The sequence below is a fragment of the Castor canadensis genome, chromosome 15, assembly GCF_047511655.1.
Source record: "Castor canadensis chromosome 15, mCasCan1.hap1v2, whole genome shotgun sequence".
NCBI lineage: Eukaryota > Metazoa > Chordata > Mammalia > Rodentia > Castoridae > Castor > Castor canadensis.
Window position 1 is genome coordinate 15,772,441 of NC_133400.1, and position 144,179 is coordinate 15,916,619.

Sequence of the window (144,179 nt, forward strand, 5' to 3'; positions counted from 1 at the left end):
GTCGTTAAGCACACAATTATTTAAAAAAAAAAAGTTAGCACAAATGGACTAATTTGACCAAATTGACAAATTACGCATCTGTTTTAGCTTAAAAATAAAAATCTAATTAAAAAGATAATGTAGTTCCTGAACTCTTAACTCTCCTCTGAGCAATAAGGAAGCAGCTGTGAGATATGTTTAACCAAGGGCGAGGGAGGTGGAGCGAATGTCAGTCTCACTGTCTCCTTTGCATTATCCAAACCTGAGAGACTTTGCCAGAGTTCATATGCTTTGTCTCCTAATGCAGTTTGAAACCTTCAGAGCTTGCTAAAATTCAGAATTCTTTCTTCTAAAAGGAGTCAGATTATCAAACCATGCAGGTTACATCTCATTTTCATATTGATTTAAGTACTGTTTCATTCCACAGAAATTGGATACACTAAAACACACACCCACACCCTGCTTTATCATATCCTGTTCTTGAAGCTTAAAAGAAAGACTTCTGTGAATTCAGAGACTTCAAACGATTTAAGGGGTTTTATATTGTGGCATGCTTTTTAGAACTAGAGGTGGTATGCTAATTCGTTTTTTAAATTTGTTTGTTTGTTTGTTTTAAATTTTTTAGAGATGGAGGGTCTCACTGTGTTGCCCAGCTGGGCCTCAACTCTTTGGGCTGGAGAGACCCTCATGACTCAGTATCCCCAGTAGCTGGAATGGTAGACATGTCACTGTACCCAGCTTTTGTTTTCTCAGTGTACAACTGATATTGTGTATACATGTCTCCATAGGTGCAAACTACCCTCAACACTTGCTAACACCAGCTTAATGTTTTATGTTGAGAAGATGTAAATAATCCCAGTATAGCTATGTCTGTGAATGGAAGAGTATGTGTGTCACATACACTGGGAGGGAGCCAGAGGGAGGGAGGGAGAGGGAGAGAGCACACAGTCATGCATACTTTACTAATCTCATCCAAATAGACTTCTAACTAGAGCCGAACTCAAGAAATAAATTGCATTGATCTGGTATTTATAATGGGGCAATCTGGAGTTTTCAGTGGGACGAGACACCAAAGGGAAATTACACCATTGCCAGTAACCTTCGCTCGCCACCCCACTTTCTGTAATTTTCCCACCTCTTCCTTTCAAATCGCAAAACCACACAAATGTACAACTAAGAGAAATATATACCTATTATGCCCTATACATGTTTTTAGCACCTAAGTATATTGTTAGTAATCGAAAAATTAGCCCTGCAATCCATGCTAACATTCTTCCATTTTATTCAGAAAAGATCCTTCGATCCTGATCCAACTGTAAATTTCTAGGCATTAGCTTAAAAGCCATAAGGACATGGAAGCTACTAAGTTGTTAAAATTGGCTTGGCTTCTTAAAGAAAAACAATTAGAAACTGGTATTCCCCATTTGCATTCTCATTTTCTTCCCACAACTAGAATTCCAACTGAAAATCCAGTAGAGGTGGGATGGAGCCCATACAGCTACAAAACCTTAGGGATTTTTCTGAGAAGGAAAAGACTGAATTCTCTGAGGACGTGAGTATAAATGAAGGAATGAAGGCATTTTGTCCAGGAGTAAAAGAACATTAAGATAGCAGTTTGTCATGCTGCATTTATATTGCTTTTTATATATTAAAAAAAAAACCTTAGATTTTCCTGCTTCAGACTGATTCTTCTGCCGTGAGATTCCTGGAAAATAACGCACTACTAGACACACACATCTGAAAGCAGCTAATTCCGAACTGAACTCTCTGTTTCAGTGACGGAAATCTCCTGCTCATCCCCCGTTCACACCCACAGCCTGAATATTTCAGGAAAACTTCATCCTTTAAGTACCTTTGTCACATCCTGTAACTGTCCTAATCACATTGTCTATAAATCTGATCCAAGGGGTGACAAGTGTTGTGTGTACCACTGGCTCATTGGCTCCACAAACATGCTACCAGGGAAGGAAACCTTGTAGCTTCTATTTTTCTGTTCTTCCTTATGTACATTTTTAATTTAGTTTTGGGTTCCACCTAAATCTCAGCACATTTTGAAATGGCTCATTGGGCTTCATCATCTAAGTTCTAGTTCACTATATGTCACTAAAGGTCGTAACAAAGTCATTCAATTATATATATAAAACAATATAAAAAATCTATACTCCAAAGTTTCAGCATTGTCACCAAACACTTGATCCCCTATAACTCTAATGCATAATGGCAAACAACCTCCCTGCCTCAATTAAGATGACCAAGGCATCTAGACCAGGGCTTTGGCCTACACCTTGAAACAGTCCTTGGTTCCTGTGGTGAAAGTCACAGAATGATGGTATGAGAGAACCATTTGCCAATATAGCCCAAACCACTGGGCAACTCCAATGTTACTGGCAATAACTTCTTTATTACTGAATTGACAATTATTAGACTACAACCTATGCCACCCAGATAGGTCATGTAATCTATTAATGATGACTTAAAGGAACTCAAAGCCCAAAGCCAACTCAAGGACGAGATGGTGATAGGGTATCAGTTGGAATTGAGGAACACACCTGGCTAGATGGCAGGACAGACTCCAGCTCCATCACCGAGGAAATGTAGGATGAGGACAAAGGGGCTTTTGCTGCTCCTAGGAGCAGGCTGGAGCTTCTCCCACACAGAGGGTCTGGGGAGAAGCAGATTCTCTCTTTCCGCTCACCGTGCTTCATCATCTGATCATTGAAATGCTTAATGTGGGTTTTCACAAAAACTAGGGCAGATGATCAGAAGAAGTGATAAATGGGGGCTGCATCTCACACAATTGTTTGTAACAAACTAAGTCTGAACCGTGCACTGCAAGTCGTAGTATAAGGGGAAAATGTATGCAGGCAACAGGGAGTTAAGTAAATAAATTTTTTCTTTTCTTTGTCGATGTGTTTAGCTCTCTTCCTGCCAAGATTCATCTCACTCTGCTATCTTGTGAGAGACACATATGGTGCGGTGAAATTGCCATCCAAGAAAGCATGTCCCAGCCTGTTGAGACATCATCAAATAAGATTAAAGCAAAGTAAAAATAAAAAGATAGAACGAGTTTTTTTTTCTTTTCCTTGTACAGAGAACGTCTGATGAAAGCCACTGAGGTACTTGAATTGCTTCTAAAGATTTTGCAACCATTTCTTTACTTTGGATGGTTAAGAAAAAGCCAGGACTAACATGACAATATCTTCTTTTCTTTCTCCAAGTTGGTGAGGAAAAGATGTGCTTCCTAATAAATCAGATGTATATGAATGAAATACAATATTGCCTTTGGCACTTCTGTTGCAAATTGCACTTAAACATGCTGCAGACAGACCTCAGTCTTTGCACTTCTCCCTTCTCTCTGGATTCTAGGGATGGAAACTTTTCATGAGAACGCAGAATAAAACTTCAATTTTTTATATTAGTGATTATATTGGGAAGTTTTTTTTTTTTTTTTTTTTTTTGCTTCAGTTGTGTTTCAGAGAGAGCCTCACGCTTTTTTAATCTGAGACTGGCCTTGGGCCATGATTGTCCTATTTCTTCTTCCTGCATATAGCTGGTATTATAGACATGCACCACTGGGCTTGTTCATTGAGAAGATTCAGCTAAATTCTTTTGCCCAGGCTAGCCTTGAATTACAAATCTATCTCTGCCTCTCAAATAGCTGGGATTATAGATATGAGCCACTGCCCTGGATATTTTTATGACAAAGTGTTGCAAATTTCTTGCTTTACAGACTTCCATACAGGAAGGACTATATTTCATTCTCACCCAGTTGGTGGTCAGATTCTCTCCTTTGGTTGACACTTAGGGGATGAGGAGCATAAAGGTGATTGCTTGTCCAAACCAGCATCCCCTGGGTACTTAGACTCCCAGAAACTGTTCATCTATGAAGCCATAGACTCTTTTTTCTCATCAGCTGTGCACAGTAGGCCTAATACCCAGTGGAACAGGTGATTATAACTATGACTGTCCTTCCCCAGGTGACTCTAGGTATCTGAAAATTCCTTGTTGATATAGGTGTGAGTTGAACAGATTAATACCATGACCACCTCCTTAAGGTAGTATTGTTCCAGCCCAGGTTGCCTGTAGGTGGACAGGGACAATAATATCAAACTTCTTTCCCTGTTCCTTTTGCGAACTTACTGGCTCAGAGAGACTTTATGATATACGCCACTCTCTTAAGACTTCCCTGGAATGTGCAAAGCATCTCTTATTTTTTGTGGAACCTTCTTCCTCTTCCCTCTCCTCCCCAAGTGGGATTTCAGGGAGCACTGTAAGTTCTTTGAAAGGCTGCAGTCAAGAGGTAAACAATACCACACTTCACATCAGAGGAGGCCCCAAAGCCAGGCTTTGAAATTAAAATAAATTTTCTTAAAGTGTCTGGAGAGGGAGGGTGGAGGGCAGTGAAAGACAAGCATGCCCCTTTCTTAAGCACAAACACACTGTTCTCTGTGATGTGAAGTTGGTCTGTGTTGGGAAGTAGAAATGAAAATGCAGGCTGTGCATTTGTTTGCAAACCATTCTAGGTAAGGGGCTGGAGGTTTACAAGATTTGGTTTCTGATTCCGGCCTTAATTGGGCCTCAGGAAAGTAGCAAGGCATCAGTAGAAGAGATTATCACTGGCCTTAATAAGGGTCGTTGGCTTTCATAACAGCCATGGCCTAAAATGAGGCACACAGAGCCCAGAGACAATCTTCCCAATTGCCTGGAGCAAGGATTAAAGAGACAAGAATCCTAAGGAGAGACAGCAAGAAGTGGGAGGGGGCAGCTTAAGAAACAGGGGCTAATGTAAAATCGTTTCCATATTAACCTTCTTCCTTTCTGACAATGGTCAAGTTCTGATTCAAAATACAAATTATCTCCAATTACTTCAAAAGAGGCAGTCAGAGAGCTGTCATTTAACCTTCACCATCTGTTTGCCTCAAAAGAAAGCTGTACAGCCTGCTACATTGACCTCAACTTTCCCTCTGAGATCTGGACAGACACTGAAGATGGAGGCTTATTGTTCTCTGGAGAAAAACCTACTGGAGTTTTTTATGGAGGCTGGGAATGGAGAAGGAGGGTGCTTAGGAAAGAGGACAGGTAGGAAGGAATGGTAATACATGGAGACCAAAGGATGCAGTTCTGAGAGGGGACTTAATTGCAACTGGGTCAGCAGCTAGTGTTGAGTGGGTAGGCCTTCCCACCCTCCTGACCTTCTTACTGAACACCCTCTGCTGGAGGGCATTTTAAAACAAGATGGCTTCAGTATGGCCTCAGCGAATGAAGACTGTAGCTGACTTGAGGATGGGCAGGATGAATGAGGGCCCATAGCATAGAAGACTGACTGCTGCCACCTGGTCCACCATAGTGGGAGATCAGGAGCACAAACTCAATGGGGCTACTCAGGAGGTCCAAAACACCTCAGTACAAAGGCAGCCTGACACAATCAAATAAGCAAGTCTATTGGATCAAAAGGAATGGCGCTTTAGCAAAATACACCTTCTATTAGTACTGTACCATCTGTTAGACCATTGGATGGGCTGGAAGAAATCAGCTACCTGCTGTACCAACACCATTCAGGATGGCCAAGAGGAGGCCAAAGCCATTCTGCACTCTCTCTGTGGAGACCCAGTATCTCAGTGTGCCTCAAAGAAAAAATAACTAAGAAAACCCAATATCATCACTAAAACTGGTCCTTCCTGGGCCTTTCCTTCTTCAGGAAGCTGACAGAGCAAAGGGAAAGGAGAGCACCAATCTACCAAGCTGTTCCAGAACTAATTCAAAAGGACCAGCTGGGGAAACAGCTTCCTAACAAGTCACGGTGAAGTAACGGGGTGCAAATGTCTAAACGTCTTACATTTTATGGGAGATTTCCAGTGTTTCTACCCAGGTACATTATATTATTTCCACTCCCTCTGATCTTTATTTTCCATTTTACAGCCCACTGAATAATAGGTTTCTTCAAGAGAGAAAGAAAATAAGCAGACCCCTTATAAATGAGGACAACATTGACTCATAAACAGACCATGTGCTCCAAGTGTAAAGGCACCTGGAACTTTCTAAAGAAAAGCACCCCCAAACACCAGCACTTTGTGATGGGAGGTGGTAATTCTTTCCCTTGTCAAACACTAGTGAATCTGGAGATATTTTGCAAACCACTATTGAATCTGGAGATCTATCTATCTATCTATCTATCTATCTCTATATATTTTTTTGCCACAACATCTAGTTTAACTTCCAGGACCTCTTATTTCTTAATGCAAAAGCAGATGGGGGTGCCAGGCACAGTGGTGTGATTTTGGTTACATGGGATGGGATGCATAAGTAGGAAGACTGAAGGCCTGAGCAAAAATGGGGGATCCTATTTGAAAAATAATTAATGCAAAAAGGGCTGGGGGCATGGCTCAAGTGTTAGAGTGCCTACCTAGCAAGTATGAGGCACTGAATTTAAACCAATCAACAACCTCCCTGCTCCCCACCACCACCTCAAAAAGCATGTGGGGAGCAAGCTGGCTCAACCCAGAAAGCTGCCGAGTTGTTAATAACAAGTTTCAGAAAGGCAGAAAAGGGGTGAAACTAAAATCTTTAAGGATGAGCTCTCCATTCACCAACCTCCCCCATATACACAGAAAAGAACACGTCTATTTTTACCTTTCTCTTTCCCTTTTCCCTTCCCTACCTCCATTTTTTCAAATTTAAGTCAAGGGTTCAGTTGGCAGCTGACTGATGGACACAGGATCAGCTGATGGAAATAACCACGTAACACTGGACTCTGATGAAATGACCCTCTTCTGGACTTCTCTCCAGACTAAGCCCTTCCAAGTTCAGATCAGCTGAGGAATTAATTTCATCTAATAAGCTGTCAAGAAGGGTGGACCATGAGAGGAAAGATGCACACTTCTCTCAGGTCCAAGTGCTGCATCTGATTTAAGCAGCTGCATTTATGGGTATCTCCCCTTGCTTCTTTGCTGGCCAGGGCAGATGCTCCATGTTTGAACACAAAAGATAAAGGGAACATGGCAGAAATTTTCAGAATAAAAATGTCTCTGGCAGACTCAGGCTCTCCCCAGTCCCTCTTGGCCACCATCCCCAACAGGGCAAGGGATACAGGGACAATGAGAAAATTCTTCACCTGAAACATCTGGATCTGTTTAATTAACTAGCAAGAGCCTCAACAAACTTGTCAGGCCCCAACCCATGACAAACTCCTGCAAGCAGGCTCGTGTTCAGGAAAGGAACTGGCTGCTACGTTTCATAAGACAAATATTATCTGTTCTTCTTCCAGGATGCTTGTTATTAAAAACTGGATTTAATAGAAGAATTAAAAGGGCTTGTTTCACTTGACATTTCATCCACTAAAGACCCAGGCTGGGCGAGGTGGGAGGAAGAGGGGGAGGGAACTCCAGTGCCATACTGATCAGTAGCTTGTCTGTCAAGTTCTTCCATTTTGCTTTCATTGTTTTCCATTAACTTGTTTTTGCATGAAATGTAAGGAAGTTCCAAAGTGCTAAGATTTTCCCTATTATGGGAATTCTTTTCTGGTCCTGTTTCAGGGACCATAGACACATAAAAGATCTTCAGTTTATTGTTTGTAAATGAATGCCACAATAAAAACCAAGATCTCCTCCTTTGCCCTCCCCCAATAAACAGGTAAGAGCAAAATCAAAATAACTCACTATGAGACTCATCAGTGTTGGAACTGGCTGCAAAGTCCTTTCAAAAGTCAATTCTATTTTATCCTGAAGACAATGACAGGGTTGATTTTCTAAATGCTCCTTTGATGCCAAGATTCCTGGTGAGTTCATGCTTGTTCTCTACATTTATGGCCCTGGAGTTCTTTTCTTATGTTATCCCATCAAGTCAGTACTTCATAAAGCCTGAATCATCACTACCATCATCTTAATTGCTAGTCAAGTTTGGAGTGGGTCCAGGTCAGAATGATGAGATCCTGAGGCAAGTTCAAAGCACAAAGGCAGTGGCTCTGGTGGGGCATTTGTCTATGAAGTCCACTCGGGCTCAACAGCACCAGAAGCCCAAGAGAACCATCCGTAATTTGAAAAGAAGGTCTCCATGCCCAGAATATGGGGGTCGGGGGGGGGCATGCCTGTGTTCTGTGATACAACCTCTGAATTTTCACTTGTGTGACCCATTTCTACTTCATGGTTTATAAGGTCCAAGACAGACCCACTTAAAATATTTCATGAGACTGGGAGGCAAGACAGAGACCTTGGAAAGTTTAATTAGTCAAAAAGTCAAAATGGTATGAAATCATCAGAGAAAAGGTTCAATTATAATCTAAATCGCTCCCTACTCAGGGATGCCAGATAACTTACAGCATTAATATACATACAGATAATATATTGAAATATGTTCCACATACATGCTTCATATATGGGAAAGCTTATGCTAAAAAATATACTTGTTGGTCACCTAAAATTCAAACTTAACTGGGTGTTCTGTGTTTTTATGTACTAAGCCTGACAACTCTATAATAGATTCAAGATAATTTGATTTTCAGAGTCAGGATATTGGAGTTCTAGAATTTTCTACAAACAAAAGACCTCAGGCAGATTACATATTTCAGTTTTTATATATGTGCAGATAGGAACTATGTGTTAAGGTTGTTCTTCATGAAACATTTGAATATGAGAATTATTTTTGCAATAAAAATTCAGTTTTTACTACATTTATTGTGTATACAATTACCAAAATATCCAAAAATAAGCTAGGCATAGCACATGACCATAATCCCAGTTACTGAGGAGGTAGAGGCAGGAGGATTGCAAGTTTGAGGCCAGTCTAGGCAAAGGCAACAGAGAATCTGTCTCGAAAACAAAATAGAAGCAAGGACTTGGGGCATGGATCAAGTGGTAGAGCACTTGCCTTGCAAGGGCTAGGCCTGGGTTCAATCTCTAGCACAGCAATCAGTCAATCAATCAATCAATCAATCAATAAAAATAAAAGAACTCTTTCTAAATAGAAGACTGTAGAAAGGATACCACAAATGTTAAACACTTGCACATCAAAATTAATTAGTTTAAATCCATAAAAACTGTTTAGTTTACAATTGCTCTATTGAATTTTGTCATGGTTCATACTTAGAAAATTAGGGCAGTAGTGACAGAAACTTAAAATTTTTCCTTGCCAGGTTCAAATTATCATAAAGTTGGAATTTATCAAATTCAAAATAATTAGGGTTTATTATTCTTCTGTTTTATTCAAGACAACTATCTTCTTTTAATGATTTCTTTCTCTTTTCCCTTTAGATTCTAAAAAAAATCTCATTGTCTACAGGCTTATTCTCAAAAAGGAAATAAGATTACTAAATTCTATGTCACTAATACTAATCAAAGGCTGATTTTAATTGCTCCCGCCCCCTGTGGGGTATCTGGTGCCCATCTGTGGGTCATCAGAAGACTGAACTGTACTGTGCAAATTTCTATATTGGCAGAAGGTTCACACTTCCACCTTTTTTTAATTAAATGAGGGTCTCACTATGTAGCAGTCCAGGTGGACCTCATCTCAGGATCATCCTGGGTCAGCCACCTGAGTGGTGGGATTACAGGCATGCACTTAACGATGCTCAACTTCACACTTCAACTTTGAATAGCAAAAAGCCTAAATATACCTGGGTTCTTCACTTTGGAAGAAAGTACCTAATTAGATACTAAAATAAATAAATAAATAAATAAACAAGGTAAAAATCCATATAGCAACATTTCTACGTGGACACATTTTTAAGCATCAAATGGAATATGGTCTTTAACAGCTTCCTTGAAAACAGTGTGGTAAATTTATCCACTGAGATATTTGGGATCTGGGGGGTATGTTTTGGATGGGACTATCTCCTAGGATCTGCCAAGACAGCACCTCTCTTAGGACTTTCTTGGTCAGTGTAGTCACTAAAATATTCTAGGATGGAGGCCGTGCCCTGCCATTCTCAATTGCTAAACACCACCATGGGAAACAGCGAAGAGGAGGCTGTGGGAAGCATCTTTGTCACTTGTGTCACCAGAGAAGACAGAGGAGATGTTGCCCTTTGTAAAGATGGTTTTAAATTGACAACAAGAGGGTCAACAAATGAACAAAACTGATGACACAGATAGAGAGAGAGAAAGGGGGGAGAGAGAGAGAGAGAGAGAGATGGGGTGGGAGAGAAAGAGAAAAAAGGCAAATCAAATGCTTCTGTGTTTTTAAAAGCTTTGCTAAGAAACTGGTCCTATTTATTAGTGATGAAGTACAAACCATGTTATCAAGAACCTTAAGGAAATGGATTGCTGTTAAGTGATACTTCAGAATTCACCCCCCAGCAGATCTACTGCACCATTACAGGGAGATAAGCAGAAAATCCCTGCCTCCAATGAGGGAGATCTCTGCTTGAAACACTGCAAACCATTCAGCTGTAGTGCAAATGCCAGGGTTCAAAATTTTGCTCTGGAAAATTTCAGTTAACCAGTGGTACCCAGAGTGTTTATAAATGAAGACAAAGACCAAGACTTGGTGGATGGAGGGACGTTAAAGAAGGTGATTTGCCCCTGAAAGTGCAGTCTTCAAGGTCCAATTTCACACGCATTAATATCACACATGGTAATCTCCAGTACTGGGGATTGTGATTGGTCCCTGCCTGGTTCCATGTTGAGTGAAATGGAAATAATTTTAGTATCAGCCCCTGTCCTCCTATTCCCCACCCCTGCTCCGCTACCCATCAAAATACAGAAGGCAATTTATTGTCAACTGTAATAGGTCATGGACACAGCATAGGTTCTCAAGTTTTTTCATTTTTGAGGCCTAGGATCATTTTTTTTTTCAAGAGAAAAAGTATAAATGTATGAACACTATTCTGAAAGAATGTAATCTAAGTGGGAAGACAAAATATCCATAATAGAAGTAACTACACACTGCAAAGATGAAGACTTCTAAACCAAGCCCTGGAGTGACTCAAAGCATTTCTTTGAAATTTCTCTAAAGTAAAGAAGCAAGTAGGACAGGTTATTTAAAAATGGCTTCAATTGTAGTCTAAGACAGGATGTATCCTAGGGATAGGCAAAAGGCAAAGTCTATCAGACCCTGTTTGTAAGTCACAGCATGGTTCTGGACAGGACCAGGACTAGGGTGAAGCAAGCATGTCCTTCCTGCATTGTCACAAGGACCCCTCTAGATATCTAGAAGACCTTTGACCTCTGGGGTTTGGCCCAACCTTGTTCTATCCTGAACCTATGGAAAAATAAGGCTGACTATGTATCACGATCCTCATCCCCTCTCTCTACAAAAATTCCATCTTCCCTGGACCAATGGTCTGGCTCTTGAAGGTCCCCCTGCCCTGTTCAATGTCTTAATAACATATGTCTACACCATACCCTGTTTTACACCCGAGTTCCCTTCCACGATGATGGCTCCTGCTCCATCTCCATCACGTCCAACCTGTGAAGATGGGAATCACGCCTTTACCCTCAAACTGCACTGAGTATCTTACCATGACAGGATCTCTTATATTACCACCCAGATTAAAGTTCATGTCATGATCCCAAGACACTGGCTTCGGTATTGCTTCCTCCTACCCACCTGCCTTCATCCTCACCACACCCAGTTTGCACTCTGTACAAACAAGAATGTGCGCACACTTAGCACACCACTGTCCTCTGATCCAGCCCTCCCGCCAGGCCCTGTCATTAGAGCTCAGTCTTCCTTTCTGGCTCCTAATGACCCTAACACTATGCTGCTGAGGCCTCTCTCTGCCTAGTGGTCAAGTCGACTCTGGTTATCAGAATTAGACAGTAGTTTTTCCAAAACTCTGTCATCTCTACATAATGGTATTAAGTTCTTGTGACTAATCAATGTATTTAACTTTGAGGTATCTCTTTGTTCTCCTGGGGAAAAAAATATCAGAATGAATGGGTTTAGAGCTGCCTCTCCATTGTGAGCTTTCTGAGCAGTAAGGAGCTCTACTGTCAAACATTTGTATCTGGTGCTAATTCTCAGGGAGCTGTGAGGGCCAGAGTTTATTTAATTTTAATCTTTTATTTGCACATTGATGGCATTAGGAAGAAAATGACAAATTCTTCAGTGGCCTCTGGTCCATTTTGTAACAGAATTCTTGAACTCAGAAGTAACTTGGACACAAGATGGTGCTAAGGAGTAAAAAATTGACTGTGGGTCCTCCCCACAGGTTAGCTTACATACTTAGCAGGTATTCAGGGCACTGTCTAGCTAACAAGTCAGTTTAATACACCTGATTTTGTTTATTCCTCAGAAGTCAGGGAAGACTAGCTAACCCTATTTTTAAAGATAGGGACAATAAGGTTTCCACGGGTTAAATGACTTGTCCAAGATCACTCAGCTCAGTCTGGATCTCTCTTCCAAGTCTAGGATTCATTCCCTTTTTCACTCTTAAACAGGTTAGTCCTTTCTATGTTAAAAAATTCTCATGTGGCCTTTAAAGTATCTGCAAAGATAGGGAGATATGCCAGTGCGTGGGTGTGTGTATTTCACTTGCATCAGTACATGAAGAAAATGATGGGTACTTCTGTATTCCCAGGAATTCTGGGCCATAAAAAGTAACATGCACAAAAACATTGCTTTCAGTCCCTTGGAGAAAAGATCTGTCCTTGAGATACTTGGATTTGTATCCACTTAGGTAGAATATCCTTTGTTTTATATTGAGCTTCCTGCTCAATGAAGAACCATGGTGCTGCTGGACCAATGCTAGCCTGAGGCTCCAGAGCGCCCTCTTCTGGAGCTGTCTTCCTAATCCGTCTCAACAGACCTGAAGATCTGTTCCACAGATCTGTTCCCAGGGGCCATGGGGTCCACTCAGGCCTGAAGAGCCATGGACCACACAACAGGCCCTGCACATGGCGAGGGAAAATCGGACTTATTTAGGATTATCTCCTTTTAGGCTGAAATACCAAGTGAGTACTGTATTTTGGGGATATTAGTTTTCTGGAACTGTCATAACAAATTACCACAAACTTGGTGGCTTAAAACAACAGAAATGTATCCTCTTTCACTGTTAGAAGCCAAAAGTCTTAAGCCAAGGTATCAGCAGTGTTAGTGCCTTCTGGCAGTTCTGGAGAGAGTCCATTCCAGGCCATTCTCCTAGCTTCTGGTGGCTCTGGTAATCTTCAGCATTCCTTGCCTTATCATAGCTCCAGTGTCCGCTGGTTTTCACGTGGTCTTCCCCTGTGTGTCCGAGTGTTTCAGATCTCCCCTCCCTTTTTCTTATAAGGACATCACAAGTCTGGATTTAGGGCCCACTCTAAATTGTCCAGGACAACTGGACAATTAACTAATTACATCTGCAAAGACCCCAAAATATGATCACATTCTGAGGTTCTAGGTAGACATGATTTTCTTTTTTGTTTGCTTTTAAAGAATTCAAAGCATTCTAAAAATTCTTAGAACTAATTCTTCCTTTAACTAATTCTGGTAAAGTTGAAGCTGAAGTGCTCTGCCCACTGTACTTCGAGAAGATGCAAACTAACCATCACTCTGCAGGTGCTTCCTCCACCAGAATAAAACCGAATAAAAATTTGCCTGCATTTTCTCTAAAGAGAACATTCTTATTTGCCAAGATCATGCCATGAACCAATACTCATTGTGTCCTCTTCAACATTCAATAGACATTCAACTGCCACCTGAAGGTACACAATGTCTTTTAAAGTTGGAGAGGTCATTCACAGACCCCATCCATTTGTTTTGTTCCCATTCCACATCCATCTGCTTCAGTATCTTCTAGCCTAAGAGCTCTTTTAGTTAAGAAATGACTCACACCTCATCTTCATGGCAACAGGCATCTATGTTATATGCTTTAGAATTTTGTATAATGAACCTTGAACAGAACAAACTCTTTTTTTCAGTGAGAAATGCTAATTGAAGGATTTTTTTTTTCCCAAAAGGATATGGAATAAACCAGTATACTAAGCAAAATACAGACAATGCCTCTGTTTTATCTACTGTTTGTTCCTTCAAACACTTCCCCCTGCCCCAACCAGACTGACTATTCTGGAAGGAAAAGGAAATAACTTTGATATTGATGTTCTTCAACCAATTGTGTTAGGAAGGAAAGAAAGATGAGTGCTACAAATTCACTCAAAACACCTACAAAATAACCAGTTTGATTTCAGCAGCTGGAAGAGAGTTTCTCAGCAGCCTCCCCACTTTTTTTTTCTTTTTTAGTTACCAAATTCCTTTATGTTTCTTTTCTTAGAAAAGTAACTTTATAGATCATTAAACAGCTATTAAAAACATAAGAGAGCAAACTGCAAAGCATGGGTCTTTTTTCTTTGATTATTTTCCCCCCTAGTTTTTAGAAATAGATTTGGGGATTCAGAATATTTTTAAAGTCTTTGGTGGCATTTAAATAGACTTTGCATTTGTAACATATCTCAAATAAGGCAGCCAAAGGAAGCCTGCCTTGCATTAGCACACCTGCTGGGCCCAAACAGGAACATGCTTTACCCCAAATGGGACACCTCATTTGCCAAACAGACTTGAGCTCAAAATTACCTGCCTCTTTGGACTGCTACACACAGTTTTCATCAACATGTATGGAAGTTGGTTTTCTGTGTCTTCTCTTCCACCCTGAGTTGAACAGGAAAGGACAAAGCAAAGAGAGAAGGGAGGAAAGCCCTCTTTGAGCCCGGCTAAGTTCATGTGCGTCCCTTCCCTTGGTCAGCATGGGTGGGAGCCCTTTCTGGCTGGAGGATCAGGCTGGCTTTAGAATTTAAGGGTCCCGTTTGTTGGCTTGCAAATTTCTTTGGTGGTGAAATCTATCAAAGGAATCTCAAAACGAATTACATGTTCAATTATTATCTCTCTTTTCTGTACTACTCTCTGTGCCCTGCAGTTGGGGCTGTGCCTTGGACAGCCAGTAGATAAACAGATTATGGAATGTGTCCTGTGCCTCCAGGCAACTCAACTTCATAGCCCAACTTCTGCCCAGGCAGTTCATCTGAGTCCTGTGGGTCACAGGCTGTCTCAATTAATGCCCCTCTAATGACTCAAGTTTGGTCCCTAATGGGGAAGGGTAAGTGAAGGGAGTTAAGGGCAGGAACTTGACGTGTGTCGTCTTTCCCACCCTCCATCTCTGAGGCTTCCTTCCCAAGCCGGCTTCCGAGAAAGGAGGCGATGCACTGGAGAGGACACAGAATTCTTTTATGTCACTTTCCTATCATTATCAATGCAATTCTGTGAGTTGTCAGCAGGCTGTAGGTCCTAGGATAGTGAATAACAAGTCCTGATATGAAAACAGAATGTGGAAAACAAATTAGCATTTTGAAAATAAAAAGCCTGGCTTTTAATCCTATTAAGATGGAGGCTGTTTTTTTTTTTTAATTTCCCCTCCCCCTTAAAAACTCTGAAAGAGATACTGATGTTGCCATTAACATAAATGCTGAAATCAGCATTTCCTTTGAAAGAAGTTGTTAATATTTGGAAATGGTCGGATTTCCAATCCAAGCTTTGATTGTTATTCTATACTAGCCAGCAAGTGCCAAGGTCACAGGGAGATTCACCTGCAGACGGAGCTAAATGAATCCACTCGGCCACAATGCATGTATAATTTAACATTCTCCTCTCCAGTACTTCCATGCATTCCTAAAAAATATTTTATTACAATAACAAATTGGTTTCAAAATCATGCATTATGTATTCTGAATTAGGTCTGCCAGTGAAACCTGGATGTACAAACACGCTCACTCCTACACAGGCCAGAAGAGCCCCCAATCACTGTTGGTATCAGGGTGGGGCTTAAGAATGGTTCCTTCCACAAGACACCCACTGTCGCTTCTGAGATCTCATTCTGAATATTGGGAAGAAAAAGAACAAACGGATCATTTGTTATAAATTGCAATTGTGGGCTTTCCTTGTACTGCCTTCTATGAGAAGACAGAGTATGCTACTGGCCAGAAGTGTCCGAAAAAGAGCTGGCCAGGCAGTTTTCCAAGCTTTACTTGAAAAACAATTACTCCTCGAATACTAAAAGTCTTCTTCTCCTGTGATCTGATGCTTTCCACGTATCTATTTTACAGGAACTGGACTTTAGCAAAGCGTCTTTGAAACATTAAAGATAAAGATATCAAAGCCATCCTTAAAATTTGTGTTCAGAAACACACTTGCTGTGCCACAAGCTTTCATCACCTGAGTTATCCAAAAAAGTTAACATATTCAGAAAGATCCTTAGGATTCCCATCACAAATGCAACTCCATATGATGTTTCCATAATAGATGCTTACTTCTGCTCTGCAACTTTCGTCAGATGTTAAGTACATATTGTTTTCTCACTCTTTTTATAACTTCCGTATGGTTTTCTCATACACGATAAGCATGTTTCTTGAGGTGCCTACTTGTGAATAATTAAGATGAAAATGATTTTCTGATTCCTTTCATATGCTTTATTTCTATCACACTGACAAAATTCCCATCTCACCAAATGAAATTAGTGAATTCTAAGCAGCCGATGGTCCCCAAATGAATGGTGAGTTCCCTGATAGAGAAGGTATTTGATCTTAAAAATGTGAAAAAGACATTTAGTTGAGTTTTTCTCAAATTTGAAAAGTTTCTTAGGCAGGAACTTGATCTCATTATATTACAAGAAATATCTAGTTTATTTCAGTAGGGAATTTGTTTTTCATTAACTTGCAAGCTAAACATCATCAGTATGTTTCTACTAGGCTACTAACTTTTGAATAAAACAACAAAATTCCTAAGAGATCCACTCAATAATCCCTTTAAATTAAAATCAGTCTAATTTTTATTATAAGACCAATATCATGATAGGCTTTGTGTTTTTCAAGCAATGCCCAGACCTAAAAAGTTTAGTTCCCTGACAAGAGCTTTTAATAAGAACAAATTAATAGTAAAATTTAATCTTTCCTTCACAAAAAATTAATCTTTCCTTCACAAAAAAAACTGCAAACACTGTATTAAGCAATCATTTCTCCTTGATTTTGTTTTGATGTAGTGATATGACTAAATGTATAGTTTTTCTATAGTGAAATTATAAAGAATAATTTAATCAGTAATATCTAAAAATGGGAAATGTTAACAGCATAATTTCTGATTTCTTTTGTACTGTAATTTAAGCTGACACATTAAAGCTTTGCTTTTCAGAAGAACAATTAAGAAATTGTTGATAGAAATTAAATATTACTGACAATTGAAAATGCATTTATTTCTCATTTGCTGCATCTAGAAATATCTCTCCTACCCCTCAAAGATAATCTAAACTAAAATAGTGTAAAAGTAAAAACAAACTAAAAAGCTTCATTCTTTTGTGCTAAAATAAAAGGTGATTTATGTAAGTAATAAGCAAATTCCAGAGTATGGATATACATATATATTTTTTTTAAATCCTCTAAAAAATGCCTTAAGTTGTAATCTGCAGGCTAAATGATTAAACTCTCTCTGGATTCAATGGCTATAGAGCTATATTCTTCATTTTAGCTGTGGGCTATTTTCAGCTGAATGCAAACTGGTTTTTTATTTGTTATTAAAGGCAGTTCACATCTTACACTACCTTGTATGTATAGTATGCAGGTCACTATATGCTGTTTAGGAAAGTATTAAGGTAGAATTAAAAGTGGAAAATGTAAAAAGCCTTCAATAAAACTTATATTTTATTCCCAGTTATCTAGCCAACTTTTCTAATACTAATGTAAAAATACTAAGTAATAATTCATGTCACAAATGAAATAACTCAAAAGCTCCTTTTGAGTTATTGTGATTAGCACTATTTCAAATTGGATATAAAAAACTGTTCCAATAGCCACCATGTTTTTATTATAAATATATAAACTCATACGGCTAAGATATATGAACTCACATATGTTAAAAATTAAATCAGTGAAAAGGACTAAATAAAAACACAAATAAGAAGTACAAAAAAATTTAATGGAGTGTCAGAAGTCAAATGCTTTTTGATTCATCTTAAATAGACTAGGAATTTTAACACAAGCTTCTCTTAACAGCTACCCAGGCAAGATTTGAGAATAATTCCCTAATGCCACTTAAAAAAAAAAGCCAGTGGAGAGCATCAAATAGGCTTGAATCTAAATATCATTAGAAAAAAAAATCTTTTCCCAAATCAGTAGATCAGAGAATCAAAAAGACAATTACAATAAGGCAGGAATAGTCAACATACTTTGGTTGTTTTGGGGCTGTTTTACTAAGGATGTGCCAGGGATTCCAGTTTTTAAAGAGTCACAGCCCCAGTTCAGCTATGTCCAGTTCTGTTCCCAATCTAGTCATCTGTCAAAGAATGTCACACTTTGAAGGACAAAGTAAGAACAGTGTTTGCCCACTTCCCACACTCAAGCTCCTGGCGTCAGAGTGAAAACTCTTAGAAGGCTTAAACTTGGTCACTTGTAGCAGGTCAGAAGGGGAACAGGACGAAGGAGAAGGAGACGTAAGGCTGTCGTGAGCCTCCTCTCTCCGTAGGTCTAATGATGCTTGGTCCACCAAACAATTGTAACAATAAAACGCCGTGTGTCCTGGGGTCCCCTCTGAAAGAATAAAACTGGAAGCCTGTCTGTCATGCTCCATACAAACCAGAAGCTCACGCTGCGGGGTTCGATGCCTTGTGCCTGGCTGTATTCACAGGCGAGGCACACAGATGTGTGGCCTGTGACAAAGCCAGGAGATGGGCATTTCAAAAATAAAATCATCTCCCAATTACAGGGAGCCCTTCTTCCCTGGGATCCCAAAGCACTCTATCAACCTAAATTGGAATCCTGTCCTCGGAGCTGCCTTCCGTGCAGCCACTCCACTAGAAATTGGATCAAATGCTCTCAGATTAATTCCTGGAAGCCTAGATTCATCTTTGTATATCTTTATTACAAAACTAGCCACAAGACTGCTCTACAATTTTCATTACCAGAACGGCTTTCAGAGCTGGATTACACCATGGTTTATCCCTCCATGACCCCAAACCATCTTGTTAGTCCATTATTGTATATTCATACAACACACCTGAGCCCAAGATAATAAAAGAGTTATAGTGAACGAGGGGAGGGGGTACATTTTATTGCATTTTATGCATTGCTATTTTGCAAGGATTTAACCTGCTGCAGACACCCCCAGAAATCTGTGCCTCACTGCTGTGCTCTGACCTGCACCCTAACACCACAAAGACCCTCATGACTCTTCGCAGGTTGAAGGGAAGAGAACCTGAGGATTCCCTTCATTCTCAGAGCCCATTTTTCCCTGGCTGCCTGGGGATGGAGGCCCTGCACAGGGCACAAACAAAAGCCACAGCAGAGAGGACTCCAAGCTCTTTACAGAAAAAGAGCAGGATTTTTGCCTGCAAAGGGAAAATAGGTCTCACATAAGCATAGAACAGAAGGTTGGAGGGAGCGTGGCCAACAGCTCTAGCTGAAGCTCTGTGTGACTAAAAATGGTTGTTTCTGGAAGTGGGTTGCAGGTGTGGTCCTCAGACCTGCAGCAGGCATCAAGTGAGGGGAACTAAGATGATAATCTAACAATGATAGTATATTTATATTAATAATACAGATATTACAGATAACTATGTTTCTAATTGTCAAAACTAGAAATATGAATTAGAATTATGTGGTGTATTTTCTGTCAGTTTGATTGTGTGTGTGTGTGTATATATATATAGAGAGAGAGAAGAAATATATATAGAGAAAACAGAAATCTTAAAATTTCCTTGGAATATATGAATAATGGGTTATTTATACATATATAGAAATTAAACACTATATATATTTTATACATAGCACATGTATAATTATATATAATTATATAATATCTAAATGTATAGATATATGTGGGCATCACATATATATGCATACAGATACAATTTTTGTGTAGCTTTATTTTTAATTTTTTAGTGAAAATGATAGCAAAGTTTATTAGGAAAAAAATATGCTTTCAAAAGACTGAAAGCAGGTTGTCTTTAGAGAGAGAACGGGAATGACTTTGTGTAGCTTTCTGCCTCCCCTCTCTCACCACAGCTATATTCTCCCCCAGTTGGGCAGCAGCTGTAGTCAATCTTCAGCCTGCTGGCCCACCTGCCTCACTTTTTCCCTTCTTCCCCTCTGTCCCATCTTTTCTCTTTTCCTTCTTCCCTGTGTTTTGAAATAATGGCAGTGTGGTTCTCAAAGCAGGAAGAATAACCTAGAAGAATAATCCATTATTCATATAATCCAAGATTTCTGTTTTCTTGTTCTTTTCTACTAAATGTGATGCTACGGTACGATGATGCTGATTTCATAAGAAATCAGAGGGATGCAAAAAAGAACACTCTCATCTTGTGGACATATTTTATTTTTCTCTTTTAAAAGAATCACCTTTTTAAAAAATTCCCATTGCTCAAAGATATAATATAAAATGCCATCCAGATAGATGTCTTTCTCCATGTTCTCTGTCTGGGCCTGAGGTCCTTTTGAAGAAGTGGGGTTGGCATCTGAAAGCCTGATGGGTGTGGGGTCACATCACAGATGTACTAAATCAGGATTTATCAACAGGATTCTGGGCACTTTAGTTTTTTGGTGTTGGAGATTGAGCTCAGGGCCTTGTACCTGCTAGGCAAGCATTCTACCTCTTGAGCCATGCCCACAGTTGTGAGCCCTAGGTTAGGGGAATTTTTTTTTTTTTGGTGGTACTGGAATTTGAACTCAGGGCTTCATACTTGCTAGGCAGGCACACTACTGCTTGAGCTAAGCTTCCAGCCTATTTTTAAATCAAATGCTTTGAGATTAGAGAACAGGAACCTGTATATTTTTCAATTCCTTGGTGATCTGATACCAGCCAGAGGAAGACCTGCTCAATTAAGATTTGACTCTGTGACTTCTACCTGCCCCATTGACCAGGTGTTTTCTCCTGGCTACCTCTGCTCTGATCTTGGCAGTGGGCCTCTATTGTCTCTGCTTTCTGCATGTCAGGCTAAGATCCAAGGTCAACCTTTCACTTACTGATACACTCTTTTAAATGTTTCTCATGTACTTTTGTGTGTATCATTATTTTAAAAATCTAAGCCATAGGCTTCTATAGTTTTAATTCTTGCAGATTCCCCTTGCCTATGTTCCAAATCACTGTTACTTATTATAGTGTTAAGCAATTCTTAGTATCTCTGACACACATTATGGGTTAACCAATTTTCAGGATCCCTTCATGGTATGAATAAAAGGAGAATAGAACTTCAAAAGGCATCCAGGTTTCCAGCTAATTTGTCCCAAAACAAACCTAGGGAAAGAAACATGTTCCCAGAAGTATTTAAAAACCAAAGTTTCATTCTCGGAAGCTGTGTAAGGGGCTTCTGGCTAAGACCTTCAGCAATCTCTCTGCTCTGGGCACACAATGATTTGTTGTCCATTTTATTGTTTTTTCTCTATGCTGATTGCTTTTGATTCATTACACAACACAGAGTCCATGAGAATAAGTCATTTTTCAAGTTAACAGGTGCACAATGAAATTAGATTAAAGTTTTGTAAATTTGCAGGTGGAAAAACATCCACATGGGACCAATAGAAGAGGGCTTGAGTTAGAGAAATATAGAGGGCAACGCCCTCTATGTAGAGACTCGCCTTGTGTGGGGACACAGCTATTTCTCATTCATATGGAAGGATTTTCAGGAAGGGAAAAATCTGTGCTCCATCTTTCATCTCTATGCTGCCAGTTTCCCCCTTGGGCTTTTCTTTGGACGAGGGCTGGACTCGGGGTCTTGTCACATCTCACTCGTGTTGTGGGGCTCTTGGGTTCAGTGGGCAGAGAGCGGTATGACCCAGGGCCAGGAGAGTCTATCTCACTAGAGATGCTGCGTGACACTCAAGTCCTCTAAGACTTAACCAGTTCAGACCTCCATGATTGCATTTCTCTCCTGTAGCCAGGGTAGACTATGGCTGGCTTTATCATGGGGCATGTGTCCACAAAACATACTTTCAGGATGAATGAAAGGCAAGCCTCATTCATTCTCCCTTACCTGTTTTCCTTTGTTTTTCTCTTCTGCCACTTTTCATTTCTACCTGATACTTTGCTTGACCACTTTCCTCCATTTTCCTAAATCTTTTATACTGATACAAGTACATGCCCACTCAAAAGATCATGGCACCCATTGGGAAGAAAACACTCCATAGCACTATTTAGTTTTTACCTTTGTTAAAAAACAATCCCCAGTTGAGCGGTGACAGTCAGGACTCTGTAATCTGTACATACAATTTAATCCTTTAAAGAATCAGCAGGGCCCGCATCAATCAAGAGCCTTCATCAACTTGTAAAAACAATATTTTGATTCAATCAGATTCAAAGCCCTGAATTCTCAGCTAATTAATGCAGGGTCACTCAAGGGCTGCACAATGATGGCTGAAACAGTGGTCAAATATTTACCCTTGGCACACATACACACACACACGTTTGCATCACCAGAGGACCTGAGCATTGGTCAAGAATAGATAATGCACCTATGACTGCAGCAGGTTTCATCTGGCTCGACTATGTGGATAAACGATTATTACAGAGAGAAGAAAGGAGAGGAATGGATGGTTCATCATCACAGGCATAGGAAAAGTGTGTTAGAGGTGAGAGGACAGGGACTGGCTAACCTGCCAAAACCTACATTCCCATGACCCAAGGAGAGAGGTGTTCTGTCCAGTTGTTCCTAGAACACTCAGAACAAATGACAGGTTTAAATTTTCATAAGTCAGCTAAGCCACAAGATCTTTTAGTTAGGTCTAGATTCTAATAAGTTTGCATTTGGAGACATTTTGAGACTCAGTGTGTTTTGGGAATGGCGGTGTCCGAGCACTTGGAAAAATTATAGTGTATATGATTATTACTATATGTGGTTGCTGAATGTTAGTACTTCTTTTACATACAAAAACACAGTGATGCAAATGAAGAATGAGAAAACATTATGATGCCTCTTTTCTGAGAAAAGAAGATAATAATTTGGATATTTTTTCTTAAAACATGGGAGATAGGTAGGAAATCCAAAAGGAAGTTCATGTAGAAGTGTAGAAATTGTTTCTTGTCCTGCCTTTCTTTTTTCCTTACTTCTGACATCTGTCAACCCTTTGAAAAACCATACACAATGGTTCTGGTCATGATATCATACTAGCTTTGCACAGTGGTGTCACTGTGGGACCTTGGTGGAGTAGATGGGGTCCCTCTGTAGAATCCTTACAATTACAGCTACACCTACAATGACCTCATAGTAAAAAGATACATTTAAAACTCTTATGTTGTATATAGAATAGGCGAAGAATTTAGCAGACTTTTTCCCAAGTTAATCACTTCTACCCACACGCCTGCTCCCTTCCTCTTACTTCACAACCTCCCCCAACAATCTATAGAGAGCAGACACAAGGAAAACTCTGGCAACCACTTTCTCTTTCCTTAAGACTGGGGAGCTAGAGTGTACTTTGGTTTTATAGATTCTGCATTTATCTTTGAGGATGTAAATTTTTTAGAAGAAATTATTTATAGTATCAAAATTCATGGGCCTCCTTTTATAACCACATTCTTATATTTATCTATGAATTTTAACAATTGTGTGAAGATTAGAAAAAGATTGGAAGAAATATGGCAGTTATAAACATGTTGTACATCAAATATCAAGCCTACTCCAAATTAGGCTAGAGTGGTCATGTCACCAATTCTTGGCAATACAGTAGACTCCCCTTATCTGTGGTTTCAATTACCCATGGCCAGCCATGATCCAAAGATATTAAATGGAAAATCTCAAAATTAAACAATTCATAAGCTTGAAACTGCATAATATTCAGAATAGTGTGATGAAATCTTATACTGTCACACTGTAATCCCCCTAGGATGTAAATCATCCCTTGTCCTGTGTATTCACATTGTATATGCTACCCATCCGTTTGTCGTTTAGTAGTCATCTGGGTTATCAGATTAACTCTTTGCAACATCAAAATGCATTCAAGTAACCCTTATTTATACTTAATATTGGCCCCAAAGTGCGGGAGTAGTGCTGCTGGCAATTTTATTGAAGTATATTTTTCTAATTTTTTATTAATTTTTGCTAATCTCTGTGCCCAAGTTATCAGTTAAAGTTTATCATAGATATGTATATGCAGGAGAAAACACAGTACGTGGATAAATATTTATTTATACTGAAAATCCTAAGGGGGTCTTGGGAACTGTTTCCCAAAGATGCAGTCCATGAATTTTCCCATGACTGAACCTTCTGAAAGACATCAATCACGGAGATCAACCTGACTGTTGAGTAATCAACAATGATCATTGCAATAGATCAAATGAATGCTGTAGCTTTACTCAAGCTCAGCATTTCACAAATATAAAAAAGCTTGGATTCATAGGATGCTGCCAAGATTATTTCTTTTCTAACACTCAAGCTGGTCTACCTGGGGCTACTTGATAAAACATTTGGACAGAATTAAATAGACACTTCTGGCAGACAACTGATTTGATTGATTTTTCCCCACTGTATTAACTGGTTATTTTGATTTTCTATAGACATTTAAAGGACTTACAAAATCATAGACAGGAGTTTTAGCATCAAAAGTGTCCTTAGAAATCATGTAGGCTAGGATTTTCCCCAAAGTTTCATAGGTAATAAATGAAACCAACCAAGGGGAAGGACATTAAATGTGTTTGGGAAGCACTGAGCTAACGAGGTTCAATTATTTCATTGTTTCCTTATTTGCTACAGAAGTTCTCAAAGGTTTAAAAATGCTAATATGAATTATGATTATAAAAGAGGGGAATATAGTATAATAAGTTCATCCAAGCTCATAGTTAACACAGACTCTTCCTTCCTTTCCTCAGATCAGAATTCCAGTTAACAACTCTGGAAACACTATGATGCAGTACAAACTTTTTTAGACAGGGAAATAGATATTCAAAGAACTGCTATGTTTTATTTAAAATACCTTTACTTATAAATGGAGTTAAAACTAGAATCCAGGCCTTTAAATTCCCACTCTAGTTTCTTGGACTGAACCAAAATGCCTTTATTATAATTTTGATTATGAAAGTTTCAAGGATATTCAAAAGTAGAGAAAATAGACAACTTCTATTTTTCCTTTACAGATTGTATAATTCTCTAAGCTTTAGCTGAGAGCAAACTTCCCATTTGGCCCAGTGGGTACATAAAGATATGTCCTCTTTCTTTCAAGTTCCCACTGAAAGTAACTGACACTGACTTTCAAAATAACATTAACGTAATTATTTAATGAGACCAGTTTGGATTTAGAGAATGACTAAAAAATCCTGGAATTTCAAAAGTAAATGTAGTCACAGCTTGTTGGAGAAATCAGAGCAGGAAAAAAAACTGCAGCACAAAACCCTAGAAGCAAGAATAGTCTTCTTGAAGGAGTTCTGGAGAAGCTTCAAGACCCAGTCAGTATAAGGACTGGGCCATGTTGGAGTGTGAGCCTATACGAATACGTCTTCTTGTTAACTTTCATTCATCGTTCTTTTACGATTGTATCTAATCCTCAAAGCTCAAAGTTCCGGCACATTCACTCCTTTAAAACCTCAAATGGGCACACAGCTCACTCCTACAAACTTCCAATCTTCCTTACTGTTAATAAAAGAAGGTAGGAAACTGAAGTCTAAATGTAATGATAACTATTTGTTGTCTAGATTTCCCATCTTGACTCAACAGTTGCCTTGAAATGACATCAGGTGACACACAGCAGGAGAACTTAAGCAGCCACATAAAATTTACACACTTATTTGGAAATTCCTTCTTGGTACTAACAACTTTGTAAAGCTCTGGTCACCACTGCAAAGACTTATTTTAAATAAACTACAGCATCTAATTAACCCAAATATAAAGGGCTATGTAATTCATTTCTTACATTCAAGATATATAGAAATTACAACTCCAGGGTTATGGGAAGTATCTACAAACCACAGCTTTTCTAAAAGGACCCTGGCATTACCTTAGGAAATACTTCTAAAAATCTCAACATGCCTGAAAATATCTGTGTAAATCATGGCCCTTTTCTTTTCCACTGGCCATACCTGGATACCTCTTTCCCCTAAAAAGGTGAACTTATGACATTTGTTCCAAATGAAAACCTTCCCATTGAAACAAACCTAGAAAATCTGGATAAAACATAACCAGTTAAAACAACAACAACAAAAAACTAATCATACGAAAAAAAGGAACTCTTCAGTACCCATAAGAAATAGTGGGCTGAAGACCACAGAGTTCTTCACGTGAGATGACATTATGGGTAGTGGAGGAAAGGGCAAGAGTTTTACGTTCAGGGCCCCAGTAAGCTGGAGTTTAATGACCAGGTAGAGACAGAAAACAAGTCTGTGTGCTATGGAGTTAAAATAACCCACTCCTCAGAGCTCATCCTTGGCGACAGGCTATAAAGAAATTTTTCCATCCTCCATCAGGCGCATAATAAAATTTATCTATACTTGGGATTTGGATAAGAAAAAAACATTGTACTAGTGCAGGAAAACCAAATTGCAGAAATTAATACACTACAGCAAATTTCTAGATAGACATGCTACAAAGACCTCACAAAAAATAAACTTTCAATCATTTACAGCATTTACCATGAAAAATAATCTACCTCAAAGGAGAATCATCAGTAAATCTCATTCAAAGGAGTGTTAAGAACCTCTGTAACTTCTAATAGAATCAGATTCTGATCAAATTCTGATCAAGAATGTGACATAAGTTGATATAAAATTATTAAAGCCATATAAGGAACACTATAAAGTCTAGTCAAAGAATATTTCACTACAAAACATAAGCAGGGAATGAAAAACAAATTAAGTATTTTAAATTTGAGAAAAACTAACTTTAACACTGAAACCCAAATGCTTAAAGAACAGGTTAAAGAGTAAGCATGTTGATAGCAGATGAAGAAAGAATTAGCAAACTGGAAAAAATACCTGAAGAATTTATTTAGAATATAGTACAAAGAGGCAAAATATAGAAAATGTGAAATATGGTAAGGAGAAGTGAGATTCAAAGTTTGGAGTTCTAACATACATAGAATTAGAGACCAAGGAGCAAAAGAGGAAGAGAAAAAAAGAGGAAGCGGATACAAGGAGAGAGAAAGACGTGAATGGGGTAGAGGATATATCTGAAATAAATAAGTAATAGAAATTGGATTCATAAAGCCTAATAAATCAATAGATCCCCAAAAGAAAAAAATGACAGCAAACCTGCATTTACTAGGCAAGTGCTCTACCACTGGAGCCAAGCTCCAACCCAATAAATCTGTATTTAGACCCACCAGAGTAAAATTTAAGAATAGCAAAGATGAGGAAAATTTCTTAAAGTACATAGTCTGCCAATCAACAATGGAAATGAGAAATTCACGGTATGAAACCATAACCAACATTAGATATGAAAATTTCACTGTGGTTATATTTTATGAAGAAGTCCTTAGCTTCTACAGATAAATTCAGATGGTTGCAAATGAAAAGATATGTATGGGGTTTTATTTAAATAATCTGTGAGGGAGAAGAATGGGAGCATCATAGAAGAACAAAGATGCTATGAATTGATAGTTGATAAAATTGAATGAAAGGTACATTAAGATTTATTATACCATTTCCTATATGATTATGTATAGAGAAAATTTTCCAAACTAAAATATAAAAAAGCCATACTTTCTTACATTTAGAGATACATACTAAAATATTTATGGAGCAAATGACATTCTGGCTGGGATTATGTCCTAAAAATAGTCTGAAGGCAGGTGGAAAGTAGGTGGAGGTACAGATGAAACAAGATTGGCCAAATATCAGTAATTATTAAAGGTAACTGATGGGTACCAAGTTGTAATTTTACTATTCTATTTTTACATATGCATGTGATTTTCAATAATACTTTTTAAAAAGAGAAAAGTAAGCAATAAAAGTGAGAGTAGAAGCAAGTGGAACTTGAAAATAAATATTCAGTGGAATGATTCAAGAAAACTCCATTACTTAAATTTTGAAAAGATTAACAAAGTCAATAGATGCTTGGTAACACAGATCAAGAAAAAATAGAAAAGATTAAAAAGCAGTATGAGTAATGAAAATGGAGATGACTTATAGAAGTTATAAATATGAAAACCTTAATAAAGATAAATTTGGAAAGTTAGATGAAACTGAAAAATTCATCAAAAAAGCTTACCAATAATGGCACCAAAGGAACAGGGAAATGTAAATATTCCATAAGCACTTGAAAAGCCATTGAATCAGTGATTGAAAAAAAATCCTCCCACAAAGAAAACTAAGGCTTCAATGGTTTCACCAATGAACTTTACCAAGTAATTTTAATATTATATAAACTATTCTGAAGTACAGAGAAAAGAGAATAGTCCCCAAATAATATCACAAGATTAGCAAAACTGGATGCCAAGAACTGGAGTTGTGGCTCGTGATAGAGCACCTCCCAAGCAAGCATGAGACCCTGAGTTAAAACCCCAATACTGCAAAAAAAGAAAAAAAAAAAAAAACCCAAAACTGGATGCTGAACCCTGATTAAGACATTATGCAAAAAAAAAAAAACCCACTACTTAAAAAATAATTATAAAATTCTACTTAAAAATATTTGCAAATGAAATCCAGCAGTTTATAAAAATGATGAAATATAATCAAATACAATTCATCCCCAAAACAATAAGCTCATTTAATATTAGAAAATTACTATGTCATCACATTGACAGATTAAAGAGAAAATGGTATGATTTACTGAGAAGATCAAAAAAGAATTCCGTGCAATTCGACATTTATTCAATGTAAAGACTTTTACAAATTAGGATGTGATTAAATCCTAAATTGGCTGATAAAGGGTGTTTACCTATGACAAATATCTCACTAATGGTGAAATGCTGAAACTCTTCAATCTGAAATTGAGAGTGAAGAAGGATACCCACCCTCACTGCTCCTACTCAGTATTATACTAGAAGTCATATCCAGTACAAGAAGAGAATAAAGGTACAATAATTGGGCATGCCAAAGCAAAGCCGTACACATAAGATACGACTGTGAAAGTAAAAAGTTAAAAGAAAATCTAAACATGAATTATTAGAACTAATGAAAGTTAGCAATGTTGTGCTTAATTAATGCACAATGAACAAGTGTGTTTCTATAAACTTTAACATTATTCAACTAAAGTTGGAAACTGGAAATTATTTAGAACTAAATGATGAATGTACGTATATATACTAAAATTCTGCAGAATGCAGGAAGCTTAAAGAATACTCCATAACATTAGTACAAAAAAGGTCTGAAAATTGAGAAGCTAAACATCTAGCTCCAGAAGTTAGAATAGAAGCTGTCCAAGGTGGTGGATGCCTGTAATTCCAGCACTCAGGAGGTTGAGGCAGGAGGATCATGAGTTTGAGACCAGCTTAATAGGTAGATAGTGAGTTTAAGGCCAGCCTGGGCTACATAATAAGACCTTATCTCAAAAAAAAAAAAAGCAAAGGGAGTAGAATAGAAATGGAAGGTGGTAGGTCTGGGGGTGTAGCTCAGTGGTAGAGTTCTTGCCTAGCATGCACAGGCCCTGGGTTTGATCCAAAGCATTACAAAAAAAAAAAAAAAAAAGGAAGGGGAAGGGCAAGGGAAAGGAAAGGAAAACGAAAATAAAGAGAACGAAATGAAAGGTGGCCACAAAAACTATGAAGTTCCCCCAAGATTTCATCTAGAGGCAGAGAAGATGCCACAAATGACTGTCTTCATTTCTGAAGGCTCCCATCACAACAACAGTATCTTATAACAAGAGAAATGTTAGTTTCCCACAGTTCTGGAGATCAGAAATCTGAAATCGAGGTGTTGGCAATATTGGCACCTACTGGAGGCTTTGAAGAAGAATCCATTCCATGCCTCTCCCTCGCTTCTGTTGACTCAGGCAGTCCAAGGTTCTCCTTGGTTTACAGGAACACCACCTTAATCTTTTCCTCCATCTTCACATAGCTTTTCTGTTGTCTACGCATCTCAATTCTCCCTCAATTTTCTTTTATAAAAAGATACTAATCTTTGGATTAAGGCCCCACCCAAAAGTCAGGATGATCTCAATATCCTTAATTTAATTACATCTGAAAAGTCTTTCTTCAAAAATAAGGTCCTATTTACTGGTTTCTGGGGTTATGACATGAACATATCTTTTTGGGACCACAATCTAATCAACTACATTTGGTTTGACAGGAAAACAGGTATGAAGAATAAGACTATTCTCTGTTTATATCCTACTGAGATCAGTTCATTCAAGAAACCACTTATAAGAGCTGTAAGTATAACAAAGTAGAAAAAAAAAAAAAAGGACTGCAGATGATGTAGTCATCTAGAACAGAAGCTACCCAGAGCAACAGATGAACTGTTAGAACTCATGCAATTGTCAGTACTTTTACCAAATATAAGACCAACTCAGAAAAGTCAATGGCATTTCTCTACCAATAATAACAAACTAGAAAATAGAACAGAAAACAAGACGCCATTCACAATAACACCCAGAACTAAAAGAATAAACAAGGCACAAGGTCCTAAGGAAACAAGAGGAAAAACTTAAAATTTATTCAAGAATACAGAGTAGATCTAAATAAGAAAGAGATATGTTCTATCGATGGTTATATAACAGTTTAATATTACAAATGTATCAACTGTCCCAAAATTAGTCTGCAAATTCCCTCACATTTAATCAAAACTGACCTGGGTTTTCTAAGGATATTAACAAAATTGCTCTTTAATTTATACCAAAGTATAAATTGGACAAAAATATGAGAGTCATTCTGTATACATAGTAAGATACAACACAAAGTCACATATAGTATAAGCATGGAATAGATGTGGTAAGTTGCCAGAACAGACAAAGAAACCAATGGAACAGGCGTGTTGTTTACTAAAGGCTTTGGAGACATTGCTTCACTGGAGGAAGAAAAATCAGGTGGACCCCTATGTCCTATCATATTAAAAAGTGACTTCCAGGGGGACTAAGAAGGATAGCATCAAAGGTAAAAGTATAAGTTAAAATAAGAAAAAGAATGAGAAAAATTTGAAAGGGGATAAGTGAAAGAAATTATAAAGCAAAAGAATTTATGAAGCTTGCAACACAAAATCATGGATTTTTAATAAATGTAAGCTATATTTAATGTCCAAAACCAACATAGTTTTAATATAAAGAATATATAGTGAACGATACAATATGAAAATGATAAAACCAGTAGGGAAATAATAGACAAAGGATATGAATAGGCAAACAATCTGAATTATATAAGCATATGAAGATAATATGTTTTTATTAGTAAATAGGCGTAATTTACTATACAACAACAGTGAGGTACACCTATTAGATTGGCAAACATCACCACGTGGAATCATACCAAGCACTAGCAAAGACAGAAGTCCTCACAGCATTAAATGGAAGAACCCTATTGAGCATCAGAGTCCTCACTGGCACTGAATGTCCTTGTCACCTATGTATACGACTCAACAGTTCCATTTCTCACTAGTACCCTAGAGAAGTTCTCATGTAGGTCTCCAAGGGAACTGCTTGAGGACATGTGTCTCAGGGTTGCTGTACAGCAGGAGAGATTATGCAGGATGTTTTTTACTGCAAGCACTGGAGCTCTTGATCTCTCCTTTTCCACACAAAAATAACTTTTCCTCTGTGTCCCTCTGTCTGTCAACATCACCACCATCCTGTTACCCAGGCTCAATATTGCTTACCTGACCATTAATCATCTTATTTATTTCTGCCTTCCTCTCTCCTCCTCCGGGTCAGCACATCCCATGGGATTCAACTCCTACGATCTAGTTCTCTGTCTTTGCTACTGGGCATTAAGCTTCAAGCAGGTAGAGAACATCCAGGGAGCTCACCACCCTCTTGTCAGATCTGCTATCGTCCTCAACATCTGTACACAACACAGAAGTGATGTATAAATGAAGAAATGAATGAATGCATCCTCCATACTTCTGTCATATTGATTCTACTAAAAGCATAAAGCATACCTTATCACTTCCTTATCACCATGGTCTGCTCCAGTGTGCTGTTCTTCCTCCAGTCACCGTGAATAGCTCTTTTCACGTGTATGTGCTCCACTGATTCTCCCTCCACACCCTGGCTCATGTTGTCCCTCAAACTCTCAGTACCGTCACCTGAGTCCTATTTGTCACTCAAAATCCAACAACCATGCCACTTCTTCCATGGAAGCTTCGCTGGTCTGGTCCTCTGGAAATTCTCTCTTCTTCCCCTGTCTGTCCACGATGTTTGTGTATTTCTTATGGTTCTTATCATTTTTTATTTGTCGACAATCTGTGTTTGTCTTTCTCATTCACAATGGCAAGCTCCTTGGAGCAGTAAGTTTTTTTTTTGAATCCTGTGTGGAATTCATGTCTGCACAGAACCTTGGAATATGATCTTATTTGGAATAAGGTCTTTTCTTTCCTCCCTCCCTCTTTTCCTCCCTCTCTCTCTTCCTCCCTCTTTCTCTTCCTCCCTCCCTCCCTCCCTTCCTTTCTTCCACAGGGTCTTGTTACATAGCCCAAGATAGACTTTAATTTGCTATGAAGCCCAGGCTGACCTTGAATTTACAATCTTCTGGCCTCAGCCCTTAGAGTGGGATTACAGGCATGTATCACCATGCCCCACCCAGAAATAAGGTATTTCAAAATGTAGCTAATAAAGATAAGGACATACTGAATTAGAGTGGGCCCTATACCCAATGACTAGTATCCTTATAAAAAGATGAAGACACAGGTGAACAGCACATGAAGATGGAGGTGGAGGAGCCAAGGAATGCCAAGGATAGCCAACCACCACCAGAAATTAGGAGACAGATACAGAACACACTCTCTCCTAGGGCCTTAGGGAGGAGCGTGGCTCTGCTAACACTTTAAATTCTGACTCTCAACTTTTAAAACTATGAGAGGATAAATTCCTGTGAAGTCATCTAGTTTATGACAACTCAATACAGAACCCTGGGAAACTAATACACTGTGCATCCATCACAGCTCAGAACAGCCCGAGTGCTAAGTTGAGTAACTTGTTGCTTATAAAGTGGGTGAATGTTGAGATGTGTGCTGTGCTATTCTGGGGCTTATAGTGACATTACCATGGTGACTTTAGGTAGTGGTGACAGTCAACTATGGCTCCCAAATATCTCTTCATGATGGGATAAAGAAAGGAATAAACTACCTCAAAATTTGATTCTCTATGATGAAGGGGACAAAGGGCTCCTGCTAGGCACTGCTGGAGAAGGCCTTGGCTTTAGTGCAGCTCAGAAGTGAGGATTAGGACAGTTGGGGAAAGGCAGGTCCCACAGAGATACAAGTTTTCCCTGGGAAACAAGAGTCTGCATGTCAGGAAGCTCACCGACCTCTATTGACCTTTTCTTCCTCTGCTGTTTCCTCTCCCTCAAATACCTCCCATGGGACAAATTCTGCTGGCCTACCTTAGTCAAGACACACCAGCTCTCCTCCAGAACTCTCAGGTCACATCTCTTTTCCAGCCCTGGCCAAGAGTCAGAGGCAAACTTCACATTGAAATGCTAAGAGCTGTTTTTTGGTCACACACTTCTTAAAATACTTCATTACAGAGTGAATTTCTCCATGCTTTCCTAGTTATTCTAGAGAAGGAGAGTTTTCAAGTTTAACACCATGCATAAGAAACACCCTACCTTCCTGCCGGGGGCCCATAGCAGACTCACTCTTACCACACATCAGTTCTCTCCACTGGCCACGAGGGAGTCACAGGTTGGATTTCAGCCACTTAGCCTGCCTTTGGGCAGTCTCTTCCTCTTGTCAGTGTGGATGCCAAGTCACGTTGCAATCTGCCCAAGAGGATCCCATCTTGAGCCAGTTGCAAGGTCCAGTGAAGAAAGCAAACGTGTTTTGGGTGAGGGTGGGGCATATTCAAAAGGATTCAAATCTCAAGGTAATAACAGTAGAGCATTAAACCAGGAGGGGGAGTCCCTTCTGAACACAGGGCTCTGTGTGCCCGAGCGGGATGCACACCCAGGAAGCTGTCTGAGGAGAAAACCAGAGGTTTACATTTCACAAGCAAACACTAACAGTATTTGGCGTGTAAATTGCCTTGGATTTTCTCCATGACTGCTTTCTTTCATTAGTACAGATCATCAAAAATGATGGCAGCTGATTGAGAACTCTATAAATGGTTTACACAATGAATAATAAATTTCAGATTAAAATGTCATTGAAAAAATACTCTAACAACCCACTGGTGAATACACTTCTGCTGGTACAAGGAGACTCTTGTTCAGGCAGAGAAAGATGAGGCCTCTGTTTAGAGAACAGGATCCATATTTTGTGGATTCCTAAGCCAGTTGCTGTCAACTGAGTTAAGTGGCTTCCTCTTTCTGAAGTGTGATGCTTGGGTTTGCTGCAGCTTTAGCCTGACAACTCTTGCTGACCACAATGGCTCTTCCTTCCTAGTTCCCTCCACCGCACACAATTTGGGGAAGGTTAGGAGGCTGGGTTGTTGGATATGAATAATACTAAGCATCTTACATGGCCATAGACCTATGCCAATGTTTGTGAGGAAATTCTGAGACCTTCTTTGTATCAGATTATAGAATATCTTGCCCTGTACACTGATTGGACCATCCTCCAAATCAGAGAAGGTTGTAATTAGATGAAAGACCACAGAGAAGGATCCAAAATATGCTGTTTCTCACAATGTATTTATAGGTAAAAAACCAAGGCAAAATCCACACTGGAAAACTAACAGACAGGTAAATAATGAAGGAGAGGAACGTAAAACAGATCATGCTAAGGGGAGGCACTAGTGGGAGGGGGAGGGTAAAGGAAGAGAGTAAAGAGGGCGAATATGGATGATGTTCTTTCTACACAAGTATGAATACAGAACATTGAAATCTGTTGAAGTCACCATAAGGAGTCGGGGTAGAATGCAGAATAATGGAGGAAATGAACCAATTTGGGGTATAATACATGTATAAATAGAAATGTCACAACCAAACCCCCTGTACAACTACCATAAACTAACAAAAATGTCCTTTAAAAAAAAAAAGAAAGAAAAACAAGAAGGTAAAACAGCTCCTTTCTGAAGATGGTACCAGTGGGAGGGGGAAAGGCATAGGAAAGGGTGAAGAATGGAAGAATATGGTAGAAGTATCTTGTAATCAGGTATGAAAACAGAACAATGAGACCTACTGAAATTGTTCTAAGAAGCGAGAAAGGGAGGGGGTGAATCTAATTAAGCATTTATGTAAATGTTACACTGTCCCCCCATACAACAGAACATGCTAACAGTAAATTTTTTTTAAATGGGGCATTTCTAAAGAAGTAGCATTGCCCCTGGAAGATATCACGAGAAGCCTCCCAAGTGATGGTACCTGGCCCATTACTGAGAAATATGAAGGTGCCTGACTTTTTCTTCCCTGTGGCATTCTCCTTGCCTATATTTCCATGCCTACCATCTCTGGACAGACCTTGGTTTCTCCTCTAATTGAGCATTGTGGGTTTTCGAAATCAGTAGCATTTAGCTTGTCTTTTTCTTCTAGAAGGGGTAAGGTGGAGGAGATAAGTTAAGCCCAAACCTGGAAGCACCACTGGCCTGGACATAGGAAGGGAAACTAGTATAACTCCAGATGTGCAAACAATCCTGAATACGGACTAAAGCCCTAGTCAGAGTAGGTGGCAATAAATATTTCAGGATAACCTCAGAAACACCATGAGAGATAGGTTTTTTCCTCCAGAAAATGTTGAGTATTTTATTAGCAAACATATTTCTAATCTGGCTTCTAAGTGTAAGAGAACTCATGTCCTCTCTGGACACTTACGCATATATTGCCTTGTAACATTTAAAAAGTTTTCTTGTAGTGTATTTAACAATTGTTTGGCATTCCCTTGTCATGTGTTTTACTTCCCTTTTTCTTCAACTAAAACAAAACCATCGAGGGCAGAGAACGGGTGTATGAAGCTGTACACCCCTCACAATAACTCAACACAGGAAGCCTACATATTTCCTTTGATGTCTGATTCAATGTTGTCACCCTCCCAGACCTCACCCCATCAGATGTTCCTTGACATACATGCATTTCTAAATACACACTTTAATATTTTAAAAAGTGAAGCTATCTTGAAAATAAAGTTAAGTGAATAAGAACCAAGTTACCAAACTAGATGCTTCATGCAACATTTCAAAACATGGAATAAAGAATACTGGAGTAAACGTGGATACAGTAAAAACGAAGTGTGATCAGAAAAAAAGAAAAAAAACAACTTCAGGGAGGGGGAGGGGAATGGAATTGGGGACTATGACTTCTTATTTCTTAATAAAGGAAAGAAAAAGGAAGATCTGAAGCAACTTTGATAAACTATTACCATTTTTAAATCTGGGTGGTGGGTTTTAATATATAAACTATTTTTTCTAAAACAATTTTTGAATTGTTTAATTTGTGAAATTTTAAAAAGTTTGGTCATAGAGTGAAATCTACTTTACTAAATATCCAGACTGCAGAAATGACAAAAGCTTTCAGTTTTACATGAAATGTGATGAGGTAGATGCAAGGAAGCTAGGGAAGAGGTTCAAGCCTTTTCATTTCCTTCCTTCCCTCCCTCCCTCCCTCCCTCTCTTCCTCCCTCCTTCCCTCCCTTCCTTTCTTTCTTCCTTCCTTCCTTCCTTCCTTCCTTCCTTCCTTCCTTCCTTCCTTCCTTCCTTCCTTCCTTCCTTCCTTCCCTCCCTCCCTCCCTCCCTCCCTCCCTCCCTTCCTTCCTTCCTTCCTTCCTTCCTTCCACCACACTCCCAGCTCTTTTGTTTTATTTTGCTTTTGAGTCAGAATCTGGCTAACTTTGCCCTAGTTGACCACCATCCTCCTGCCTCTACCTCCTGAGTAGCTGGGATTGCAGGCCTATTTTTTGCCCTGTTCTTCTATTTAGCACCCTCCAACAAAACCCTGTCAGGAAGTACTACTCACATTTATTTAAGTCTTCCAGGTAGGACCTCAACCTCTAGGAATTTTGATTCTGACTGCTTCCCTTCACTCTCCTTGGAAAAGTACTTTGCATATTTTACATGCAAGTCAATAAGGAAAAAACAAATACTATAATAAAAAATGGGCAAAGGGCAAGAATTGATAAGCCTCAAAGATAACACAACTGGTTAATAAATGCATAAAATTAAGGGTAATTAAAACTTTGAGATGTTCTTTAAAGAATCAGATTAATAAAAATTGAAAATATAAAATTACTGGGTGCTGATGAGCTGTCCACTCCAAGGGAGTTAATAAGAAATATAAATTAATTCACACTTCTGAATCACTTGCAAACAGATTTTATTCCTGGAAATAAGTAACCCCAATTTTGGAAAACCCTCCTAAGAATTGCATCAAAACATTATTTATTGTAACAAATGAATAAGCTAAAATGAGCTACATGGCCAACTCTAGAGGAAGGAATAAATAACTTCTTATATAATTATGGTAGAGAATACTTTCCCATCGATATGCTCATTAGAAATGATCAGGTAAAGGCAGGCGGAGTGGCTCAAGCAATAAGAGCACCTCCCTGAGTTCAAACCCCAGTGCCACACACATGCACACAAAAATTCTCAGGTGAAAAGATTCAGGCTATACCACTAATTAAACAGAAGGCTAGTATAATCTCAATGTTATTTAAAAATTGTATGTATATAACATGCGAATTATAGACATTTACATATATTTACATGTGTTTTATACTTAAATATAAATAAAGAAAAACTAAAAATTAAAGCTGAATACACTGGAATAATACCTCCAGATAGAAGAATTATGGATTTTTAAGAGTTTTTCCCCATTTCTTCTAAAGTTTCCTATATTGGGTTACATATTAGTTTCAAAAAGGAAGCATCAAATAAACACTATCTTCAAAAGAGAAAAAAGGCACTACTGGCTCCAGACACCTACCTGAGCAGTTGCAAATCCAAGCCAGATTCTCTGGAAATCCTGGTGAGGCTGAACTTAGCCAGTTGCCTTGCTACCCTCTCCCTAGCTCAGGAGCCACTGTGCTCTCTGCCCTTGCAGCACAATGCAGGAAAAATGGCTAGCCACCATGCCTTCTGGGCCATACCAATGTTGGCCACCATGTCTGGGCAATTTTTAAATTCTGACTAACACAGAAGAAAGTCCATTTTTCACCCGTGTTTTAAAAATACCTTTTAAAGACCAATTCATATCACCTGGTAATGTGGACCCACTCCTCTTGTGCACAGCTTGAGTTACTGCTCTGCCTTTGACTGAAGCAGCAAAAGAACTGAAAAGAAGAACACTGAATCCCTCATCATGGAGAGAGAGGGAGATGAAAGGTGATGCCCATTTTCCCTTTATTAAGTATGCAAAAGGAAATTTTGTCTCAGGGGGTCTTAGGTTTGACTGAAACCATTTTATGTGGGAAATCAGAATTTAACTGACGTAAAAGCAGCTCGGTCTTTTGCATTTTCTTTCTAACCTTAGCCCCAAATTCAGTCAGGAAGGCAGGTACTGCTGGCCTATTTGGGTTTGTCTTGATAAGGTAAATGGTCAGAAAGTATTGGCCAAATTCCTATGCTTGAGGGACTGTGATGGAGCGGGAACAGGTGGTACCTTCATTACAGAGTCAATAATCCACCGTTGGGGGAGAGTTTGGGGCAGGGTATGGAGGACAAATGGACCAGAGGTAGAACAGAGCAGATATTTGGTCATGGAAAGAATCAGATGGTAAGCATGTTGGGCTTTGTAGGCCAAGAGGTAAAAATCAAAACTACTCTATGGATACTTACAAAACAACTTAAAATGTACAGTGTGTTCTTCACTCATGGTTTGTGAGAAAAATGCTAATCTTGGCCCTAGTTTGTAGACAGTTAGCCAGGAGAGTAGACATAGGGCCCTAGGTTGAGAGGCAGGGAATCTTAGACCCACTTTCTTACCAGGTGATTTTAATCTCAATTAGCTCTTTATCTATAAGCTGGAGGAGATGTTGGTATCCCTAGTTATCAAACACATTTTTTTTTTTAAGATCCAATGGGGAAACAAATGTGAAGGAATCTCCTTGATTTCAAATTTCAGTGCCACACAGAGTGTTATTGTGATATGACCACAACCAAATTCCATCATGACACACCTGACATAGGGCATCTCAACTGGGATTGGCCACAGAAGGATTAAAGTATAAGGAAATACTGGCACATAAAGAGTGAGAGAAGGGGGTACTTCATAAAGACAACACAGGAAATGACGTTGTGATTCCCACTTAGGATGAAGATTAAAGGTGGGAAAATAGTTTTGGTTTTGAGCCTCCGAGAACCTCCTTCTGTACATGTACCCCACACATGCCCCTTATTTTCCTGTGTGTTTTCTTGAAGCTGGCCCACTTCTTGTGATAAATCCAAAACATCAGTACACCAAGGGCCCCCATGGCAACATGGCAGGTACTAGAAATTCTAACTTATACTTGGCTTAATAATACTTGGGCACGGTAGACACTAAAAAGAGGCATGTCAGGTTTAATTTGACGCTCACTGCTTTGAATAAATGGATTACAAATACAGACTAGGTAAGATTACTTATTTGTCCAGTATCAGAGATTATTAAAAAGTGGAAAATAACCTTGTTTTTCATTTTGATGAAACTGAAAAAAATCTCTCCAGAGCTTATTATTCCAAAGCAGGTAACAACAATTTTTTTTCCAGTCAAAATGTTCTCCTGTGGACTTTCTTCATTTGAAGTAACAGAATACTAACATATGACTAAATACATGGCAATTGCCTTCCACTAGAATCATGCTGCATCTTCAAAGGGGACATAGACTCAGCGTACATCTGCTTTGGTCCATAAACAGTGCTTGTCCCTTGAGGCTTCCGGTTCCAGATTTAATAAGTATTAAATGGTTATTTTTACAGAATAGCAAAAACCCGTTACATGAACAAAATGGGGGCTTTGGCTTTGAAAACAGCCCTTTGGACCAGCATGTAACTGGGTTTATTATTAGCATGTCTTGATTAGTCTCTAGTCCTCAGTTTATCTTCCGATTCTTTTCTCCTTGGTACCTATAGATGCCCAGATTTTGCAAATCACAGCAGTAGGCAACTGACTTTCAATTACCCACAAACTCCACAGCAATCTGATGTCTTCTTCCTCTCTAAATGGCACCTTCCTCTGTTTTTCCAGTCTCCATATGCACAAAATGAAACTTTCATTCTGGTAGAAACACAGGCATTTGGGATCAGTCTGGTACAATCTCTGACTTAATGCCATTTCAGAAGTAGGAAGGCATGCAAAGATATTTGATTTGCTCATCATTCCTCTGTCATTTGACTTCTGCATCAGCCAGCCAATTTACACATCCCACCTCCCTACAGAATGTGCATGGACCTCGCAATATAGTGTTTACTCCTTGATCAGGACAAATGTGAATATTTGACACTCTCTCCATTTCAAAATATAAAAGGATCAAATTTAAGCCCTTTATTACTTGTCCCTAACAGGAGCAGAAGGGAGTGGAAAGTGCTGCCAACGATAAAAAGGAGTTTTCCTTTAGAGTGCTCTGATATGGAGGATATCTGCACACAGTGATGGGCAAATTCATATTTTTAGTTTCAGATTAAAACTTAAACAAAAAAGGACTTGAACTGTGGATTTAACTCTCAGTCACTGGGGGCTATTTAATAGGAAAAACATAGGAATGCACAGGAACTTGACAGAAAAAAGATGGAAGGAAGGAAGAAAAGGAAGAAAGGAAGGAAGGAAGAAAGGAAGGAAGGAAGGGGAATTATTTCAAGGTGTTCTTTATTCTTTTGATTGAAGAAAACTTTCTAGAGCTACCATAGGAAAACAGCTGCATCCGAAAATGCAAAACAAATCCTAATTTTATTCTAGCTCATTGAAAGAAAGAAGAGATACTATTTATTCTGAAATTGCTCAGGTTGTGAAAATATCAGAGTCATTACTTCCACTGGTCTATCTGAACTGTGTAAATGTGCATTTAAAACTTGTCAATACTGTACTTAGACCATGTGGGGGAAAAACTCGCCAGGCATCCTGGCTCCTGGCTGCTCATGAACCCCTGGTGTAAAGCATGAGTCTCAAATGGGCCACATCCTTCAAGCCTGGGGACACCCTGACCCACTGCCCAAAACAAAAGCAGGGTTTTTGTTTTCCACATTCACTGGCATGAACTCTAGAGAAAAATGACTCAGGGATTAATGGGCAAGGAAGGGCCCAGGACACAGTGAGTTTATTTTCAGTCTAGGAGGAAAAGATGGCACAATGACTCATGCAAGGAGATTTCACACTTCCATGGTTGTGTTTTCTTTCTGGGTGCTGTGTAACCCCTTTTTGTCCCCCATGTGTGACTGCAGGATACAGAAAGGTAGGTCTGTTCAGGAGATGTCACCCTATGGAAACACTGCATTTTTCTACTAGGCTTTATACAGTTCTTGCTCAGAAAACGTGTCATTTTACCAGGGCTAAAAAGCATTCTGAGGCACAGGCTGTTACCTGAGCTCAGACCTCACACAATGATTTTTCTCATTCCTCTCCTCCTGAACTTCTAGAATCTAGATTAAAGAAACAGGACGACTGTCCAAGGGAAAATGATTAGAGTGGGATAGACAAGGATTATTAAACATTTTAGCAGAAAACAAATATGCTTATTTTCTTAGCACTAGTTGAAAGTTCTGTTTATGTGATTAGACAAATCTTGGCTTGGATACATCCACTCTGAATTCAAAGGACTGTCAAATGTCAGGGGGCTGGGGAGCCAAGTGACTTATCACAGGGCTTTGAACAGCAGTGCAGCCTCAGAAGACAGGAAGATTCCAGACACACTTTCTCCTGCATCTGACACTGCCTTTGTCACTGTGGCTGGAGCCTCAACCAGAGCCAAAACAGCTGACCCATCAGCTCTGGCTGTCTCCCTTGTGCTAGGTCTCACAAGTCCAGATTAAAATCTCTTTGTTTGTTAGCTGGTTTGTTTTGTTTTGTTTTGTTTTTGGAAGTCAGGAGGCAGTATAGAGGTTAGAAAAATAGTCTTGACTTTGAAATAGTCTTGACTTTTGAGGTTTTGATTGCTGTCCATGAGTCCTGTTCCCCCTCCCCCATCCCTACCCCCATTCCCTACCCCCATTTTCCTCTAGTGGGCAGGACAGTCATTTCTTCATTCAACGAACTTTTTTTTGAGGTATAGAGGGACTGTGCTGAGATGGACACAACGTAGACGTGAGAGAAAAAAGAGTCACTGAAATGGAAATGAGTGGAAAACGCTTTGTCTCCAGCATTGGAGGTATTTTGTGGGAGAAAGAACTGTTTTCCATTAAGTGAAATGTGTTAGAACACAAGACTCATTAATAATTTTTCCATTTGATTTTATTCAACTTTTCCACACGAAATATAGATTTGAGTGAAAATGATTAAATGAAACATTATAATTAAAGAAAATTGAACTGGATGAAGCCCGACTTCTGAAACATTCAGTGATATTTAGTACGGTTTTTCTATGATTGAAAAGTAGAACACATCCTAAAATTATCCAGTGATGGTCTGATTAGAAGTTTCTGGCAAGTGTGTGCAAACAAAGTGAGGATTCTCAATTATACTTCATTTAAACTGACATTCTAATATTGTATTTTGTTTAATGATCACAAATTTTCATTCTTTCATGTTTAAAACCAGTTTAATAATTTATGGTTGTTTCTGCATCCTCTACCACCTACTTTTATTGTCTTGAAAAGGGCAAAATATGATCTTAAAAATGTAAATGGTTTTCTTTCTAAATATTTTAAACTCTCCACGTCATGAGGTGTGACAGGCTCTCTGTCTTTCCAAGTCATCTTTGGGCTGAATTATGCATTGTAAAATAACTCTGTTAATAATGCCAAAATACAGAAATTGTATAGAACAATTTTTCTTTTTCTTTTTATTAAGTATATATACCAAGTTGGATTTAGGTTTGTAAATATTTGAGGCAAATAGCATTAATCACAAACTAAGCATGGTAGAGAATTTGGGGAAACCAAAGGCAATTAGAAACTTCATATACATTAAAAAAGTTATTTGGGGAGAAATTCATACCAAGGCTTTTTGACACTTGCAATGATTTTTTTTTCTTTAAAGGGCAATGCGGTGTTTTAAAATTTTAATTTAGTTAAGGAAAACTCAACCCCAAAAAGCTGCTGTATTGCTGGAAACCTCATGAGGCAAGCTTCAGTCCTGAGCAAACAAAGCAGCTGCGTTTATAAACCCTTGAAAAAAGGGCTTATAATGCAAACGTTGCCATGACCTTAACTCCAGAGGTGCAAATACGCTGCTGTAATAGGAAAATTATGCATTAAAACACGCAGGGTTCCCAGAATGTTTTAAGGTTTCTATTTGATCATGTTTTGTAGCTGTTCCAGTTTCAAATAATAAATAAACTTATGCAGTTAGATGGAGAGGAAGCTTCTGTTTCCTCACAACACTTAAAATGGGTCAATTGCACAATGTGTGAATTACTTTTCAATAAAGCAGTTTAAAAACAAAATGAAATGATGCATTGCTATGGGGGGGGTGGTTGGAGACGGGGTGAGGGACAGCCTGCTATAAAAAAGGACAAAATAATTTTAACATGCACAAAATATGAAATGACATTACTGCATTCTGAGAGCAAAGAGACACACTTTAAATATGGTCAACAATTTGCTTTTGATATAAACAAAAAATAATAAATTGATTTTGGCAGAATTTTCTAAAGTCTTTAAAAGAAATTTAGGATTCAGTGTATCTGAATTTGAACAAAGGAAGGAAGGAGGGAGGCAAAAAAGGAAGGAGGGAGAGAGGGACGACGGAAGGAGGGAGGGAGGAAGGGAGGGAGGGAGGAAGGAAGGACATCCTCAGGACACTGTTATTTCCTGTTAGAACTTATCTTTTCATCCAAAGATCAGGCAAAGAGGGCTGTGCGCATGGTTCAACCAGTAGAGTGCCTGCCAAGCAAATGCAAACTGCTGAATTCAAACACCAGTAATGCAAAAAAAAAAAAAGTTATAAAAAGTTTAGGCTGGCAGAGTGGCTCAAGTGGCAGAGCGCCTATCTAGCAAACAAGGCCCTGAGATCAACCCCAGTGCTGCCGAAGATCAGGCGATGCAATGAATCTGGGTTCCCTACTACCTACGTCTTACATCCTTGAAAGGAAGAGCTCATTTTGAAGATTTACTATATAGTTCTTAGTGGTGACTATGAAAAGGGAAGATGAAGCAGGCTTGATGACCAAGGAAAGGAAAAGAAGGGGTGTGAGCAGAGGTAAGGTGTTCGGGCAGAGAGCGTTACGTGATGTGAATGGGGTAAAACTGAAGTTGCCAACAGGGCCTCGTTCTCTCAGAATGTCTCTGACTGGTCACTCAGCTATTTAAAAATAAAATTCAAAGATTTGTATGCAATGGAGAAATAACTCAGGTTCTGGTAGCCTTCCTGGGAATCGATAGGTAAACAGTTCTGATACATAGCCTCTTATTTTGAATGTCCCACCTCTTTCTTATGTTGAGTTTTGAAAGATGAAAACACCATTTGTCCCACTTTTTCCCCCTTTCCTTATCTTGGGGGAAAGTTCCAAATTGAAAAATAAAAAGATTCTGTGGGTACCCAGGTAGCTAAGAGAAAAGCTAGCACAGAATCGCTTTGCTTTTCTTGCTTCCTCTCAGGGCTGAAATCACGGAAGATCTTAACAGATCTCACTCATTGACTCTCTTTGCTAGAATTCAGAGCCTCTGACTGATGTTCAGGAAAAAGACTAGGCAGTCCCGCTCTCCTTTAGGAGTGGGAAGCATGTCTGCCCTGTGTTCACAATGAAAACCAGTCTGAGTAGGACCACTTTTTCCTTCTAGTCTGAAATGGGATCCTCCCTTTGAACAAACTCAACTGAACAACTTCCTCAAAGGGGCAAAACTACAAAAAAGATAAACACTTGATACAACCACAGCAGGAAGTGGCATAGAGGGAAAGTAGAGGGCAGGAACAGGTGAATGGAATGTGTGTGTCCCAGACAAACTCTGGGGAGGGACCAGCACAAGAATGACCAGGGATGGTGCCTGTGACAGGGCTTGGTCAGGGGCCAAGAAAAGGGATTCCAGATCTCATAAGGATAGGTCTACGAAAGAATTCTGCCCAAAAAAGAAGTGTTTCTGAATCCAAAATATAAAAACAAGCTGTTTGTAGCATCAGTACTTTTCTCAAAGGGGCTGGTAACAGGTGTGGGCAGTTACCTTCTGATCCATAAAGCATTCAAGTCCTTCTATAAATGACTGGGAATCCAGCGCAGGCATGCAAATACAATCACTATCTGCTTATACTCACACGTCAATCATAGGATTCCTCCATATCACAAACTGAATGGAGTTCTGAAGACCTAACTAAAACACAGTGTTCAAATTCTAAATATCCAATGTATGACTCACATAATTTCAAGAGCCAAATCCAGGATCTGTGCTGTATTTGCAGAGCCTTAATTTTATGCTATTCAGTTTGAGCACAAGAAGTACAGTGATACAGAGACAGAACAGGAACTGACACTTGCAGAAACACCTTCCAAGCATGTAGATACAAATAAAAGACCTAGCAGAACAAATTGTTGCTGTTCACTGCCATTCCACAATTTCAATGTTCACAAGTTACCTCTATGATGCCTTTTCAAACTCACAGTATTGAAAATCTGAAGCTTCAAGCAGGTTCAAGGAAGAGATCTATGTGGTTTTGTACCAGGATGGTGCAGGGGAGACATAAAAGTGACATGAAATTTTAAATGCAATTATTTTCGATTAGAATATTTGGATTGAAAGATCTGGAGGATATTGTTTTTGATAAGCCAGGCCTGCTTGACAAGAGCTGTCACCACTCGGGGGCTCTCCGTTGTCAACTAAAGATGAAAGGCCATCAGAAAGAATTAACTTCAGCTTTTAAACAGTTTGAAAATGTCAGAGAGGTCAGGGAAGATCTATTTCTTTCCATGGCATATTTACCTGATGAGCTTTTGAGTAACAATGTGCTTTTACCTTTCCATTCAGGTTAGTCTAAAAATCATAGTAATTGATCACAGGTTAATGACAGCTGACAAGGAAACATTACGATTGGCCGAGGTCTATGTCAATCACTGCTGTTTCAGGTTTAAGCAGAACAAACTAGATTTTCTAATAGCAGTAATTGGCAACTATGGACAAAAAGAAAAAAAAAGCCCCCTATGTCTCCTTTTGCATTTCCCATAGCCATTTATCTGGTTTCCAGTTACACTGGAGCCAATTTAAAAGCTTTTATTCCTCACACCTCACTGGTGGACCTATTGTTCCTATGTTTGCTGGGAGAATTCAATAGTCACTGTAAAATTCAATATATCCACACACACACATACACACAATGTATGTCAACACCAAATGCAAATATTCTCTGTCTGAAAAATAAGAGAAAGAAAAAAGAAATCTTGGACAGTGTTTATGATCATCTTAAATTCTTTTGAAAAACACGTCTGATTTAGTATTATGTGGAAGTTTAGTTTCATTTCAAACAACATGAAGCTTGAAGGTGATTTCACATTTCTAACGTACATTCCTTCTTCTAAAGAGGAAAGTGATAAGTTAAGGCAAGTTCAAGTGCTATTGTAGCAAGCTAATTCCCTTTTTCCACATGCGATTCAGAGAGAAAGGTCAAGTTCGCTGTCACTTCTTTCTAACTGATGCTCGGAGTCTGTGTGCACTGAGCATGATATATTTAAAAGAAGCCAAGCGCTCGGCCATTTTCTGTGTCAACTGTGTTAATCATAAGCCCTCCATCTTGAGCTGAGATGAGAGACTAGGTACAGATGAGTTAGTAAACAGCAAATGCCCAGTGAAGTTCTTTCTGCTCAAAACCAGACTCCAGTTTTGCCACCATTTTGAAATGTAAGTAACATAGCTGGGAGAACTGGGCTCTGACACCGGCTGGAATTTATAGGGTGGGTTTCTCAGAACATAAGAATCTAGCTGCCAGCCAGACCACACGGAGAGCTGAGTCCTGATCACACCCTGACAGTGAGTGAGGAAAGCAGCAAAGGGAAAATAAAAGGCATTGAATATTTAAGACATATAAGAGACGTGAATTCTTCTTGGACAAGTTGCCAAAATACATACTGGAGACCATGCAGATATAAACACACAGACGATACTATTATTTGTATTCTAAATGAAATAGTTGTGCATAATTTAAGAATTATACGTATGACACAATGCATAAATATAGTGAAAAACATCAAGAAAAGTACCTACCTACTTGATGCACAGGTACATCAAGAAAAGTACCTGTGCTTTTTACAGGAAGATAAAGTCTTACCACATTTACTGAACAGAGATTTATAGATGAGATGTTCGTGCCTAAAAAAAGGTTTATTTGAATTTCTAGAAAAATTGATACAGTCATTTGAGCCATTATTGGTATTGCTTTGTGGGGAATATTTTTGCAGGAGCAAGTCACTAATAAACCTTGCTGATGGGAAATCATGTTATAAAAATGTATACCATAAGGAGGACTCCAAAATGCTCACCTGCTTTTCAAAAAAATTTAAGTCTCATTCAAATCATGAGAACTGATATATCTTCTGAATAGAATGACAGCTCTTCTTCTCAGTCACCCTGATGCCAACGCTTCCATTCATACAATCTCACTTGAGTGTCTTAAATAATGTCCTTGTTATTTTCCCTTGACTCCCAAGTTTGTGCTACCTGTGAAGTTCTCCTGCCTCTGCACATTGAACTGCAAGGTGACAGAGCCACTCCTTTTCAAGTCCTTGACTAATGTCCAGAATCTGTCAAATCACTCATAACAGAAAATCTATGCAACCCACTTGCTTTTCCCTGTAAATGAATTTGTTACAACTGGATGCTTGCAGGGCCGTCTGGCATCTACACTTCGGCCAACGGAGGGCTGTTCTTCTCTGAGTTACTTCAGAATCCCACTCTGGTAGAAGCAAGGTGGCCATCACTATTCACTGGTATTCTTCACGGCCTGCCAGTTTCCAATACATCGTGGGATTGGAAAACTCTATACACATAGTCACAAACACAAGGCTAGAGAACATATGGGGGGTGTTTGACCGTCCAAGTTTACCAGCTTGGCCAGGTTCTTTACCTTTCTTGTGCGATTTTTGTAAGCCTGTGAGGAACAGTAGCATTCTCTACTGACAGAAGAGGATAGGGAGGTTTGGAAAACTTCAGTAACTTATTCAAGTTTCCACAGCTCATGACAGCTGATATTCAAAATGAGGTCTCTTCCTGACACCTTACAGGAAGATTAAAGGACCAAGAAGCACTTCTTGAAGACTCACATGTGGATTTCAGACTACAGATGGCTGACTCTCCACTTCCCTCATTTATACCTGAAAGAGACTCCTGTTATGGAAACATTTTCAATTTTTAAGAAGGCAACACAAGTTCTTCTAAACTTTTGAAGGTGAAGCAGTGGCCTCAAACTCAGGTTGGCCCCAAATGTTTTTGGTGGCAGTTGACTCAATCCTGGGTAACCATTTATTTTCTGTGCTCTCCCTTGCTATCTTCACAGATATTATTTTCTGACCCATAATAGTGGACTAGCACATGACAAGAGGCTTGAAGTATGACGGGCCATGACTTGTCATAGCTGACGACCATGGATAAGTTAAAGGATGCTGATAGGGGGAAGAGAAAGAGTCTATTTTAAATCAGAAATGTCCTAGTCTATTAAAACACTGGCAAGCTCCAGTATTAATAGTGTTTAAGATGGGTACATAAGGAAAATTAAATATAAAAGCTGTCTTATGAGAAGATTCAAGATAAGAACACCTTTACAAGTCTACCCAAAGCTATAAAGATGAGCATGTGAGGAAAATAAAACATAAGTCTCTAAAGCTATCAACAGCTTTACTTTGAACTCAGAGAGTCATGTTCTCCTTTCCTTTCCTTTCTTTCTCCCTTCCCTTCCCCCTCTCCCTCCCCCCTCCCCCTCCCTCCCTTCTTTCTTTTCTTTTTGTGTAGTATGGATTGAACTCAGGGCATCCTGCTCTTGCTACCATGTAAGTCATACCCCGAGTGTTTTTGTTTTTAGTTTGTTTTTCAGATAGGATCTTGTGCTTTATCCCCCAAGCCAGCCTTGCCTCTGACCTTGATCCTTCTTACCTCTACTTCCCGAGTAGCTGGGATTCATAGGTATGTACCACCATGTTTAGTCCATGCCCCTTCAATGCCTCACAATGAATGCCTTACCAAGTTTACTGTCTTTAGCTTCCCTATCCAAATTTATTTCTGATTCTTTCTGACATCCAACCTCAGGTATAGATGGAAAGACAGGCTCACCTTTTGCCTCACCTGTGCCACCCACCAAGAAGGCTTTGCTTTCTTTCCTGCCCACAAAACCCCAGCCCTACCATACTATTAAGCTACCACTGCCCTTACCCAATTTTTCTGAATTCCTGTAGTAGTATCTTCCCTACATCTTGGATTTTCATCATGATACTCTACAAACCTTCCTTAATTGGCTTTCTGACAAAATTTAGGAGCGTAGGTTACATTTCTCCTGTACTTCCCTAATCCCTAGCACCCTAATAAGTTTTTATAAATTCCCAGTCATTACCCAATTAGTAACATTAACCCACAGGCTTCCTTTAAAAACCCAGCACTATAATTATACTCAACGAGTGGGGAAACCCAGGATGCTAGAAGGAACAGCAGAAGAAAACTGTATTTTGGTGGCATCTGAAGATGAAAAGATAATTACAATAGCATCATCTCTTTTTTGGATTGAGATTTATAAATGGAGGTGTTGATTTTGAGTATCAAAGACACATGAATATTGTTCTTAGGGGAATAAACAAAAGCAGAAGCCAAAAGGCTTTGGTAACAATTCTCCTGGTTGGCTGTCACTCCCCACCCCTAGCCTTGTTCACAAAGTTTTTGTTTGCCTGAAGGTCATAGTGAAGCTTCTGCGGCCTTAGGAATGGAGGTATGGAAGATGTAAGTAATAATCTCTCCCCAGTCAGGACAGTCTCTGCTTTGAATGAACAGGAACCCATAGTGCTTTACCAAGATGGTAAGTATCGGTTTGTCCAACTTTCTGAAGGGCTGCCTTTTTCTTCCCAAGTTTATCACTGACCCTTTTCCCATTAGTCAGGGCAATACCTTGGGGACCAAAGTTAGTTAAGCTGTGTCTTTATTTATTAATTGCTGTTTGTTCAACTTTTGATAATATCTTTAAGGGCTACAAGGCATCATCTTCCAAAATATTCTAAAATTGACTGAAAATTAAGAGCAAACATTTTGAAAGAGCTCAGCATTCAGAAGTAGGGGGTGAGTGGGAGGTACCTGAGCAGACCTCTGAGAAAGGCACAACTTGGTGGTAATTCCAGTCAAGCCTTTAGATGACTTGCAGCAAATACTCAAACCTCTCTGCATCTTGGTCTGTTTATAGGAAAAATAGGGATCACAGTAGCCATCTCATAGGATGCCTCTAATCACTAAATGTAACACTGAATTTTAGTTGTCTGGCGCCAAGGACCATTATTAAGTGAGGAAGGCACATTGCGCTGGAAGTTGAAAGGGAAATCCTACTTTCATATGGTCTATTGGCCTCCTCCATTCTCTCCTGAATCATCATCCCTTATTTCTCATGCAGGAGATCCGGCTTCTTATTGTCTCCCTTCTACAAGAAGCATTACCTTCTATTGTTTCTCACTTAGACTTGCCAAGGTGCCAAATTTCTAGGTCTCGACAAAGCACAGCTGTATAAAACAAATATTTCATTAACAATCTGTCCCCAGGTGCTACAAATGTTCCACCTGAAATGAAAGTAGAAATTCATATGGTCTTCCCCTGCAGCAGTCTCATTCCCTGGCAAAAGAGAGGTTTAATTAAGGTCAAATCTCCCAAGCCATAGCAGAGGATGAATTTAGGTCAGTTGAAACAGGTATTCTAGTTAATTTGATCTAAATGGTTGTATTTATTTGGGGGAGGAAAGGAAAGGCCTTTAAAAATGGAGGCTCCTAGCTCGTATAGAATGGAGAAGAATAACAGCAGCCAAGGTTCTAGCCATCTGGAACTACACGTCTCAGGAACATAATTTGTGAGAATTTAGGAAAAAAGTCTGTATAATTCTCAATTACAGGTTGAATCTAATAACAAATGAGTAGTATTTTTATTGCCCAGAAAGAGATTGGTTAAACAAGGCATTGTGGCTCTGCCTGTAATCCTGTCTACATGGGACGTGGAGATAGTAGGTTCATGGTTCAAGGGCAGCCTGGGGAAAAGTGAAGGACCCTATCTGAAACATGACTAAAGCAAAAAAGGCTGGGGGTGTGGCTCAAGCAGTAGAGCGCTTGCCTAATAAACACAAGGCCATGAGTTCAAACCCCCAAAGAGAGAGTGCGAGAGAGATTGATCAGCTGTAATAACAAATTGTTAGTATATTACTGCCAAGATATTGATCAGCTTGAGGACACCAGATCTTCAATTAAAAATGAATGGAAGTCTCCCAATGAACAACTGAGGAGCCTCAAAAATTAATTAATTAATTAATTAATGTACAAACCAGAGAATCAGACACAATACAAGATAGGAGGATTTAAAACCTCACAGAACTCAAGTATCACTTCAGCAAATGCTCATGGAGAAGAATTCCACATCCATGTGAAACTGGGTTGATGAACACATCCCCTGGCTGGGACTTGCATTCTTGTTTGGTTTTCTTCCTTTCCCTTGTTCTTTCTCAATCTTTCCTTATGCTTCATGCTCTACCAATCTATTTCTTCCCTCAACAGAACTCTAAGAGTTTGAGATGGAACTTTTGTTCTCTGCCCCACACATGCTTCCTTTGCTTTCTGGATCTCTGTTTGTAAACCAGGGTGCAAAGACAAATAAGATCCTAAGTCAGTGACAGAGCTAGGAGTTGCAGGGTCTGAAGCATATGGCGATGGGAAAGTTGTCTGCAATAAAGGAACACAGAACTTAGTTCCAACATTAGCATTTGCTGAAAATGAGACAAAGAGCTGGGCCTCTGACACTCAAGTTCCTTTCTTTTGAGATTTCTGTGAGCCTCCTGAGGACACCTGGGCATCTACTCCCCACCTGGAGCCCTCCATGACTGAGTGCACCACCCAAATGAGGGACCCTGAGGCCAAAAGCTCCTGTGCACCACAGTGAAGCCACCCTACACTAACTTCCCTAAAATAAACACCAGAAATGTGACCATCTAACCTCCCATCTCATTGTCAGTATCTGGCAGACTTATTTTACCTTAAAGGAAATGACCATTGTTCCTACTCTACAACCCAGTGGTAATCTGTGTTGTTTTATCTCTGTCCAAAAAGCGAGGCAAAACAAGTTGCCTAATTGTCAAATTCAGAAGGGCACGTTATGGTTTTCAAGTGCAACATATTTCTCCCTTCTAATTCAAAACTGCGAATGTTAAACTTAAAGACTGTTTCTAGCTTCTGTTAGTGACAGACAGAGCTCCCCAAGGGGTGGCTGCCTTCAAAGACAGGTAAATGAGGGCCCATATAAAACAGCCAAGTATTGATGTTGTAGTAAAATTCCAGAAAATACATTGGCAGACAAGTAAATTTGTCACTAATAATTTAATGTAATTTCCCTAAAATGGAGGTAATAGGTACTCAGGGAATACACCTCCAGGGTTTACATCAAATGTGCGTGTGGAAAATCGTGAAATAATATTTTTTTAAATGTAGATGCTTTGTCTGACATGTTGGTTTATGATGAAAATTATTCTTCCAAAATGAAAGTGGGGAGGGGAACATAACATCCCCAATCTGGTATATCCTTTAGCTTCCAAACCTTTCTTGGTGGTGGCAGCTGAGAAGCAGTGACTGACTGGGAGCAAGGAACATTTGTTTGCATTTTATTTCCCCTTAAAATCATGTACTACAATTACCAAATATTAATGAACCAATCATGTTACAAATAGTATTTCCCGTGTCACTCTGAGTTATAGAATCTAATATTGGGCTCATTTGAAACATTCCAAAGTTGCATATTTTTTTCCCCTTTGCAAAGTGACAGCTCAAATTGTGTTTAGTTGCATTCGTCCAACCATGAGCAAATCAAGTATAAAAATTTCATTTTGTCTAAGTGTTAATGCAATTTTTTAAGCTCATATCCTAGGATGGCTCACTTCGTACTATGCTGGATGATTTTAGATGCTGCTTAAACACTATTATCAATTGTATTACATGGTGCCAGAAAATTTTAAAATAGCACTTGTTTGAGACCCAAGTCATGAAGTTCCAAGAAAGGAAAGATAAAAAGCAGAAAGAAAAATTCTCTAGCTCTTTTGAATGCTTCAGTGTTTATGTTTATATTACAAATAGGCTGATTTCCAGCTATAAATCTGAATTTCATTGCCGTTGTCATGGGTTTAATATGAAAAAAAGGCCAGCAGTACACAGAGGCAATAAGGAGGGACACAGCTGTCATAAACTCAGCTGCTGGATGGAACAACCTGACACCCAGAGTCAGGGGCAGAGGGAGGAGAAGAAGGGAAGGCTGTAAGAGAGAAAGCAGCCCTAAGGTAGAGCCATCAAAATTATGAATTAATATCAAAGTCAAAATTATAGAATGTCCATCATTTTTCTATTGAATATTGACAGAATGAAATGAATTCAGCAGATAATAAAGAATCTATCCCCCAGAAAAAAAATGGGAGAAGAAAGAAAGCAGCCAAATTATTTCGAATTCATAAGCACATTTCATCAAACGTGTGAGCTTAATACAACTGCCAGGGAAGAGCCTGATCCAATTTTGCAGGAGGTCACTGTAAGACGTCCCTGGCTGTTAATGGGTCTCAGCCATCCCTGATTTCTTGCTCCAGGTAGTCAGGCCAAGTGCAGCCTCATGCTCAAAGGCATTTCTTTTCTCCCCATCCAATCTGACGCACACTTCCACACGCAGTCCAGAGGTGACTGTAGTAATGAAGGCTATGTTGCCAAAGAGTGCAATTACGGCTCCATTTCCATGGGCCCAGGCCGTGGAAAAATTTCATCTGTCCTGTGACCACATTTCCAAAGGCCATTCTATACTTTTTTTTTGGCACGGTGGGGGTGGGGGACCAGTTTTTATTTTAGGTGTCTGAGAAAAATGTCTGGATACTGAAGTAATTTAAGTACACATATAGTTGTGGTGCTATAGGAAAGACGTACCATGCTTGTATTTACTTAACTCTGCCACATTTCGGATCTGCACCATTTGGGTTGGTAAATCAAGCATGCAAAGTCTGCTAGATTTTTGGAATGCTGCTGTTTGTACAAAGCTGGTTATGTTTTCTGATGATTCAGATTAATATAAAAAATACTTCACCAACAAGAAGGTACACATCTCACAGTAAGGTTACAGCTCACACCTGCCTCACTCAATGTGTTTATACTTAATGAAGTTAAAATGTAATAGATGTAACCTGAATTCTCCTTCAAGTTCAGGATTCTGGGCTATGATTACATGAGAGAATTAAACCCTTATCCTCCAAGGCATCAATTGTGTATGTAATGAATTTACTTCTTATTTCTGAATGTAGAATGTACTGCTCGTGTACAAATTTGGGAAGGGGGAGAAAACAGCTTCTTGTCATTTCCTGAGTTTTGGTGGTTCAGATAAGAACCCTAGGTTGGAAAAGTCTGCAATCCCTGTTACCTGAAAAGACAGTCTGCAGGATGGTGGCAATTGTATCTCTTGGGAGCTTGTTTAAATGCAGATTTTGATTTGGTAGGTCAAAGGTGGGGCTCAGAATTCTACTTTTAAATGAACTCAGGAAAAGACTTCAAAATAGACTCCCTATTCCCCGTGAACTAAAATTCTTAAAGGAATTTAACGAAAATTAGCATCAGGCTAAATAATGTATCTGATAGGACATATGCGAATTAGTTTGCTTTTACTTTGTATTAGGCAGGAATATCCTTCTCTAGCCAGAAAGGAAGCAGTTGAAGAAGAAGCAATGACAAAGGCAACTCATGAAAGAAAACGACACAGCCTTGGACAACTTGAATCCATGGCATCTCCTACAGATTTTCACCTCCGCATGCAAATCTTCACAGGAAATTTGTGCCTGTTTTACAATCCAGACTAATTTGTAAATCTATTTGCATGGAAAGACTTAAAAATGTATAAAAATGAAACTGCATTTAGACATTTACATGATCCAAAGACCTTCCTTGAAGAGAAGAGGCATGAAATGGAAATCAGGTAGCTCTTACAAAGATGATCACTAAGGGACCACCCTACGTTTCCTGTACTATTTTTCACTGGAATTCATCCCTTCTTTGTATCTGCTAAATACTTTTCCTACCTTTAATGTCCAACTCAGGCTTTCCATTTTCCTTGAAGACTCATCAGCCCCTATTTTGCACCACCCTCACTACTAGTACACCAAGCTTCTATACTTCACATCGTGCTATTGCTTGGTTTTGTTTTACAGGTGTTTCATCTAACCTACTTAACCTCCCTCAACGGCCAATGCATATTTATTTAGCACCTATTTTGTATCTGGCTTCATGCTTGATGTTGGGGATAAAGAAGGACTTTGATTTCTGGTATAGCAATAAAAACCTTGGTTTCCCATGTCAACTCATTATAGTATTGCAGAGAAGATTAACGTGACAAGAAAAACAATATATGGTTATGATTATCAAGCAGAAGCGTATACAATATTTGGAAGGAAATAAGATTTTTCTCCAATTAAAAAGCATACCGAAGCAAAGGAAGTTTGACTAAAGGGGAGATCTATGCGGAGACACAGATGGAGGCAATAGCCAGGTGAATCAATGTATTCAAACTGGCTGTGATTACTAGAATTTGGGAGAAGCAGAGGCAAGAGGAGATAAAAAGGAAGAGGTAGACAGGGGCAGTACCACATGAGGGGTTTTATTTACTAAGCTAATCAGATTTGCACTTCAGCAAGACCGGTCTGTTGATAATCATAAGCTCCTGAGAACCTCTGTGGTTGGCAAAGTATGAGGCTGAACACTAGGAACAGCTCAAACCAACTGATCCACCAGTCAAGAGAAACCTGACTTTTCATTCTTAGGATTTAAGCTCTTTTGATTGAAGACTCTTGAGTAAACCTGCAGTGAGCATCTTTCTAAACTATTTATATTCACTTCTGAAAAAGATTCAAACTGCTTTTACAAGAGTTGTTAGAGGGAAGTAGCCTAAGAGGTGGCTTGAAAAGAAGATTATGTTAATGGGCTGATAGATATGTCCCCAGAATTGTGGGCTTCTTTTGGTGGTACTGGGTTTAAACTCAAGCCTAGTACATACTAGGCAAGCACTTTAGTCATGCTTCCCGCCCTTTTCACTTTTAGTTTGTTTTTTTCAGATAGGCTCTTGTACTTTTGCCTGGGCTGGCCTCAGACTACAGTCCTCCTGCCTTTGCCTCTTGAGTAGCTGGGATCTCAGGTGTGTGCCACCAGACCCAGCCCAAGAATTATGAGTTTCTTGAGGTCACAGGTTTGTCTTGTTTATCTTGCTGTTCAATGCCTTGCACAGTGCCCAGTCTTTCTACTTAATCAATACCCAAAATGTCTACCTCCAATCATCGACTCCTTTTGTCACCTATCTGGCAATAAGGACAGCAGTCTATAGACTTTATCACAACCACATATGTCACTGGGGTATGGTGAAATCTTTTTAAAAATCTCTGTGTTACTCCATTTTCCCCCTCAATCATTATTTTTTAATTCTTTCCAACAGCTTTAAAATTATGATCCCTGGGGTTCAAATGTATGGGACTATTGAGAGAAGGGGAAAAAGCATCTGTTTTCCAAGCTTGGAAAAATAGTCTGCTGAAAAGGACTGTGGCCCAAAAGAGCTTATATTTGATCCTAAACAAGATTTCTTCACCAGAAAACAGGGTCTAGAGGGAGAGGAGGGGAGTTGCACCATTGCAATTTGAATTCTGAGAAGTTGAATTTCCTTAATTCTTAACTCTCTTGTGCTGCTTACATGGTACCATGCGCTGGACTTGCCTTGCCCATGGTAGACACAAAACAAGTCAACACTTGACTTGACCCCATCTACAGCTTTAGAGAACATGTGTTTATTTAAATTGTTTCGAGTCATATTTGTAAATGTCTGAATTTCTAGACGTGTGGTGGCATGTCTCCTCTATTTCTTTCAATTGCTTTTATGTCCTTAAGTAATCTAAAAATTTAAAACTAGAAGCAGGAATCATTTAGAACCAAACCTTTTAAAACATGCTCTGGGCCCTCACTGAAATGTATGGAATCCTGCCACAAACTCCAGGGGCATGGTACAGGCCCTAGTCCTGTAGACATACGAACAACTATGTGCCAAGCAAGCCCTTGGAAAGAGGGGGTATGTGACTGTATAAATCCTGATACAGGAGGACAATGAATTTACAATACACGCACAGCGCCACACCTGCTGTCACACGCTGTAATAAACCCCCGCCGGTGTTCCCGTGACAAAGTTGATCCCAAAGGATGGAAAGCAGTGATGGCAACTATAAATCTGTTCCAATTCCTCCCACCTCCTGTGTGCCGGATGTGTGTGTCCACAAACAAGGCCACCGTTACGTAAACACTGAGAGAGGGGTAATCCATCTTTGTTTCCAACCCTGCTCTGTATGTTGCCTGGGATTTCATACAGTATTCAGAAGAATTGAGCGTGCATGGCCCTTTGTTCAGAGTAAGCAAGCTGGGGGAAGTGTGACTCCAGCTGATACTGACATTTTATTTTCCTTCCTTCTCGGAAAAAAAAAAATCAGCTGCCTAAAATTGCATTGGTGATGTTGATGATTCATATTACAAGCAGGGCCACTTCTATGCCCAAATTGAAGTTTCATTTATGGTAGTGTGGACTTTAAACAAAGGCCTAGTGCTTTCCAACATAGCAAAGAAAGATGCACCTGCCACAGGGCTAATCACGTGAGAGAAAGAGAAGAAGACAGAGCATGGGGGAGGGTAAAAGATAAAAGCGAACCCAAATGCCATAAATTAATATGAGGGAAAAGGAAATGGAAAGCAAAGAGGGAACAACCCACGGTGCACCCATCACTTGTGCTTGAGAGATGGATATAAAGAGAGGCATTTAAGGCACCCTAATTTCCTGCCACTGTCCTTCTCCAGTTTGGAAATCCTACTGTTAGAAATATGATTGGGATAACTAAAAAGGCACAGGTGACAAGACAGGTTGCATATGAATTTCGAGGGGGATTGAGCAGATAGTTTCTTTCAACCACACAAGAAAGGCAATGGTGAGATGCTGCAGGTTTAAGAAGGCTCTTGATGTAAATGAAAATAAAAACCACAACAACTCTTATATCGTTGCAGCATTTGGCTAATGAGTCACTAAAACCATTCCCAGCCCATCCATCATTTCTATTGCAGGGACTCAACTGTGCTCGCTCTCTAATTGGGCTAGACAGGTGTCATGATATCAGCTCACTGCAAAAATAAATTCCAGAGCTTTTCTTCTGTGAGACCGAAAGGTAGACACTTTGGAAAATGTTTGTCTAATTTCAACCGTCTTTGAAATAGTTTACATTTAACAAGAAAACCAAGACAAATGAAAGTCTCCAAATTTAACCATCTCCAAAAAAATCCCTTAATAGGGTCAAAAGCAAAGCTGGAAATTAATCTGCTCATTTGGAAGAAGAGATCCTGTTCTCAGAAGTAATCAGTTTAATCTCAGGGTTTCATTTTCCCTATATTGTTTTTCTGTACCTACAGCAAGCAAAATTAAATACGTAATCTTCAAATGTCAGCTTCACCTTGTCATAAGGAGATTAAAGATAATTGCAGTTTATCAAATGATTTGAGGTGCTGCTCTGTATCTTTCAGGGTACAGTGTGTCACCAAACCCTGTGTTTTTGAAAGGAAAGGAGGAAGGAACCAAATTTAGGGAAGCATCAACCACCATCTTTATACCAGAAAGAAATAGAAAGTTCTGTTGGCATCTCACTGTTCTCTCATAATCTTGCAGAGAAATAAGCAGAGCTAGTCCAAGTTAAGGAGAAGCATCAGGCTCAACTTTTAATTTCCTTGCTGTTATCAGGAGTCACATCTCATAGCTATTTAAATACATTTTTAGAAATATAATTTCTTTGGGAAAAGAGGGGTAGGCCATGCAATAAAGGGATCCTGAGAAAAAGAGAGAGAAAACGTGGAAAAGCATGGGATCCACTTGTCTTCACTTGTTTTAACCTGGTATTAAGAGCCCTCCTTAACCTAGAGGTGAAGCTGCATAGTCTGGTGCCAGAGATTTCTCTGATTATCCAAACATATTTCAATGTGCAGCAGTGGTGAAGAACTATGAGGAAGAGTTTGGAGATGGATGAAAAGCACCCTGACCACTCAGAGTTGTTGAGAACACCAAAGAGCTACTTGGAGTGTTGGGTCTTGGATCAGGTGTGAATTTGAGGTGTGGACTTTATCCACCTCCCTGAGTATCAGTACACAAACAATTTGAAACTAACATGGTCCAGAAATAGCAAGCATTATCTGTGAATATTGATTCCTTCTCTGATTATCTTAAAAATGAGTATGTTGTCTTTAAGAACTTGGGATGTAGTATTCAGAGTTTTAGATTTCAAAAGAAAATAGTGGTATAAAAGTGAGGAAATTCCAGCTCAAAGCAGTAGCTTCTGTAATTTAAAACCCTCGATCTCTAGGTGTCTATCTTAACCATTTCAGCTATGTGTTATCTAGCGAGACATCATTTCTCTCTAGACATATATAAAATTACGAATCATTCACAGAACTGCGATTAGATGACAAGAAGTTGTCTCTGGTGTGGAAAAAGTGTGCTGCTGATTTTTTTGGTTTACATTTTATATTTTTCTGTAATAAAATGGGTTGCAGCTTTAATGAGATACATTCAAGTAAACAATTTTCTTTAAAGCTATCAATCTAATGAAAAATAAAGATAAGAGGAGATGGAGGAAAAGGAAATGACCCCAGGATAGATTTCAAAGGGCAGAAGATGTTTTCCCTAAAGGGGCTACAAATAAAAATGGGAAGAGATGGTTATGTCCTTACTAAATAAATGTGTTGAGCAGTTTCTGTGTTCTTAGAGGGCAAGGACCGGGTGGGGAATTAAAGAAAGGCATAGGAAATGTCTCTCATCCTCAAAATACTTACGTTCAGTTGGAGGAGGAGAACATAGGTGAACGGATGAAAGCTCACTCTTATTCCCTGGCACCTAAAAATTAAGTCTACACAGGCAAGTGCCTGGATTTCCAAAACTGTACACAAAAAGCTAGTAGAAAATCACAGGATTGGGTGGTCTCCACACAGAAGGATTTAATGCTCTTCAGTCATGGAGGAAAATGACATGAAAAGATTGACTGGAGCTAATTAGCACACTCTCTCTCTCCACAGTATAAATACACACACACTCACACACATATATATCAGAGGTATATCTATATCTATAATATATATAGTATATATGATATAGAATATAGAAATATTACATATAACATATACTATTACATATGATATATGATTAAATTATATATACGTTATTATACACATATGTGTAAGCCAGGTGCCCATGGCTCAAGCCTGTAATTGCTTGAGATCAGGAGGATGGAGATTTGAGGCCAGCCCAGATAAACAGTTCACAAGACCCCTGTCTCCAAAATAACCAAAGCAAATTAGACTGAGGTGTGGCTCAAAGCAGTAGAACTCCTGCTTTGCAAACATGAAGCCCTGGATTCAAACTCCAGTCCTACCAAAGAAATGACTGATCACATTGTTATAGTTTAATTTCTTTGCTTCAACAACCATCTTAAAATTAAAAACAACAAATAAAAATATTTTCCACAAGTATGGCAAAGAGTTGATCTCTTGAACTTAGGAAGGATAAATACAGAACAAGGAAAAACCAATAGCCTTTTTTGTTTTGTTTTACCTTGTTTTTGGTGTTACAGAGTTTGAACTCAGGGCCTCTCACTTGCTAGGCAGGTGCTTAACCACTTGAGCCACACCCATGGCTTTAGTTTGTTTTTGAGATATAGTCTTGCCCTTTCTGCATGGCTGACTTCAGACTGCAATCTTCCTACCTTATTCCCCCACTAGTAGGGATTACAGAGGTGAGCCACTGTGCCTGGCCCTTGAGGGCCCATTTAAGAGACAGGATGAGTAGCCAAAAACACAAAATGTGTTCTACCCACAAGTAACTACAGAAATGTTAATTAAATAAAAATTCAATCCGGTTTTGTCATCTGATACATTAGTATGTCAGATGTGCCAGCCCAGTAAAAGTGCAGGAATACACAAATGACAGAACTACCCTCAGGAAAGAAGCTGCCAAGGGAGGAAACAGAGGTGGAAAGGCTCAGGCTTTCGTGGCTCTGATGGTTGCATTCTTTTACTAAGTACTAGGTATGTGGTTGTGATCACATTACTTCCATAACTTTTTTCTATAATGGAAGGAGTTCATTTTAACAAAGACCTAAAAAAAGAAACATAACATTGGTTGGTACTGGTAGCTGTGATGGTTGCATGGATGGATAGACTTTTTCTTCAAAGTATTGGTAACACATATCACAAGGTCCTTAAAAATGTTTTTTGACTCTGTGATTTCACTGCTTAGAGTCCACCCTCGGCAAAGAGCTAGGTCAAGACTTAACAGCAGTGATATTTAACCAAGTTTTATTTGTGATAGTCAAATATTTATAACACCCTAAATGTGCAACAAAAAAGGAGCAGTAAAATAATTATAATACATATATAGGAAGAAATATTACAAAGTGATTAAAACAATATGCCTGACAGTTTTATACACAGAAATGATCAAAACAGACATAATTATACACACATACATGATATAATGTCAATAGTGTAAAAAGGAAATATGTATGTAATATGAAATTTGGAGATTACCATGCTCTATCAGGGAACTCATATTTAAACACTCATTTTCTCTTTTCTCTTAGAATGGAGATCAGTACTATTCTTTTCCTTTAGAGAAGTTTTCACTTCAAAGTGTTTGATAGGAAGAATTGATTTAAACTTAAAAAATGAGTCTAGGGTCATTTTTTATTAGGGAAAATGTACTCATGGAGAAAGCAACTCAAATATATGTATGTATAAGTATACATGTATTCATTTATATGTATATGTAGACACACATGTATGCTTGTATGTATACATATGGAGCTAATCATAAACATCACATCTCCATCAACACTAATGCCAGTGTATCTTCACAGATACAGTTTTTGACTAACAGAGATGCTGTGTTCACAGACCTGTGTATCAGCAAGCTACTTAACCCATTTTGCATATGTGCTCCTATAAGTTAGAATGGCACATAGTTACGTCCTGCATGGGAACTCTTAAGACCACCCCAGGAAGGACTTACAGTGCAGGCCCACATGCTCTCTGGGTATTGATGAAGGGGCTTCTCAGAGGAAGTGAGCCCTTCCAAATCACGGATGTCAGCATTTTGAAGCAGAGAAGTAAAAGTGCAGGTCAACAAAAACCTTGGTAATGATGTCAGCTATGTGGTTTCTCTTTCCAAAACTGTTTTCTTTATGATATGTTGAATAGAAGGGGGAGGGAGGATAAAGGAGAACGATGAAGGGTATGAATTTGACTAAAATATATTTAAGTACTTTCATAAATGGCATAACATACCCCCAGTGCAATAATATGGTAATAAAAAGTAGTTTCTTATTAAAGATCAAGTTCATCAGAAAAATAGTAATTGGAGGTGATGGGCTGAGATAGAAGAGGCAGAAGGAAAAAACTCAAATTTGCAGGCTACAGTGCTTTAGTCCTATGTAATTTTGTCAAAGTTTCTTCACAAAATGGAAATTCCCTCTTTAGATGGAATAATTGTAAAGAGAAGGGAGGGAACGCCCTCTCACGGGTGGAAATAGTCCTATGAAATAGGAATATGTCACACTGTAGCAAAGTAGTCATGATTCATCAATTTCCCTTCTTTCAAAAAGCCTGGAGAAGATGACACTTTGACTGGTTAGCAACTCCTCAACTTTTTGCCAGAGGTACAGTGGCACAGTGAGCAACATGTACTCAAGTTCTCAGCCCAGGAAAGGCTCTCTCTCTCTCTCTCTCTCTCTCTCTCTCTCTCTCTCTCTCTCTCTCTCTCTCTCTCTCTCTCACACACGTACATGATGCCCAGAGTTCTATTAAATTGTGTGAGGGGAGCTGCTAGCTGAGGCAATGGTAGGTTTGCAATGGTGGGTTAGAAATGAATCCACCTTTCCTCTCTCATCTCAGGAAAGACCCTCTTCTGCCTATTTTCCTTTCCAATGCTGTGCTCTCACTCTGCCATCTGCATTGTCTCGATCACCTACTCCTCTCCTCCTCGGTCATCCACCTGTTTTCCTTTCATCCCCAATGCCTATCAGTTCCTTTGACTTTTCTTCCCACTGAAGCTACTAGTCAATCTCATTCATTTCTTTTTCTGTGGAATGACTTGAAAACTTGCTCAGATTAGCATTTGGTATTCATTTTCTGGATTCATATTGTCCTAACTCCCTTGTTCTCTGGCTCTTTAGTGTGTACAGCAATCAAATTGTACTCAAGGGAGTGGGCAGTGTTCTTTTAGTCTCACCTCAGAACAGTGAAGCAGGGTAACTTGTTTCCACCATTCTATCCAATCTTTCTTTACCATTTTATACACTCTCCATGGGTTAACTAATCCCTTCCCATAATTTCACATCCACTCCTATAATTTCAATATAATTCCTGACCAGGTTTCTTTTCTTAGCTTGGTATCACCAACTGGATACTGCTAGACCTCATCAAGATCATGATCTTCAAAACTAAACTCATTACAATAATCTGGAAGAGAATTTATCCTCAAGAAAATAAAGTTTATCTATTGGAAACTAACATACAATATTCAATATAATGGTGAAACTCTGAAAATAAAAACAAGAGTGCCTATTTCATTGTCATCATTCAAATTCAACCTTGTTTTGGAAATTCCATCCAAAGTAGAAAGATGAGCAAAATATTTAAGAGGGACATATATTATCAATAAAGAGGCAAAAATATTGTTTTCCAATGACAAAATTTTTTACCCATTAAACTTAAGAAAATCAACTGAAAATTATGAAAATCAAATATTTTTAATAAGGACACAAATTGTAAAATTCAGTTAATTAAAAAATAATCACTAGCTTTTCTACATATCAGCAGCAATTTCATAGAAAAAACAATGGTAATATCCCATTGCCATAGGAAATCCATTTAATTATTAGAATATATTTTAAAATAAGTGCATGATTCCAATATGGTAACAACTGCAACATGTTACTGTGGGCTAGAAAAGAAGGTTAAAGAATTACAAAGTAATGTTTGTATGTACATGGAATTTTATACACATGCAAAACTATCAAATTCATCTAAATTAATCTCTGACTTTTATACAATTACAACAAAAATCTGTAAGTTTCTTTAGGATAAAAGTAAGATTTAATAAAAATGATTCTAAACATCATTTGAAAATATAAAAACAAGATTATCTGCAAATTTGGGGAAAAACATGAAGTATCAAAGAGGTTTGTCCTAGAAGATATTAAGACACACATAGCTATAGTAATTACAAAAATGAAGTTCTAGTTTAGGGATAGACAGAGTGATGGAACAAAATAATATATAAGAAATATACTTGAATAGATAGGAGAAGATAAATAATTTAAGGTCCTGTTTCAAATCAACAGGACAAGTAGCCAATCTTACAAGTATATAGAGATTAGTGGCTATTGGGGAAAATAATGATAAAGTTATTTGTTTTGTTTTTTTAAGAGATAAGCTTTAAAAACAGAGGCTAACTGTTTGTCTGTGTGTGGGTTAAATGTTGAAGTTGGATGGTGAGCACATAGGTATCATTATTTTTAAAATGTTTAAAATATTATCTTTTCAAATTATAAGGAAACAAGATTGCACGAATCAAGAAATTTATAGATTGCCCTAAAATATAAAACTTACACATTAAATGACACTAACTATGTGAACAAGTCAAAACTAAATTTTGCATGCTACATAGAAGGCAAAAGTTGTGGCATATAAGTAGTAATTTTAAACAGTACAAATGGTGACTAGCCAGTGTAGAAATCAAGAATTGACTTCACCAATTTGATGAAAAGACAATGTTAATGAAAGGCTCAGAAAACATGAAATTATTTTCAGCTTCTTTGGTTACAGAAACAATGGTTTCTTATCTGTGCAAATGGTTAAAAAACTTTAAGAACTAAGCATCCTAAGAATTGAGGGAGACAGACATTCTCATAGGCTGTTGTATGGATATAAATTTGTATCCTACATCCTGAGGGCAATATAGCAATATCCTTTGAGTCACACAATGATCATTTCTTAAGAGAACTTTATTGTTGATATAATCACAAATGCATACATTTTAATTAAAGATATATGTATAAGGACATTATTAACAGTTTGATTTTAATTTCTTTTCTTTCTTTTTTTTTGAGAGTATTGGGGATTGGACTCAGGGTCTTTCACTAGCTAGGCAAGTGCACTAGCACTTGAACCATGACCCCAGTCCTTTGACTTTAGCTTGTTTTTCAGATAGGTCCTGTGCTTTTTCCCAAGGGAAACTTAGACGGTCATCTTCCTACCTCTGCCTCCTGAGTAGCTGGGATTACAGGCATGTACCACCACATCTGATCCTGATTTTAATTTTTTCTCAAACTGGAAATTGATAGAGGATTGATTTGGCTTGAAGTAGGTGTGTGATTTCACCTTAGTATATTTATTAGAAGACTTGATGGCTCTGTATAGAATGGATAGATAAGGGGCACAAATGGACACAGTAACTAGCAGTGGGAATTGCAAATGTCTTATTTAACAGGATATTTTTCTTGTGAATTTTCAATATTTAGAGAAATGGTATAAAGCCTTTAAATAACTTCAAATGACTCATACAGTCATTTGACATGTTCCACTTTGCATCCTAGTAGACCTTACACAGAATTTGTCTTTAATAAGTATTTGTTAAATAAATACATACCTCCATGACAGCACCTATTGTATTCTACTGTGTTTTTCAGGCTGGTTAAATGTCTGTATTCCTCACTAGAACGTGGTACTTTGAACACAGGGGTCAATGACTCCCGCATCTCTATATCCCCATCACAAAGCACACCCCCAAATACATACCAGGCATTCAACAAAGATTTGTTGAATGAATGGATGGAAAGATGGATGGATGGATGGATGGATGAAACAGAAATCCAATTTCTTTCTCCTAAAATATACTATTTATATCTATGTTCTGAAACACTGAGCTAAAAATAAAGGCACCAGAAATCAGGTCTTGGGGTTTGGGCTTTACCTCTGATCATCATGACTGAGGCTTCTGAGAAGAGGAGGGGGAAACAACCACAGGGAAATGAAGGAAGATCTGTGCTTTAGTAATTTGTTAGACTTCTAGGTATCCAAGTGGATATGCTTGCAGTCCATCTGCTAGAAACCCTGTGAAGCAACAAACAAAACCCAGGCAATGGTCCTCTGCAGAGAGGAAACATTCCCTCCACTTTCTCCACACCTAAGAATCTCCCGCACATCTCAGAGCCTCTATGAATAACCCAGTCACTCCACAGTCACGTGAGCTGTCATTGTCCTGGCTGAATCTGCAAATACTGGCTCCCTGCTCAGATACATTGCATTGTGGAGGTTTTTTCTTTTTTTCTTTCTTTCTTTTTTTTTTTTTTTTTTGTCTTCTTGATTTTTCATTGTTGTTTATGCAAGAAAAACCCAATAATATGTTTTGGAGACAATAAACCCATTTGTCCACAGATAAAAACTCCAAACTAAGAATCCCTAAACCATGGGCTTATGGTACCCCAGGAGGCTCCTCAGTCCTTGAAGAGGTTTTTTATTGGCATGCTTTTGAGAGCAGAGTGGTTTTAATCACATCCTTTCTAGAAAGTTAATATTAAAAAAGAAACATGCCACCTTACTGGGTTATTTAGTAGCCAGGCAGAATGAGAAATGAGAATTTTTGTCTCCTTTGAAGCAGGAGGTTCTGTGTACAAATCCAAGGGCATTAAAAGCAGGTCTAAAAGCAAAGCCTCGTCGACTTTCAGTTAAACATGGCAGATTGAACATGTGTTTATCTCTGCTTCCTCTCCCAATCCCACCAAAGTAACAAGAATAAGGAAGAATAAAAAAGGAATAATAATAATAATAATAAAAGAATAAAAAAAGGCATAAACTCACAAGGAAAAGGGAAATATGAGAGGAGACAAAGCAGGTAAGAAATGGCAGCAAATCCTTGGTAAGAGAAAGGCATGGCGGGAGTCCTAACTGCCTGAGCAGAGCAGGTAAAGCTGATGTAAGTCTCTGCGGAGAGATGAGAAGAAAGTTAGATTCTCCTGCAGACTTCCAAAAAGGCTAAAGTAAGAGGGTGGCTGGAAGTTTACGGAAGGAACAGTTAGAATTTTAGGTTGCTTCCCCAATCCTTCAAAGCCATGAGATAATATCTGCTTCATTTCTTGGACCACAGAGAAACTAAGAGACTATCTCAGTTAAAGTAGCTGGAGACTCAGAGCTCCTGAGCCCTGTACTAAAGTATTAAGTTAAAAGTTTGCAGCTCCCCTTCCCAGGCAAGAAATCAAAGGCATTTCTCTAGGAAAACTGAACACCACCCATAAAGAGAATTGCCACCTGGAGATCCCTGATGGAAACACTCACTCATTCTCTGTCCCATCCTATAGTAGACAAAGCCAGTCAATCAACTTTTGAGTGTTCACTCTTGAACACAAGAAGTCAAAGAACTCAGGATATTTGGAGGGAGCTGGATGCCAAGGGCTGTAACAAACTACAAAAAAGAACTGAGGAAGCAGAAAACCTTTAAAAAGAAATATTTTAGGGCAGGGCATGGTGGTATATGCCTGTAATCACAGCTATGTGGAAGGTGGAGGTAGGAGGATTGTGTCTGAAGGTTGGACCTAGGCAAAATGGGTCCCTAACTGAAAAAAAACTAAAGCAAAAAGGGCTGGTGGAGTGGCTCAAGTGGTAGGTTCTTACCTGCTTATCAAGAACAAGGCTCTGAATTCAAACCTCAGTACTGCCAAAAAAAAAAAAAAAAAACCAAAGAGTAGCATCTTCAGAAGGCATTGCATCTGTGTAAGAATAGAACTCTGTAGACATAAAAATAATCAAAAACTAGAATGCGACATTGTCAAAATTGTGAAAACAAAAAAACTCACTCGAAAGGTAGGAAGATGAAAGTGAAGAAATTTCCCTGAAAGTAAAACTATAAGTCAACGGATGAGAAAAGGTAAGAAAATTCAAATTAGAGACTACATGGAAGACTACCAGGAAGGCCAGATATTTGATTAAGAAAAGTCTCTGAACAAGAGAAAAAAGAAAACAGAAGTAAAGAAATTACCAAAGAAATGTATCAGGAAAATTTCTCAGAATCAAAAGCTATAAAAACCTTCAGATTAAAACATTCTAACTAGATGTCTAGCTCAGTGAGTGTGAACAGAACCCTATTAAGGCACTTTGTGAAATCACAAAGTATTGGAAACAGAGAAGATTCTAGATGTTTCCAGAATGGAAAAAGATCATGAAAAACAACTGGAACCAGAATGGCATCCATTCTCTTAGCAGCTGTACTGTGAGCTAGAAAAACAGGTCAGTGACTTTAATTATTGTCAAACTAGAAATCTGTACCAATCAAGCTTCAGGGTAAAGATGTTTTAAGATAGTTAGGTTCACAAAACATTTAACTTCCCTTCCTCCTCCTTTCCCTCCCTGCCTTCCTTTCCCTTCCTCCCTTCTTCCCTCCCTTTGTTCCAGCAGTGCTGGGGATGGAACTCTGGGCCTCACATATGCCAGGCAGGGGCTCTACCATCACTGAGTTATATCTCAGCTATCAATAAATTTTTTTTTGGATACTACCAGCAAAATGCTGTAATAAAATAAGGAGATTAAAATGCAGAAGAAGAAGAGAGCCCCTCAAACCCAGGGCAAGTGACCAAAATATCCAGGAAAGCAACTCAAAATAGGAAAGAAGAAATGGTGTTTTCAAAAACAAAAGATGAAAAGCAGAAGGCAGTAGTGTGGTGCAGGCGTAAAAGCGACCATCCATGCTGAATGCAGGAGGGTGAGACTCCTGAGGAGCACACGAATCTGCTGCCTGCCTGCTGCAACCAGCCAGAAGATTTTATTAGAAAGGGGTTGGAGTACAGAAAAGGAACTGCTAAGAAAATGAGTGTAGAGCCTGGTGATACACTTCTGTAGTCCCAGAATCCCAGTATCTGATCTACAATCTCAGCTCTGGAGACTGAGGCAGGAGGATTGTGAGTTGGAGGCCTGCCTGGGCTGCATAGGAAGACCCTATCTCAAAAAAGAAAAGAAAACCAAAAAATGAAAGAAAACTAAGAAATTTCAAGAAAAAAAATGTGTAAGAACAGTGATATTCGGTGTAAGGATCTAAACCTCAGTATGAATTTTGGGAAAATGGGTGAGGGGAGGCAGGGGTGATATCTAGGGGAGGTGGATCCCGTCCACCAAAACAGAAGCCCAGTGATCCGTCTAAAGTGGACGTACTAAAGAACAACGGTGGTATTGAGAAATGCAAGAGCCCTAGAAGAGATAATGAAAGAAGGGGAAATTGCTTCCTTTGAGAAATGGGACTGGGGGGTGAGAAGTGGATTAGGGAATTGTTTGTATTCATAAGCCTGTTAGTATTATATGATTTTTTTAAAGGCAGTATGTTACAAAAATAAAAAATCATGAAATAAAGTCAGTCTCTGAAAACTGGTCTTTGTGCAAAATTCCTGGATGCAGACCTAGGAGGCCAGGCTGGTTCTGGGCTGGGAGGGAGAAGGTAGGCCCATGCTCCTCCATTGCCCCTCTGCAGAGAATCCTGCCACTGGGCAAGGGCAGGGAACCCTCCCATCTCATTTCTTCTTTCTGTTCAAGGCAGCTGCTTAAGTATCAAGGGTGCTCCTTGGGCCTGGTTGGCCTCAGGTCATAGTGAGTCATGAACTCAGAGTTATTTCAAGTCTCTCATGAAAGCAGCTATGATCCCCAAGGAAACTTCATTCTCTTATTTTATCAGATGGTCCATTCCTACCCTATACCTGATCCTGTGCCCACAGCTCTGGGTGAAGTCTCTGAGAGGAGATAGGGCCTCTGTACTGTAGCTTTACTGGTTTCCCAGAGTCCTCCTCTCCCTGCTTCTCACTCCTAACTCCAGAAGGTCACCTTCCTTGCTACCCTTTCTCTTTTTACTTCTGCCATATTGATATACCCAATAATCTCATTGGGGCGGAAGGATGTGTGGGCACGATCAATGGCTGTCTCCCTGTATTCACAAAGCAATGTTGTACTACATGTGTTTCAAAGACAAACACCTCTGTTAACATTCACACAAAAATATTTATATCTACCTAAACATAAAACGGTACATAAAACTATAATACAGGTGTCACTCAGTTATCCCTCTCTGTTAGTGTATCATACGAATACCATATCCATCCTGACCCCATAAGCTATATTGAGTGTAGGGCACATTTGCACACTTCCACGTAGGCACCCCAGAATAGAACTGCCTGAACAGACGTTGTTTTTCCTTCCTGACAAACGGGCATGAAATAACAGGCTGACATCTGCCTGTGCGGGTCATTCAAGTCAGCCTGCTACATGTCAGAATCCAAACTGCTCCATCCATCAACGGCAGACCCAAAATGAACAGTGCTTGCAAACTCTGCGGCAAGACAGTAACAGCCCAATTCAAAGTCTGACCTTCGAGGAACAGTGGGGAACGATGGAAAATTATTTCATGCCCTGCACCAAAGCCAACAATACAATTTGAAGAGATTTTCGGTCAAATTAATTTTAAAGAAAAATCCCTCAGTGTAGCAGTTTAACTCTTAGGGTCACAGAAAAGGAATGTGAAGCCCAGAGACTTTGCGATTTAGAGGCTGTGTGTGCACCTTTTTGCAAAAGACCTAAAAACAATATTTTAGGCAAAACAGTTTTATGTCATTTCCATGGTAGCACATACCACAGGTCTTTCTCGATAAATGAAGAAATGAAGCGATTTCATTCTTCAAAGAATTTTTTGGAAATGCCAATCAGTTAAAATACAATTATAAATGAGTTCACCCCTTCAACATTACAAATATGGATGAGCCCTTTTCTGGAGATGGTTTTAAGGGTAATGGTTTTCCTTTGTTCAAGCATAATAAAATTGATGCTGGGAGACTGTATAACCAGGACCCAAAGATGACCACTAAGTTAACACATGAACCAGAATTTGATACATAAAACTATTCTATCCACTGATTTGGCTAGGCATGATGCAAGGTACAAAGTAAGTTTTAAAAATGTTGTTCATTTGTAGCCAGCGACATGTTGAATTGTGCTTTAAACTCATGTTCCATAAAGTGAAGTCACATTCTTGCCCCACTGAAAACTCAGTCTGAAGTCATTCTGGTGACCCTTCCCGGTAAGTCCAGCGTTTCCACAACCATGGGACCAGGCCAAAGATGAGGCATTGCTCCAGACTTGTTCACAGAATGCTCAGTCTCACAGTCCTACTGCCCACTGGGTCTCTTCTTTGCCCAGAAACAAGTTTAAGTTCCCTTTATAAAAAAGCTCTTCCTGAGTTGGGCCCCGTTTCCCTGCCTCCCATCATCTGTGTGCTTCTTAGAAGGGTGCTACATTCCACCTCCCTCCAAGAGGTCTCCTCAAAGTTGGTTTTGCTCATGTGTCTTCCATCCTCACCTTCACAGAGAGAACAACAGTCTCCTAGCTGCTAAATTCAGTGCCCTGTTTTAAATCCTTACCTTCATCTGTCTCCCTTCTTTCTTTTCTTCCCTTCTCTATCTTCCTCTTCCCCCCTCTCTCTTCCTCTTCCCCCCTCTCTCTTCTTTTCTGTGCTGGGATCAATCCAGCCTCTCCTATGCTGAGCAAGCACTCTACTACTGAGCTACACCTCAGCCCAACTGATCTTTCTGTAGGTTGAGTCACACCCCTAAAGCAACCACTGTGTTCTGTAAAACTCACCTAGAAATGCCATTCCTATTTCTGCTTTTCTGGTTCATCCTTGACGGGGTGGTCCTGAGGTTCTGCTTTCATTCCCTTCCTTCCTCCATCAGGCTATGGTCTCTCTTGATGCAATCACATGTCCAAGTCTCCTCTTCCCTGGTCTGAACCTGCAGAGCATTTTTCCCAACAGTACAGCTCTGTTCAGTGACCTCACGAGCACTGCAGACTTCACACATTCCCAGGCTGCATTTCTTCTCCATTCTTGAGTCACCAATGAGCTGAAAGGGGCACAGTTCCCTACTAAGACACTTGCTTGCACTCCTCCACAACTGCACCCCTGGCCCCTCTGACCATCCCTGCCAAGCATCCCCACCTCTTCCATGTGGTCAGAGGCTCCCCTTTTCTGTGTGTCACATGGCACCTCCCATGTCACATGTCATTGCAAGTAATGATCACATGTGGGTGACTTCTCCCTCAAAGTCACAATATCTGTAGTTAATGCTGTTCAAAGAAATCACAGCAGAGCCTGGCACAAAGACTGCGAGGACCTAGTTGAAATGACTGGATTGATGACTGAATTATTAGTCTTATTTGGCATCTTAGATCAGCTGAACACAGTTTAGTGGAAGTCTAGGAAGGGAGGGTCAAATTTGGCATGGCATGGCATGGAATTAAGATGATGGATTTGGGTCAAGTAACCAGGTATTACTGGGAAAGCTGTAGAATCAAAAGGCAAGGCTTTCATGCTAAAACTCCTTATTATTTTCCTTTTTCTTTTTAGTAGTACTGGGGATTGAACTCAGCCCATGATTGTTAGGCAGGCACTCTACCCTTGAGCCAAACCATAGGTCCTTTGGATTTTTAGTTTGTTTTTCAGATAGGGTCGTACACTTTTGCCTGGGCCAGCCTTGGACTACAATCCTACCTCTGCCTCCTGAGTAGCTGGGATTACAGGCATATACTACCACACTCGGCCCCTGGCTCATTTTTTATTAACCAAAATAAAATTAATTTCTTCAGGATTCAAAATGTAGCATTTAAATGTCCATCATCAACTATAAAATTTTGTCCAAGCATTTTTATCTGTTACCTAATTACCATCCAATAATACGTGTCAATGATTTGTAAAGATGTATATATATGTATAATTTTTGTCCTCTTTTAAAAATAAATGACATAACTGATATAACAAGCATTTATTGACAATGCCTTGACAACATTTATGTGAGAATTTTTTTTTTTTTGGCTGTACTGGGGTTTGAACTCCAGGCCTCATGCTTGCTAGGCAGTCACTCTACCACTTGAGCCACACCACTGGCCCTATTTTGAGATGGGTTTTTTCAAGGTAGGGTCTCGGGAACTATAGGGGCTGGCTTTGAACAGGGATCCTCCTGACCTCTACCCCCCAAGTAGCTAGAATTACAGGCATGCCTGGCTGTGAGAATTTTTTAATGTGGAAAAAATTTAAAAGCATAAAAAGCCATTTGGTTAAACGTCTTGGTTTGTATAAATAAAGTGACTAAAAGAGATAACCTTTTTTCAGGCTCTTTCCACTTTGGTTCCATGATCTTATTTCTCCTCTGCTACTTCCATCAGCTCGAGGGGCAACAGTAACCCCACAGAGATGGCCTTGAGCCAGCAGGATGCCAGGCATACCTATCTTCACTGCTGTGCCCAGAGGAAATGTGCACACTCATACTCCGCGGATTGGAGTTTGAAAACTGACAGAATCATGATGAGAGGAAACTGTGAAATATGCATCAAATGACAAAAAAGTAGCTTTATAGTTTGACCAAAATTCCACTCCTAAGATTTTATTTTAAAGAACTAAATGGACAACTGAGCATATACATTCAGGATAATACTGTTTATTATAGTGGAAAAATTGGAAACTATATAAGCTTCCAAAATCAGGTGATGGATTAAAGAAAGGAGGGTATCTCCACAAAAGAATGGCATTATTGGTAAGCATTTACTGACATGACAAGACAGTTGTAAAATCGAAACAAATTAGAGATGAGATAACGATGTGCCCCTTCACAACCTGCAAATCAAAATTTATGGTTTAGATTGCACTTTGAGGAAAATCAAGAGAATGATAAATTAACAATCAATACAAAAGCTAGAAAAAGAGGATAACAAAACATTCAAAGAAAGCAGAGAATACAAAATACATTAAATTTTATAAATTAACTGAAAAGGTCTAGAAGACAGACCCCAAAAAGAAAGGCAGGATTAAGAAGTAGAAAAGGGACTTACCAACACAAAAGCAGGGACCAAAATAAGATAATCCTTATAATGTACTTGAAAATAAATGTTTATGCAATACCTACTGATTAATTTCAAAACTTAAGTGAAATGAATGATTTTCTGGGAAAATATATTTCCAAACTGACTAAAAGAGGAATCAAACAAAAATCTGAATAAATATAACCAGAGGAGGAATAGGAAAAGTTGTAGAAGACACCTGCCATCCCCATACACCTCACTTGGCCAGTTCTGGATAATCTTTTGTCCAAACTGGAGTACTTTGGAAAGTGTAATTAATAATTAAGCTGGGCCATTAAAGAAACAATACCTATTTCAGGCAAATCAGAACAGAGTAGTTATTCAAACTTTCCAAAGATAAATGATTCTAAAGTTATAGAGACTACATTTCAGTTTAGGAAAAGACTAGAGGTTTCTAGTTCACTCTGGAAAAGCAGAGAGATAAAATAGAAGGAAGAAAACTATGCTTACTGATGTGTGGTAGTAAACAAAATGTGCATGTAACAGACACACTCCTAAGGAACAAAGAGCACAACTGAAAAATGGTCAAAAGATGCAAAGTTTACAGAAAGTAAATACAAAGAAATCGTAAATATATAAAAATATAGTCAAATCCATTAGTAATGACAGATAAATAAAAATGTGATGTTTTAACCCATCTGATTGAAAAAATGTCAGTAATAGTATAAAATGTCAAGGGTATGGTCTTTCATATACTCTCGGTAAGAATGTAAATTGGTGCTAATTTGTGGAGATTAATCTAGTGATTATTTACAAAAATTTTAAATATGCAGACCCTATGATAGAACACTTTCCCTGCTGGCAATCTATACTACATAAACACTTGATCAAATGCATGAAGATGGGCTTGGTGGAGTGGCTCAAGTGATAAGAGCACCTGCCTAGCAAGTGTGAGGCCCTGAGTTCAAACCCCAGTCCCACCAAAAACTAAATGCACAAAGATATGTGTGTGAAAGGTACTCAATGCCTCGCCATTCTTAATAACAACTGGAGCAACTACTTACCCTGCTAACTTTTCAAGTAATGAAAGGTGCTCAGAGACATGAAATGACTTGTCCAAGTTCATGCCTTACACACTGGGCTTCAGGAGAGAGCAAAGCTTTTACGTAAGCTAGGGCTTTAAAACCATGCAGCGCTTCACCAACACAAAGTTTGACTTGCCCATTTGCTGAACAGTTTCCATGTTAAGATTTCCACAGTTTAAAGTCCTTTGATTAGACACACAAGCAAGTCTCTGAACCTGTGGATTTCTTATATGTGGATTCAACCAAGTGCATATAAAAATATTCAGAAAAAACAAATCTGCACTGAACCTGTACAGATTTGTTCTTATCATTATTCCCTAAACATTACAGAGTGACAGCTATCTGTACAGCATTTATGTTGTACTTGGTATTATAAATCATGTAGAGCTTACTTAAGGTATATGAGCGAGTATATGTAGGTTTTATGCGAATACTACCTGTTTTATATAAGGGACTCTAACAGCCACGGATCTTGGTATTAACCCCTTATGTACAGGGATAAGTGTACTAACTTCTTTGCACCAGTCAGTCAGCTTTTGCTCTCCAAACTCCCTTCCACCCTTGCGATGGGTAACTTTGCTCTTCAACATTTTTTGCTTCCTTCCTTCCTCCCTTCCTCCATTCCTCCCTCCCTCCCTCCCTCTCTTCCACCCTTCCTTTCTTGTTTTCCTTCTTTTTCTTTTTCAAGACAGCATCTCGCTATGAAGTCCAGGCTGGACTCAAACTTCAATCTTCAGCCTCATCCTCTCTCTCACATGCTGGGATTACAGGTGTATACCACCATACCTGACTTTCTTCTGACTGTCAAATGTTTAATGGAAATAAAGACTAATTTCCCTGGACTTTTAGCTGGTATGTTAAAAATTCCCTAGTAGAAACTATCTTTACATTTAGGTATTATGGTTAGCAATCTCTATGCTAATGCCTTGAAATAAGTACTATACTCACAAGAGAAAGAGGAACAGACAAAATATCACAATAGCCTTAACCGCACGGGAGGATATTTTCTATGTTAACCGTCACAACTATCTCTGCTTCAGAGAGAATATATGTTTTTACATCAATGTCCCATAGTAAGCAGTGATTCCTGCATAATATTAAAGAATAGGTAGGAAAATAAGAAATGTAATACTCTTTTTTTTTTCAAAGGGAAGCTTGCAATATCTTAGAAAATGTTCTGGCCTGGCTTCCTGTTGGTTTCTGGCTTTGATCTCAATCCAGACTGTTCCTTTCTCAACATGCAATCATCAAGCCAGGGGAGTCACGCAGCCAGAACCTGGCTGAAAGCGCCTGCGCGGCTGACTCGGGACCAGAACGCAAAGGTAAATGCAGAGGCACATGCGCACAAGAGCACATGGAGTCCCAAGTGGCTTGTCCTTGGGTAGGATTATGGTATTCTGTGTTCTCTTGGGTTTTATTCTAATTTTCTATAGTGCAAATATATTAGTTTTATACTAAAAATTCTTAAGGAATATGTCCTTATTTTATCTATGGACGTTAATGTATTTACAGGTCAGCAAATCTGATGTGTTACATTTTCTTGTCACTTAAGAGTCTTTAAGACATCTTTGGAACATGAAAAACCTTTCCGAATGGTCAGGACTCAAGTTTCTGAGGTCAGAGACAGAGAGCTGAGCAGGCCCCAGAAACATCAGCCCATGGCTAGGGAGACTACAGAGCAGTAATTCATTCATTTGCTAGAGGTGAAATCCAAAGGGCGGTTAGGATGATTTTGAATCTGGCAAGAGGAAGTGTGTGCACGGTGACAGGCACAGGCTGCGGTGCTGGCAGAGCTGGGCTGAGTCACAGGCACAGGCTGTGGTGCTGGGAGAGCCAGGCTGAGTCACACAAAGTTATGTGATGATCAACAACTTACCTGTGTCCACATGCTCACCTTTAAAACAAGGAAAATGATGGTGACCCTACCTTGTGAAGACTATGCTTGTTACAAAATGGAGTCAGGATCTAAAGTACCAGCTTATAGTTTCTGTCCTTGCTCTGGATTTTTCTCCCAAAGGAACAGGCTTTGTTATTACAACCAGAATGGGTGGTTCAAATAAAAGCCTCTTTGTAAAATTCAGACTGGATGGGCTCAGGATGGGATGTAGCTCAGTGGCAGAGTACTTGCGCAGCACATGTGACACTCTGGGTTGAGCCTTTAGCACCACCAGAGGAATTGAAAAACAAACAAACAAATGAATAACTAATAAAATAAGCTTGAAGCTTCACTGTCTGGGAATATGGCAGGCTAGGACATTTGGATTAACCCTTCCATAGGAAGTCATCACAAATGTTGCTACTTTTAAAAAAACTTAAGATGATTGAGAATTTGGTAAAGTAGCAAAAAACCATAGCTCAAGATATCAGAGAAAGCAGAAACTAAAAGAGGGAAACAAAGCACTAAGTTCCTGTAGTTCTCAGGGCATTTTCCAAACAAGTAAAAGAATCCAAATTAAACTGGATTCCCAAAGGTTCATACCTCAGAACAAAGCAGAAGAAACCCACTGAGTCCTCCTCTGCTCCCATGGCACTGAATTAAAATTGCCTGAGCACTAAGTAGAACAGAGAAAAAAGTGACATGGAAAAAACAAAAGCTGTGTGTACCTGGATTTGCTGACTACATTCACATCAACTGAAGAACCAAAACCAAAACAATAATAATAAAAAACCCAAGGCCAATAATTCAGTTTACACAGTGGTCTTGAATGTAATTCTCCCAAGTGCTTAGCTGAAGCAAACTCAAACTGTCTTTGGAAAAAGTTACCTTTATTCTAGGTCTCAGATAAAACTCACAAATAATTACTTCAAGGATAAGTAGCTCAGAATTGAAAGTGTTCCTTATTCAAGGGAAAAATGGAACCACCCACAAAAAAGTAGGAAAGAACAAATGACAGTGACACATGATATTACCAGGCATAAATTAAACAAAATCTATGTGCATCGAGGTTAAAAATTTCAAACTAAGCTTAAAAATATTTATAGGGTGCTACAAAAATTATGCCCTAGAAGGCATGATAAAGAAAAAAAAAAGAGAACTTCTAGAAATAAAAAATACAATTAGTGAAAGCAAAAAATACAATAGACATGTATAAAAGCAGATTAGAAACACCTGAAGAGAAAATAAAGAAATAGGAATATGGGTCCAATGAAATTATCCAGAAGGTTGCACAAAAAACAAACTATGGAAACTAAGAGTCATGGGATGAGACAGTGAGAAGCCCAAATATATTTGATAGTAGTTTGAGAAAGAAAATAGAAGAAGAAATATTTGAAGATGTAATGACAAAGAATTTTTTAGAAATGAGGAAAGACAACAATCTATAGGTTCAAGAAAGTATTCAGATCCCAAGCAGTATTAAATAAAAAAGAAAGAGAGCAATATATACTTAAAAGCATCATAGTAAATTAGAAACATCATAAGATCGGCTACAAATTAATAAAGACACAAATTATTTTTGAGGTCTCAACAACTAGATGGACATTTGATGTCTCAACTGTAATACTAGAAACCAAGAGTTGAAAGATATCTTTGTTATGGAGAAAGACGATATGTGTACATTTATTTTACACCAGAGAAAGTACCTTTTAAGAGTGGTTTAGATGCCTTACACAGAAATAGGTTAGATCCCTGCCAAAAATTGGGTTTGAGTGTTGGGCCTGATGATGTAATATATCCATTAAGAGGGGTGAAATACCCTATGATAACTTAGATTTTGGGTATAGAACACACTGGTTCAAAAGTGTTTTTATAAATCAAGGAAAGGAGTCTGGTGTGGGACTTCATTGTGGTAGGGAGATGATGGTGACTAGCACACACAGCCAGGTGCCTGTGTGGCTTGAAGTGACCACTAGTGCCAGAGGACAAAGCACATGGGATTTCTTATCAGTGCCCAGAATGGACCACAGGGGAAGAGGGATGGAATGAAGCTTAAAATCTGTCAGCCATCAAACATCAAGAGAAAAAAAGGAAGCCGGAATTCTTATTATAAAGAGTGGTGGAGCAAATAAAAAGATTTTTCTTTAAACAAACAAAAAATGATGAAGGTTTGCTCAGCAGAATATTCTCACTGAAGAGAAACAGTTCAGGAGAAGGCAGAAGTAACCCCAGGAGGAAGTTCTGAGACATAAGAAAAATATGTGAGAATGAGCTAAATACATGGACTCCTTTAAAAGAAGACTCATAAAATTAGCAACATTTAAAAAAATAAAGCACATGCATGACAAAATTACGTAGGTTTGAAAGGAAATAAATGAAGTTTGAAGTGGTCACAGTCCTTGGTTTTGCCTGGGGAAGACTTAGAAGGTTTCTGATTACCTTTAGATCTTGATAAGTAAATGTGCTGTAATTTCTAAGGAAATCAAGGAATGAAAACAAAGTATACCAAACTTATATAAGAAATAAGCAGAATGACAAAAATAATTAACCCAAAAGATGTCAAGAAAAGAGAAAAGTATACATATAATTGGAAAAACAAATAGAGAATGCAAAACAGACTATATTGGCCAATTTAAATGAAAACTGAACACTGATTACATTAAATGTTGATGTAAATGAACGAACAGTATCAATTAAAATACAAATGTTGAATTAGATTTAACAAAATCAATTCATGTGATGCTTATAAGACACATATTTTTAAAATATAAAAGATACAAAAAACTGAAGCTAGGGAGACAGAAAAAGATAGAATATGGACATATTGACCAAAAGAAAAGTAGTGTACTTATGTTAGCAAAAATAGATATTTTAAGACAAAAAGCATTGATTAAAGAATGTCACTTTATAATGATAAATGATTTAGTTCACACTTGCCTAGCTCATTACTGGATGGATATAAAATTTCAGTAAGAATACAGAAAATTTCAATAACATGTTTAACAAGTTTGACCTAATAACCCACACAGAACCTAAAACATATTTCTTTTCACCCCCAGATGGAACAGATACAGAAATTCACCATATGTTGACCCATAAAGCAGGTCTCTAAAATCTCCTAACCACTGAAACTGTACAGAGCATTTCTCTGATCAGACCTTGAGTAAACAAGAAATTATTAAACAAACAGAAAATTAGAGTATCTCCCGTAGGTTTGGAAATTAGAGAAACAAAGTTCAAAATAACCATGGCCAAAGAAAGAAATCTAATGAAAACTAAGTAACATTTAGATGTCCAAGACAATGAAGTATATCAAAAACATGTGTGATATGGCCAAAGAATACAACCTAGTCAGGAGTATTTGGAAAAGTTATGAAATGTAATGACTATCTATATCTGAAATGTACAAAAAGCAAAAACCAAAAATCAAAAGAAGGGGAGAAGGAAGAAAATAATAATTATATCAACTGGCCTTAAAAAGAATAAATATGAATTGAAAAAACCAAACTAGACCCTATCTGAAAAATGATCTAGAGCACCAAGTTCTGGTGCTTGGCTCACGTGGTAGAGCACCTATCTAGCAAGCACAGAGCCCTGAGTTCAAACCCCAGTACTGCCAAAAACAAGAGAGAGAGAATGTTATGAAAAACTTAATCTTAATACATTTAGATGTTTACATGCCAAAAAATAATTTAAGAAATTAGATGAGAAATTTAACAACATTGTCAAATACTTTAATAAATCTAACGACTATTGAGAAAACTAAATGTTGTAAAATTTTCCCACAAATAAAAGTTCAGGCCCAGATAACTTTGCCAGTGAGTTCGATCAGACATTCAAGAATAACAATCAGTAAATTGTGGAAGAGTGCTAGCCTAGCAAGCATGAGACCCTGAGTTCAAACCCCAGTACTGACAAAAACAAAATACAATCTTACAAAAATTAATTCCATCAATAGAAAAAAAGGGAATTTTTTATAAGGCCAACTTTGCTTTGACATCAAGCTCTAATCATGACAATACAGAGTAAAATTATAGGTTGCTTTCACTCATAAACACAAATATAAAAGTTGTAAAGAAAATTATTACCTAAATGTTTCTACCAATATAAAAAAGATAACAAACTATGATTAACTTGGTTACCTTACAAGGAATCCAATCCTTAACGTTAGTAAATAATTAATGTATTTTAGTACACTGATAGATTAAAGGAGAAAACATAAGCATTTTGATAGGGTGCAAAACACTGATAAAAAATTTTAAGAACTCATTTATACTAAAACCATAGCTTATCAGATAATAGGACTTTAAAGGATTTTTTTAAAAACATGAAATAGATTATTTATCCCCAAAATTATAGAATCTATCATATCTAACATTGAAATACTGGATAACTTTCTCCTGTTAGAACAGAAAAAAGATCAAGTAGTCATTGTCACTTCTACTCACATCATTCCAGAGATCACAGCCAGCACAATAAATAAAGAAAAAGAAATAAAATATATAAGGAAAAGAAAGAAGGAAAACAACTGTCATTTCCAGATTTAGTTGTTTATGTATAAAATCCAGAATAATCTAGTGACAATTTATTAGGAGACTCTACCAAGTCTCCTGACATAAAATCAATATACAAAAAAAAATCAATTTTATATATAAACAGTAGAAAGTTAGAAAATAAAATTTAAAAGATATCAGAGTAACATCAAAATATTAAAAAACTAAGAACAAACCTAAACATAAGTTTACTTCAAAATGTAATACATGAAAATATGTACAAGCTTATTAAAATCATGATTTTGCAAATAAAAAATATGAACTGATACCATTATCACTAAATTCATTAAAATTTAGAAATCTAGGGCCTGGTAGAAAGGCTCACACCTTGTAATCCCAGCTACTTGGGAGGCAGAAATTGGGAGGATCAAGGTTCAAGGTCAGCCTAGGCAAAAAGGGTGAACCCCTTTTAACCAACAATGGACGTGGTGGTGAGCCCCCATAATCCCAGCTACATGGGGAGTGTAGGTAGGAGGGTCAATGTCCAAGGCTGGCTCCAGGGGAAAAACACCTGAGACCCTACCTGAAAACTAACAAGCAAAAAAGGGCTTGGAGAATGACTCCATCAGTAGAGCCTATGCAAGTGTGAGGCCCTGAGTTCAAGCTCCAGTACCAAAAATAAATAAATAAACAAATAAAAAGTAAAAATCTGACATTACCAAGTGTTGAGCAAGCTGTTCGGGAATGGGAACATGTTCCATTGAATTGTGAAACCAAAGACAGCACACCTGTGACACATGATCTCTTCTTGTAGGTATATACACTCTAGAGCAATTCTTCTACACTGCCCCAAACTACATATACAGAGTTTACAGAAGCATTTTGTGCAATAACTCTAACTAGAAACAACCCAAATGTCCATAAAGAATAGAATGCATAAATAAATTTTGTCACAATTACGGAATGGAATATTGCAGTGATAACAATGAATGCACTACAGTTATGCAATAACTTAAATCGAGGGCTGGTCAACAGTGGCCCCAAGTCTGACTTGTTTTGTGAATGACGTTTTATTGGAAAACAGCAATGTGCTCATTCCCTTAATTATCATATTTTATAGCTTTCATGCCACAAGAGCAGAACTGAATACCATATTCACAACAGATACCATATGGCCTGCAAAACCAAAATTTCATTCCTACCTGCGATTATAGAATAAGATGTCAACTTGTCTCTGAAATGAAATCTTGGAAGCATAATGTTGGCCAAAAAAAAAAACATGTAATGAAGAATATATACCAAATTATTCCACTTATAGAATGTTAAGACTCTGACAAAGCCAAATCTCTCTCTCACACACAGTGTAGGGAGGCATGCAGCACACAGTTGTGGCAAAATTTTAGAGCAATACAATAAAATGATTATCCCAGAAGGCATGAGAGGGTTGGGACTTGAAGGGAGACTTGCAGGGCTGGCGTTGACCTGCCCCCTCATCTGAGTGGGAGATTCATGGAAGTTTTATTTTTCCAATAACTTGATTTGTGTGTGTGTGTGTGTGTGTGTGTTATAGGATTTTCTGCTAAGTTTTACAGTCAAACAAGTAAAACAAGTTGCTCCTGTCATTTTTTGGTTTATAACTTTTAAAGCAAAATGTCCTGCCTATATTCAAAATGTAACTGTGAGAAACTTAAAACTAGAACTTAGAATGTAATAATATAACCAAGCTCTGATTGCTCTTTTCTCACTCTTCCTAAATTTTAAAAGTGATTTGTATCAAAATGTTAAATCTGCCAATGTCAAAACACCATTTTCAGAGTTTCAGTCACACAATAAATTATTTATTTTCTAATAGAAATGCAAGTCCTAGGATAGAATACCAACACACATAATGTCAGTTGGAGTGCTAAACTAAAATTTCACTTCAGGCAAAAACCTCTCTAAGCAAACTGTAGTTTTCTTTTTTGAAAGTAATCAGATGTTCTCTTGCTCATTAGATTGGTATACAAACATGAATACAAGTCTTAATATGCATTGCAGTGTAATGCAAATATCATATAACGCACCCATTTAAATGTTTAATTCAGGGGATTTTAGTATATTCACAATTTAGTCAAACAACCACCACCATAATCAATTTTAGCATATTTGATCATCCCTAAATAAAAATCTCATACCCTTGACCTATCACTCCCAAAACATCCATCTTCCTTTCTTGTAACTGCTTATTGACTTTCTGTGTATATAGATTTGCCTATTTCAAACATTTTTAATACTTATGGAATCATATGCTATGTGCTTTTTTGTGTCTGGCTTCTTGCACTTAGCATAATGTTTTCAGGGTCCATCCATTTTGTAGTCATGTCTCATTTTATGGATATACCACGTTTTCTTTATCCATTCACCAGGTGGTAGACATCTGGTTGCTTCAAATTTCAGCAATTATGAGCAATGCAGCTATAAAGATTTGTAATTATTTGGGGTGTATATCAATACATGGAATTAGTCCTACTATTTTAGTATTTGATTCCTGACTGATTATGACAAACTATTACTTAGACGACAGATGTCCAGTATTTTTAGGAAGCAAATTTTGTGAAATAAATTTAAGAGCTGATCATCACATCACTGAGAAGTACATGCAAATTTTACCATGAGAATACAGTATTATAATTAACATTATATTTATCCTCACTGGGCATGTTGGTGTGAGACTGTAATTTCAGCAGTCAGGAGGCTGAGGCAGGAGGACTGCAAGTTAGAGGCCAGCCAGGGCTACATAGTGAGAACTTCCCTCAAACAAACAAGCAAACAAGTATAAATAAATAAATAAATAAAACACTGATCAATATAATCAAATGTTTCAATTTAGAAGAAAATGAGTATTAGGAAATACTGGTCTTTTAAATTCTTGGAAAAGCTCCTTAAAATACTCCAGAGAATTTTTCAGATGAAAATGAAAAATCCTTCTAATTTTCTTTGCTTATGAATGTGTTTGGGAGGGGGCGGGGGAAAGGGAGGGGGTGGAGGGAAAGGGGGAGAAATGACCCAAACATTGTATGCACATATGAATAAAAAAAAAAAAAAAAGAATGTGTTTATAACCTATCCTATCCTCAGAATCCAACTAAATAAGTTCAAACATGTTGTCATTTTTAATGGCACCAAATGTATTGCAATCCTAAAAGATTTTTAAGTAGGTTAAAATAAATGGACAATTTGAAAATTTAATAGAAAACTATTGACTAAGACTAAAAAGAAATATTCTGTAAAAATACATCTTTGTTTTAGATTTGTCTCTTTGCACAACAATATATTACAAAACTGTAAACAGGCTTATCTATTTCACAACCAAAATGTTGAAATCTAGCATTGTCATTATGATGTAAAAAGTAAAAATTGAGAATTCGGTATTTACCATGAAGTAGTTTCGTTAGTAAGTTGCACATTTCCTCCAAACTCACAAAGATTCTAAGGTAGATAATCTAAAGAAAATGGGAGAATTTAGAGCCTTCTCTGCTGTCTTTGAAAATACAGATTTTAGAATGAGCAGTTTTCTCTTAAATATTCAAAGTGAAAAAGAAAGCAATAATAATGAAGAAGAGAAAGGAATGTGAGAGAGAAGCTAAGAAGAGATGAGATAGGGAAGGCAGGGAGGGAGGGAGAGGGAGGGAGAGAAAGAGAGAGAGAGAGAGAGAGAGAGAGAGAGAGAGAGAGAGAGAGAGAGAGAGAGAGAGAGAGAGAGAGAGGAAAAGGGAAATGTACCAAGCACAGACATAGAATTCCTTCTATGGAGGGAACCACAGAAGGAAAGTTTGGTTGTTTTACATTAGCAATGAGGAAGTCTCCCAAGTATGCCTGGTGCAGCTTCCTGTGTATTCCACAGGGGCGACAAGACAGACCAAAACCTGAACCATGGGCCCTGATGCCCAGCACAACTTCCCACACAGGAGCAGGAGCCATGCAGCCAACCACGTAGGCGGGTACAAAAGCCTTCCGCTGCAGAGGGCTTGCGGGGAGAAAATCAGTATCCTTTAGTCCTATTAAACCTACTTTTATTCCATTTGGTGAGGTGTCAGGTTTGATTCAAGGCCACATACAATTTGGCTCGGGAAAGAATGGTGGCTTTCTTTCATGAAGAAAGAGAGAGTTAGAGGAGCAAGTCCTAAATGTTATCATCAGAGGTGGTTCCCAGGGCAGCACGCCTACTCAAAGAGTCTTGATGTCCCCAGGGAGGGACTAACGGCTCCGGCTCCGTGGTCAGCTGTGTGTGTGGGGCGAGGGGGGCGGGGGATTTCAGGCTCCCCTGAAATAGAAGTATGGCATGACTTAACTGGATTCACAAATTCATTAGGCAAGCCAAGGATTGCAAATTCTTCCTTCCTTTGCACTTCTGTGCCCTAAAACGAAAGAATGTAACTATAAGTGGCTTGTAGTTTCTGTTTATCTGTGTACCCTCAATGAGAATGCATCATGTCTTCTTACTGCACAGGGTTCCAAAATGCTTAATCCAAGTTTCCTTATTAGCAGCAAGTAGGTCTGCTGGAGTTTAAGAAAGCCATTTAATAAAAATAGAGCCTCCCAAATGAACATGGACTGAAACCCATTTAGATTGATGGAGGTCGGTTGGTCACTGTAATTACAGAAGGTGTATCATTTCCTAAGCTCTCTTTGCATTAAGTGTATGCCATACATTGATCACATATAATTAGCACTTTAGGTGACAATGATTTGATTTCTTTCCTTGTAATAAAAGCCCTCTGTGTTGGCATATACATTCAGAATGAGAAATTGAATACTGTTGGTGTTTATTCCCCTGAGGCAAAATTTAGGACTAAACTGGGGAAAATAGGAAGAGGGCTTACAGAACAGCTCTTTGTGAATTTTGCAAACAGGAAAAGAAAATAGTTCAATAAAAGCTTTTAAGGATCACAGTCAAACGTGGGCTTTTTGAAAGCAAAGGATAGCTGTGGAACGGTGCTCTACTTTCAAAGTCAGCATTTAACTTTCTTTTAGATGTGAATAAACCCACACTAAATTGATTCCTAGGCACAACTGCAAAACTGGACCCATTTAAATGACTGTGTGTCAACTGAAAAGTATTCACGCTGCTTTCTCGGAGGGGACAGAAGAAAACTGGCTTTAAAATTATTTCAAATAAATATTGATCCTTCCTATTCCTTCATGGTCACAATTAAGAATCACATTAATCCATTTTCTGGTGGATTAAAGTACTTGTATAAATGTTAAGGTCTTTTTTTTTTTTTAATAAGGGAGAAGGAGAACTGACTATTTTATACACCTGGAAAAGATGCTGCACCCTTTTGAAATCTATAGCTCCATGAAAAATTCTGTGTAAACTTAGGCTTCTGCAGGCAAATCTTCTTGAAAAGCCATTTTCTTCTCTTTTTTTAATCAAAATCCAAATGTGACAGGTGGCAGAGTTAATTGCTTTGATTGTGCAAATTAATTAGAAATTAAATCACAAGGATTGTTAAATAGTTATAAAGTAAATATAATGCAATTAATTAACTTACTACAAAGCTTCCCTCTTATATAGAACTTGCTGACTTTCTGCTTAATGCTAAGATTTGTTCTACTAAAATGCTGATGCAGATAGATGCTGATCTGTTAAAAGGGGATTTGCACACAAGTCTCCAGCCCACTGATGCTAAAATCCTCAGTGTCACAGAAATAAAGAGTATACAAGATATCATCAACTTGCATGTAACACCTCTTTTCCTAAGAACCTTCACAATGAATTTTCTTAAACTTATATGGACTTCTTACTGACCTAAATAAACTTATCCTGAAAGAAAGGGTCTGGTTTTTATGGGAGTTCTTGTCTAAGAAAAGTACAAGCAGTAAACCAGAAACATACGAAGAAAGCTTCAGAAAACATTAGTATGAAAAGCAGATTATGGCTTACACATATTTTGCCTACATTGTAAGCAAATAGAAAAAATACGAATTAATTTCTTAGACCTTGTCAGAGTTAAGTCAATTTAATTCAGCCATCTATAAACACAGACTGAATTCAGCAGTCAGATGCTTTTCTAGGCAAAAATTTAAATAAAGAATAGGTGAGGCCTTAGATATGATTCCAAAAATAATTTCTCCTACCTAATTTTTAACTTGAGTCAGAAGTTAAGAACACAAACATAGTACTACTTATGTATTCTCCCCGCTGGTTGGAAATTATTTTGTTTCTCACCCCCAAAAAGATTTTGGTTTGAAACTCAAATCTGATTTCTGCAGGTTTGCACCTGTACCTAGGTTTCTTCTTTTCTTTTTTTAAGGCTAGACACAACAGACTGGAAATAAGAAGAATCATGTTCCATGAGAACTCGCAGTTCCCAGAAGATGGGATCACCTGTTATAGAAATTGTATTTGCTAAATCCTGCTAGTTACTAGAAGAGGTTTACAACCAACTACTTAGTACTTTTGTAGGAATGCCAAGCGTTTTCTCTGGAATTTCTTTGTCTCTTTACATACAATTTTATAACAATGACATGAGATGTTGTCTCCTTTCTCACTTGAAAATGTTCAATTTAAGCATCTATGACCTATGACCATGAAGTTCCCCCATTATTTCTTATTAGACAGGTATCTTTTACCTTTTCAAGGCTTATGCATACACACACACACACACACACACACACACACACACACACACACACACACACAAATGCACTTTCTATTTTTCTTCTCTAACCCCCTAGGACGATGTGAGAACCTCATGTCAAAACCCCTCACTTTCGAACAATAAATAAATAAACCAGCCACAGCCTTCCTGAGGCTGGCCAACTCTAGCATAAGTAATTCAAGAGGCTGAGAGATGCCAGATAAATTTGATTACTATAAAAGATGGGAATATGTTTCTTTCCTTTGAGAATTCACAAAAAGGGGTCAAAAACAAAGCAAGGCTGAAAGCGAACAATTTCATTTCGCCTGCAATTCAAGGCGAAAATTCAAAGGCAATTTTGCAGGAACATTTTATCACAATTTTATAGACCCTCATTTCCTACACACATCACAATCTTTAATTTCTGAAAGAAGGAAGCAAGAAAAGGGGAAGCAAGCACTGGGGTGGGGGGAGGTGGGAGGGTGAGGAGGCTGAGAGCAACCGTGAGGGGCTTTTTCTTCTTCTTCTTAAGATATAAATGCAGATATTTATAAAGCAGTGAGAGATTTGTAAATCTTTCTTCAGAGCTGAGCCTACTGCTGGGACTGTGATTTGCTAAAAGCTGCTATAGGCATACTCCAAAACTCAGCAGGGTCATCCCTCCCTTCCAAAAAAAAAAAAATTTTAAAAAGAGGTGGGGGGGGGGAGGAGAGAAAACCACTCTGATTAGTAGTGTCTCGACAGACATCAGAGTTGAAGAAAACTGTTTTCATTTTATACCACCTCCTTGAATCATGGAGATATATTTTTTCCTTTCCAAGTACACAAAAGGAAATTTAAAATTCATCCCTTGCCTCTCACTTTTGGTCTAACTGACTCTCCCTGATGCTGTTTGGAAATGGCATGTCATTTCTTCAGGATAAACTGTTAGGTGGTTCTACTAAGGGTCACAGTCCAAAGACAGACACGACAGGTGCCAATTCAAGGGTACCTTGGCCACCATCACTCCCCACCCTGTGGTTTTGCCTGGTATAAAGCATAGCACAGTCTGCCTGGAGCACAAAACTCAGGTCCAATTCCAATCTTGCTAGTCTCTCAGTAGAAGCGATGAACTCCCTCTCTCTCCATAGTGGTAATTATAAATAAAAGTTCCATTAGCCTCCCAGGATTTTGAAGATGAGGGGAAAAAAACAACTTGAACATGCTTTGCATCCCCAAGAACACTGGTCATCCCAAGACCCAGAAATGTTTGGAACAGAGGAGCTCCTAAATTGGTGCTTGTTTATAAAGGAAGGAATGCATATTGGAAGATGTAAGCCATGAAGCCAGAATAAAACTACAACAGTAGATACTAAAATGAAATCAATAATGTATGGTGCTGAAAAGCTATTATCTCTGAGGGGAACTAGATGGGCTTCACAACATGGCAGAGGTCTCTTTCTCATTGGGGTGACATTCTCTGCTAGCTGCAACCTCTTGCCCCCCAACCTCACGTGCATACACACAGCCTATACTCAAAGAGCCAAAAGGCTTCCCAGCTGTGTGGGACTTTGGGGAAGATAGCTCACTTAGAGATATGACAGAGTGACTTTACATTTTTTTCTCTAAAGAGATAAACTGCTTTCAGAGAAAACAACATAGTTTTACTTTGAAAAGGGAAAGTGGTTTACAAAAAAGGAAAAGAAAAAATATTTGAGAAAAAGTAAATCCCACTGCAAATCACTGTTTTCTGAAATGAAGCAGACACTGTAACCAACTAGGAGGTCAAGGTAACTTTGTCAAACAGTACTGTTGACTTTTTTCTACATGTCTGGAGCCTTTGGTTTCTGAGGAAAACCTTAGGATGGAACTGGTCAGTGCTGGCCTACATTCCCAGGAAGAACAAAGAATGAACGCAGAGAAAAATGCATTTTGATAACCATATCAACATCTAATATAAAAGTCTAAGGTGGTTCAATTTTAAAGTCAAGGGCTCTATAAACAGCCTAATGCTCTATGGAGTATACCAGTCTGTGTAGTGGCACGTCTATATTCTGTCAGAAATCTAATTTTTAAAATGCTTGCTCCTGACGATTGGTTAGAAAAATTAATCAGTACCCACAAATAACCACGGATCTACACTGAAGTTTGAATCCCTTAGGATTGGTCATCTTGGACTTTCTATCACAAGAAACAATCACATCCATTTTCCTATCAAGAGATCATGAACAGGCAGGCACAGAGGCACACACCTGTGATCCCGACCACTTGGTAGGTGAAGGAAGGAAGATCATAGTCAGAGGTCAGTCCTGGGCAAAAGCATAAAACCCTATCTTGAAAATAAGTAAAGCAGAGAAGGCTGGGAGTGTGACTAAAGTGTTAGAGTACTCGCCTAGCAAATGCAAGGTCCAATAACACAAGAAGAAGGAGGAGAAGAAGGGGAGGGGAAGGGGAGAAGGGTGCCATACAGTTATCAATTAAGATGAAACACAGCACACACTGGATGGAACACTTGTTTGAAGAAGCTGCTACTTACTTACAAGCCAACCTAAAGGAACAGAAAAATATACAATGTACCAAAAAGGAAACATGTTAACAAAGCATTCAGATACAACTGAAACAAAGACAACTATGAATGGCAATAACTTTGTCTTTCTTCTATATATTTCATATATACATATATGCATATATATTCACAATGTATATCATAAATAACTTGGTACTTCATCTGTTTCCATAGGTATTTTATTTAAAGTACAAATCATATAAAACAGTCAGCATCACAACAATGGCCCGTTAGCACTGGTCAATGTCCCTCATTTGTTTATTTCTTCAACATTGATATGCTCCCATGCTTAAGGATCCACAGAGAGCAAGACGTCCACGGTCCCTGGCCTCACAGAGCTTACAGTAGGACGGTTACATACTCAAACAGAGTGTGCTAAATGCCTTGAGAGGAGACATAACAGGTGCTTGGGGACCGCAGAGGACATGATCTCTTAGACCCTCATTGTAACTTTTGAGAAGAAAAACATTGAGACACAGAAAGAAGGCAGTAAATTGTCCAAGGTGATAGATACAGCGATGGTTGTAGCAAAGTGAAGGATATGGAGGTAGGATGGGGCCTAGAAAAATGAGTAATTTGAGAGCATCTGCTTTACTAAGACAACCCATCTCTGAAGCAGAATGAGTTACGAGTAACTTTTTAAGCCATAAAGACAGGGCCTGGCATCCCTGAAGACCAAATTGCTTTTGGGGGACCACATGGCCAATTTTCTGACTTTTCTTTACTAAACTTTACTGAGTAGAAGTCTGGAAAGAGCAGACTGGAGAGTTTGCCCACATCTGGAAAAACAGGTATGCAGGTTGGTCAAAAGGATTCAAATGTCCATATCCTGTGAAGTTGTTGGAGACTACACACAAAGCAGAGAAGTTACAAGGGATGCCACCAGGTCACATCTGACTGTCAAAACAGCCATGTATCCATACATAAAATAGCCGGTCTTTCTAAAGTTGTGTTTCTTTATTTACATAAATAATACTTGTGTTTCAGAAGGGGCCTCTACCATCAAATATAAGGTCTTTGCATTTTAAAGATTCCTTCAAGGAATGATGGAAGTTTATGAGAAAACCCTCCTAAGACAGAGAATGATTCTGGTGTGGGAAGCACTGAAAATTCTACCACAGGGCACAGACCTGAGAACATCAGCAAGCTGGCCACTTCCTTTTAAAGTCATGCTTATTGAGGCACAATTTAGATGAAGTAAATGTCACCCTTTTTAGTGTACAGCGGCAGGGGTTTTGTCAAATACAGTCATGTAGCTACCACTGCCACTAAGACATTGGAAAGTCCCACTGCTTTCCCAGAATCTCCGATGTCTTTAGTCAAGGCCTCCGCCCTGCCCCAGACCTTGGTAACCACTGATACATTTTCAGTACCAACAGTTTCGGCTTTCCCAGAATGCAATGTAATGATGTGGTGGTCTGAGTCTGGCTTCTCCACTTAGCAGTGTTTTGGAGATTCAGCCATACTCTTGTGAGTGTCAGTAGCTCACTCCTTTTTTATAGCTGAGTGGTATTCCACTGCATGGATATATCACTACTTATCCACTCACAAATTGAATGACACGTGAACTCTTTCCAAGTTTTGGCACTTACGAATAAAGCCACCATAAATGTTCATAGGAAGGGTCTTGTTTCTTTGTTTTGGTTTGGATTTTGGCAGTACTAGGGTTTGAACTCAGGGCTTCATGCTTGCTAGGTAGGCACTCTACTGCTTCTATCACATCCCCATCCCTTTTTCATTTTTTGGTGGTACAGGAGTTTGAACTCAGGACTTTGGGCTTACAAAGCAGGCAAGCACTTGCAAAGCAGGTGAGTTACCACTTGAGCTACACCACCAGCTCCCTTTTGTTTCCTCTGGTTAATTTGAGATAGGGTCTCACTTTTTGCCCATCCTGGCTTAGACCACAATCTTCCTAATTTATGCTTCCTGCCATTGCTGGGATGACAGGTGTGCACTACCATACCCAGCTTTTTTTCCACTAACATGGGGTCTGGCAAACTTCTTTTTGCCCAGGCTGGCCTGGACCACAATCCTCCTGACCTCAGCTTCCCAAGTAGGGTTACAGATGTGAGCCACCAGCGTCTGGCTCACATAAAGGTTTTTGCATGAATGTAAGTTCTGGGGGACATCCTTAAGCACGCCTTTGCTGGATTAGATGGCACAGATATGTTTATCCTTATTTTACATAAAAACCTGTTAAACTGTTTTCCAAATGGTGATACCATTTTACTTTCGACCAGTGTGTTGCTGGTTTGGTCACTTATTTAATGTAAGATGTTATAGAACTGCTAAACAAGAGTAAGTGTTCAAGAGGAAGTTGAAGAAAATTCCGAACCCTAATGCTCAGAGTTGTAAGAATATTTAGAAGAATTGTATGAGTGGGGTTTGACAACCAGTAGAAGAAATATTAGCCCCGTATTTAATTCCATAGAACATGGATGGAGCCAATACATAAATCCATTAATAATTCCTTAGATAAAACCTATTTTAGGAACCACAAAACCTATTGCCATTATGGAATTGTATCCTGGCCTTGACTTTCACTCTCACCTCTTCCCCCTTATTCTCATCCTCCTTGTTCAAAGCTTGAGTTCAATTAATTTATTAATAAATTTAAGTACCACCTTCTCTTGATGCCTCATAGTCAACAATAACCAATTCCTTCTCTGAATTCTTACAGTCTTTCTGCTTCTAGTGCCTTGTAATTTAATACTCCATTATATATGCCCTGGTCGGAGTTGTATTTATAACATGTATGTTCCTTTTTACTTCTTGAGAATCTCAAGCTTTCTCTGTTAGATCTGCCAAAACAGATTGACTCATGTGTACCACCTTCTAAGATAGTGTGAACCTAAGGGTTTTGTGGTGTTAGGCATCCATCATGTTCCAGAGCACATGTGGCAGAAATATCTGGGAAGACAAAGAAATACATAACCCTAGAGTTTGTTCACACCCACCTAGATAATAAATGCATACAACACAGCCTGTTTGTCTTTACATTTTCTTCTGTGTATCTGGCATAGCTGAACTCAGGTGGAAAACCCTGAACTTGATCTGTAGATGGTGGTGTACAGGAAGGAGACGACACCACCACTCATGGCTTCTCCCAGGTGACAAGAGACTCACTGAAGCTCGTATGTCTTTAAGATGAAAAGGGTATTCATTCCAAGAAGTCAGCTACTTAATGAGGGACTACTAGGCAGAAATATTTCCAGGGATTAAAGGTAATAGGAAAACATTGACATAAAGTTCTGAATACCAAAAAGAAAAAGTGAAGAATACTGTTCCCACTAGATCTAGAGGAAGCCAGACATAAACTCACTCACTCCAATTTCAACTGAGCTCACTTCTGGATCTCTCACATATCAGCTCAGTGCTCCCGACACCGTGGCAGCCTTATTGGGAAATGTCCTAGTCGAACCCCAAATGGTTTTGTTGGGGTCTATTTGAAAATGTCAGAAAATCACCTTGTACACCTTTATTTAAAACTGATCTTCAGCTAAGCTGTTGTACTTGACTGTGTCCCTTTAACCTAGGGAACTGGCTGCCAAAAAATATGATTGAGGCCAACAGCTTAATAAATTTTATAGAAGATTAAATATTTATATGAATAAAAATAGCACCTGCGGGGACACCAGGAAGGATAAAATTACAAGGGCTGTGAAGTCTTCATGCTTCAGGGCATAAAGGGCTTACCTGCTGGATAAGGCTGTTTCTCTCATGAAACAATACTGCGCTACTAAATACGTCTTATCTCCATGCTGACCTCTCTTAGGACCCAAACTACTGCTGTTGAGCTGTTGGTTTGCATCCAGCTCAAGTTGATCAGAATTTAGGATGTGAACATGGGACCACACCAACCTGAAATATGTTGAGGTTGACAGCCCCATTCACACTGAATGAGAATAAAATGGAATAAAATTACAAAACATGCAAAGGCTAGGAGGGGTAAAGGTCCTAATTTTGATGGTTATTAGGAATTCTCTGCAGTAAAGAACTGAGGCCCCCAAATCTTAAAGCCATTTAAAACAAATGGCAGAAAGATAATGAACTACTTAGGTGAAATACTTTTTTCCCTAAAAGTAGAAATAGAACATAAAGATTATCAGTTAGACCTTGCTCTTTCTAATTTTGCTAAAGTAAAGGCCATCATTTGACAGGAGGGAAAAACAACAGGAAAACAGTGAAAGAAGGGGACAGAGCAGGAAGAATTAAATAAGATGTGCACCAATTTTCAGGTGCCAGGTTTAACTCCTCCTGGCACCAACTATTCAGTGACATTTGAAAAACTCCTTGTTCCTCAAGGATTATAGGAATAACAGTAAATAGTCATCAACCCATTTTATAAATAAAATATTCTACAAAGTAAGGAGTAGCATCTAAGCCAGGTGCCGGTGGCTCACACTTGTAATCCTAGCTACTCAGGAGGCCGAGATCAGGATCGTGTTTCAAAGTCAGCCTGGGTAGATTGTTCACAAGACCCTATCTTGAAAAACCCTATCACAAAAAACTGGGTTGGTGGAGTGGCTCAAGGTGAAGGCCCTGAGTTCAAGACCCAGTACCACAAAAAAGAAGAAGAAGAAGAAGAAGAAGAAGAGTAGCATCTAACCGCAAAGTATATTAATAAGGTTAATAACTGTTAGCTTTTATTGAAAATTCACTTGGCTTTGCAAGTTTAGCTAACCCAACGTGCACAAGCATTCCTACATTACTAATAGGACTTGGTGCTGAGCTGCACGATTAGTTGCTTTCTAGGGAAGTATTATTTAAGAAACAGCTATGGCCTCCAGGAGGATGCACTTGCTGCAAATAGCATGGGGAGGTGCATGATGGGTGGCCCTCAGAATAACTACCCTAACAAAGGACTCCTGTGGATTTTAATAACACTGATCCACTTATGAATCATAAATCAAATGGGAACCCTCTTGCAGTTCAAAAATTTCCAAGATTTCTGGGGAGGATGCTCCAACATAGCAGCATGTTATCAGCGAGGATTAACCATGTTTGCTCACTTTTTTTTTTTTTTAAATGGGGTTTTGTATCCTTAGATGGGTATTGGCAGGAACTAGCAAAATCACAATAACAGGAATATGGGGGAAGACGAAGGAAGGAAAGCCAACTTCAGGATCCATGACAGGTTTCTTTTGGAATTAAGAGCTGTGCACAGAGATGGTGGGAGCTGGGCTGATGAGCACAGAAGTGCAGGCCATTAAATGTATGTCATCACAACATAAGCTGGAGAGACAACTAAATGGTTAGCATCAACAGGAGCTGTTTCTTATTATTTTTAGGAAACCTTTAATTTAATGCATATTTTCTTGGCTGAAAAGAAAATGGTGATATTAACAAATTGGTTTTATTTCTAACCTGCAGGCTACCTGCAGTGAAATGTAAATACACACGTACTGTGTGTGCTGGGATTAGCATTTACTGAAGAAAAAGAGTGTCAATATTTTAATGAGGAAGGCTAAGAAAGCAATAGCATGAAACACACTCCGATGTCACAGGGGAGCTTTTTAAGTTAAGCCAACTAGTTCCAAATTACTACTTTCATTGGCTTTCCTTTAAGGGAAGTTTAGACTTACTTAGGAAAAAAAAATTACAAGTGTGGCATTTAGTTTTAAATATCATAAAATAACTGTAATAGTCCCTTCTATAAATATATACATTAACCTATATACATCTCTCTCATTATATACATATAGGAAAGGAATGTCTGCCAAGCCATTCTTTAATTAAATGGCCCATTTTACAGTGTCATCCTTCTGTATTTTTCAAAGACAGAAATCCAGGTGAAAACAACTGATATTAGACCAAAATGAGGGCCAGAATCAAAAACATAAAATCACATAATAGGAAACAGAGGTATCAGAAGCAAATAAAAATCAATGATAGTTTAAGGGCAGAGAAGTGTGTATGAGACAGGTAGGGATAACAGATCCAATCAATTAGAGAAACACTATCTATCATATCATCTCTACTCTGATACCCCTAGGAAGCTTATTTCCATCTGGAAGCCTGATTTCATCAAGATCCAGGAAAAGACGAAGGAACCAGAACATTCTGGAAGCAAGGGGAGTGTGATGAGTTTGCAAGATACCAGAATACCTAAAGTATCCCCTATATTAACCCTTAAGTGATATAAAGTGACTCTAAGCTTTGAAGAGCTCCATGTTGACATTCTGGAGCTTCAGGGTACCCAAGGAGGAGCAACTACTTTTAAATCCCACATTGAAACAGCATGTCCTGCATTCCCATGGGTGTGATCAACGACATTTCATGACTGGCAAATATTTAAACATATTTGTAATCTCTTCAACAGCACAAATTATACCTACCCTTCCAAACTCAGAACCAATATCAAATAAGAGGTAAGAGCAGAATTAGTAAAATTGAAAATACACATCCTATGAAATGACAGACAAAACCAAAAGTTGCTGTTTTTTGAAAGAATGATTCTCTAAACACATGATGGGATAGAATCATAAAAAGAGAGAGCACATACAGTTAATAACAAGGTTCTACAGAAATTAACAGATTCATTCGAAAGACCATTTAATCTTTACACATATAATTTTATACATTTGTAATTATATTATTTTATGAATATGAGGTATCTGTGTAACCAAAAGAAATTCTTACACATGTATACTGGGAGAAATATACCAAAATATTCAAAGCAATATTATTTTAATGTAATAAAAATGTTTTTAACTTAATTAAGAGATAAAAAAACATGATGCATCATACAAAGGCCTACTATATAACAGTACAAATGAATAAAATGCATTGAAATGCAACGGTATACATGGATCTGGAAAACATAATACTGACTGAAAATCTGTCACATGCATCAGTCTATACTTGGTGTGATATAGTTTATGGCTCCCCCAAATTGAAAATATCTAAGCAATATATTATTTAGCCCAACATATGTATTAAATGAACAGGGTTTTTGAGGGTAAAGGAATAGCAAGCACAATTTTCTGAATGGTGGAGAAGAGGACATAGTGATTTGCCCTAGAGAAGGACATACATGGTGGAGGCCATGGTCCCACTGATGTTCCTACTCTTAAATTGGATAATGTATTTGTGGGTATTCAGTCCATTATTATACTTTATAACTTACATAGCTATCACATTTTTCATTTTGTATATAGAAAATTTTACTAATAAAAATGGTTGCAAAAAGATCACAAAACCATGCACATGAAAAGAAAAAACAGGAAAAGATCTTGTAATTCTTCCAGTGTCAATCCCCCCTCACCACCCCCACCACCAACAGCTGAGAGACTCCACTCCAGGCTTCAAGTCCACCAACCAAAGGCATCAATAGACTAAAAGCTGTCTCTGGACCATGGAAGAGCTGTTTTATGAGGAGCTGGAAGATTTTTCCACAAAAATGTCTCTCCTGACCTACTTATCATCCATTCAGAACCACTAACTATAGAAAAACATAAGGGCGGGGAGAAAGCATGACACTCCCTGGGAAATATCCTCAAAATTGAAGTACTGAGCTGAACTTGGGGCAGAAGACAGAACAGGAATACATGCTGGGAAGTGGAGTTTTTAATGTATTGCCTCTGAACAGAGACAAACTTCAGGAGTTGTGGTGCTCCCTGAAAACTAGGAATTGAACTAGAGGTAGGCACATCAATACATCCCCCAGATAGAGATCCAAGAAAAGAATGTCACTATCACACAAGAGGACAGGAGTAAGAGCAATCCCCCATGCCTGGGGACAAACATCAAATAAAGCATCTATGGAGACTACTGCTAGAGAAGGGACAACTATCTCATAACCTCAGAGAAAGGCTACTGCTTCTGACATTATGCTTGAGGACATCAGAGGACTTACTTGACTGTAAAATACTTGAGGGCAAGGACCACATCTTGTTTACAATTGTGTTTCTAGCAGTAAAATAGTACTTACATAAAGCAAGCATACAATGACTATTTCTAAAATAAATAATTTAGCATCTACAGAAATAGGCCTTGCTAGAAAGGATGTAGAAATTACATGGAAAAATAAGATAGGAAACTTAAAAGACTGTAGAAACTTATAAGGAAAAATAGAAGAGGAAAAAGTAATGGAATGGAAGAAGAAAGATAGATGAGATAAGGAGGGACTTAGTAAGCAAGAATGTAGTGCCAGACTGTAAAACCACATTAAAAGCAGTAAACACCAAATAGGATAACAAACAGCACAATGCAACATTTCAGGAAGAGACCAGACACACAATATCAGGCTAACTCAAATTTCAGTTTAATTGATGAAGAGGGTAACATAGCTTTGAATAGATAAGGCTCAGCATGATTTCCCTTAGTTTCCAGGGTCCCCAATGAGAATGTAGTAAACTGTGAAGTTAGTCTCAAATTTACCTACTCTCTCAATCTATGCCCTGCCTATATGACATGACAGTTTCTCCAAGAAAACCTACAGTCTACTTCCTACCTGTTGAATCTGTGATGGTCAGGTGACTGTCTTTGGCCAATTGCCTTAGCAAAGTGAGGTAATCTGGCTTGAATGGGAAAACATTGGGGTTTCTCCTTCTTGCTGCTTTAGTTGGATTGGCTCCAATACCAGACATATTTCTAATGGCATAAGGCCATTACAAAAAAAAAAAGAAAAAACAAACAACAAAAAACCCAGTTTCTGGCTCACTTTCCTGTTAATTGCTGTCACAGGAGTGACACACACACACACCACATGTAACCCTTACAGAAGAACTGTCCAGCTGAGCCCAGCCTACGTAGTAAACACATTAAATGGACAAATAGACTTCATATTAATAGGATGTAACTAAGCACAAGCATGCAGTGTTTGTATATCAAATAACACTGTGCTGACTCATGGAATGCAAGTGTCTTTATAAATAAGAGTTAAAGAATAATAAGAACAAATTAATAAAAGACTTTTACATTCCTCACAGTTGGCCAAAGAAGTACAAAGGAGGCAACACATGAATCACAACATAGAGGAGTTTGATAATATAATTAGTAAATTCTCCATTCTCAAGAAAATAATCTTCATTTCAGGGGCCACCAATCCCTCCCCAAAGGTGATCATAAATACTATCCCTTCAAAAGATGATGTCAATAAAATTCAAGTAAAAGTCACCATAGGTATGTTTTAAGAGGCATTTAAGTGCCAGAAATAACAACAAATGCAGTCTTAAAAATTAAACATTCTAAAATTTGAAATTAGCTTTTTGAAAGAATTTGGATCACAGAGGATATGAAAATGTCTCATTAGGTTTATATTAAACAATGAATAAGACTGCAACCTAACAAAGTTATGTGATACAGCTAAAATGGAAAACACAGGAAAATGCTTAGTTTTACATATTTTTATTACTAGAATGTAAAGAGTACTGGTAAATGAACTAGGCATGTGATGTAAGAAGCTAGCTGGAAATTAGAAAATCCATGTAAATAGTAAGAAAATTCAAGAACAGTTTCTTCTAAACTACCTGTGGCAAGACCAATCAAGAGAAAGCTAACTCATTAAGAGTGAAAAAGTGATTAAACAGTAGATCTATAGAATTATTTTATAAAACCTATCATGACATTTTATATGTATTGTTCATAAATTTAATCTCCAGATAAATTGATATTTCAATAGGAAAATATAAATTATTGAAATGAATTGAATGAGATTAACAATCTTGAAAGAAAATTAGAACCATCAAAGATTTTTTCCCTCAAAATGAGACAGGTGCAGATGCTAATCTATCACATCTAAAGAGAAAGGGTCACTCTGGGCCATTTAAACTGCTTGTAGTGCCTGATGAACATGGAAAATCTTCTTAATTATTATTATTTGACTACAATTACTCTTGTCCAAAAAATTAGCAAAAGGAGAACTATACGGATACAACTATTATAAACAGAAGCCCTAAATAAAATATTCTCATGACCTAGAGAGGCTTATTTCTGATATACAAGAATGAATTTATGCTTGGAAATCTGCCAGAAAATGGAAAGACATTCTATGTTCTCTAAAGGAATGACCCAATATCACTGACTGCAATGCCAATCTTATTCCCATAATTTATAAATATAATTCAGCCATCATCAAAAATCTAACATGAAAAAATGCACACCATAGTCAAGAAAATTGTGAAAGTAAAGAACAGAGGAAAATTTGACATTACAAATTATACAGTGAGGTTTTGCTAATATCACATAAACATTATAGTATTGATATAGGAAATTACTTACATTAGCAAAATTAGAAAAAAGTAAATATCCACTGTTCAACAGGAATGAGTCAAACTCTGTACTCATGCAATTGAATGTGTACAGTGATCAGAAATTATGTTCTAGAAAACCATGAAAAGAAGTTTTCTTTTAGTAACTATTAGTAACTGAGAAGAAAAATCTACAAATAAGTCAATAGAATAATATTTTAAAGGACTGTTATCTAATGACAAGAGGAACACCTTAAAGGATATCTATGAAATGTTAACAATGAATATTTCTCCATAAAGGAGTTATATGATTTCTAATAATACTGTTTGAGTTCCTCAGTATTTCCCATATTTTTAAACACGAAAATGTTGATATTGTCTTCAAAATTATGACCTTTAAAAAAGGTTAAATCCCCTAGAATCTGGTGTTTATTAGTTTAAGTATACTTATACAATACTGAAACTCTTTTGAAACATATACATAGAGAATCTGTGATATGCCAAGCATCTGATGTGACTCTCCAAAGAAATCATATATCTGAAGAACATATCGAAACAAATAGCCCAGGACTGCTATGATGACATAGAACTGTATCTATTTGCTCTGTGCACTGGCCAGGAATTTTTCATTTCATACATCATTTACAGCTTGTTGCAGTGATTCTGCAAAATCACTCCATACCATTAGCACACACAAAGAGAAACACCCAATATTCTCATTGTTGGAAAATCCAAATGTTTGGGATGTATGTGCACAAACATCAGTGCTCCATCTAAACCAAGGTTGTTCTCTTAACCCGGATGGAGTACATCAGGGGACCATGGATAGAGACCAAATATCTAGGGTCAAATACATTGACTTTTCAAATCCACAGACCAAGCTTGGCTCATGCTCAATTTTTAAAGCTACTTGAACCAAATGAAAACAAAATGGTCAAAGGCATGAGCTAATCTCAACAAAAGGAATTATTTTTGTTAATGGAAACTGGCTCTGATTTTTAAAATATTTTATCAAGACATTTGATACCAAGAATCTGATCTACTCAGCACCTCAGAATGAATGCCTGATGAATTTGCCATTGTACTTAACTTCCTGCTCTTCCTAACAATGCCACTGTTTTCAAATCAGAACATGGACAAATGTATCTCTGAAGCAATACATAATTTTGTCTTATCTGTTTCAGGCCAATAAGAAAGATGTTTTGCCGGAGGATGAAATGCTGAAGGTTCAGAAGTGTTTTGTAAACAACTTGGCTACTCTGGGGTAACCAAGAGGTTAAGGAACAGGAAACGTCAAGTTGGTTCTGCCTCCAACAAGACTTGACACTCAACCTCTCCTCCACTTCCTTTCTTCTCATTTATATAGAAAAACTCACACACACCACAATGTTCTGGTGAATGGATTTGCTATGTCCTCATCTAGCTCCAGCCACAGAAATTAGTTTTAACAAACAACATCCTCTATCGCTACTCATCTTTCTCTTCATGTATTCATTTCTAGGACAACGGGAATCAAGAATTATGTTCAGTCTCAACAAGGAATGTAACTATATCCATGCAGACAGTACTTGCCAATACCAGCCATAAGCAAGCATCAAAATGATCAAAAATAATGAAAGCACTTTTCTTAGAAATTTCCATTTTTTTCTTCAACATACTGACAGAATCATTAGCAATTGGATTCATTTTTCCAAGACCAGATATTAAGTAGCTGGCAAGCAAAACATCTGAGTGTAGAGAGGACACCAGAGCTCTGATGACCATAGTCAAATTTCATGCCAGAATATTAGAGCGATATCAAGGTATTTTGAAAGTAGCACCATTAAAACTCAAGTTGCTTACTTTTATGGCACACATCTTTCAAATCGTTATGCCTGAGAAATGAGACAGGTAAACATGCCCTTGCTGAAATCAACCTCCAACCATTTTGAATAAAGCAAAGCTCTCTAAAAGAGATTCCAGGGTAATTTCTAAGACATCCCAACTGGGTTGTGTCTACATACCAAGGTCAGAGTTCTTTGATTTCTTCTTCTTTGGGTCTCAGAAGAGTTGAAAAAATCCAGAAATCTGTAAATATGAAAAAAAAAAAAAAGGTTGTTTTAAGGAAAGTTTCTAGGAAGCGAAATCAAAATTACCAGAGACAATGAGAGAAGTAATAAGCAAACTTGGCCAAAGACAAGGCATAGTCTGAGTAGAAGTTGGTAAAAAAGAAATCTTCAAGTCCATGGAGGTTAAGGACCACTGAAAACTTCCCCACATCTCAAGGTGAAATCTCTGTTTCCAACTGCAAAGAAATCCTGTGCCTTCCTCTCCCAACAAAGAGGTAGAAGATGGTAATGGAAATCCACATCACATGAAATAATAACTTACTAATGACAGATACTCTTTAATTTATCATTAAATACTACGAAAAGACTGAAGGAAATTTGTCATTTTCTCATCGGTCTCCACCTAGGAAAAGTACAAAGAAAGTGAAGGGAAATTTCTTTTCCAAAACCAGAAAAGTGTTCTAAGTAAAGATCAAAACTCAGTGAGAGAAGCATTTGTGGAATTTTCCCCATCCTAACACAGAAAGTGGAGATAAGTGTCTTGGAAACCAGCATCACCTCAATTTTATCACCAGTGTCAGACAAGCAGGGTCGTACAGCACATAAGTCAAAGACATTTAGTCAGAATGAGTGCTAATGAAGAAATGAAAGGTCCAGAAACCTAGCACAAATAAGCACAAACACCAAGTGATCAGAAAAATTTTAATTATGCGACTCAGTGTAAGATTTAAACTACACTTTAGTGGATACCTAGTCTTATGGGAAAGAATAACCTATCATTTAAGTACAAAAATGAAAGTTGAAATGATCAAAGATGACAGAAAATGTTTTCATAAGCATCTTGCTATTCTTCCTAGACTATGACTGGTATGCAAATTAAGTGAACATGGAAGAAAAAGCATTTTAATAGAAGATAATTTGTTTTAGAAGAATGAGAGCTATTGATCCAATTTCTCATTATTCTGCAATTGTTTTGTGATTCTACAAGCCAGTTTTAAGAATCACTGTCCAAAGTCAAGGCACAAGTGTCTAGCCACATGCAAAGAATAAATTTTAAAAGTCCAACATGTCTTAAGTGAATTGTTTCATTAAAATTATAGTTTCTGGAAGCATGGGGAGATTAAGATTTAAAAGGGTGAAGCTGATGAAAAATAGGAAGAGAAAGAGCAAGAGGTGGAGGATTAAATTTAATTCAGAACAGTCCAGAGTCTGGGGTAAGTTGAGCTGGTCACTAACTGGGTTTCCAGTGAGTGTTTCAAAGCCATCATAAAGTAGAAAACCCCTGGCTAGGACCTCAGCCTATTAGCTTAGCTAAGTCAGTACTGTGAATGTAAGTTCCCTAAGATAGGAGGTACCCTAAGATAGGGTCAGGACCTATCTTATATCTTAGGGTACCTACGTACCATATCCAAATACCATTCCTAAGAATATTTTAGGTTACATGGGAAGAGAGCTTGAAGCTTGTGACCAGCTGATTTGAAAATTAGATTATCCCAGGTCACCTGAGTGGGCCCAATAATCACAATGTTTTAGTTTTTGGTTTTGGTTTTGTTTGTGATGTAGAAGAGTAAGAACCAGAGTTGAAATCCTAACAGATTGGATGTGCTGGCTTTGCAAATGGAAGGGGCTATAAGCCAAGGAATGCTGACCACCTCAGAAGCTGGAAAAAGCAAGAAAGTGAACCCTTCCTTTTAGCCTCCACAAAGGACACAGCCTTGCCAATTCCTTGATTTTAGTCCAGTGGACCCATCTGAGAACTCTCACCTCCAGAACTGTAAGATGATAGATTTCATTTGTGTTAAACACCAAGTTTGTGAGGACCTGCAGCCATAGGAATCGAATCCCTGATCAATAATAATATAAGGTAGAGATTTCTTTGTCCATCTTTATAATGGGCTTCTCCTATGATAACATAGATTGCATATCCAACCAGACACAGACAATGACTATAATAGAAAGTCCTTGGTACCCCTTCTCAAGACACCCCTTAAGAAGACCCTTAAGAAGTCACCACAGTGACTCACAGGATGGCAAATGCTCTTCCATGAGGAGTGAACACCATGACATCCAGGTATGCTGTTCTCAAAGAATCCAGCTTAATATGAGAATGAAAAGACTATCTACATCAACATTTTCCCAGGTGTGGGAAGTTACCTCACATCAGCAAAAGAAGGAAACTTGTTCACATATGCATAGAAAAGATGGCTTAAGCAGAATTAAACAGTTCTCTTTATGGTGAACTCTGAATCTTTAGGACGCTTATGGGGATCTCCTAGAGGATAATAATGTACTCATACCTCTCTAATTACAAAGCCTCTTGTTTTTCCTGGCCTATCATGGGTTCTCCCCACATAACACACTTTGGAAAACTTGGACCTAAAGTGAGGGATAAATTCAACTGATTCAGGGAGTTGTGGCATGCTCCATGGTATGTGTGGGAAATTCATGCCCAACGTCCCTGCAGCTGTCCAATATGACCAGGAGATGCACCTGATCTTGTGCGAGACCGGGTAGGATAACTACACTTGTACTACATGTATTTGAACTCTAAACTCTGTCTTTAGGAGAGTTCCAAAATCATCTAAGTTCTAAAATCTGTCTGTGTCCCTTAGCATCAAATAAAGAAGAACACAGCTGAGTTGTCAGGGGAGTGCTAGCCTCAGTTCACCCTTGTTCACTTTTGCCAGCATAGAATTCTTTGTGTACATCTCTGCAAAAGGGGACAAGCTCTCCCTTTGGTTAGCATTGCCACTTAGACAAAAAGATTAAGAGACAAACTATACCTTCTCCATTAGGTTATGGTTCTTATTTTTTCAAAGTATCCAAACATCTGGTTTGTGTCTTACTAGAGAAATTTATATTGTATTGTTAAGCACAGAGAAGTAGAGGCTAAGCTACAAAGAGTTCCCACAGTGGTTTTATTTTTTTGTTAATGTACATCAGAAAGAGGAATGTTCTCATTAGCATCATTTTAAGATTTAGTAACTATCCATATTAAACATCGTTCTTCTGGGTGCCCCCGAAATTTCCACATTTATCTTCAAGACAATGATACTTTTCTCAAAGTTAAAACCCCAAATCCACAATATAGCATGCACATTTCAGTGGACATGGGGCATTATGGCTGCTGTGGCCTCAATTTTTGCATCTCTCCAAAATTTATATGCTCACATAATGACCAATGAAGTAGAACCACTGCAGGTGATTAAGCTGTGAGGGTGGAGTGCTCAGAAATTGCATTAATGCCTTTAGAAAAGAGGCCTCAGAGTCTGGCGTGGTGGTACACGCTTGTAATCCCAGCACGTAGGAAACTGAGACAGGAGGATTGAGTATTCTAGGCTAGCCTGGACCTTACAATGAGACCCTGTCTCAAAAGAAAAAGAAGCCCTGGAGAGGCACATTGTCCCTTCCACCTGGTGAGGACATAGTGAGAAGGTGAGTGATGGTTATGAACCAGCAAGCAGACAGCAAGCCCACACCAGACACCAAGCCTGCTTACTGTTGGTGCCTTGTTCTTAGCTTGCCAACCTGCATAACTATAAGAAATACAACGTCTGTAAGTTACCCAGTGTGAAGATTTTTGTTTTAACAGCCTGACTGGACTAAGGTGATAGCCAAACAAAGGTTAGTGAGTTTAGTCTCATGCAAGCCAATAGATTCAAGAATATGACTCAAGAAATACTTGCCAAATGATTGATGCCAGTTGTTCCAAGACATAATAAATTAAACTTAGAGGTACAAACTTAAGAGACATTGCATTTCTTTCCATTCAAAATATCAAAATGACATTTCGTTTAAGTCATTACTGCACACCTTGGTATATCACCTTATGCTGTGGAGACAGGAGGATCTTAGGAAGCCCCAAATTTCTAAACTGGCTCAAGACATCCCAGATAAGTAGCCACATGGTCCCAAAGATTGACTTCGTGGGGTCACTGACATGGCAGCATGTTGGAGCTACATGATTAAGGTCAGAGAGGCTGCTGCAGGCACACTTTTAATCCAACAGCTGAAGGAACAAGAGAGGCTGCATTCAGATGCTTCCTTGGCTCTGGGAGAAATTAGGCCCCTCCCCCACTTTCTCAGCATCTCAACAGCTGCTTGACTTTGATGAAGAGTTAAGGTTGTGGTAGTCAGAGGGGGATGGGCCAGACACAGCATGGCAGCTCCCTAAGAAGTCCATATAAGGAGTTCTATGTTATAAGTCAGATGGAACAAATGAAATTTCTGAGTTTCCTGGGGTTTTTAATTTTCCTAAGAAACTATGGAAAACATGACTATCAGGTTTCATTAGGAAGGCTTCCCCAGCTCAAGAGACATACAGTACTTAAAAAGCACAAGCGAGTTTTTGCATCCACTCCAACAGGCCCAAGCTTGGTTTGCAGATTTTGAGATATGATCACTTCTTTACATGAGCATTGAAGTTTCTATGACCACCCCCCCCAACAACTAAACTGTATGATCTCCTAGTCCCCTGCTGGAAGCGAATCGTGAGAAGCACATTTCAAGTTACTTGGGGCCAATGTGATTCTGAGCTGCACCCCCTCAAATACTGTTTAAGACCTTGCTTCACACCTTGCAAATGTGGTACTTGTTTACAAATATGGTCATAAGTGTTTCTCCTATGCCATCACACACACTTTGCAATGTCACCCTGCAGCCTCCCCATTCAGAAGTGGTGTTTATTTCTCTGCCTCTTGAATCTGGACATGGCTATGTGACTTTCTTTGGTCAATGGGACATCAGGTAATGTGATACAAGCATGGCTTGAGAAGTGCTTGTGTGCTGTGACAAGCTCTTTGGGCTGCCACTGGAATCCTGAAGCTGTGATGTGACTAAGCCAGGCTGGATACTAGACCGGTGGAGCCCAGGTGACCAGCACTCTCAGTCTCAGGCAAATGAGGGAATTATCTTGGACCACCTGCCCTCACTGCAGTCATTCTACCCTAGGTGAGGCCAGCAATATTGCCCAGACAGTCCCAGACCAAATCTCTGGCTTAAAGACTGGTGCAGAAATTAAACAGTGGGGTGTTGTCTAAGCCTCTAGAGTTTAGGCGACTTAATTAGTCATCAATAGACACCTTACATATAGACCCAATGCACACCATGTATGAGATCAGACATTGTGACAGAAAGAATAAAACTGTTGTCTGTAAGAAACTTGCTCATCAAAGTGGGTTGCACGGGCTCAGTCTGTTATCAAAACCAAGTTTGAGTGACTCTTGCTGCGGCTACTATTCTTCTTATGTAAGTCAGCAATTGAAACGAGTGTGACTTAAAAATGGTGGTGTGATTACTTGCTATAACATAGGAACTAAATTAGTAGACCTCAAGAGGTCTGTGGTCTTCCTCCACAACCAAATATAAAAGCTCAAGACTTGGTATAAACCAAAAAGGCTAGTACTTGTATCAATCAAAATATTGACTGAAGGAACTCAAGAGTTTATTATTATCCATGAAAGAGTAATAGCGCCTCCAGTCTTGAAGGAGAAGTTAAGAATTAGACAAATTCAGATTCCAATCCCAACTCTACCACTGAATTAATGGAAAACTTGAGTGGTGAAACTAATTACAATAAATGCTAAAATGTATTGCTTATTCTGCATCAAGTAAGGCTCCTGACCATCATCATCATGGGCTCTTTACAGTATCTCGGTAGGGTAGGTTCTATGAATAATCCCATTTTATACAAGGCTTAGGGAAACTAAGGAACTACTCAAGGAAATACACCTGATGGATCTTGGATTTGACCCAAGCAGAATGATTCCAGAAAGCATCTTCTTCACTCTTTTGGCATGCTATCTCTCAGATTACATAACTCAGTCACTTGTTCTTCATTAATTTTTCACTTACTGGTGTGCTGATCCATTTATTTCATCGTTCTAAAAATATTCAAAGAGTACTTACTATATGCAAGGGATTTGAATCAATGGTGATGTGATCCTTGGCTTACCATGGCTTCAGATTTAGTAGGTAAAGAAGATCATGATCAAATAACTCAGCCTCTCCAGTCAATGCTTGCACCCTATTTTCAGATCAATGTTTTCCTGTTAAAGATCTGAGTCACCCCTTTGCCTGAAATCCTTCTCCAGGATTCTGGTGGTTTTAAAATATAACCACGAATTATTTGATACTTCTCTCTTCAAGAAGTGGAACTTAATTCGCCTCTCCTTCATTGTAGCCTAGATTCACCTCTAAAGAACAGATGATGGTGGGGGAGACAGTCTAAGGAAAGCAAGGGTAGGTAGAGCATGGGCAGTAGGATTCTCTCTAGAGTCTTCAAAAGTTTCTTTTAAAAAAAATTATACATCAGTGCAATCTTCTAATGGACCCTGTGGATCAGACTGGGAACTGTCTTATTTTTTTTAAATAAATGAATCCAGGCAGATCCCAACTTCACTAGACTTCTATTTCCTTTCTTAATTACAACATATCCAGGGAGTAGGTTGGATAAGGGAAGAAATTCAAACACAATTTAAAGGAAGTAACTAGTTTTAAGGGTCAGGAGATTTCAACTCAGTGATGAAGGTCAACTCTGTATATTTTTAATTGCAAGTAATTACTTGGAAGAAGTAATTACTGCCATTTCTCAGTGGAATTAGTGTGGTATCTTAGTGCAAGTGCACATACTTTGGGATGTATGCATTTCTTGTTCACAATGAAACAGTTTACGCATTCAGTATTGAGTGGGGGGATGTGAATTAGAGCAGGTATTCTTAAAGTGAAAATTTCAAAGAAAATATGCCACTTCATCTCTAGAGCAAGAGCACTTAATTGTCTAATTATCCCTGGCATGAAAGAAACAAAGTTAGCATACGATCCAAGTAGAAAAGCAAGCCGACTCAGCTCCTAACTGGGAAAATGTTTGGAATTATATAAATAGTTTTGAACTAGGCTGTTTTACTTTTGGCTGACAAACAATAGGATTCTTAACGTGTGAAATTAGACCCATTGAAGAAACTAAAGAGGATCGCAGATGAGTGCCAAGCTGTTCAGCAAGAAATCACGAAAAATTTGGCAGCAGTTCCAACCCTCTTGGGGACTCCACAGGTCTCAGAAAGTAAAGTTAGCAGGCACTACTACTCAGCAATCAGGAAAAATAAGAACTTCTAGGAGGACAGAGAGCCCTTGAGCTCTATCAGCTTATAATAAATAACACTTCAAAAGTAGCATTTTTTCAGGGATAATATATAAATATTTTAAGTAGTGAAGTATAGGTGTGAGCTATTTTTTCCTATACTGTGTCCACAAAATCTGCACATACACATCAAACTCTGCATCTAGGGAATCTGTTTTATTGTGATGTTTGCATTTTTAAACAACATGCCTGACCTATTTGGGGGTTAATATAACTAAATGGAGCCTATTTGCTCTTTATTATTTATAGAAGATTCACTTTGAATTAGGGCTTCATAAGACATTTGTGTTTGAACTGCACTGAGAAGTATTGCTAGGTAGCTCCCAGCACCAAAGCAGGCAAAAAAATGACAAGTAAGAATATAGACCAACCTACATCTGGCACCACAGAAGGCAAGATGAAAGTCAAGTTCTTTTCTCCACAAAGGTCACACACAGGAAAAGGAAAGAACAAAAACTCTGCATTGGCCCCTGTCTAATAAGAACAAACTTGGGTTCATTGAGTCCCAAAAAGGAAATCTCTGCACATTATAGCAAAAGGTCTCTTCCTTCAGTTAGGATCCCAATTATATAGAATAAAATCTCCATCTTCCATTCATAAGATTTTCTTAGAAATCCTTTGCTTGTGTTACACCTACTTTCTTTAGGAAGCAACCTATGAGTTTGTATGTCTCCTTATGAATTATAAAACACCTACCAATGGCTCCCAAGGTAAGAAGGTACAAAAGAATATGATAAATTAATTAGTACCAAATGAGATCTACAATTAAGCCTGGTGATTTCATGATCCAATCCTGGACAAGGTTGCCTTCCATTCTGTAGTCTCAAATAATTATGAGATTTTTGTTTGTTTTGTCCTTTAAAAAATGTAATATATGTTTTCAGGTTCTTTCAGTTGAATGGGTAAGAGCAGAGCAAGGATGGCCCCTGTGAACATGGTTCCCAGTCGCTGTGTTGAGAATATGAAGTTCTATCAATCAGAACCAACCTGCTCCTCACTGCATCTCTTCTTTTTTCATTACAGTAAGGCATACAGGAAGCTTTCCAAAACACAAAGCCAGCTTGACAATGACAAAGGTGAAGAAAAGGCCACATGATGATTAAGCCATTTACTGACCAATAGAAAAAAGTAACCATGATTGATCCAAGAGCTCAAAAAGCCAAGGTATCTGATGAAGGTGAGGCAGTTCAGGGGCATGGTGTGGCCACTCTGCAAGGTGAGGACCACTGCTCAGATGCTCAATTCTGCCTCTTTTCTGTGGGGCTGTTTACACAGGGGAGTGAGAGAGTCAGGTGTTTAAGGGTAATCTACCCCCCTGTTCCAGGTGGCATGGTTTGTCAGTAAATAATTTTCAGGAACTCTTTCAGACAAATAAATCTATACTGCCTTGTTTTCTTTACTTAAAAATGATGATCTCCATGCACCCAACTGGTTGATACTAAATAACACGTTTTATAATAATGATTGCCCTGTATTTGTTACTTCCCATTTTAGAGATGAGAAAACAAGTTCAAAGAAATTAAACTTTTGCCCCAAACCACAGGACTAGTAAATAAAAGATCTGGGATTCAAACTCAGGTTTTCTGGCTTTTGGTCCAGGTCTTTTTCTAGAAGGGCAGCAGAAGTAAGAGCATACACTTGGGCTCCAAACTTAGCAGTTTTAAGTCCACATGTCTCATTCTGTGACCTTCAATATAGACATAATAGCACCTACCCTCCTTTCCTCCCAGGGCTGTCAAAGGATTGAGTCAAGATAACCTTTGTAAAGCACGCAATACAGTCCAGTGCCCGGTTCACAGTAAGTGCTTAACAAATGCATGATTCTTCCTCCTGTCCTGACTGCAATACCTGTTTGTCTCAGCGTCTTCACTTCCTTCTTTCCTGCTCACCTGTTTCCAGCCAAGCTCTCCAGGAAGGAATCAGCTTATCAAGAGGCCAGAAAAACAAAGTAGACATACTCATAGGAGCCACAAAGGGGAGGAGAGGAAGTAGCAGGATTGGAAACTACCTTATGCCAAGAGTTAACTTAGGCCTGGCCTGGATATAGTTTGGGCTCCCAAAAGCAGACCTGTGGAGTTCTCCCCAAAGCAGACAAAGATTAGATACCAGTGAGTTTATTTAGGAGGTGACATTGGAAAAACCCAGTAAGTTGTTAGAGAATGAACCACAGAAGGGAAGGAGGCTCATCAGTAAGAGCTGCTCTACTGAGTAAATAGGAAATCAGAGCTTGAGCCCACTGGGGGCTCTGGGAGATGTATGACATGCCCCACAGTCACTACAACCAAGGGAAGAACCGTCTTTGGTCGAGGGCTGCTTCTGATAGCATCAACCCTATGGCAATTCTGGTTTGCTACACATGCTGGCCAACCTGAGTTTATAGCCGGTGAAACAAAGATACTCGAGTGTCACAATGGTTATAGTAAGCAGCCTTCGGGGTACAGAGATGAGTGACCAGAGGATATAAATGAAACACCATCAGTGTCTACCACAGTCACTAATGTGATTTGCAACTTATTAAGAGGTTGCTATAAGGAATAGCACCTTGAGATTCTTCCTGAAGTTGACACTGTGACACTTGCCACTTCTTATGGAGGCCATTGGGATCACCATTAGTCAAGGAAACAGTTTGTTGGGTCAAGAATTGTGAACCAAAGAGCCATCAGCTAAAGATTTGATAAGCTATCTCTAACTCCCATCACCCATTCGGCCTGGAAAGCTCCTCGTACGATTTGGTTGGTACAACTCACCAACAGGGACTGAAAGTAGCACATTGCTTGATTCTAAATCCATCTCCTCCCTTGGTGTGGGTTTGTGTGTGATGCCAACTCAGTCAGAGCCATCAGTTTTGTAAGTATAGTAAGTGGCAGTCTGATTTCTTCTCTAGTCACTTTCCTTCTCCCATAATAAACTTGCACTCAAGTCCTTCCTTAATTTACATTGATCTATTTTGCTGTGACTTTCAAAACTTAGTCTTTCCAGAGACTTCTAGAAAGTGAGGAGACTATTCAAACATAGGTTTTAAGGTCAGAACAAATTGCTGATAAACTCCAAGCTTAAATTATACAATAATCAATAGTGACCATTATATCTAACATGCAGTGATGAATTCTAATAGCACCATTTGCTGACAGACCATCAAGAAGGGACACAATAGTTAATGTAGGAGGAAAGGGAGAAAACAAAATCACATGGTGAAAAGGAAAGGAGGGAGGGAGAAGGAAGGGAAGAAGGAAGGAAAAGCTTAATTGTTTTTAATTTTTTGTTGGAAAAATTAAGATACTTTTTTTTCCATTCCATATTTCTTCAACTAACTCTCAGAAATGGAATTACCTCTTAGAAAAACCAATTCTGACATCACTTCTTTCTGATTTATTTCAAGTCTGAGTTACTCTGGGTTTAGTTAGGGAAAGTGTTTATTTTTAATTTATGAATTCTAAAAAACAATCAGTAAAGATGATGTGAATAGCATAAGGCACATAAGAGTTTTAAAGTATTTATAGAATGAGGAACGACTTGAAAGCCATTGATTTTCATCACAAATTCTTGTATATTTGAAGGGAAACAATCACAGTCACAAAAAGAGACACAAACTTTTTTGTTTAGCACAAATAAACAATTATAGTTACCCCTTCTGTATTTATGGGTTCCATATTCCTGGATTCCACCAACTGAGATGACAAGTATTCAGAAAAAAGTTCTGTCTATACTGAATAGCTATAGACTGCTGCTTGTTATTCTCTAAAAAATACAGAATAACAACTATGTTATATTTTATATTACAAGTAATCTAGAGATGATTTCAAGCATAGAAGATGTATACACTACTTGCAAATACTACACCATTTTATAGAAGGGACTTGAGTATCCATGGATTTTGGTATCCTTGGAGTGGGAAGGAGTTCGGGAATCAATTCTCAAGGATGTAGAGGGATGACGGTTTTAATGTATTCTCCCAATTGATTATTGCATTTTCATTGGATAAAACAACTGATTTGGCAATGTTCCCAAGTACTTAAAAATTGATTTTTTAATATCCCAAATACTTGCCAAATACTTAAATATGGGACTCAAAGTATGTCATCTTCAGGTCCCAAAGTCACTAATGCAAGGATAGTGAGGAAGTGCCTGTTTTTATTTCACATACCAAAGAATTAAGACTTTGCCTTAAGTCATATAGTATGTTGACAGTCTTGCTAGTTAGTCTACAGTTCCAGTGGGCTAAATTCCAATTCTAAAATGCTTCTACTTGGAAGGAGGGATGGGAAAATAATGGAGGGGGTAAACATTTTCAAAGTACACTGTACACATGTATGGAATTACCACAATGAAGACCCCTCTTATTATTAATGTATGCTAATTCAAAATATAATTTTAAAAAATGTTTCTACTTTATTTTTCTACCTACTAATTGTCTTCTTCAGAAGCTTCTAGCACTTTCATTCTGTGGTCATTAAGAAAACAGAAAACTAGAGACAATTCTAAATCATTTATGGATCCACAAACAAATACAGCTGAGGTTGTATGCATAGGTTAGTATACATGCCTGTATTTCCAGGCTCTGTTTGCTGAGACGGCCAAGGAGTAATGACACCACAGCAGTGAATATGCCCAGAGTCTAGCTCTAGGTTTCTAAATGCTGTTATCCGACAAAAGGAATCAGGGTTTCTGCAACACAAGACAAGTATAGAACATCTTCTGATGCCAAAAAATGAGTCTTCACAGAAAGGATGCGGGGGGCGTGGACATGTTGAGAGAGTACAGAAATCCACCCGAGAGAGCTACCAGTCGTCCACACTAGAATGATTGAGCAAAGGCAAATAAATAGCAGTTATCTAGAAAATAAAATTAATATCCATGAATTAATACTGGTATAAATAAAAAACTGGACAGACAAAAAATGGAGAAGAAAGGACAACTCTTACTTTCAGAAGACTTACAATTATTTACTGTGGAAGAAATAAAGTAAATAGAAAATTGCCATTAAATCATCACAGAAAGAACTATAGCAGGCAGGATCACATGAGTTGTTCAAAGTGATGGGAGAAAAACTGAGAGGAAACAGGAGATTTGCATAATCCCAAGGAGAGTCCCTTAATATACATATTTCAAGGTCACTAAAGGGCAAGTGGTAACTGTTCAGGGAGAAGCCCTGAAGTCTCCATCCTCACCAAGAGACCAAGGGTAATGTCATCAGCAATAAAGCCTGTCACTTTATTGCTGCATCACTTCTGACTTATTCCTGCCAAAATTCTATGACTTCTATCTAATCAGGAAAAAAGGAGAAGCATTCTAGAAACTAATTGACCAGTATTCTTCAATACCATCAAAGTCATGGAAGTTAAAGACAGAGAGAGGAACTAGCCAAGCATGGTGGTACATACCTGTAACCCCAGCTACTCAGGAGGAGGAGATGAGAGAATCACAGTCCAGAGCCAGACAGGGGAAAATCAAAAACAAATAAACAAAAAGAGAGAGAGAGAGGAGAGAGAGAGAGACACCAAGGGGATGGCTCGGGCGGTAGAGAGTTTTTACCTAGCCTTAAATTCAATCCCCAAAAAAGGCAGAGGAACCGTCATTGCAGGAGACGAAAGAGACACAACAACTAAATGCAAATGTGTGTGGGGTCAGACCCTGAAACCCAAAAGGACATTAATGGAAAAAGCAATAAACTACAAATAAGGTTTTAAGTTTACTTGGGTGTATAACATCAGTGTTGGTTTCTAAGTTTTGGTGTTTGTGCCAGGATTATGGCGGAGATGTTAACACTAGGAGTAGCTGAGGAGGAGTGTATGGAAAAAAATCTCTCACCACTGTTGCCATTTTTCTCTAGATCTAAAATTATTTGAAAATAAGTAAAAAATAAAGATACGAGAATGGAATAGAAGATGACAGGTTAGCATATTTTACACGCATGGAAAAGCACCGTTTCGAGGACTATCTTCAGTATTAGTTGCATCCCCTAGTGGTTTGTGTTTCTTTACTGGCTTCATTTTAAAAGCTTCTTATCTAGGGCAAAATATAGATTGCCAAGTTTTTTTTTCTTTATTAAAGGCTTTCAATAAAAAAATTTCTGTCAACATCTGTCCAGTGAGGACAGTCAAGCTCTGGAATGACAAGTAAACAAGACATGGAAGCCAGCATTTACAAAGTACTTACTGTATACCAAGCCCTGTTATAACCGTGTTAACTCCTTGCTGTGGTTCCACAACCCTGTGGGGCACATGTTACCATTATGTCAATTTTCACGGATGGGAAATAAATGCTTACTGAGGTCATGTGGGTCGCTCATGTTTTTAACCACCACCTAGCTGACGTGTAGAACAGTGTCAGGACCACCGGAACCGGAACAAACCCGTCCTCCCTCAAGTTTGGAAGAGGAAGGACAGAGGATCAGGAAGCTTGCATTCGTAGTGAAATGATATCCAGAAGCACGTTGTTAGGCAGCATGGACCAAACATGAAAAAGTGCTTCTCTCTTCTGAGAAGTCAACGCTATTAAGGGTCCTGCTCCCCCCAAACTTGTATCCCAACGCCCATCGGGTATGCTTTGAGAAGTAAAAAAAATGCAAATGATTGTGTGGTCTGAGGTCTATGAGCTTTAGTAGGTGCTTGCAAGATGTGATGGGCTTTCATATAACCATGTATGTAAATAATTCCTCGCATACGTGTTGTTTACTCAAAGAACGGTACTGATTTCTGCTATTAAAGAAACCATATTTAAAGAAAGTGGAAAACAGACATTGATTTCTTCACACACCTAGAGTCTATTACGTAACTAGTCCATGCATTTTTTGGAATGCATTATTTACTCCACAGATTAGGCGTTTAGTGAAGAGGCTATTATACACTATTGGATAAACAGATATTCAGACCATTTTCAATCAATTATTTAAAACACATGCCATTAAAAGTTTATTAGCTTGATTGTTTTTAAAGAACCACCACCAAGATCATTAAAGCAATCAAGGTTCCAGGGATTCAATTAAAATATAACAATAAGTGAACGATTTGAATGACAATAAACGTAAGAATCACATCACAAGTGCAAGATGCACTTTTTTTTTCTTTAATAACTCAACTGTTTAATCTCTCTGCTCAAAACACCAACTGAATTGGCCTTATCATGAAACAAAATCTTTGGTCAAAATTAGTTTTGTGGAATTGCTGACTTCATACTGAAAGCTTCTGAAAGGTCTTTTTATTAAGCAAAGGACTCTGTTCTTTTACTTTTTATCTTGCCCTTACTTTATTTCATGAAAGATGAACAACTCATCTTCTGTACTCTCCCTTCTGGTTTGTGCATTCACAGATTCAAGGTTATTATTCATAGAGTTATCCAAGGGAGATGCTAAACCTGAGACAGGGAGGAAAACAATAACACCAGCGGCCCACTCACGGACGTAACGCCTCAACAACAAACAAAAGAGAAAATCACTTATTATTTTATAATAAATCAATCATTTGTTTTTATTGTTGCTGTTACCCCGACAGCATTTCTTCAATTTGAGAGCTTTTAAGCAAATTGGCAAATATATTTGTGAACACTAAAAACACAAGGCAAAGATTCTAACTGTATTTTTTCAAGCTTCGAAAATGCTTTTGAGATCAAACTCCAAATTCCTATGCCCTGTCTTATCCTCCAAAGAAAATTACAGTTAAATTAGAAATGCAGGAAACACAGGATTGATAACGGGAATGCCCGCAGAAGGCAGGCTGCAATTGTTCTATGGCTGTAATGCAATCTATTCCAGAATAATTTTTCTTTTTATTATTTCATTAAGTTGTATCTCACTAAAGTTCCTCTTAGGACCTCTCAGCCGCACCAAATTTTTCATTGAGAAAACGATAAATCACGGGCCTAAATTACAATTTAATTATAAACGCCTTTGCCTTCTAATGCTGCCTGGGACCTTTGCCCTGCTACATAATTCTAAAAAATGACCCCTGTCATAATTTCCTTCACTAGAATAATATGGAGAGATCTAATCCTGAATCCTGCTGTCTTATAATTTAATATAAGAGGTAATTATTATTCAAAAGATAATGTTGCAGATATTGAAAATATTCTGAAGTTTGAGTCCGAAAAAAAACTAAGAGGAAAAAATCTTAGGTATATGGGAGCTTTCTATCACTGCACCTATCAAGAGAAGCAAGGCAAAAAAAGCAAAAGGGTTTTTAATGAAAAAATATTAGAATCTACATACGTACCGCTGGTGTTTTGTATTGTGTGAAATGCATTTATATAGTCTTCAAACCATGGTTAGAGATGAAATGCCTCATTTCCAAAATCAAGGAAGTAGGGAGAGCTATGTTGCCTTAAGAAGCAATTTTGTTAAGTCCAGAGTCTGCTCCAGCTTTGGGGATGATAAAAACCATACCCTCCTCTGTTCACACAGGGGAAGGGAGGATTTGGGTGGCCACAGACTGCACAAGCAAGGGAGGAGAATGGACCAGAGTGGCTAAGCACAGAATCTTGAGCTGAAACGTTAGGATATAACAAAGAGAAGGATCTTCCTTGGAGCTGGGAACATTTTATTGGCAGCATTGAACCAGTCTGAATGAGGTATCTACCTGACACCTTTGGCTTTCCTGGCAACACATGAGAACTGGGGTAAAGGACTGGGGTGTTTCCTTCTTTCCAGGATTCACAAGCAGGCAAAGTGAGAACAAAGAACAAATAGCTGTAGGTCTATGAAGGCTCCCTTAGACTTGACCTGCTGGTTAAGCCCAATGAGCAGGAGTCTAAACCACAGGTGGATGGAGCCTCTGAATTCCAACTTTGCCACCTGCACAGGTAGAGACCCCTTCCCAGCCAGCTGCATCTGAATGAGGGAAAAGTAGGCCATGCTGGAGGGAGATTCTTTGTTATTACATGGCCTGAAAAAGACGGGACTGCACAGAATTCAGGGTTTGGGTTTTAAGATGATATGAAACAGCATTTCAGTGGAAAACTGAATTGAATTTTCACAAAAAGGGGAAAAGACAGGTTCTTGTTTTTTTTTTATAACTACAAATGTTCTTGAGATCACAGATCTAAAGTCTAATTCCATGTGCCAAATTGTATAATACAAGGAGATTCATTTTTCACTTGTTTCTATCCCCCAAAATTCAAGTTATAGTGAAATGAACCATAAGAACAAAGGAATAATTATGAGAGAAAACACTGGGATGCCCAGAAAAGGGTGATGATGGTGATGGAGGAAAAGGAGAAAGAGCCAAGGACAAACAAAAGAGTGATTCAAATGAAATTATATCTCCTGTCTCTCAACCTTAGACTAGTCAGCAAACTCCTATACAGCTCAATAAACATCAAACTAAATAGTACACAGATACTGCTTTACAGCCTTTTTTGTTTTGTTTTGTTTTGTTTTTGCTTTGGGAGCAGTTCATTTAAGATGTAATAAATTGGAAGGGTGCATCCCCTCCCATCCCCCCTCATCTCTCCATAAATCCCAGGACAGTGCAAATGAAGTACGTCTCATTATGGATAGAAGAAAAGGGCCTCCCTAGGCAGGGACATCTCAGACTACCATTAAAGCAATCATTAAAAATAACAACCCATGGAAGGAGAAAAAAAGTCATTCTTTTCAAAGATACTTATTAATTGGCCAATAATATTAAAAATAGGTTTTCTGGGTTTAAATAGAATTGAAATCCAGAAAGCAAGACAAAGCAGAAAAATTGATGTGTGGAGGAGGAGGGATAAGTTTATAGGAAGGTCTATAATTTGCTACAGCACTTGCAGAGAGCCATGAAACGAACTAGCAATAAAGAAGTGTGTGGAGATTGGTAGACTGTGCCTACCTGAACCATTTCATGAGGAACAAAGATTTAAGAGTCCTGAGAGGTTCACAGCAGACACTGGACTGGACTTTCCAATAACTAAACAAAAGTACATTAAGGTGGACACACAGGTAGATGGAAAGAAAAGCACAGATAGGCAATCTGTAGGTTTAAGATGCACTAAAAATTTTCTGCTTTACTGTGGTACATTTTTGAGGGATCCCAGTTGTAAGAAGGCAGGTGGAGTGAGTTAAGAGTAGGAAAATAAAAGGCCAGGTGAAAAAGAAAATTAGGTGGACCTCCCAACCAAGCCAGTTCCACGTACATGGCTAACTCTTATACGCCCACCTATATTTAAAATTACTCTGTGGAATTTAGTTCACACTCCAAGTAGGAACTATCTATAGATGTGAACTGAGTACAAGTATGCAGCCGTCACAAAGAAATGCAAATTACAGTTTTAGCTTAAACAATTCTGGACTGAAAAAGTCAGGAATCTTTGGCCATTTACATTACATGAATCTCAGTATTAAAAGTGAAAGGCCTATGCAGCTATGAAAGTAGCTTTCACCTGCAGTAGTAATGTCAGGGGGAATTGGAACTCCGAGGTTGTGAAGAATAACTATCATTTGTTCACCATACTACTGTTCAAGGAACGAACGGGAAATTATACTCTGAACATTCTCAAACAGAAGAAAGAAAATGTGAGATTACAAAATAAAATAAGGTTGGAAGCCAGTCATTCTAGAGTTATTTAGATTACACTTCAGAGAGAGAGAGATCAAACCAATGGCCAATGCCCATATATGTCAGCCACTAACTCAGCAAGATCCTACAACCCACTAGGTCATACCAGTCTGTTTTCCTGTCTTGTCATTTATTCTTACCAGAAAAAAAGAACCATTCTTGTCATCTGTCTTCAATTTGATTGCCCTAGAAGCAGACTTTGAAATAAGGGTTTAATTACAAGTAGATTACTTCAGAATGAACCAAGAATTACTGGCAAGGGAGATGGGCAATAAGAGAGGAGGGATAGCCAAAAATGACTTGTTATCAAATAAGTTACTGCTGTTGGAAACCTAACCTCCACCCCACTGAACACCTGTGGGAGCCAGTGTAGAATTATTCCTCAGAGCAGTCCCACGAGGAAGGTGAAAGAGCTCGAGTCTTTACCAATTCAGTAGGGTGCAGGTACATCTTTAACAACCAGTTCTCTGGTGAGGGAGGGAGGCTGACATTTGCCAATGTTCCTGGTGAAAATACTACCACATAACTGACTTCAAGGACAACATTACTGGGCATGGAACTAGGAAGAGAATCCTAGTATCCACCACTCAATGGTATTGCCAACTTACAGATACAAATGATATCATCTCAAGACGACAGCATGGAGAATAGTAAAATAATTAGGAAGTGATGGTCGATTACCTTTGCTTTTAACATAATTTATTTAATTGTAAGTGTATGTAATTTAATTTTTAATAATGGCTGTGTTTAACAACCGACACACAAAATTCCTGCAAATTTAACAATCAGATCTTACAAGCTAGCACAAGTCGACTCAAAATCAGCACCATACAAATTCTTCTCAGTCTCATTGGTTGAAGGCTGTTTCCAGTGGGGTGCTCCTAGTTTGGGGTGCAGGCAGCAAAGTGAACCCCAGAGCTCAGATGAAGCATGCTAGCAGTTGGACATGAGACCAGTGTATTCTGAAGCTGTAAGGACTAAATGACCTGGGCAGGCTTTCATGGAATATTCTAGGTTCTTAAATCATAGATTGGCTATATTTTCTCTAAGGCCTTGAAATCATTCCTTCTGATTTTCTGTGATGTTGCTTATTTTTACCTGGAACAAATGAATTCTTTGCTAGACATGATCCCTCTCTGCATTTAATAAGTTCTAAGTCCATACTCACTGACTTGTCCTGCCTTATCCTTCAAAACATAGAGTGTGTCCCAAACAACTCCATCCCCTTCTCTCCATGCCCAAATCATTGATCCTCCCATCTTCCCTTTTTTGTTGAAGAACAACAGCTCTGCTACAGAGCCTTCCTCAGAATCCCTCACTTCCTACTCCCATAAACCCAATGCCATCAGCTGTCCTATATATTCAGCCCCCAGAAGGTCCCTCTCAACTGCTTGCCACAGTTCCATTTCCCAACATAATGCCCCAGGTCCTAGTCACAGCTCACAGAGATTCTTCTACATGCTTCCAAAGTAGATTCCCAGCTTCCAATCAACTCCAGTTCTAAGCTACCCAGAAGTCACTTCTAGAGTAATCTGTCATCATGCCTTGAAAAGCATGGCTCTTCAGTGGCTACCAAGGAGAGCCTACAATGGAGTATTCCAGGCCTCCTGTGGATTAGCCCAACCTCTCCCCTGAGTGCTGCCCACCCAGCACTCCTTCATGCCTGGGAGAGCTAACAAAATCAAGTACTTGCTGCCCATAACAGTGTCTAGTTTTTATTGTTCTGTACTTTTGCCTATGATGTTTTCTTTAAGTTCTCCATCCTTCAAAAGCTATGTCATTTGCCATCTTGTCAAATGCACCCACTCCCCACCCCAACCCAGACTCTCTCCATGTTCTGTCATGCACACTTAGGATATTTGTGCCCACTGGTGTTTTAGTTACTTGTCTTCTAGTCTTCTTACTTTACTGATTCTTTCTCCCCTGGGGCACCTGGCAGTGTAATGCACATAGTCAGGGGTTTTATATTTGTTGAATTAATTTTTGTCCATTTCCATCCAAATAAGCTAGATAAGACTAAATTGAGTCAAAAATGTAATTACCAAGCCAAGTTTTTTTATATTTTGTCACACATGGTGTATTGATTTAGTCAAAGGTGAAAAAAAATTAATTCAAATTAGTTCAATTTATTTGAAGTTGTCCCCTGACTTTCAGAAACACTTTTTGTCCAACTTTCTCATTATTTGCTTTTCCTTTGGGATTTAAGCTAAAATCACTCCACCCGGAGGCACCCCTGTGCAAGGCCAGTTACAACAAGCCTTCACCTACTCTGGACAGAATAATGGTGAATTTTCTAAAAGCACAATCTTTGGAATGCTCTTTGACCCACCTTGTCTCAATAGTGGCTAAAGTCCTAAACAAATCAATGTGGAGATATTTTTAAATATAATGAAAGTAAAAAAGCAAGTTGTAGATTGATGCATATGTATAACTTTCCCTTTTCCTGTGGTACTGGGGATTGAACTAAGGGCCTTGTGTTTACTATGTCTACTAGGCAAGTGTTCAACCACTTGAGCCATGTCCCCAACCTTTTTTACTTTTTGTTTGTTTGTTTGTTTAGTTTGTTTTAATAGGGTCTTGAGTTTTTGCCAGGCAAAACTAGTAATAGTAGCTACCCCCACCAGATTATTTTCAGGATTAAAATGTGTTAATGTACCATTGGGGCTCAGAAAACGATAGCTCAAAACTTTATGATCTGAAGAAGAAAGGGGCGGGTCTCAGAAGCAAGAAGGTTACACTGACCTCAGCACCTTTCTGGGTGAAGTGGGCTCATAATGGTCTCCTCTGACCCACTTTGTTCCAAAGTAGGTCATAAGCCCTCCATTCAGAGGGTCTTGACCACATAGATCAGAGCACATGATCCATACTGTTATTATTATTTGCTACGTTATTGTTGTTTTTATTATTCCAAAGCCTGTAACAGAGGCTAACATTCACTCACAAACCTACCTTTCTTACCTTTTCTCACCCATAACTCCAATGATTGCCAAAATCAAGCCCAAATAGCAACTGCTCTCCAATACAGAAGTGAGAAGAAGGTTGCAAACAAGCAACTTTTTACCCTGCCCCTAAACAGGGCCTGGAACAGATGACCTCTCCAGGGAACACAGAAAAAATTTCTTCACGCTTCTCTTCCTACGCTGACAAAGGTGACTTTCCAGAGAGATCCAGGCTTGCATATGCCTCCCACCACCGCCTGCCCTGGGCTCCCAGCTTGCTCTGTCCTGTTGAGTAACTGGGCATCAAACGAGAGTAATTGACAGCTTCTCCCCCAGCCTCCCTCTCGGAGCAACAGTTTCCCAGGAGCCGCCTTGTACAACCTCAAACACTTTATTACTGGTCAATTTGGGTTTCCTATCCACTTTAAGTGGCCGTGCTGAGGGTCTCCAACTCTCTCTAGTCCTTGCTGATCAATATTAACAGTCACTTCCACGGCATTTCCCCACTACTCAGCAAGGCTGGGGACTGGCTGTAAATTACCGCATCGCCTGGTCATTGTACTGAGAGAAATGTCGTAATTCAAAAGTTAGGGGTAATTGTGAAAGGCATTTCTCTGTGGCTTTTCAGAAGTAGCATCAAAGAAGGAGAGAGAAGAGAATGCAGGATTTGGCCATTTCAGGTTTGTTCAACCAAAGGATTTAGCTATATCCAACCCCCCCGCCATGCTTTCTCTATCTAGGATTTATGTACATTGGTCTGAGTATCTCCAGTTCACACACAGAGACCAACCTTCAGCTCTCCAGAGAAGTTGGAGGAAAAACCATCATCCAGTAAATTTAAAATCATGAGTTTATAGTCAATGCATTATAGGTACATAAAAAAAAAAGGAGAAGTCAGGATTAAATAATTATTGGCTGGCATTCCCAAAGTAATCTTTGTTTATGAGGCAAAATTTAACAAGAAACAGTGAGTGTTGTTTATAAGCAAATAAGGCAAAGAGAGGCTTTGTGAATGCAAATGTCTGAACCTGGTTTTTTTGTTTGTTTGTTTGTTGAGCAGAATGGAAATTCCCTGCTGCAGGCAGCTGACTCTGAATGTGGAAGATGACAGAACAAAAAGGTCATCGAGAACAGGTCTTCTGAAGTGGGGGTGCATGTACACTACTGGGGTACCCGTGGCACACAGCTGAGGCTGAACTCACCCTGTGCCTCTTGATTTGGAAGCAAGACCAAAGTGTGTGTACGGCAGAGGGAGATAGGGGAAAAAATAAGAGGCTGATGGAAAGAAATGATAATTATTTTTACACCCAAGAGGGCCCTTCTCCTGCAAAGATGGATTGGGTGACTCACCTAGAACCACCTCAGCTGGGTTGTTTTTCTGATGCTTGATGCACTGGCACAGAAGGCTCAGGAGAGAGTTGGTAGTTGGGTTGGAAGGAAGCAATAAGGACCTATGTATAGAAGGACTCTCAAGCATCTGAGAGGTCCCTTATCTATCCTTGGGTGCCCTGGCCTGGACCACACTTTCTAGAAAACTCAGAGCTCTCGTGGTGTGGAAAGGGAAGGAGGACAAACACTTGCCAAATAATCAAGTCTTTGAATGATAACTACTCAACTCTCTTTCTTTATACACTTGTGGCAGGTGGGGGGTGGGGCGAGAGGGGAGATGGGAGGGCGGTAAGAAGTGACAGAACTGGTCCTGAGGCTTAGAAATCCACTAGGTGGCTATCCTGGGCCTCAGTTTCCCTGCCCAGCTTTGTCACCATCATGCTTCTGAGGTGTAGTTTGCCTAACCAATCATGATTTTAAAATTCAAAGCCTACATCTGGACTGAGCTATGCCACATGGCCCTTGAGCCACCAGGCTCAGCCTTATGGTCGAACAGCCAAGCCATCCCACATCTCCCTTTCAGTAGTTCATCAAAAAGCATCTCAATTCAAACCCAGGCTCTGATGTCTCCTGCCCTCCCCCCAACCCTCTGCCCAGGTTGCTGTGTAGAGTCACATTTTGTGGGGGAGGGGCTCAACTTTTTACAGAGCACAAGCCCTATTTGACTCTTGATTTGGAGGGAACCTGCCCACCTCTTCCTCCACCAGCCTCTCAATGTCTAGTTGGCCTCTTTGAGTGTGGGCATTGGGTGGCCAAAGACGAGGGGGCAGCCAGATGCTGGTGACAGCTGGCTTCCCCCAAGGACCTGCCCTTTTCAGGTACATTTTCCTCATGTCAGGGGTGATAGTCAGGGCTCATGCTCTCCAAAGTTGACTTTATCTCCCCCAGGTTTTGTTTTTCTTCTTTGTTTTTACCCCAAGAGGGCAGAACAAGTAATCCAGTCTTTTCAGAAACACAACATAAAGCACACTTCAATTCACGGCCCAGCACTAGGCAGTACAAAGCCATTTGGGGGCCTCATGCCAACTCATGGGGCTTATGGCACAGCACGGGGTGGCTGCCTGCTGCCAAGGGCTCCCCAGTTGTTCAGAGCCCTGGACTGTGCCCGTTTGCAGGACTGGCCCACCAGCCTTGTGACAGGCCAATCTCTGGGCTCAGGACCTGGAGGGGAATTAGACACCAGCCGTCCCATGCTCTCTTTTGTTTAGAAAAAGGAGAGAAAGAGAGAGAGTAAAGAATAAAATCCTCAATCGTTTTAGTACAAGTCATTTTACATGCTGGGATAATGAAGTATAAAAATGCCTTCAAAGAACTGATTTCCTACTTTTAACTCACTGCCAGCCACGCTCTTTGTGAGGCCTCTCTGTAACAGGCATGCCCGTCCCACTCAAACAAAAGAGCTGCGAATTCATTAAACTATTTAATTATGCCTTTTTATTTTTCTCCATTAGCAAGTCCTACCAGCACAAAGTAAATAAAGCCACCGTGGACTTTCCCCGGCAGACACACTGACTGTTTTTATTCTTTATTCAGTTTACAATATAAAGGGGCTATTTTTCCCCCTCCTCCTATTCTTGGCGAGTTTCCTAGCACAAACCCTGCACACAGAAGCACCCAGTGTACACGCAGTGCATGAGGCTGGTGCAGTAGCATTCAGAATTGCAAGCACATCCCCTAGACAGCTTTCAAAGTCCCCACAGCCAACGGCAGCCAAACAGCACTTTACAGCCAAGCGCGGAAAAGATATTAGCTTTTTTTTTTTTTTATACTCTAGTAAATTTGCTTTTTACATCTATTTCTTTTCAGAAGGGCTTGTTATTGAGCTTACTGTCCACAAATTCCATTGATCTCAGGCTGTGACTCAATCCATATGCTCACGCTTTGACACCAGCACAGCAAGCGAGCGATACAAATCCTGTTCAGGCTACAAACTTATTGATTTTATAGATTTCCCCCAAAGTTGTGATAATGATATATCATTGTTAAATTTGGTAGAACAAACTGCTTTCCCAATCCGTCAATGCGAGCATGAAAACCAATTCACAGCCTTGTTTAGAAGGCTTTCGCATCACAAGAATAAGTACAGCCAGAGGAAGGGGATCTCTGATACCCAGTGGCTGGCACCAGCGTGACATGCCATACCTTCCTCACTGCCCTTTTCTGACCCACAGCACGCTGGGCTGCCAGGCTTGTACTAACTGACTACATTTATCCATAGTGATCCCTCCCCGTGTTGCTCAGTATTAATTATTAACCACTGGGAGCACGCTGCTTGGGGTGGTCCACATCAGTAGGTTTTAAAAGACAATTTTGGTCATTTTAATGTTACTCACATGCACTTGAATACATTAGGACCCCGGAATTACTGACTTTAATAGGTCATTTTTTTCCCCCTGCCATTGCTCCCTCTCCTTCATCTTGAGGAAGCAAGGCAGCTACATCCAGCAGGGGGCAGACATCAGACAACATGCAGTTTTGAAAGGACACACCTTTGCTTTTGGCCTGGGTCTGGGTTAGGGGACTCCATTTGTCTCAATTCTAGGTTTATTTCCTGCAGAGAACGGCTAGACTTTGGAGTCCTAGTGGCCTGGTAGGAGTCCATTAGCTCTACTCTTCCCTAAGATATCTGTGTCTCTGATTCTAAAATTATGTTCTCATGTATCCATCCATCCACGTGCCCTCTGAATCACCCCAGCTTCTCACTCACCTTCTGCGTGCTCATTCGAATTCCTCAATGCATGGAGATACCTGCCTGTCTTGTTTCAAGATGTGCGTGGACGTCTAATTCCGACATTCAGATCAACTAGAACATGTTTTCAACCATTACTGTGTGATTTCCTTGGGTTTTGAGGACTGTGATTTCATTTGATGTCTTCCAAAGTGTCTATTTCTCCTTCTTTCTAAAACTTTAGACCTTGTCATCATCTTTTTCTCCCTTATCATCTGTCTTTTGCTCTTTTTTACTCTCTTACTCAGGGTTCATACTCTTTTCATCCATTACTCATTCAAACTACACAGTTTAACAAAACAATTGGAAACCAAGCCAGAATTTCATTTCTTCAGATAAAATCCAAGTCTCTGAGAGTCTTCCATTGTCTCCTAACAGTGCTTTCTGTTTTTCTACCCTCTACCACCCCATTCTCTTAAAAGTTATAACCACCTCTCATTTAGGACGCACTGTGAATCCCCCATCTACCTGCTGGACCCAAGCTGGATGCCATGGGAAATAAGATTTGATCAGCTCATGGTTCTAGCTAAATAAAATCTCAGCTACTTGCATTCCCACAAATAATTTCTCTCTCCCCCTAATGAACCTGCTTAATTCTAACATGGGTTGACACCCAGGTTTCTTACAGCCAGGTTTCAGGCCTGATCTCATAGGAAACTGATCTTAATGAACAGCTCCCAAATCCATAGTGTGGACAACTACTAATAATTTGCATCTGCAGCCCATCTTCCTGTTGGCAATGGATTTTCATACAACTTTCTCACAACCTGCAAGAGAACTAATGGAGGAATCCCCATCCATAGATTGGGACATTGAAGTGGAAACTTTTTATGGCTCATGGAGCAAGGAAGTATTACTGCTAGTCCTTAAACTTAGGTCTTTTGGGCTCTCCATCCAGTGGGTCTTTCCAACAGTGCATATTTCCTCTATCGGTTAGTTATTTATATAACAATCTGCATAAAACCTTTACATTCCACATGTCATACTTCCCTGACCTGACATGTTAGTTGAAAATGATTTTAGTGAGGTTATTTGTCTATTTCTGTTTATCATGACAGTAATGAATTTTGAGGCTTTTTCCTGCTAGGAATAAAAGTAAATAGAGCAGTAGTCCACAAGAATCATCATTACGGAAATGACTCCCAGTCCTTTTTATAGTTTGAGCTTGGGAATAGGATGGACTGGGAAGCAACTGTCCCCAAAGGATCTCGTAATATCTTTTCATAGATCACTAAGATGAGAGATTTGGAACCTAAAGAAAAGTCTAACACAGTTCAACATACAAGACTATTCACAGAAACAGATCCAAGGTGGATTTCCCATGGCCCTTGCAAGAGAGTTTGCAGAGAAGCACCAGAACAATTAAATACCCCAGCCAGGAAATCAACAATTAAATAGGCTGACTATTCTCCTAAATCCACCAATTGCAACTTCCAAAGGATTTACTTTGGTTTCTAGACTCCTGCTCCAAAGGACAGATGGAAGGATGCGCCTTTCTTAGAGGAGCAGCAAACAATTAAAATTTTATGATTAAAAAAGTGCCCCCTCCAAATTCCTACTCTGAACACATACACACACACACACACACACACGACCCTAACCTCCTCCTGTTCGTAATTGCACTGGTCCAAGTGTGCAGAGCCTTCACACAGAATGATGGTTTCCTCTGTCTCCTGCATTTGTTCGGCTCCTTTGGGAGGAGCAATTTACAGAAAGCATTATCGATTTTTGCCATAATAGGTACAGAGATGCCTCACCATCCCTACTCAGCCGGCTCGCTCTCCGCATCACAACTGTCAGGCCAGTTTGTGAAGCCCCGTCATTATTTTTTTTCAAGTAAATCCATCACAAGGTTCGGGTGGGGGGAGGTGAGGGAGGTGATGAAAATAAAATTATTTTCACCTTGCCATACCAAAGAATGTTCACGTCCTTTGTTGGAAATGAGTGCAACCACTGTGGAGCAGCAGAAAAATAGAAAGAAGGGAAAAGGACATTTGCAGAAGCTCAGAAAGCCAGATGAAAGAGGAGAGTTGGGTGAGGACCTATTTGAAATATTCTTATGGCAGATATTTCTGGGCTCTGGCTCAGTCATTCCTGGCCAGGCATAAAAGCACCTGCAGACCTTGTCTTTAGTGTAGTAAAGAGGTAGATACACATTTGTTTACTTGTTTGTCTGTTTTTATGCATGCACCGCATGGACTATGTCTTGAAACTCCTTTCCTCATAGGCCACTCACCTTCAGACACCACCAGCTCTCATTTCACCTCATTCCTTTGTGACAGAAATTTCCTGTGGCTCCTAACTCCAGCCTACCACCTCTCACTGGTTGCCAGAGGCCCAGATCATTTAGTTACTGATCAACATGTGAATATAAATGTTCTTTAAATATTTCTAAAATAAAAAGGAGCCTCTTTGAAATCACATGGAAAAAAAAATAACAGAGGGGGGAAACCATACTCTGTGCATTAGGGATGCTCAAACAAGCCTTTTGATATTCATGCCCCACCTGCGTTGGTCATTGGGGGGCTCTCTAAGCAAGTTGCTAGGATTCTGAGGAAGGTCAGTGTTTATCTTCCTTCATCTATGGTTCAGGCCTCCCTCCCCCACCCACCCCCCAGTTCCCTTGTTTGAGGCTCAGAAGATTTAATCCAAGAATTGGCTGTGGATCTCATTCCCAGTTCCCCAGTTCATTAGCCATGAAAAGTGATAGTCGCTTAGGATTTTATGAGATATTGTTCCAGAGGCGGACCACAGAGCGCTGCACAATTACAACACTTTGCATCTCGCTCAGACATCAGCAGCTCAAAGCCATCAAAATGCAGAATGAAAAGTGGCCAGTTTGCTTTTAGGAAAAGGCAAGGATTTGGGGATGTTTGTTCTAAGAGGTGCTTTCTTGAAAGGATATTTATTCTTTCAACATAACATGTTATTGCTTCTCCAATTCCTGCCCACCCCCTCCCCCAAACCTTTCTATTGTCCAACTCCAAGAACCTGCTCTTAAAAGCACACAAGTTTCTCCCTCCCTTCCTCTTTCCCTGCTCCTGTTTGGCAGGACCTCTGCAAAGAGGCAAGTTGAGAGGGAGTGGGATCTAGCTGAACTAGGCAGACCTGGAATCCATTTGGGCATTAGACTTCTGCAGCCAGACTAGGGACTAAATCATGTTGAAAACCAAAAGCCAGTCCTCCAGTATCAGACCAGACAGAAAATGCACTGAAATGAGCACAGGGAATGGGATTAGCCCCACAAAAGCTGCAGTTTTGATCACAGCTGCCTCATTTGTTTTCACCTTTGTGCCACATGCTCAACTCTAATATGGCAGTGTGCTCTAGATTCGAAAGTCTTTGTGTATCAAAAAGGAGAAGTAAGAATTTCAGTCATTTAAAACTTTCACCTTTTAACTATGTTTCTATGATGCCACCTGAGCATGGAGTGTAAGTGGTACTATTCAAACTCTGAAGATCTATCCCACCAAGACAGACAGAGAGAGAATGAATTGTGTGTTTTTGTAAAATTTGCAAAAGTAAGGTATGTGAAGACATCTGTGCATAGTGGCTGTCTCCTTCATGTTGGCTCTACCATACTCCCCCCATGTCAGGTAATACTCCAGTGGTCACTGTATTTTGGGATCAGGTTACATTCAGTTTGGCTTTAGAGAAATAAATTGATATGTGGTTAATACTCCTGCCAAAGAAAATCTAGGTATTGCTAGTCAATTCAATAAAGGAAAACGTCCAGAAATACCCCAGCTACCTAAATAGTAGATACCAATAGTGTTTTACAATCGCAACAAGAATAATAGATAATAACTCACTGAAAACTTATGAGCATTAATGATGTCATAAGCATTGTATCATTTAATTCTGATAAAAGTGGATACTTGTGATCTTTCTCACTGCTGTCTCCCCAATTCTAGAACAATGTCTGGGACATAGTAGCTATGTGAAATTGATAAACAACTCAGACAACAATGGAATTAAAGTAAGGTTCACAAAAGAGATATAATGAATTAATAAATATCAATAATCAATAACATCAAAAACGATTTCTATCTAACATACCCACAAAGATCATCTTTTTTATTTTTTTGCAGTGTTGGAGATTAAACCCAGGACCTTGCATACAAGGCAAGCACACTATTATTGAGATACATACTCAACCCTGCTTCATTTTCATTTTTTAAGGACAACTTGTAATGTAGAAAGGAGTTGTAGACATAGGTTGTATAGACATAACTAGTAACAGTTTTTGTAGGAGACAATCTAGCAATATTTTTCATACTCTTAAGAATATTTAGACACTCTGGGCATTGAATTGACCCTAAACATCAGAGAATTACATACATTGTAGGTATGAAGATCTTTATTACAGAAAATTATATAGAATCTACATGTCCGTTTCCATAGTTAACTATTGAATGGTGACATAAAATTTGAACCATTCACCTGAAAAAATGCCATGTCACTCTTTTAAATCATGCTTTTAAAAGTAGTCTTTAATGACACAGGAAAAGACACTGTACTTTTGATTAAATGAAACAAACTGTATAGTGTGGTCTTAGTTGTATACAATTCTGTGATGTCCACATGACTACATCTGTGCGGAAAAACCTCCAGGGGAATCCTACTACGACAGGGGCATTTGTGTGTGATAGGATTATGTGTAATTTTGTTTTCTCTGATACTTTCCCATTTTTTTCCAAATTGTCTACAACAAACCATTCCTTTCCATACTTAATAATATTGAAAAAGTATGAAAACATGTAGCAAGTCTAAGGCACAAGGTTCATCTTTACCCTGATCAGAAAACAGATAAGGTATCTATCTGTTGTCTGTCCAAGTTTACTATCTTTCATCAGGAAAATAAGTCTACTGGATTCATCCTTTGACAGCAGAGTGACAGACTAGGGGCCACATCTGGTCCACTGACATATTTTATTTGTCCACAAATATTCTTTTGAATTTGAATTTAAATGCTTTTGGGCAGGGCCTACTTTTTCCAGTTCACCATGGTCCTCATTCCTCCATATTTTCTCACCTAAACCTGCGTGGCTCCTGTATCAGGTTTTGATTTGCCAATCCTTGGATTTGCTGACCATTTATCTATATGACTACGCTAATATCTCACTCTGTGATAAATCGAAATTCTAATCAGAATGTGAGGGTCTAAGCAGCCTTCTTTCTCACTGTTAGTTCTACTTATGCAATATCTACCCCTCGTGTGGATAATTCAGCTTTTTTTTTTTTTAAATCAGAGACTTACAGAAACTCTAGAAAGTCTTCACCATGCTTCAGAAGTAGTTTGAGAAACATAACTTGTGGTTGCTGTTATTTATTGAGTGCCTATAATATGCCAGAACTCATGCTAAGAACTGTAAACATTTTAGTCCTCTTAACACTACTAAGAACTTACTGTTGTTTCCATTGTAATCTATACAAGTTCAACAAGCACATAAAGATTAAATCATTTAAATCAATAAGTATTATTGAGCACCTAATACAGCTGTCCCTTGGTATCCATAGGAAATTGGCTCCAGGATCCCCTTGGGACACCAAAATCCAAAGATGCTCCAGGGTTTTATATAAAGTAGTATACTATTTGCATATAACCTATGCACACCCTCCGAGATAATTCAAGCCATGTCCAGATTACCTGTAATACTAATGCAACATAAATGCTATATAAAGAGTTGTTATACATTGTTTTGGGAATGACAAGAAAAAGTCTGTACGTATTCAGTACAGTACAATCTGTGGTTGGATGAATCCATTATTCAACCTGCAGAACCTTCAGAGACATAGGGCAAACACTACATGACAGTGCTGGAGCCCAGCTCTTTCCCTGGTACCATGCTTCTCTCTGCCACAAAGGTTCCTCTACTTTAAGTCCCCTGGCCTCTTCTAATAAGGGTTACTTTGTTCAAAGAATGACTTAATAAACTATTACTTAACTTTAATATACTAGTCATAATAGCAAATAAATCTGGAGCAATATTAAGAATGACAGGGAATGGGATTTGGGCTAGAGATAAACACAGAATACATAGTCTCTTTGTACAACGGTGCTAACATCAGGACACATCATTTTTATTTCTCTCTCTCTTTTTCTAGCTGCTGACCATGTGAAGAAACTGAGATATGGAACCAAATTATCAAAGCAGACAATTTTCCCACTAATACAATATAGGAAATATAGAAACCGTCAAGACAATGAGTTAAGCTGGTATCAAGTCTGCCAGTGTATGGTACGCTGGTGCATGCAGAGCAGATGTCCTGGAGGCAGAAATTTTACAGGCAGCCTTGCATTTTTATGGAACATGACTCCCTTTCAAGTTGCACCTGGATAAGGTATTCCTACTGCCCCTGCCAGGGTGTATTTCTTCTTTGGTCCTAAAGATGCCTGCAAGGAGATACTCCTTGGTTTACTTGCTATCGACCCAGTCTCTAGGAGAATAGCACCTCCATTCTGGAAACTCTTCATAACTAAGGGAAATTATTTCCAGCAACATGAATAATGGTACTAGTAAAGTATCAGTTTTGGTGGCTCATTTACTTGCTCATTTGGAATTTACTGAACACTCCCTGTGCGCTTTGGGCTCTTTCCCTGTCCTCACAGGACTTACACACTAACGTATCAATAGGCAATAGATAAGTAATCACATTCTGTACAGAAAGTATGATTCAAGGAGGGTGTTGTGCTATTCAATTAGTTGTAGAACCTTGGAGCACTGATCTTGTAGACTTATGAAAAATGTGCAGGGAATTCCACAAATTCCAACTGTCAGAATTCATTTCCAAGCTATCAAGGACACCAATACTATTTTCCTAAAATTAACCTTGACTTTATGAACCCAGAACTCCTCTCACACTTGGCTCTGATTCTTAGGCAAAAAAAGTAAATCTCTATCAAATGGAGAAGTTCTTTTCTCTCATCTTCCTTTCAGAGAAGATAGTTTAAAGTACAGGAGATACAGTACTCCATGAAATTCAATGGCGTGAAAATTAGATATGCCCAAATCTCCAGAAAAGTGTACTTTTTATAAGAAAGAACTAAATTGTAAAGGAGAACTATATGATGAGAAAACAGGGATATAAAGCATGATACTTTTTTTTTTCTTTTTTGGTGGAACTGAGGTTTAAACTCAGGGATTCACCCTTGAGAAGCAGGTGTTCTACCCCTTGAACCACACCTCCAGCCTATTTTGCTCTGATTATTTTGAAGATGGAGTCTCTTGAACTATTTGCCTGTGCTGGCCTCTAACTGCAGTTCTCCCAATCTCAGCCTCCCAAGTAGCTAGGATTATAGGCATGAGTCACTGGTACCTGGGCAACCATAACACATTTAATGAAGTTCCCTTCAACAATCTGGCTAAGAAAGGTTCACAAGGAAGATTTATCACATTTCTGTAAATATTGAATCTAACATAAAGAGATTCTAAATTCTTCCAGAAAGGGTACTCTCTCTATATATTTGCAGTACTGAGGTTTGAACTCAGGGCCTACACCTTGAGCCACTCCACTGGCCCTTTTTTGTGATACAGTTTTTTGAGATAGGGTCTCGCTTCGAACCCGATATCCTCCTGATCTCTGTCTCCTGAGTAGCTAGGATTGTAGGTGTGAGCCACTGGCACCCAGCTTTGTATATTTTTTGAATCTATCTAAATAGTACAAGAAGATGCGACCAGGTATTAAGAGAGCTACCAGTCCCTGTCTCTTTCCAAGCAGAGTAGTTAAACTGGATGGTCAGTTCCAAACTCTTGTCTGCATTTCTAATTCTTTCAGTGTTGAACTCATCCACCAGTATTCACAAGGCTTCTTGAAAGTGTATGGCCTTAAAGCTGAATACTGAGACCTGATGACAGGGTACAAATGTCTTCCTTTCCATTAATGGGACCAGAATTTGCCATCCCCTTTTTTTTTTAACCAAAGTGGCTCAAAGTTGCTTTAGACAGATTATCTAATAACATCTACTGTGAGAAACACATCCATTGGCCACAGAATTCTTTCACTGTGGATGCCACGAACAGTTTACAAATGGTTTCGACTAGGAGTACAGATGAACTAAACTTGTCCTTAAAGGTAGGGAACTTAGAAGAAATATTAAAAAAATAACAAAGTAAAATATTCGTAAGGTGGGTTCCCCAGCTATAATATTGATTCTACTGTTGCTCAGAAAGATCAAAATGAGAACTATTATAATACACACCCATAAATGTTAAATTATGCTATAAAATGTAGTGTTTACTATACTGCTAAAGATTACTAAGGAAAGAAAAAATAGTCATAATGTATTATTGAAGTAAAAGCAGATTATGAATCAGCACAAGTAGTAGGATCTGAAATAAGAATACAATTAGAAAAAAGATAAGAAGGGTATACACCAACATGTTTATAGTAGCCTTTACACAGAAGTAGAAATGGGGCAATATTTATTTTCTTCTCTTTGCTTGTGTTATTTTTGTAATTTGAAAAATGTTATTTCTTCTATGTGTCATTTATATAGTTGTAGACCTAGTTATAGAGCCAGTGAGCACTGTGATCCATGAAATAATGTCTTCAAATGCAGGACAAACTGACTGAATTCAGTGGTGGTCTTTAAGGTCCTTCTGGCTCTTGTGGGTCCTTATAAGGGTCAGATGGCAGAGGTAGCAGGACAGGCAAGGAAGATAATGAAACCTGAGAACAACTTGACTATTTCAGGATTGTTAAGAAGGCAATCTATATTGTTATCAACAGGTAAAGTAGGCCTAGAGGTGTGGATCAAGCAATAGAGCTCCTGCCTTGCAAGTGCAAAGCCCTGAGTTCAAATCTCAGTAGCACCAAAACAACAAAGAAAAAAGCTAATAAACAACAATGATGAAACTAATGCCTTACAGATCACTTCTGGTGTGTGATGAAGTGTTTGCTAGGACATTTTAAAAAGATAATTTGATGATTTTTCCATAAAAGCAAAGTTATTCATTCTAAAGAGCTGTTCTTAGGTCTGAGCTAATCCCTTTCTTACTCTTCCTTGGGGGTTGGGAGTGTCATTGGAGTGGGTAGGGAATATATAAATGTGTTTTCTTTCATCAAAAAGGTTGATGATGTAAGTAGTAATTTTGTCTCTTTAATATCCTCATATAACAAAATCAGCTTCCAAAATCAAAAAACCATTTTTACTAGTCTCTGTAATTCAATTTTGGAGACTACTAATTCCTACATGATACCTGTTCACACATTTTACTACAAGATTTGCAAACCCAACTTCCTTAGGCAGAATATACCCTGTAAGTGAATTATGGTTGCTAACAATTGGGAAAAATATCTTCTCTCTCTCTCTCTCTCTCTCTCTCTCTCTCTCTCTCTCTCTCTCTCTCTCTCTCTCTCTCTCTCTTTCTCCCTGTCTCTTTTATTGGTGTGGTAGGAGGTACACTGTGACATTTACAAAAGATCTTACAATCTATTATAGTTGAATCCACCCCCTCCATCATTCTCCTTTATTCCCTTCCCCCATTCCTGGAACAGTTTCAACAGGTCTCTTTTTTCCATTTACAAATATGCATATACAATATTGGCACCAAATTCCCTCCTCTACCTTCTCCCCACATCCTCCCCCCTTCCCACTGGTACCAACTTCCCAGGCAGGACCTGTTCTGCCCTCCTGTGGGAGATCTCTCTTAACTAGGCTCACATCCTCACAGGGCAAAAAAGTGCTATAACAAAAGACTCCACTACTGCCCCTTAGGTGGAGATTGAGGGGTCCACTTTGCCACAGTGAGCTATCTGGTCCACTTTGGTTGGTTTGGTTATATGCCTGGCCCCTGTAGGCACCTGGGTCTGACACCTTGTTGAACAACACACTAATAGCCTGTTTTCGAAAGAGAACTTCAGGGGATGATAGAAACCACATTCTGGTTGGTGGAGTTAGAGAGAAAGTAGCCCCAAATTCCTCTGCATAGAAACTTCCTGGATTTGGTTCAAGAGCTTGGCATCATTGATTAAAGCTCTAACAGTGGTCTTTTAGCTTTAGCCAATAGCCAGGGCTGAAAAGCAAACCAAACACAGAGAATCCCTAAAAGCACAACTCCAAGAGTGTTTAACAACCCTCAGCCACACCACATATCCCTCCCCCCTCAACCTTCCCCATCTTCCCTTGAGAAATGCATCGTTTAAATATTTTCATGTCTTGACTTTCTCCTTCCAAAACTCACTCATACCATAAAAATGAAACAAGAAAACACCACGAATTTTAAACACCTCAGTCTGTAATAGGATTAGTGCATCTGTAAGGTGTAAAAAATGATTTCATTGTTTCCTATAAACTGGTTCCTTCCTCACCAGAATGGGCCTTGGTCAAGATGTAGAAAGCAACTTTTTAAACAGCTTGTATTAAATCTGACAAACATCTGGTCAATCAAATTTACAGCAATACATAGGGCCTAATAAAGGTTTATTTCTTCTTGAAGAACAAATTTAAAGATTTTTTAAAAAGGCTTTTATATATAAAAAGAAAACTAGGCCTGTATTTCTTGGCCCAACCTGATTTCAAATGTTCTGTGTTTTGCCAAGAACTGGCCACAAAGGGTTCAGTTTCCTGGAGGCAGCAGCAAAGGAGATGTGTGCCCAAGCTTGGAGGCCAGCAGCTCTCCAGCATCATGCTGCCAGATGAAAAGCATTCAGGAAAGACCATAAGGCATTAAGAGTGGAGCCAATGTGGTCATCAGTGAGGCAGGCCAAGATGCCAGACAGGAGCTCCAAAGAGAGATAGGGGTCTCCCTCCTCTCAGTCCTGCTTCCTGCGTTTCATTATTGCTACCTCCCTGCATGGAATGAAACTGGAGCTTCCCTTCAAATGATGAGGGGTTCAAGTCACAGGACATGTGCCCAGACAACCTACCTCTATGCCAGCCTGACACACCATGGTACCAGCAGGTACCATGTGATCACCAACCAAATCTGCAGTAACCCCATTAGCATGAGCATATGAGAAGGGGAATATTTTGTAACTATTATACCATTTTTTCCCTTCCATGAATTTTTTTCACATCCATTAAATCAATGGGCACCCCTTTAAGGGAAGGGTAGACCAGCAAAAGATCCTTTTTATGGAGCCAAGTCAAGGGCCACCCAAGTCAATCAGGCAAGAAGAGGTGGAGTTATGGATAAGTAGCTTTCTTGTCCCTCAATAGTCCCATTTTGAAGAGTGGTTTCACAGTCTCTGATAGGATTCTCAACACGAACAAGGAAGCTCTAGGTACTCAAAGTTGGTGTTGACCAACTTTATGATGTCTTTTGTTGGCTGCCTTCTCCACCCTGGGTCCCATATAGCACACCTGGGGTCATTTCCCAGAAAAATTATTTGTATCAAACTCTTGCATTGGGCTTAGTTTGTGTGGGGGAACACAAACTAAGGCACGATGACAAACTTGGCAGCCTCTCCCACAATCTTAACACATACAAAGAATAAAAATTAGAACTTTTCCACACAAATTTCTAATGTTTTCTAATACCTCTTAGACCTGAATGCCTGAGGGTGTCTCCTTTATTACAGGCTCTGTTGGACCCATAGACACACCCCTGGTCCTTTTTCTTAAGAGGGAAGAAATCTAGAATTGCTCCTGTGGGATAATCTACAGGCCACCTTGATCAATGACTCATCAGGCCCGGTTCAGGATAATTTCTGAACTCAAACTGGACAGATCAGTATCAGCACACAGAAGACTGATTCTTCTGCATTGTCAAGAGAAAAGGTTGCCATGGACATTTTTCCATTTTTTGGACCCTTCATAATAAAAATGTTGTGTAACTTGATCACTTGAAGGACCCTTACTTGGTGATAAATGCAGAGGGGAGAATGTTCAGTAGGCAAATGAGAATAAGAGGTAATTTTACCTTCACTGTAGCAAACAGTTTCACTGGTGATTTTGCTACAGCTCAAATTTCATTACAATAAAGATTACTCTATGGCTAATCCTTATATAATACCCTCTGCCTCCACACAGACATGCAAATTCCTTAGTCTCAGTGGCCACATAAAAAAAAATCCAATGCATTATATACATCAGGAGGCAGTTCCTTTTAAGAGGTTTGAGTCCTAGAGGCTGAAGAGAGGGGGCAAGTACCCAGAGCCATCTAAACTCCATATGGTTCCCATCCTTCTCTGAAAGTTGACATCAGGTTTCGAACTGTGCGTCTCCTAAGAGGCCCACTCCTTGTACAACTGAAAGGAACTCAAGCCTTATTCATGCTAATGAGGCTCTTTATTGGCCCAACAAGACAGAAAGAACTTGAAAGCTTGCTATTTCCAGTGGCCATTTTTTTCCCAAACAAAGAAACCAAGTATCAGCACAGAGCTCAGGGACAATATCCATGGACACCATTTTTTGTTCTAAGGGTGCAAATAAGAGTTCCAAAGAACCAGAGCTTCAAGCTCGACACAAGACCCACAAGAGGCCCTGGACTTTCTCCATAGGTGTCGCTGTGGTCCTGTCCAGGGGCTTAGTGGAATGTTTCATGTCTTTGAGAGAAAAGGCAGTTAGAGAAGAAGAGTGAGTACTTGAAAATTAATGATGTCAGTCTGTCTTCATGTATCAAGCTAATTTGAAAGGGCTTTAATTTTCTTAAAGGATAAAAAAAGGTTTCTTTGCTAGATTAAACTTGCGATTGTCATTCATATATTGTTTATAAGGTAGTCATCTCTTTACTCTGTATTTTTTTGTTTTTGATTTTGTATACTAGTTAGCAGTGAAGACTTGTCTGCGTGCATCAGAAGGAATAAAGAGAGAAATGTCCTTAACTGTCAGTTTTAATAAGAGGAGTCAACATGCCTCTATTCAGGTTAAATATTGTCCTGTCACATTTCAATAGAGTCAACAGATTTTTTTAAAAGAAAAGTCAAAAGCACTGTGTATGCAGAAAAAAACCCTCCCTGTCATAGAATGTCAAAGCCCTTCTTTATCTGGGGGAGGGGCGTGGAGGTAGGACAGAAAAATCTTTTGTAAAATGTGAAAAAATTACCACTCATAATTGGTGCTGACATAAAAAGGGATTTTTTGTTAGAAAAACAAAGAAAATCTCTAATTTAATAATCACCTGCAAAGTGTTATTGTGATGGAAACAAAAAACACACAATCAAAGTCATCTTTTTAAAGTAACTATAGTGTTTTCTAAGCAATCACTGTGCTTTACAGCAGCTCATACACACAAACCAATGATGTGCAGAGTAAGGGGGAAAAAAACATCACTCCAAACTCCTCTAGCAAAGTTTCTGAAATAACCAAGTGACAGGCTACAATAAGAAAATGCAAATTGGACATTATGTTCAAAATAAAATCAAACAAGAGTTTTTTCTTTCTTTTTAACCCAAAACATATTTCTATAAGCTGGCATCATTTCAGTTTAAATTGTAGGACAGCCCTCCTTCACAGGAGGATGAAAGAGTTAAAGACACACATTTTGGAAAGAGGGACCAGAGAGAATTGGGCACTTTGACAGACTAGCAGAATAAAGTCATTTGTCTCTTTCATTTGTTAAAAACATGAACCCTGGTTGGAGTTTTCAAGATCTGATATGTTTTTATTTGCAGCAAATACTGTAATTTGATAAAGTAAGTTTGAATGAAACTATTTCTATTTAGTAACTATCTCTACCGATTAGGTCAGTGTGAAACTGTGTACAGCTTTCTAAACTAAGTCAAATTTGGTAATATCAAACCAAATGGGATCAATGCTCTTACAAATGGCAAGGACTGGAGGTGTGGCTCAAGCAGAAGAGCATTTGCTTTGCAAGTGCAAGGCCCTGAGTTCAAACCCAAGTCCCACTGAAAAAAAAAAGACAAGAAAAGCTGATTCAGAAATTCAACACTTACTTATTATTAACACTCAGGCTTTGTTATAGAGAAAAGAATATCCCAATGAATGTTACCCTATATAGATTTTACCAAGGACTAATGGTTTTCTGGAATGATTGGTTTGTCAAAAAAAGATCAGAGTTGAGCAAACCTGCTTCAAGTTCTTTGTATGAGCAAATGAAGGAAACAAACAAACATGCAAGCAAAACCAAATTGTCTTTGAGTGGTGTGATCACAGGTCCTGATTTGTCCAAGACAATTTCAGGTTTGCTTCTGTTGCACCTCATTTGTTTTAGAATTTGTCTTGGACCTTTCTCTTATTAATGAACCATTATTAGTTATGGTTGCATTAAAAAAAACTAATCCAGGGTGTGTCTAGCACACTTGCCCGTGGTGCAAGCAGCAGTTTCTGTTATGGAATTGTGCAGTTGTAGATGACATGCAAGTGTGCCATAGAATTCTTACTGTGACACGCAGTTACCTCTAAAAGATAACCAAGGTTATCTAAAGGTCTACAAGTTTTTCGTAGACCTTTCCCAGGGGTAATTCATGCTTCTCTTTCAAGGACAGCTTGTAAGGCACTTCCAGATAAAATGAAGACTTGGGAGAGCTGGCTCCTCTGGCCCATGATGGTAATGACAGAAGTACTATCACTACTACCTTTGCTGGCTTCTGGTGCCATAGTTCATGCTTATAAGCTGCACAGAGGTAGGTGATGGGGTCAGCAGTTTAAGCAGAAACTTAAAACTCTTATCATTGACCATACTGAACACAGCCTGCACATTCTAGCTATTGGGTTTTGTCCTTTAGGGTATGTGGAGAATCTATAAGTATTGATTTATTGAATATTTGATAGTACTTTTTATTTTGCAATGATCTCTTTAGGTGGCAATGAGCTCAAAACCACAAAAATACATGTTTAAGGAAAAATTTAAGTTCTGAATCTCTGCCTCTTAAGAATGTTGAGAAAGAAGGGTTCATAACTCATAGAAAGTATGTGCTACCACTCACCATGGAAGATTACAGCAGCATTACTAACAAAAGAAAAGCAAAAGATAAACATCTGCTGAAAAAGCACTGTCTGAAGTTAGTTATCCTAAGAAGATTATGCCAAAATGACTGTTTTAATGTGGAAAGCTTCAGAGGTGAAAATGCATGTCACTCTGTCCATCATGACTTTTCATTTAGATCAAATTACTGGGTTTCTAGATTAATTTCACTCATTTTAAATTTCCATATAAATATGTTAAATTGGCATCTTTCTACTCCCCAAATCAAACTAACTAAAGTACAAAGAATTTGTGGCTAAGCAGATATAAAGTTAACTTTTGAAAAAATTATATCATCGTAGCTGGCTGATTTTTTTCTTTAAAGATTATTACTTTTTTATCAATTCGGTTTTAGATTTAAAACTTTGGAGATGTAGTTGATAAATTGTTCTAAGTATTCTGCAATGGTATTCATTTCATAAATAAGTAAATGCTGTAAATTTTGGTTGCATTTTCTATAAACCTAGAAACCTGTAAGTAAGTAGTCAATAAATGAACACCCAAAAACTACAGCCAGAGGAATTTAGTGAGTGGCAATTATTGGGAAAATATAGTAGAAGACTACACTGAAACTTATCCTTCCAAATTCAAGAAGGCAATTTAAATGATAGCTAAAATGATGTGAAATATTTTGTTTTGAAATTCTATAACTACGCTTTAGAATATTTTAAATTATGCAAAAAAGATCTTGATTGAGCTGCTCTTTAAACATTGTATAAATTCATGTTTGTACTTGGGCAAATTAAAATTGAGAAAGCCTATTATTTTGCTTCATCTTAATTTGGCAAAACACCCAAAAGAGTTATAAACAGATAGTAATTTGACATTTTGTCTTACAATTTTCTTATCAGTCTTCCTGAATAAAAGCAAGTATTACCTGTGGAAATACTTTGGCTAAAATATTTATGTACTCCAATATAAAAAGGGAAAACAGAATTAAAAATCACAAGGTTTTTAAAAATATTTTTGCTCTGATTTTTATTCTTAGAAGTATCCTGGATTGGAACACAAATTATACGTGTGACTGTACATTTGAATAATATCTCCAAACAATGAAATCCTGCTGCTGAGGAAGAAGTAATGATCCTGAGGAGATGTCTTTCTCCAAAGTGTGGAGAGTTCTCCCTTACCTATGTGAATGTCAGAGGCATCCCCTTCGAGCCAGGTCATCATATGAAATCTCAGCATCTTCCCAGCATGGTTTAGAGTTAGTGTTGCCAAAACATAATGCCTGGTACAAGATGTGGAAGACAGAAATGAAACAGCAGCCCCTCTTTTTTTTTTTTTTTTTCATGTTCTGATTGTTGGTGCACCTACTTGCTTACTGGACATGGCTCATGCACATCCCTGGGGACCTATCTGTTAGCTCACACGAGGTGATATTCAGTGCCACTTGGATCCACATCTTCTCTGGCTCCTAATGAAACTTCTCTTTCAGATTCTTAGTCCTACACCTGGAGCTCTTTGATGAAATGGTTCATCTTCTCTTGCTGGTCACATGTGACATTGAAATCAAATGTGGTCAGAATGATGTGTTCATGAATTCAGTTATTTTTATGGGTGTCTAGCCCATCCTCACTCTTGTTCATGTTCACCTTTTCTTTCTAACTGGCCTGATGAACCAATAGCAACTTCAGTTTCAACACCAAGC